The sequence below is a fragment of the Pezoporus wallicus genome, unplaced genomic scaffold (genome assembly GCF_028554395.1).
Source record: "Pezoporus wallicus isolate ANWC-B61680 ecotype Strahan unplaced genomic scaffold, APGP_CSIRO_Pwel_v1 scaffold_3294, whole genome shotgun sequence".
Lineage (NCBI taxonomy): Eukaryota > Metazoa > Chordata > Aves > Psittaciformes > Psittacidae > Pezoporus > Pezoporus wallicus.
In genome coordinates, this window is record NW_026635478.1 from 8,100,251 (window position 1) to 8,213,431 (window position 113,181).

Consider the following 113,181-nt stretch of genomic DNA (forward strand, 5'->3'; position numbering starts at 1 on the left):
CACTGGACACATTTTAAACTGATGGCATCCTGAAAACCAGGCTATGTATAGGGTCAGGATGCTCTGTAAGTGTGGGGGAAACAAATACTGTCAAGAAGGTGTCCTTCAGTCAAATTTTATTTATGAGAATGTGTTACAAAATCTTACTTTAAGGAGTGAAAATTCTGCAGTCAGAGAAGCTTCCCTGGAATTAAGAATTCTGTATGTACACAGAAAAGTTGCTTCGTCTTTTATTTGCAGTGGATCAGAGAGGATGATCCTTATCATTCTTCTTCAAAGATCATTCAGGTCAATCGAAAGATTCCCTTCAGCTTCAGGGGCTTTTGTATAAAAGGAAGAGACAAATGCCTAGGGCCAATAATGACCAATAAAACAGAGGCCTGTTTCGAGTGAGGAATGTGTATATATATATATATATAGAATTAATTTGCTTATGGGAGATATATCATCTATTTTTTTTCCAGTAAGCAGAAACCATAACATACTTCTGAGTATTTCCCCTCTGACTTTGTTTATTTCCTCGTATCTTAACAAACACAACAAACTGAAACATGGAGCTATTTATTTTCTGTTCTGTGATAAAAAAGATACATTACTTTGATGTCCAGAAATTACATTAAACATTCATTTATTTGTGAGAGTTTCATTATATTATTACATATGCCTTGCTTTGGTGCATAGGAAGTGTACAGCTTAACATGCTAATTTTATTACCAATTTTTAAAAGGTATGGAGCTTTACTCTATAATAGACAGGATGTACAGGTCTGAGATTTCCATGTATTGTTGAGTACAGATGAGACTGGAATTTAAGCAATATGCCTTATCCTTGTAACAGGTTACTTTCAGTGAGAGGTATTTGTTTAATTAGAATCAAATATAATCTTACAGTCAAATAATAAGTAATTTTTTAATATGTGCAATAGCCTGCTAGCCTCTTGCTATTTCTGATTCTGTTTTGCATTTCCTCCTGTAGCCATAGCTGGATGGCGTTTTTTAAATATCTAGGCTAAACTTTTCAGAAATGATTAACAATTCTGGGTGCCTATTCAGGGTTATCCTATTGGGGCCTGAAAGCGAGTATTTAGCACTTTCTGAAAACCTGACTCCTTCAAGGTAGTTAATACTGAGGTGAAATTACTAATATTTACCAAACTTCTTCCATCCAAAGACACCATGTATTCATTCCAATGAACTCTGATATCCGTTTTGTTCCACAGCTTCAGTCGCTCTAGATTTCTGGCCAAGGAGCAATGGTTAAGATCTGCCTGAACATTTAGAGAAGTTTTAAATTTCACTAGGCAGCCGAGCACTTTTACACACTACTTATTTATACAGACAACTACATCAGGCTCACTTAAATTGCTCCACCTTATGTCTAATCAACATAATAGCTTGTTATTTGTCTTATACTATAAACCAAATATTTAAACAAAACAAAATGCTATGGGGTTTCACAAACAAGTATATGACATAATAGTAATGATTTTGGTTAGAGCGGCTCACTTGTCTGGGAATTTAAACACTCTCTCAGAACCAGTACTCGGAGACAAAGATGTGAACATTGACGATGTTACGATGAGATACCACTCCACCCATGACGTAGTTCATCTCCAGCTTCAGGATGGCATGGAAAGGTCCAACAATGGGCCTTACCTGGCGAACTACACCTGTTGGGATACAAATAGGTTGCTGAGATTAATAGGAGAATCAGATGGGTTTGGATGAGCTACACTCCCTTTCATTTTCAATATAGCTGATGGAAAGTTGGATCCACAAAGAGCTTGCAAGAAAGCTTGCAAAATAAGAATAAAATAGAACTTTTAAATCAAAATACCTTAAAGAAGATCTAAAAAGAACACTAAAATGCTGCTAATGCAGAAAACCTACATATCCTGAAATTAGTAATGGGGATTTTTTTACATTTTATTCAGAGAGATAAATTCTGTAAGCAGTCTGCTTCTAAGTAGGGCATAAGAAGAATTTCCCTAGTAAGGCAGCACACACATTGCCCTGAGAACTACCTAAGCACGCTCCCCCAAGACTGTGTTGAAAACCACGTTTCACTTGGAACAGTAGAAATTAGTTGTAATGCAGCAGTAAAACCAACATTTTCCCTATAAACATCAGATAACACTCATCCGTGAACTGTTAGCATGGACAATCCCAGCAGGAGAGCTTAATGAGGAAAGTGAGACTACCATGGCATCTGTTCCTGTGTCATTCCTCACATGGATGGTGGCCATTCCTTCACCAACTTCAGGGCTTGATAATGAGGAAGGAATTGGCAAGGAAGAAATGAGTTATGTCTTCTAGGGCTTTAGTCCTTTTGTTTGCTTTACACAGAGGAGCCCCAGTGCTGGGATGCAGCAGGATGAGGACAGTTGGGGGCTGAGAGTGGTGAGGTCCTCAGGGGGGTGGCAGGGCAGGGCTTCTCCAGATCAGGCTTGTCCCACCACTCCAGCCAGGCAGCAGGGCAGGCCAAGAGGCAGACAGGTTCATTCAAGGGCCCACATCACTGGCCAGCTTCATAGTGATGACACTGGGCCAAAGGCAAACTGCAGAGGCAATGTGTGGGTCAGAGACCAGAACAAGAGGACATACGGCTGCGATGGAGCTGGAGACCAGCCCTCTTCCAGCACTGCTCAGGCAGGCACTGAAGCTGAAATGGGGCTCCTGGCCTGCGGGCATGGTGTGGGAGAGGACCTGGGGAAGGCCCATTTGGGCCATGAGGTCTTACCCATGCCTTGGCACAAGGTGGCTAAACAGAATAGTGTTACAGTTTCAGACCTATGCAAAAGAAAATCTGCAGGAGCTTTGCCATTGACTCCAAAGAATCCAGATCAGATCATAAACATGTTGTAACTTCATGGTCATTTTCTAGGTCCGGTGTCACAGAGCAGGGAGCTACCAAACATCTCTCATCTGAGAGGTTGTATCCAAAAGGTCAAAATCACATAAACCTGAGGTCAGCCAGCAAGCAGAGGCAGTCTGGTGGAAACCCCCTTCCTTAGGCACCTCCTTCTGACAATTGACTTATCTGACAGGGTGTTTGATTCAGAAGGAAATACACAGTTCAAGAAAGGATTATTTAAGATGTATTCCTTCTGCATGCTTCACAAACAGGCAGCATCCCAGAGTCCCAGATGAGCTCCTACAGCAGTCCCCTACGAACACATTGGCTTGAGATATGATGGGAGAGATAAACGTTTGCTTATGCAGGCTGTCAGCAACTTCTTCCAAGGCAATGATGACATTACAGTTTTTTCCTAAATACTAACTAATATCTTCAGCATGCAGTAAAATTGCAAACTTTTCACCACATTCGCTTTGCTTGCCATATTTGAGGAATACATTTTCAAGCATCCTTCCCCCTACAATTTATATGTACGTACATACATACATATATATACGTATTTATTTATTTTATTGTAGTTTTCTTGGCTACTCTCTTGCACCTTATAACAATGGTTTGGCTTGGCAGATGATATATTGAAAAGCCTTGCTAAAATTGCCCTCCCTTTAGGGTAGCATTTAAAGCATTTTGCTAACAACACATCACATTATTGCAGGCGCTGCTTTAACTGACAACCGCGGAAACACACAGCATTGGAATCACTCAGTACTGGCAAGCTGTTTAACCCAGCCTGTTAGAGCTCATGCAGTGATCACCAAGCCTCAGATGGCAAAGACTGCTGTTTCCATTTACCAATCTTTTTATAGTGCTCTACACTTTCTTGCTCTACTCCAGTGGAATCTACTCCAGCCTAGAAGTGGGATTGCAAATCTTGTTTTTTTCTGACATGATGCCATTCTACTTAAGGTAGTTTATGCCATAGTATGGCATCTATCTATACATTATTAACACAGCGTTCAAAGCAGTTAGTAACTTTCTTATTCTTGTTTGGATGCATTCTGCTAATATAACATTTATTTTCAAGGTAGAACAGGCAAACACACTGTGATCCATGTGGCAGTACTTTTCCACATAGTTCTCTTGCTGCAGTTTTAAAATCTAGCCTAACAGTCGTCTGAGAATTGAATGCTGCACATGTTAAGACACATGCATCAAAGCAAGAAATCGAATGAATGCACAAAGAAACAATACCCTTATGAGATTTATTTATCCAGTTTGCTGTGTCAGTGTCCTAGATGGTGCTGAAATGACCACCAGTGCAAAAGAACTACTTTTCTTCCTCTCCTATTAAATAAATAAGATAACTCAGATGGGTTTGTGCTTATCTGTGTGCATCAGAATGCAGTCACTCTAAATGTGCAGAAGAGTAGAAAAAAAAGAGTAAGAATAAAACCATGAAATGTTCTACTGGACAAAAGCATGTGGCAGGTTTTCAGTTCCTGGCAGATTTACTCATCGCAAGCTCTTTTTTTTCCATTTAATGAAAAGGGCTCAAATGGAAAACCTGAGTTTTTTCTCCACCAAACTCAAGGACAAATGAGGGTGGAAACCATGCAATAGCAAAACTGCCCAGAGCCTGAAACGTGGCTCCATGTTTATCCAGTTCCCAGCGCTCCTGTTGCAGCAGTCCCAGGATTTGTCTCAGGAACAGCGTTAAAGACTTCCTGCTATAACGTGTCACTGCCTTTTGATACTACCTGTGTCTAATTCTCTAATGTCTTGTGCCACTCATGTCAGGGATGAGTGAAAATGCAACTAATCCAGACCCAGATAAAGCAGTACCTTGTGCCTACTTCCACAAACAGATGTCTTTAAAAAAAGCCTGAGACTCATTCCTGGTACATATAATTCACATACATGGTTGAATGTATCAGTCGATATCTCCAGAGCATTTCGGATAGAACACATTTGAAGATGCCATGTGGAATAATTCTGGATGTTTTTAAGCAATGTGGATTTATCAGTTACTGCAACATTTTCCTAAACATGTTGTTCCACTATGCCTTTTGGCAGACTACTGCTGGGTCCAGATTTGTGGTCTGGCACCCTTCAGCATTTATAGCTGAATAGCAAGTATAAAAGCATACTTTATAGTAATAGGAAGGTTACCATTTTTAAATGTACTAAACAGAATCACTGACTGCTTTTTGATCTCTATTATACCAGTCTAAATCCGAAGTAGCGGGATGGAGCCACTCAGATTTGACATGGGGTAACTGCAGGCTGGGACTTGGTCTTGGATCACTGTAGCATTACACACTGTCCTGTGAGTCAGTTTCTGTAAGAGGCCAGGAGAACAGTGGTGTTGCGCATTAAATGACCTTAAAATAGGGGGCTCTCAAATACTACCATCAGCTAGTCCTCTCTGGGACCAGAGCTCCAGACCCTGCAGTCAGTAAATGGGCTGAGTTTATTAAAGCAAGTTCACTCACATTCTTTTCCAATAAAATTAGATTTCAGCTAGGTTAGCATTTTGCACAAACACCACCCCCCCCTCCCCCCACACCCCCCCCCCCCAACAAACAGGGAATGTTTAGCTACATTAAAATAGGGTGAATCACTGATAACTGAACAAGGAAATTTGTACTGCTGCTGAATCTCATGTGCCAGGCAATACTGAGCCTGTCTGCTGTCTTGCCTACAGGCACATCTACTCAAGCAAGTGCTTTTACCCTCCACTCCCATGTGCTTCTGTTGCTGTTTATACTCTTCAGCTCGTAATCTGTGAGCCAACCTACAGAAAACCCTATGTGTTGCAGGCCAAGCAGACTACTTTCCATCAGCTCCCTTTGTTTGGTTTTGCTTTTTGTTAACCGAGCACAGATGTTATTACACATCCCAAATCTGCTTGGGTATCTTCATGGTTTGCTGACCTCCTTTCAAAAAACACTGATAAGTCTCCTTTTTCTTCCACACTTTGCCCTTATTGTAAACAGGATCTACACCAATCCTTTCCATCTGCTGATCTGTGTAAGCAAACAGCCTTGGCTTGAGAGTTAGTAAGTTTTTGGATGTCACAGTTATTTCTGCAGTGATAGTCAGACCATGGCCCGGAACTTTTAAAGCTCTGTGATGAATACTCTGAGCTGCCCTCTTGCTCTGTTTCTTCTTCTTTCATGTTTCATATTTTGATTTTGTCTAAGGTAAAAGTATGTACCATATGAGGTGAAGACATTAACCTAAATAATATATAATACTTATTTACAAGTGAGAATAATGACAACAGCCAGCAGTCTTAGAGTTGCTGTTACTGGATTACTGAGGCTTTGCTTATCAAAGGAGATGGGATAAATAAGACATCAAGGCTAATACTGTTAATCTTATTAAGCCTTTCAGCAGAATTTCTGGTATTGTAATCAGATAGAATCATAGAATAGTTTAGGTTGGGAAAGACCCTTAAGATCATCAGCCTCAACCGTTAACCCAGCACTGCCAAGTCCACCACTAAACCATGTCCCTAAAAGCCAGATCTACACATCTTTTAAATACCTTCAGGGATAGGGACTCAACCACTTCCCTGGGCAGCCTGTTCTAGTGCTTGATAGCCCTTCTTGGTGAAGAAATGTTTCCTAATATCCAATCTAAACCTCTCTTGGTGAGACTTGAGGCCGTTTCCTCTTGTTCTATTACTTGTTGTTTGAGAGAAGAGGCTGACCCCCACCTCACTGCAATCTCCTTTCAGGTAGCTGTAGAGAGTGATAAGGTCCCCCCTTGAGCCTCCTTTTCTCCAGGCTGAACAACCAAAGTTCCCTCAGTCATTCCTCATAAGACTTGTTCTCAATATGCCACAGGTATTCCTCGGCTTGTCTATACCTCTTTAAGATATCATTACATTTCTCTGCTTTGAAATATGTCAGACCCTCAGGCAATTCACCTCTGTGTCTGGTTTCTGCTTGTATTTTTGTGTTAGGCAGTTGATTTGCTAAGAAGCTGTATTTTGAACTTAGGAGAAACACTGCTGTTTTGTTACCATACCATACTAACCCATTCTGGATGACAAGTCCCCGCATTATCATGTGTTAATATCTTGTCTCCAGAAATCCAGACTCCTAATTCTGACTTCTGTGCTAAGCTCAGTGCTCAGTACAGTGAAGGAGCACTTGCAAAACTCTTTATATAGTTAAATAATAAGCTCTTTAAATACTTTTAAAAAACCAAAACTTTTCTTCTTTTTTTTTTTCTTTCTTCCTTTTTTTTTTTTCCTTTTCAGTGCTAACCACAAAATTTGCAGCAATTACACTTGCAATGAGTGTGGGTCATTGTGTTCCTTACAACTCTTGCTGCATACTGCATTTGCATTTTCTCTAGAAAAAGTTCCTCTAAACAGGGATGACCACAGTTTGCCTGAAAGCAAAGCAGAACTAAAGAAGCTTATTTCCACACTGCCACTAGATAAAGCTGTTTGAGGTTAGTAGTGAGGATATGTGGTTTTATGTTTTCTGTTCCAGAAATGAAGGTGACAGTATTTTCCACAGGGATTGATTCTTGAGTCTAGTCAAGTATTTAAATCTGTATCATCGTAAGAACACAGTACAGACACAAATTGCATGCATTCCTCAAAAAGAGAGCCTCAGATAACCTAAATTCTAAGGACACCACCCCCCCCCCCCCAAAAAAAAAAAGCTGAGAAGTATTAGGAGAGCAGGGAAGGAATCAGAGGCTTAAGAGAGGGTCAGCAAGGACTGGTGATTACTGTGCAGCTGTATCAGATGATTGCTGAAAGAGGGGATGTGCTGAAGTAAACCTCCTCTTGCCTTACCTGCATATGCAGGCTTATGCCTTTGTGGATATATAAACAATCCAAACTACTGCCAAATCAAAAGCTGTTCTTCCAGGTAGCCCATGGGCTATGCTCAGGAAAATACAATAAACACAGTTATCAAAAATGTGATCAATTCCCTCAACCACATTTCAAGCTTTGTGTTAAGTAGCAAGAACAAGAGATCTTTTTCTCTTACCACCTTCCCATCTTTTCCCCTATACACATGGTTACAGCTATATTGTTTTGTTCTGGTCATCAAAGGAGGGTAACAAAACCACTTTTTTTGCTTTTCTTTTTGCTTACAGCAAGCACCCAGTCTCCTTTCTGTGATTCTTCTCTGGTGGCAAGTTAACAAAGAGATGTGGCTTTTTACTGTCAGTTGAATCCAAAAGTCTTGCCCCATTTTCATTACTGCAAGACTTCACATTTGCCATTACAGGCAAGTACTCATTTGGCAAGTTTTTCTAGGAGCAAACAATTTATTTAGGAAAATTTGCTCTTTTTTTCCCCTTTCTTCTTTACATTCTTTTATTGTATGAACTGTGATCCAATAAAAAGTGACCACAAACTGATTAAACTTAGGATGGATGGTGAGGAGTTATGAAGTGATGAAAAGAGCATAAGGTGGTGAAAAGAATCTGTTCTGAATCTGTTCTGAATCATTAATCTATAGTTAACATATTAATCCAGTCTTAAATAGAACAAAACACATCTTTATACTAATTCAGAGGTCTCTTTTAAATGAAGCACTCTGTAAAAAATATCTAAAAGAATAAGAATGGGATATATATTTGAAATACCACAGGCAGACAAACAAGACTGAACATAGGTCATTGTTTGCTTTTCCTTCAAAGTAAGCACACACTGCGCTAGGGAGGGAACTTGTGTTTGCATCCTGGCCATGCAATATTAAAAGAAACCAATAGGGCAACTAAGAATTAGTCTTCGTTCACTCTACTGCAAGTGGAACTACTGACCATATATATATAAAAAAAGAGTATTTTGCATTAGGTAGAATTAACAGCAACTCAGCATATGATATATATGAATTACTGTGTGGAATATGACTGCATGAGAATGCTAATATAAGCTCCACTGTACAATACAGTCATAGCAACAGGTCTAAGGGCTGAGGAAAGCTAAAAAATATCCATCACAAAATGCACCCCTTTAAAAAAAAAAATAACACAGGAAGGCTTGTCAAGAGAATGTGCTATTACATGATGAGAGAAAGTGCTGCCTCTTTTCAGATGGAACTTATGGGATGAGCTGCTAGTGACAACTACAAGAGAGAGATTTCAATGACACAAAAAGACACCTTAAAATTTTCCTCTAGCTATTTTCCTTGTGCTTTAAATGGATACTTGGAACATGAAATTATTAATTTGGAAAAAATCGAACCACCAGAGAATGTGGTGAGAGCTGTGGAGCTGGAGCCTAACTCAATTGAAATTTAGGTAATTTATTGTACTTCATATTAACTTCCAGTTAATCTCAGCATATGTCCTGAAGTCCTACATTTGGCTGTTCCTAGATCTGTTTCCCCACAGAAACCACTTCAGTCCTTTTTTACATCCTTGTCAGAGATGAACAGTCCTAGCTGTCACAATACAACAGTAACTGCACTTTTTTAAACAGCAGATCTTTCAGAATCACAAAAATAGCCTTTAAATACTCTGCTAGTCTGTGTCAGGCCACAGGTACGTATGATAATATACAAAGGATGGACATAGGCTGTCCCCTAACGTTAGTGAACTTCTTTAATCTCATGTGGATGTTGAAGTAATGAAGCAGAGGGGATCACCTCAGCCTCCTGGAACCTAAAGCCAGTGCATGGCTATTAAAAGAAAAACAGCCCTGAACACCAGCATGCTAGTGTAACAAGTGGAGAACAAGTTTTTGTAGGGGAAAAGCATGTTTATGAGTTTTCAATGTCCAGCTGGAGACCAGTAACGAGTGGTGTCCCTCAGGGATTGGTGTTGGGACTGGTCTTGTTTAAGAACTTCGTCACTGACATGGACAGTGGGGTTGAGTGTGCCCTCAGCAAGTCTGCCGATGACACAAAGCTGCGTGGTTCAGTTGATACACTGGAGGGAAGGAATGCCATCCAGAGGGACCTTGACACCCTTGTGAGGTGGGCTGATGCCAACTTCATGAAGTTTAACCATGACAAGTGCAAGGTCCTACACCTGGGTGGGAGCAATCCCAGGCACAGCTACAGGTTGGGCAAAGAAGAGATTCAGAGCAGCCCTGCGGAGAAGGACTTGGGGGTGCTGGTCAATGAGAAAATGAACATGAGCTGGCTTCAGTGTGTGCTCGCAGCCCAGAAAGCCAACCGTATTCTGGGCTGCATCAAAAGGAGCATGACCAGCAGGTCAAAGGAGGTGATCCTGCCCCTCTACTCTGCCCTTGTGAGACCTCACCTGGAGTATTGTGTGCAGTTCTGGTGTCCTCAACATAAAAAGGACATGGAACTGTTGGAACAAGTCCAGAGAAGGGCCACGAGGATGATCAGAGAACTGGAGCACCTCCTGTATGAAGACAGGCTGAGGAAGTTGGGGCTGTTCAGCCTGGAGAAGAGAAGGCTGCGTGGAGACCTCATAGCAGCCTTCCAGTATCTGAAGGGGGCCTATAGGGATGCTGGGGAGGGACTGTTCGTTAGGGACTGTAGTGATAGGACAAGAGGTAACAGGTTAAAACTTAAAACAGGGGAAGTTTAGGTTGGATATAAGGAGGAAATTCTTTCCTGTAAGGTTGGTGAGGCACTGGAATGGGTTGCCCAGGGAGGATGTGAATGTTCCATCCCTGGCAGTGTTCAAGACCAGGTTGGACGAGGCCTTGGGTAATATGGTTTAATGTGAGGTGTCCCTGCCCATGGTAGGGGGCTTGGAACTTGATGATCTTAAGGTCCTTTCCAACCCTAACTATTCTATGATTCTATTCTATTCCCTTAAGCAATACAAGAAGACCAATCTCCTCATGTTAATGCAAGATCCTGGACTATAATTTCAAGTTTGCCTTTCTCCTCTAGGCCTCTTGCTTTATACTGCTGGCCAAGATTTTCAAAATTAAGAGTAAACATCTCAGATGCATCAGTGTTACTTAAGACCCTAGTTATAGTTTCAAAGAAGATGTGCAGGCAATTAGGAAGTTTAGGACTAGAGAAATGATCGTTGCAGTGGCTATTGTAAAAGGCAAAGTTGGTAGGATCAAAAGAAAAAAATCCAGCCATGCTGGGTGCTTCCTTGGATCAAACCATAGACAATGAGTTGCTGGTTAGACTTGAATACGAGACTATCTCAACCTAAAACATGTAAATACTTATCTATAGTGTGGAGCCAAAACTATATAGCCAGATTGGGTTTTGGCTCTGTAGACAACTCAAAGAAGTCATGTTAAGATTTGTAAGAAAAAAGTTATTTCTCATTCAGTATTCATTACATATATATGAAGTTCATCAATAAGGCTGACAAATAATTCACATCCTGATCACAAACAGAAAATACATATTTTAGGGTATTTTATCCAGGGTTGTTGTTTTTTTTTTTCCTGCAAAAAGCTTTGGGGCTTTGCATACATTAAACTTTAATTAAATTCCTTTCCTAAAGGCTGCTCTTTATTCCAAAAGGTTATGCCAAAGTAATGATTTTTGGTGCTTAAATTGCTCTGCCAACATGGTTACTAGAGTACTTACTGACCCAGGGGAGAAGGGAAGTGAATCAACTGTTGGGTAATTGCTTAATGTCTCCTAGCTTTGAAAATATAATGCGTCAACCATTGCACATTATAGAGAATCTTTTACTGCCTTTGGTAGAGTGAAAGCTACTAAGTCCAGTCCTGTCATGTTTTCAACATCACTGCAGTCCAGAATCAAAATCATGGAACAGTTGAGACAGGAAGCACCTCTGAAGACCAATCCCTTGCTCAAAGCATAGTCACCTAGAACATCTTGCTCTGGTCTGTGTTCAGTCTGGTTTTGAATATCTAAATGGATGGAAATTCCTCAGCTCTAGGCAACCCGTTCCAGTGTTCAACCACCTTTACAGTAAAGAAGTGTTTTCACATGTTTAAATGGAATGTCCTGTATTTCAGTTTGTGCTTATTGACTTTTGTCCTTTCCATGCCACTGAGAAGAGTTTTTCTACTTTATTTCCTACCATATATTGATCAGATTCCCTCTGAGCCTCCTCTCCTCCAGGCTGAACAGCCCCAACTCTCCCAGCCTCTACTCATATTATGGATGCTTCAGTGCCTTAATCACCTTCTAGACTCTCTCTCCTATGTCCACTATGTCTTGTACCAGGAAGTCCAGAAGTGGACACAGCACTCCAGTGATGATCTTGCCAGTGCTGAGTAGAGGGGAAGGATGACCTACTTCAGTCTGCTGCCAATGCTTTTCCTCATGCAGCCCATTGGCTGCTTTTGGTGCAAGGGCACATTATTAGCTCAGGATCAACTTGGTGTCCCCCAGGACCCTCAGGTCTTTCTCTGTAAAACTGTTTTCCAGCTGGTAAGTGCCAGTGTGTATTCGTACACAGGGCTATTGGTCCCCTGGGGTAGGACTGTGCATTTCCCTTTGCTAGACTTCATAAGGTTCCTGTCAGCCCATACTCAGTCCCATCATCCAGGCCATTAATGAAGAAATTGGCCCCAGTACTGAACCTTCAGTTATACCATTGGTGACTGGCTGCTAGCTGTGTTGATGATCACAAACCTTTGAGTGTGGCAGTTCATCTACCTCACTGTTCACTTATCAAGTCTACATTTCCTCAGGTTGCCTATGGGAATATTAAGGGAAACAGTGTTGAAAACCTTAATGCCTCTGTATCTTACTAAAGTCAAAACAAGCAACATTCACTCTTCTCTCATCTGCTAATCCAGTAATCTTTTTGTAGAAAGCTGTCGGGTTGGTCAGGCACAATTTCCTCTTCATAAACCTTTGTTGACTACTCCCAGCCACCTTCTTGTCCTCCGTACATTTGGAAATATTCTCCAGATGGATTTGCACCATCACCTTACCAGGGACTGAAGCAAGGCTGATGGGTCTGTAGTTCCTTAAATCCTCATTCTTAAAGATTGCTGTGCATTTGCTTTCTTCCAGTCCACAGGGACTTCTGATCACCACAGCCTTTCAAAAATGATGGAGAGTGGCCTCACAACGACATTGGCCAGTTCCGTCAGCACTTGTGGGGGCATCCCATCAGCTCTCATGGACTTGGGTATGTCCAGTTTTTTTGTTTGGGGGTACTGATTGACGAAGCTGAACATAAGTCAGTGTGCCCAGGCAGCTGAGAAGGCAAAGGATAGCCTGCCTTGTACCAGAGATGGTGTGGTCAGCAGGGCCAGGGCAGTGAGCATCCCCCTGTACTTGGCACCGGTGAGGGCTCACCTCAAATCCTGTGCTCACTTCTTGTCTCCTCACTACAAGAGAGACATTGACGTGCTGGAGCAGGTCCAGAGAAGGGCAACAAAGCTGGTGAAGGGTCTGGAGCACAGGTGTGATGAGGAACAGCTGAGGGAACGGGGGGTTTTAGTCTGAGGAAGAGAAGGCTCAGGGGGGACCTTATCGCTCTCTACAACTGCCTGAAAGGAGGTTGTAGTGAGGTGGGAGTTGGTCTCTTCTCCCAAATAACAAGTGATAGGAAAGAGGAAATGGTCTCAAGCAGTGCCAGGGGAGGTTTATATTGGGTATTAGGAAACATTTCTTCACAGAAAGGGTGCTCAGGCACTGGAACAGGCTGCCCAGGGCAGAGGTGGAGTCACTGTCCCTGGAGATAGTTAAAAGATCTGTAGATGTGGCACTTAGTGACATGGTTTAGTGGTGGACTTGGCAGTGATAGGATGAAGGCTGGACTTGATCTAGGTCATTCTGTGATTCTATGATCCTATTAAAAGTTCACTAACCTGATCCTCCTCCACTGAGGGTTAGTATTTCTTGCTCCATACTCTCCTGTTGCTATGAGGGCTCCAGGACTCATGAAGGCCAGTCTTATCAGTGAAGAATGAGGTAAAGGTGGCATTCAATTCAGCTTTCTCTATGTCTTTCCTGCCCCTTTCATAGGGACATTTTTCCTAGTCTTTCTCTTGCTGTTGATGTACTTGCAGAAGCCCTTCTTGTTGTGCTTCACAGAAGTGCGCTGTGCTCTGTAAGCAGTCTCACAGGCATTATGTTCCTCCAGGCCTCCTTAGTTCATGACTGTGCCTAAAGGCACAATCTAGCTGTCAAATGACAGGCATTTCCCAGACCACCAGATGTCCGCTGACTTCAGACAGTTAATGTACACCTTAGATTCCTCCATCTCTCAAAAGCTAAATAATCCTTTTCATTTTTTTTTCTTTTTAAATTTTCCTGAAAGCTATCTGTATTTCTCTCAATTGTTTGTGACAATAACAATGTAGGCTCCTGCTGTGTGGTGCTCTGATAGTTTCTGATACAATCAGTTTTTATTAATAAGTGGCTACTCTTTGGAAAATGAAATATTTCTTGGTAATAATCACTGCAGGCATCAAATCATATACAGAAAAATAGCTCTGAAGATATCATTAATCCTTGAGCTTCCACAGCTGACAAACATAAACATGGTTACAGGATTCAGAAAACTCATTAATCAAAATACAAGTACTGAAATAGATTTCCTCTTGCTTTGAAGTATATTGTCCTCATAACATTGTGAGTTAGACCTTCATTCAAGTTTGATGCTGAACACTTCACAAAATAATAGATTTTGAGCGTCAGTTTAGAGTTGGATGTTAACAAGGTTTCCATGCTGATGGAGAAATGCTTTGTGGGAATGTGGCTGGCTATACATATCTTTGCTGAAGTATCTGGGGACAAGAGTTTCAAAAACATGTGCTTTTCAAACATGGATCTCCCAGATCTTTATTCAAATTCCTAAGAGAATGGCCTAATTTTCAGCTATTGAGAAACCAAGTGCTTATAAACTGCTTCAGAAGTCAGCCTGAACATAAAATCATATTTTCATAAGGTACATACACTCAGGGCTACTTCACTGTTGGTTTAAGCTGACCAAAAATAGTGGACCTGCTATATCCTCCACCCCTTCCCTTGGATTAACACCTGAAAGAACCAAAAATGTAGCTTGCCACACAAGCACTAATGCTGACAACAGGGAAAGGCCTGGAGCGTTAGCACAGAGGTCAACAGGAGAGGGGTTTCCCTTTTGAGCACCCACAAAGCTCCAGATCACATAATACAATCCCAGTGTTCCCTATTAAGGAACAGAAAGGCAATGGTGGTTTAGGTACTGTAATGGTGAGTATCACCCCAGTGGCATAAACAGGACTCCTAATGACTTAGGCCAGTTGATGCAGTTCTGACCATGTTATCGCAGGAACAGACAAAAATGCCTGTGTCCCTGGAGCAATTCAGTAACCACTACCCAACAGTGCAGCTCAAACGTGTACTGTTTCCTTCTCTGAGAGGTGTAAAAGAGGATCAGGGGAAGGGCAAGACATCCCTCAAAAAAACCCACTGTAGTATAACAAGGTGGGCCCAAGCCTGCGACCATAAGCAACATCTATTGCTCATATCTCTCCATGGTCAGAGCATCTATTGATCACAGTAATCATTTTTAAACCATGTAAAGACAAGGCCCTCCTTTAAAGACTGTCCAAACAATTGTCTCTAAAACTCTCCAGGTACTCATAGCCTTTGAAGTTTCCGCCTACTGTACATATCTCATTTTAAGTTAAACTAAAATGGAATCTGCTTCTCCTTTTGCCTTTAATTTTACCTCTGAATTAAAAAGGACATTACAGCACAGGAATTGCATTTCAGCATGAAAAGGCATCTTTCTGCCTTATTCAAGAGATCACAAATTTGGGATTCAATTTATTAGAAATGCTATCCTTCAACCACTCAATGAAGTTTAATTTCATTAACACTTGGGCTTCTCTAGAAAGCTTTGGCTGCTGAAATGCATCAAATAAAGAGGCAATAAAGAGGCCTCATGGTATTAATACTTTTTTTGGCCAGAAACAAATGGTAAATATTTTCAAAGCTATTATCTGTCATGTTGGATCATATGGAGCCTTGCTATTATGAAAGAATTAAAAACAACCTTTGATTTTACTGAGGTTTGGCTAGTTTACAAATACTATGATCTTTATTAAGGATACCAAATAACTTCAGAGAGATGTGCTCTTATCTTGGTTTGGCAAACTTGAAGTGCTTTTAGATCTCTGGTTTGCCTGCCAGCCAAACCTCGCAATGGGTTTTAATGTTGACAATGCTGTGAAATCACTCATGCCTAAAATGCAATAACTGTACTTAAAGTAGCCTCATTAAAAAATAGTTTCCACCATACATTTTTTAATCCTTCTTTTTCCACCTTTGAGAACGTGTCATGCTTTATGTAGTTCGAGAACCTCACATATTACAAAAACAGGTGGAAAAAACTTAAGGGCTGAATGTCCAAAAGAGGAAAAAATCATATATGTCAGCTTCCTGATTTTAGCCCTACTACCTTATTACAGTGGGGTTAGTGTCCACTGTGGTACATCATCACGTACATGCAATCTCTCCATTTAGCAAGAGTGGCTTGTTTACCCTACCTGTCCTGCAATCACATTATTCTGTTTCAGCCAAGCTTGGATACTGTAGCATATCCATGACACCTGGGCAATTAATTATTGTCACCCTAAGCATTTCTTGGCAAAAAGCCATGCTGTGGCACACAGCATGATATGGCTCTGTGATTCAATTTACCATGGAAGAAAAGTACCTAATCCTGAGGATTTGACATGAAAGCCCTTCTGTAGCTGCTCAGTCATCACCTAGAGGCGACAGCTCTGCGGGTATTGTTAGCAGAACTTCTGATGAGGGAAGCTCTCTGAATCTTAATGCGTGTTAATCCCTGACCAAATTCTCAAAACAAGGCTAAAATAAGGGGTCACTTCACCACATTTGACCCCTTAAAAAATAAAAGTTTTTTAAGTAATCCATGCATCTGTGCATCATACTGGGAAAAATTTTTGATATGCTTTGAGTCTTTTATCTTCTGTCTCCATTTTTATAGGGTGTGTAGGTGCTACTGCAGGAATGAGACGCCATCAACACGTGAACTTGGGAGCAGCAGCAGAAGCAGCTGAATCGGTCACACAAATATTTCACACTTGGAGATCCTCAGAAAAGTAGGTCTCTGACTACTCTAAACCAGGGCAAAGAACCTCAGAAAGCTGAATTCACACAGAACTCTCTCAGAGGAATTGCTGTAGGATGTTTCTCGGTGTACTGAATCCAAATATGGCTTTATTGGCCCATTTATGTAATATCCCAGCCCAGTGTTTAAAATTAATATCAAAAAATGCATGCTATGCAATCTGAACCAAGGACCTTCTGCAGTCCCCTTAGCTGTTCCCTGACTCAGTCTATATCTTTCCCAAGCTGGCAGGTTTTATACTTCATGCCACAGTTCACGAAACTCCATCAGAGCTGCAGTGTGATTTATTTGTCTGCTTGCTTTATGGAAGCTGTAACCAAAGGTGGTCTGTATGAGTGTTTCTGTGATATACTATACCTTCGTACCTGAGGGGTGAGATGAACATTGGTCAAGGAGGAGTGTTTGATTAACCAGGTACTTGTGATGTGCTAGAGTGAAATTTGGCATTAGGAAGGTTGCTCCACTCGAGCATGAGACTCATTCTCACCAGAAAAGCACCTTCAGCATTTCTCAGATATGAAATGGAAATTCACCTCCTGTTCAAGTTGCCTGTTTGCCTCCAGAAGAGCTCTCCAGCCTGACATTTTTTCTGGAGGGGAGGGAGGGTATTGAGAGATTTGACTACCGAACAGTGCACTCATCAGCATCCCAAAAGGGCAGGTTCAGGCAATAAATCTAGGATCCCATTTACCAAATGGCTTCTGGGCACTCTCATCTCAAATGCATAGCTACTAATTTCAACAGGGCATCCTGGCATAGAGAAAAACTCACAAAATATTCTTTGCTGAGGGAGTCCTCTTGTGAAAGGGGCAAGCCTAGATGAAACCAGAACAAAGATACTGAAAGGGACTGTGTCTTTTTAGTGTAAGGCTGCAAGAGCCTGTCGAAAAACCTGCTGAATTATGTCCCTGCTCTCTGTGCTTACTGTGAATGACTGGACAGCACCAGTTTTGTATTGCCAGACACCATTGTCATTTCATGCTAATGACATTATAGTCATGACAAAAGGTGGCTATTGTTGCTTACTTTCTAGTAAGAGTACCCACCAGGGGAGATAATGTACGTGCTGAAATCCTCACCCACGAACAGCAGAGCTCTCCTGGACACCCTGACTGCCTACACCTAGCCTCCATTTCCCGACAGAGAAGCAATTGCAGGTGAACTGCTACCTTCAGCATTAGAGCTGCGCCAAGAAGCCCAAATCAGTCCAGGGATCTCATTATGCTAAAAGCAGTAACAAATGCGTGGTAAGAGCCAGCCAGCCTCTGGCCCAAAGATAAAGTCTAAAGCAAGAGAGGATAAGGGAAAAGCAGAGAGGAATGTGAAAGTACTTGCCCATCACTGCAGAGTGGGCCCAGGGACAAAGTTCAGAACCGAATCTTTTGCAACCCAGTGCCTCTGAATGTAATGTCAGATCATGCAAATGTCAGACCACGCAAATGTCAGACCACACAAATGTCAGACCACAGCATGGCAGACTGTGAAAAGACCTTGCTACACTGGGAATGGCCAAACTACTTACAAGACACAGAACTACTACCCTGTGTTAAGGAGAGGTTTCCTCAAAAGTCAAACCTCCAGTCTCCTTCTCCTGCCCCCAACCAATATGGATTACACAAACACACTTTCTTATGGTATCTGTTTTTGTTTACCTTATGATCAATTTTTAAATGTGTCTTCCCAGCCTCTGGATCATACTAAATGATTACCATAGTAAAAATTAGACTACTACTAAATCTTCTGTTGTGCTATCAGTAGCTGAGACACTTTCTGTAGTAATTCAAGGGTAATATCATGAACTCTCACACTTGTACATGTGGCTGGAAAGCCAGCACAGAGATAGCAGTGAAATCCTCGCCATAACAATGGAGAACAGCAGTACCTATCTGTAAAATGATAAGCAACGTTGATATCAGTGTATTCTAGCACCAGCACAACACCCCTGAGAAGCTCTATAGGTACAAGTGAAATTTTATAATTGTATTGACTCTGGATGTTTTTGATCAGAATAGTACAATTCCGCTTAATAGGCGAGAGTATCTGCTTAAGTTAGTATTGAATGCAACATAAAAGATTTCAGCCTACGAAAACTGCTTTTTGCTGTATGACAAAATTTTACAATCTTCCTGAAGTTTACCAGACTACAAGGTGGTATTACAGTCACCTAAGGAAATGAATGCATAGCTGAGGGGGGAAATGTTTTATAGTATCTTATAATACCTTAGGCATTGCTAGGACATTTTTGTACAGGTTGAAAATGCATTCTTCATTTTTCACTGACAGCTGGTTAAAGGAGGAATGCACTGAGAAGTCTATAAAAGCTTTTTTTTTAAAAAAAATCCACAACTGGATAGGTCTGCACTTCTGTTTTCCTCCCACCCATGCTAATAAGTGACGTGCAGTTGTTAACAGTGCCCTTTGGATTCAGTGCCACCTTGGACTGTAACCACACCAGGCAGCAAAGACTCTACAGCACTTCTCGAATCACAAAAGAAAGAGGTTTCGCACCTCTTTGTTAGTACAATAACGTAGAAATATTGGAGACAACTTTTTACACAACTATTTTTCTTCAGCTTGCAAGAAGTCTATGCACTATAACTCCAGCAGGCTGGCTTTCATTCCTTCTCTTCCACTGGAAGATACTTCCTGTAGGTCAGCATAGTTAGTTATGGAGTCTGTTCTTCTTTTGGACCTCCATGTCTGATACGGCTGATCACTGATTCCCATTTGATATATTTTCTTTCCTTGATCTTGCAATACTGTCCTTACCTCTTTCTTCTCCACACTTGTGCCTGCTTTTCCTACATCTCCTTTGGGAGACTGTGCTCTTTCTTTTTCTAACATTTCCTGGAGCAACTGTTTCCTCTGCTTCTGGTGTCTCTTCTTTTCCTCCTCACAAACTGCTGCTAGACACTCTCATCTCTCCCTATGACCTCAGCGTCTGCCTTTCCATCAACAAATCACAAAAGTCTGACAAGCCACTCTCCATCCAACCCTACATATTTCTCAGCATCACTAACATCTTCTCCTTGATGTCTCAGTGTCAACGTCAATAGATAACAGCTAAAACTGATGACCTGATTCTTCAGTCCACAGTTCTTTGTCAGTATTGAAGTCCTCACTTTTCTTCTGTAACTCCTTCTTTAACAGCTCCTCCCACTCTCTAAGCCTTTACCAAAAGGAACCTGTACCTTTTTACTTTTTTTCAGTGCTACAGTTTTGAGAGCATCTTGTTCCTTTCCATTCACACACAGGTCCTTCTTAAGGTGTCATCTCTCGTGTTTGTGACAAACTAGCAAAAACCTGTTTTACTAATGAAGGATTTCCTGCAAGGGCATCTTCATTGATCTGTCCTTTCTCCCCCCTTTTTCTCAGTGCTCCCTCTTTTCTTTGAATGCCTTCATCAGTTTCCTCTGCTCTGACATGTTGTCAAGGTTTACTACACTCAGCCCTTTCAGTAACACTAGTAATTATTTTCCTGCTTTTTTTTTCCATATGCTCTTATGTGTTTCATCTCTCTCTGAGCTAGTCCATGTCTTTTCCTTAAAGAAAATAAACCCACAGAACTCCTGTAGGGGTTTTCTACCTTTTCTCTTATAGAGAAAATTTGTCTTGTAGACAAAGGTATTTGGTGATCTAATTTTCTTTAGCAGATTAAATAGCTTTGATACTCTGGTCATTTCTCCTGAAATATTACACAGAATGAAACATGCTTATTATTCCTTTTACCCATGCATCTATGATTTCAGGGTAAACGTATTCTTTCCTCTACAATATAGACAGCAAAAATTAATAATAATTAAAAATAGGTTACACAGATTTAAGAGGCATATGTCCATTAGTGGTCATCAAGCATGGTAGCCCAGGTGCACTTTCCCAGAAGCACATAAACTAATGATTGCAGCAAGTTGGAATATTAAGTTTGCAGAAAGATTCCTATGTACCTCTCTGTTACTGGCTCATATGCTGGACAATGGTTACTGAGCTAGCTGGGAATTTGTTCTGCTAGAGTCCCTGTGTTACATCCCCACAGTTCTTATGTTCATGTAACTTAATGGGATAACCAATGAAGTTTCTGATATTGTTTATGCCCTTTGTCTTCTTCCACCCTTATGCAAACCCTTCTTCTTTCTTTACAAGAGGGACTCATTTTATGAACTCTGGAGGACTAGGATCCCATCTTATTTATTGTCTTGAAAACTACTCAGCACTTTCATGGAAACACCTAACATTCTGATTATTAACAAGAAAAAAATGATATTCTGATGAGAGCAGCAGAACTGCTGCTGGCAGAATTATTTGTAATCCTGATTTCACACATACAACATGCCGCCCTGAACCTCTGCCCCTTCAGGTAAGTATCAGCTGGAGTTTTGTTTTGTTTTCCCTTTTCCAGTTATGCTGCAGGCAGTTTACTTTGCAGCTTCCATCCATTAATCTCAAAGTAGTTTTACATAGAGGAATTAATTAAGAATCTTATATAAAAGAATTAATTAAGACAGTAGTAGGCATGTTTTATCATCTCCATGTTGCACATGGGGGAACTGAGGTGAAGAAAGAGTTGCGCAATTCTTTTGCAGAACTGGGAATATACTTAGGTGTATATCATATCCTCTCAACTTGCTGTATAAGAATATCCTTTTTCTCCTAATGCTGTGAGGCAGATATCCATTTTACCAAGTAAAATACCATCGACACGCAGTCCTGTTATTCAAAATGGAAAAGCTTCCCTCAGGCGAATACCTTGGCCAGCCAAATATCCAAACACATCCTTCTTTCTTATTTCAGACAGAAAGAAGCACATAGCACGAAAAGCAAACTACTGTAACTACTGTGGGATCTGATAACATTTATACTCTTCTAAAGAATCAACCCAATACCTGAAATCTGTAATCTTATCATCCCACTTTAACAGACTCTCCCTCTTTCTCAGCATTCACATGTATACTTCTGTTTGATAAAGAAAGAAATATAAACCTAATGACTGATGATTTTTATCTACAGTTCATAAAACCTTTGCACAACTCAGGCTGTAATGTCAAGCTTCTGAAATGCAACAGTGCCACCTTCAGATCATGCTAAGTATGACTTTTTCACAAACCATCAGTGTGGAAGCACAGCAGTAATTTTCCTATTCATCCAAAGTCCTGCTAGAAAACCCAGAAGCACATACATTTATAGAATCGTTTTAGTTGAAAAAGACCCTTAAGATCATCAAGTTTAACCATTAACCCAGCACTGCTACGTCCACCACTAAGCCATGTCGCAAATTGCCACAGGTTTTTAAACTGAGAAACCCAAGTACTTCCAGCTAACTTACTCTCTAGTAACATGGCCTGGATTATGAACTGTATGATACGCAATGGATTAAAAGAAAAAAATCCCTAACCAAACCTTGCACCACGCATTGTTTCACTATTAAAGCACTACAAATAATCACAGAGGAATCCACTATTTTCACTGTAAAATATTTCTGCCCAGTTTCTGCTGTGTTTTTTGACTCCTGAAAACTCTCACATGTGTAAACTTGAGCAGAACCTGCACATTCACATATTGAAGCACAAACGTTCAGTGGGAACAGTAGTCCTCTATTTTCATAAATAGACATTAACAAAGACCAATCAAATATTACCTTTTACTACCTGGCATATTCATTCTTTAAGCATGAGAATCACAGCATATTCCCTTGCTACAGCACTAGCATCTTGCATCAGGCAGAGCAGCACATCAACTGGAACCTGCTTCTGCTCTGCAACCCTCACATGATTTGCCACCTACTCCTGGGTATGCTGGGTCCTAGAGTGAAAGCCAAGCAGCATAACACTGTAAATATATATCTGTGTGCATGTATACATAAATATGTATGCTAGATACACTATACGCATTACATACTGCATACATTATGCACTATATCCCCCAAAACAGCCCTGCTCTGAGAGCAGCTCATCAGAAAGAATGACCCCAGATTGTGTTGCAGCCCCTCCCAGCTATATAAATAGATGCAAGTCTACAACATGATCCATATACACACGTATACCTCCTGCCATGTCTCCTCCCTGCAAAGCTGAGACTCTAAATCAAATTCATATGCTCCATTCTGAAGTTTCTTCTAAACCGCAGCATTTGTCAGATCCCTTTTACCTTCAACAAAGGTATTTATTTAAAACTGAACCAGCCTGTCATTAAGTATTAAAATAGGTAACGGTTTCAGTAAATTCAGTCCTGCTTTAAAAAAACTATTATCCAAAAATTGGTTCAATGCTGTTTAAACAAGAACCCTTAATTAAACTTACAGTCCCTTCACTAACATGCTGTATTATTATATTGAGTTTGATTATAATGGGCAAGGCTCATCATTTTAAAATGAAGCCATTTGCATTTGTAATTAGCACCAATTCTGAAAGAAGTTAGAACATTTCTCAAATTGAAGTTTAGGCCTTTACTATTTTTAATAAAAAACTAATTGTGATATTAGTTCAAATTACATAGATTGGACTGGAGAATAATAAATCAATACAGGCTTGAAAATCAAGGTGGGAGTTAATTACTTGAGTTAATTTCCTTGACCTTGTTCTACAATATTATTGCGAGAAGTAAACAGAAAACACTACTCACCCACTGTCATACCATCCATGTAACGCTTGATGATATCAAAGGAATCTCTTAAATTTCCTTCTGTTATGTCAAATATGATATCTGCCTGGTTGGCCGGATATGTAGGTGTGATGGCACGAAGAAAAATAATCTCTGCAAAGAAAGAGGATCACAGAATGTACTGAGAAGTATTTGAAAACATCACTGAAGAACCTGATAGAATGTGATCCATAATGACTTGCCCTCAAAGTTGGTGGAGGACAGCCCCCTCCCCCACCACTCTCAGTTTGTCCTTTGAAAAGAAAGGAAAAGAAAGAAGATCTGGGGGAAGGGAGGATTCAGAGAGATTTATTTTCTCCTCCTGCACCATGCAAGAAGCCCTGAAGCCAAAACACTATTAGAGTCCAGAAAGTCAACTCTTGGAAACCAGGCAGACTTGCAAAATCCCAAAGAGGACAGCACTGAGGATCCACAGGGTGGGCAGGGGAGGGGGACCAAACATATAAACCTCTGAACTCTGATTCTATTAGGCAGCTAAAATATTGCCATTACAAATTAGAGCCCTTTTGAGTATCAGAAAAAGGTTTTAGGTTTAAAAAACAGTAAGAGTATCTTAGCCCGGGGTGTGTGTGTGTGTGTGTGTGTGTGTGTGTGTGTGTATTAAGTATTGTTACTTTCATTATTATCCTTGCTCTATAGATGATGAAAATAAATCATGGAGCTGTAAGAATTCACACAAAGCCATGCACTGAATTACGGTTTAGGAACATGTCCTGGGCTTCAGTCATACTCTCAGATCACTAGGTCTCATTTCTTTTTATTAACTTGTAAGGGTGGACTAATGAGGGAAGTTTGGGGAGCATCCTGGGCCAAATCCTTAGCTCTGCTGCCAGTACACCTGGTGAAGCTGAAGGGGTGTGTATGGGAGAAGTGGCTATGGGGCATGCCTTTTCTTCCTGTGAAGTAGGGCCAGCCAAGGCCTGAAACAGGCCTGACGCAATCTATAGCAGCTATACACAGCTAAGTTATTGGTGGTTAAATGGCTCCTATATGAACAAGGACTGGGACGTCTCTTGCCCTTCTTCTTTTGCCTGGTGCAGAAGTGAAGAAACAACTTTGGCTTTCATTTAGGACAAATTTATGACACAGCAAGGCTGAGACTCTGCATGCATCAGAAATGGAGACTCAGGTGCTTTAAAATCCCCTCAAAATAATCTTCCTTCCTCTGCCACTTCTCTCTCTGTGTCTGTGCTGTACAGCAAATTGTTGACTAGGTTCATCCCACAGAGAAGTAGGGCTGAAAGCAGTCATCCCACCTATGGATGTGTACACAATCCCAGTGAAGATGCCAGAAAGTGAATACCAGTGCCAAGCAGCAAAAATTGGCTCTTGATCTGTATGTATGTATGTGAACTAAGCAAAGTGAGAGTGATCCTTATGAAACTGCAGGACTTAAAAACCTGCAGGTGCTGCAGAGGCTGAAGGAACTAAAGAAATACAGATGTGCCCATGAGAGTGCAGCATCTGGGGCTGGAAAATTCACTTCAGATGACTGGACAGATACTCACTTGGATACTTTTTAAGAATCCTAGCTTAGAAGCTTCCTGTCCAGCCCTTGAAATTTCCCTTCCTTTATTCTGTATTTTAGAAAACATTTATTTCATAGGTCAAAAATTAGACAATCACAGTACTAGATAGCTTATTCAATAGAATGTATTTTGTGATTAATGTTTCCATACAGATAAAGGCTATATTTTTGGAACAAGTCACCTGTCAACAGAAAACAACAGACCACAAACAGATGAGAGGAATATAATGAGTACCTACTTCCTATGGGAAAATCTGCAAGAAGGGAAAAAAAATGTCATGGGGCACACGGCTATTATGTGGGTAAATGTGGTACCTGGGAATTCAGACTCAATATGTATTTCCTAGGAAGCTATATGAGTTAGAACTCTAACTTTCTCTGCCCCATAAAATTAAAACTCCTGGATATCGAAGGTTTTAATTAAATGAGTAGTACACTATAATTTGGACCTGTGCAAACATTTTACTGCACTGGTAGCAAGTCTGGCTTTAAGCAAGGATTTCCGGTGGAGGTTTTCTAAGTGGTAGTCTATTAAATGGAACAAGGAACAAACCACTTACCTTCAGGTCTTGTAAATTCTCTGAACGTGGGCAGTGAAATGACAGTGTGGGAAATTGTGTGGACTGGATCCAACACACAGTTGACATCATTAGGTCGACAAGACTTAATGCAACGGATAGTATCTGTCTTTTCAAGTCTGACACTAAGAGAAACGAGAGAGAAATATGCATATATTTTCTGAAAATTAATTACGTCTCTGTGTTTTGCAATCTGGGGAGCTAGAAACTATAATTGATAGAAGTGTCCATTCTTCACCTCAAAAGCTGAGACAAATGCAGATCATCAGAACTGCTAGACCACTGAAAAACTTGGCTCAGCTGAGTTGCGCTCAAAATCCCATTAAATCCAGTTCTTTAAGCCAGACATGTGAAAACAGGGAGAGCCGTAGAGCATGAGATGCCACGATGCCATGTAAAATCTATTCCAAAGTACAAACAAGACCAAACAATTAGGCCCAGATCTTCAGCTGCAGTGTGTGGGCATGGTCTCACCAATTACAGTGAAGCTGCGCTTATTTGCACAAGCCTTTTTTGCACTCCATGTGATATCAGCCATATAAACAAGAAACAATTCCCACTCTGGAAATCTGAAGAACCAACTTTCTTTCACGATTTTCAGTGCAAAACGAGCCAGAAAAGCCTCTCTGAAGTTTTTTTGTTGTTTTTTTTTAATTTATTTTTTTCACATGCCCCTTTCCATTTAAACTGAGAAAACAGGAATGGAAACTGGGAGAGGAAAAAAGTTAACCACATTATTTAAAACCTCAAAGATTGAATTCTGAGTTTGGGGAAACGGTAAGGGTCATTTCATATTCGATCTCAACCAGCTGCTCATTCGTCCCTGAAAGTCTATTAAAAGTTAAATGGTGACTTCTCACCCTTGTCCACTAGAGTGAATCTAAAGTCACTTACAGTTCAAGAACTTCACACAATACCCAGTCTGTGTTCATGAGAGATGAAAGGGCTATGCTCGGACTTACAATGTGACTAAGCCCCACAAATGATCTCAACTTTGACCTGCCCATTTCTTCATATTTCTAAGTGGAAAAAAGAAAAGACTGCAGTGTCAGGGGGGGGGAGGAATTCAAAGATTAAAAGGAATAAAAATTCGCTGAGTAAAAGGGAAACAAAAATGGAAGCTTTAGTTTGCCAGATACCTCTAGAAATAAATGGATCTTGCTCTTTTCAAAATGTGTTGCCCAAGTCCACATCTACAAGCCATCTTTTTTCAGATGTTCAAAGGAACTTTACGGCTCTGTTAATACCAAATACATCAGTGACTTCTTATTACATGCTACCCACATTTGCTCACCAAAGAAAACAAAACCAAACAAGCTGATATTGCATGAAGCTAAAATAAAGATAAAAGAGAAAACATGAATCAACATTAAGGAAATTATGCTTTAACAGATGTGAATGGACATAGTCCACAGGAAGGCAATGAAGCTGCCTTAATTTACACCAGCTGAGCCTGGCTTCTGATTTTTCACTCTGTAGTTGATGTTTTGAGACTGGCCAGGAGATGGAGGCCAGGAGAGACCTTTTACTTCCCACTGTTACCTGGGTACAAAATTTTGTCATTTCCTAGACACCTCACAGAGAACAGAATACAGCTTTCTGTTGAAATGCTTCATGCTGGTCGTTTCAGAACAAATTAATTATGGATATATGGACATAATAGTCTGATCTACAGCAACAGATTCCACCCCCTTAAACCCCAGCTGCCAAATTAAGAAAGGACTTCCAGCTAGCTGACCCTCATGTCTGTGAAATAAAGATCAGCTAAATTACACAGGCTAGCTCCAGCATAATATAGTCTATTTCAAAATACATAATAAATAGAATTGAAGCAAAATGTGCATCATTCATGTTTGTTTCCCTCTCCCCTTTTTTCTTTTTTTCTTTTTTTCCCTGGCTGCATACAGAGGAGTTTAGCAGACATTTACATCTATACAGCCATGCAAACAAACACTGCATCTTTCCTCAGGATCCTGCTGAGCTGGGGTCACAAGAGCCAAGTCAGACTGGTTTTACTTCCAGCAACATGTTTAAAAATGCTGGAAAAGTTCTTTAATTTTTTTTTTCTCTTCGCATTACATAATGCAAATAATAGCTATAGCATCCTCTAATGATTTTAGGGACACCAATAAACAGTAACTTGCATAACTCACATTGGAACATTATTACTAATGAAGTACTACTGGTACAATACATACAGCATCCTACATTTTCATAGCTGCATTTAGATAATAGGATATATATGCAGAAACACTGGTGGGAGTGTCTGAAGCACTCAACATTGGTCTGCCTTTGCTCCTTCCTAGAAAGAAAAAGGAGCTTTACTGTTGACTTCAGCTGGAACAGAATTGGGCAAATAGAAACATTTCTGAAATTCTCATCCAAGAGGCCAGGAATTTAAGATGAAGTGCTAAGACTTGCATTCATAATTCTCACTTTTGATTCACTGGAGTAAATCATTCTGACAGGAATTAGGTACCCTGCATACAGAAACTGAGGATCACAATGATCACAAGTGATTTGTGTTAGTTCTTAACTAAAACTGGTTTCTAGACCAATGCAGCTTGTAACCATACAAGTTACAGACAAATGATTGCCAGCTCTCTTTTTTTGCACCATTTTTCTCCCTTCTTATAGATCCCACAACTTTTTTCTTTCTTGCATGCTTTGTCCATACTACTAAATTTGAGTTTATGCTTTCATTTTCTCCTGCCCAAATATTCATTTTCTTATCACCTTTCTTTTGATATCCCTGCTAATTGCTTCAGCATATCCAAAATAACACTTTGTTCTTTCACTGCTTCAACATCCCATTTTTAGACAACTCCTGCAGTAACTTCTTTGACAACTAGCATCTATTTAAAATCCTGTTATTTGTTATTAACGATGTGCTCTGATCTTAAAATACTTTTTAATTTTATCCTTACACATCATCTTTACATTTGATCTTCTGATTAACTGATGTTTTCATTTCTGCTCATGTCCTTCTGTAGTAGGGACAGTGAGGGACAAAAGTTTCTTCCTAAGTGCTGAGAAATGTCTTTATTCAAATCTTTCCTTCAAGTTTTCCCCTCTAACAAAAATTGCAGCTCTGGACCTGGTGCCTCTTTGAGACCTTTTTCATTTAAAAGAGAAAAAAGTTAAGAAACAGCTCAGCTGCTCTGATTATTTTGCAAATAATCTTTTCCCGAATATCATTTTTCATTTCTTCTTGGGTCCTGGTGTAATTTATTTTCATATTCTCTCTTAGATTCAATTAGTAAGTTCTTTGGTTCAGGAACTGTGACTTCATTTCCATTTGGAAAGAACCATGCACAAAAATGGCACTACATAATTTCATACATGTTCTTGAATGTTCCAGCCACATTGCAGCATTAAAGCGTCTAATACAGGAGAATCTGAGCTCCATGTTCTTAAATTACTTGCTGAATGCAATTAATCTAGTAACATTTTACAATACTGAGGGCCAAATTCTCACACTGCCTTCTTGTCCTGCCAAACAAATATATATTAACGCTTGCAAAAATTAAGTTTATTTTTGAATCTTTATCTTACTTAATTACAGCCTCATAATGAACTGGTAGCCAGAAGGCATTTATATACGAGCATCTTCTGTGGCAGTAAGAAATCCCATTAGTTCAAGCAGCATGGGCTTGTGCTTTCAATATTTAAAACTGGGACTCTATCCCCACTGGCAGCTTCTGGCAGCTTTATAAGTATGTGTCAACAGACTTATTAAACATTGGCATTCCTCATGAGACTTGAACTCCTGTCAGCCAGCTGGGATAAACTTTGCCTTAGGGAACATGTAATACTCTGGCAGAGTGCTGCAATCATGCCCCAATCTAGTCCTTGGCTGATGATAAGCCCAAGAGCCTGCAGCTTACAGCTAATAGAGTAATTCCTTGTGTTCAGGTGATTAAGGCTTGTGATCTTGGCTTAGAATGTTTGCAGTTTCTAACCTTGTACCTTTCTTGTGTCTTCTGCATTTATTTGGTGAAGCATTCTTTTTTTTTTTTTTTGTTTGTGCATTCATGTGGATTATTCTTCATCTATGGACGACTATTCTGCTTATGTACCAGGTGGCAGAGATATCTGAGCCTAGGATTGTGTAAAGAACACTGATTTTTAGATCATACCTCTGGGACTGAGCTTTTAATATTTATCAATACAAAGACTGAAGAGTAAAATAAATCCTTTTCCAGCTCACAAAACAGAAGAACTCTGAAGAAATTCCAGTTGTATTTTCTACATTTTTCTTGATTGCATAGAGGTGAGTGAAGAAACTTGTAGAAGTAAAGGAAGAAAGATTTGGATATCGGAGTTCTGGCTTATCTTTTAGGGGTGCTAGGGTTTGGCTGGGATTTTTTTGGTAGTGGGTAAAGTCTTTAAAATTAAATATTTATCAGCTTTGATATGGAAGTTGGAGAGAGACCAACTAAATATCTTTTTCAAATATTCCTATAGACACATCTCAGGATATTGCCTGTGAAATAGAAAAGAGCTCTCTGCTAGTAGCTGAATGCTGTTAGGAACTGCGGTTTTCCCATCATTAGATTTTCAGTTCAGTGGAAATTCCACAGAAAAGAAGATGAAAAATCTCAAAAATAAATGTTCTTTAGAAGAGATTCTCTTTTGTACCATCTTTAAAAGTTAGAACTGGGATCTGTACCTGATGGAAATCAGCACAAGCTCACTGGCTACAACAGAGCAATGATAACTAGTGCAGCTTGAAAATGTGGGTCCCCATTTTCAAAGCCACCTGTGTGTTGGGGCACCATGAGGTCCTAAGGGTCTAAGTTACACGCTTTTAATAGATTTTCAGAAAATGCACAGAAATTTGCCCCTGAAGTGACAAAACTCTCTAAAGATGTCTCAGTTGAGACAGGTCAAATTATATACCTATTTTATTTAAAAAATTTAGACCTAAACATATGCAGCTTTGTATCATCAAATGAAACCAACTCCATTACTGTGTGAAGTAAATGAATTGTTTTCAGTCCTCAGTATACTCAGGCAATAAGCTCTTGGACACCTGTTTCTGCTTTTTATAATGACACAGAGTACATGTAAGAACCTCCCTAAATTGAGACGTTCAGTTATGGGGGAAAGTGGAGAACTGTAATGATGATGGCAAATAAAATGCAAGTGCAGCATGCAACAGATGAACTAAAACTTTATTAAAACTGGGAAATAAAAGCTACTTTTAAAAGAGAAAAGGTAGCCAATGATGCCTGTAAGATAGGGATCAAAGCTGTGCAGAGACAAAGATAAAAAGTTTGGCAATAAATGTGTTGACAGTTCCATGGCGGAAAAGTTGCATTTGAATTGTCAGAAGAAGGTCTCTGGGCTCTGCGATTTGCCGCTGCATGACCACAATGCCACTGTGGTTGTTCACTTTTTTTGTGGTGAAAAACCCCTCCTGGTTCCCGCTGATGATGGACAGCAGAATTTTATCCCCAGGGACAGCATTGGAAGGGCCCATGCGGAAAATGTCGGTGGGTACTTGAATGTTGGTAGGAAAAGAGAGGTGATAGTAGGTTATTCTCAGAGGCAGGCTCTGGCACTCCTTATTTTCATTACAAGGCAAGCGCTCACAGCGACTGCAAGAAAAGTGAGAACACAAGACAAGAGGAAGATTAGCGTACATTTAGCAAGCGTGATAGGAGAGCAAGGGCAGTGGGGATGGGAAAAGGTATCTTGATTTGCATATTGTATCCATTCTTCACCCTGGCACCTCACTCTTACTGCAAATGGGCATTTATTAAATAAAGACGAAGTTTTCTGTAGCAGGTGCTTTTGGAGGAGCATTGCCATTTTCAGAAGTGCTGCCCTTTCTTTGCACGCACAGATGGACTGAGTCTGGCACCTCAGTGCAAGTGACAGTTTATTTGCATCTAGATCAGCTAAGCTCTTCCCAGGAAGAATGCTGTCTCTCCCCTCCCTCAGTTTTATTCTTTTGTTGATTGGACATAATATTAAATAAAGAAAGAGATCCTAAGTGGTTACTGAGTTGACTGTGTCCTACTTGGCATGTCTGGCTGGATTTGAAAACTGAGCAAAGTATTCTGAAAACCACAAATATATAAAGAGTCAGCCCTTCTGAGGGAGAAGAGGCACTTTAGATACTGCACTACGTATGTTCATCATCTGACAGCATACAGAGGAATATAAAACTTATTTCCAACACTGCCTGTATGCTAAGTTTTATTGACTTTGAAGGAAAACTTTACTCCTCTTGATTTGGCACAGTATTCCTCTGTGCTACCAGGACAGCCAACATGAGTCAGTCTTAACACCCATCTAGGAAAACACTGAAAGCAAGATCCAACAGCCTGATGTCTCCACCATGATGCTGGTAAGAAAGTTGCCCTTTGCTGCTTGTTTCCCTTATCACGAGGCATTATATTACAGTGAAAAAGTCAAGAGGACTAAGAAGAAATCTCCCATACAGGCTGAAAGTGAACAATGAACATCAGCACCAGAAATTACGATTTGCATGGAGAGAGCAATCTCCTCTCTTTCTGTTACTGAGAACTGTGAAGTTTATCCAGCAGACTGTGGCACAGACAGGTATGAGCATGAAAGTCACTGCTATTAAAGAATGTTATAGTCTACCAGCACATTAATGGAGATCTGACATGTCATGATACCTGATGGGTTTGAGAAGTGTTTGAAGAATTGCATACAAGAAGAGTTTATATGAATTTCAGATTAAAGATGCCCAGCACCACGTTCAAGTTGTGGTGAACACCCTCTCAAGACAGGTGCACAGAAGTAGAGATAGACACGATGATCTCACTTGGATATTGACTTTGCAAAATTTGGGGATGATGAGATTGTGCATTTAGCTCCAAACTTGCTCATGCACAGCTATGACTCAATTACATTATGTACGAGAGCCTCTCCACTCAAAAGCAATATCAAGTTCACAGGCTGAGGCTTTAGAACCTAAACTATTTACTCACTCCTTTACTAACAAATGCTCCAGCATGAAAGCCTGGCTTGCTTCTTACTACCTCAAGGACATGCGAGTGCCCATTTCACTCGTTTTGTTTTGACATATGAAATTGAGCTCCTATCAGGAGTATCTGGTATCAACAGAACTGTAGCTCATAAGCAAACCCCACTTTGTTGCCAATACATCGTGACCTGAATTCCAGGAACTTTTCATTATATGCAAAATAAGCACTTTTAAGAAGAGTAGTTAAAAGCACCCTCAGTTCTTCAGTTAATGTGTTCTATATTTTCTTTTAATACCACTTGCAAATGAAAGTACAAAGCAATTCTTTGAAGACTTAAATGCATTCTTAATTTTGTTCATCTGTGTAAAGAGCATGCACAAGTCTTCACAGGATGACCAGCTAATTAGGTGTGGATACTCCCGGAATATTTTCAGGTATAGCAAGTTCTGCGTTCTTTTGTGAAATGTCATCAATAACTCCACTAAGAGGAATTACTTGGTTTTGCTGAAATCATGAAACAAGTCAAGACAGTTAATTTCTTAGTTGAAAATGTTTTCTTCATGTAAATCTTTTTGGAATCATGTACCTGCTCATGAGCATTTACATGCTCATAAAAATGCCCTGATTTATTCTTTTATAAATAAAATACGTTTTATAATAATAGCTAGATTTTTTAAGAGAACAGAACCCTAAAGCTTCCAGTTTCCTAATAACAACTTTCTCAATCAGGACATTTTCCTGATTCATTTGTGGAGACAGATGTGCCTGCAGCTAGAAACTAGAATTATTAAGAATTCATTACCTTTTATCATATTCTTTGGTGGTGCACACTACACACTACACACTTCACTATAGGTTTAGTTACTATTCACTAATTGTTTCACCAAATAACCACAAAGGAGAGAGAGCAAATACTACTGCTTTCAAGAGCCAGAGTTCATCCTAGAGTCATGCACCAAAGGCAATAAGCAATGAGCATTTAAATCCCGGTGTACTCTTTAGACCTTATTTAAATACTTCCCTTCAGTGGGCAGACGAAAATCATAAGGCAAGGGAATCCAACAGCCTACCACTAGTGAGTAAGCAGCCCAACATTCGGGATGCTGCTCCAGCTCTGCGTCATCTCAGGACGGATGAGCTGGCCGTGCAGCCACTTTACCCGGCCACCACGCCGTGTCGCTGTGGGAGAGAGCACAGGGGACCCAGCGAGAGAAGGGGAGTGCTGCGGAGGCAGCAAGATGCTACCAGAGAAACCCAACCCAGGGCCCAAGTAAAACACGCTCTGCTTTGCAGTGAGGAGGGATTATATGCATCTTTGCAAATGTTTGCAATTAGGCACATGAGCTAGAAAAATAAGCACATGCTGCTGCTAAACACTTTTTCCTGAATTTGTTCCTGATTATTTTAGCTCACTCACTACTCTGTTCTCCTACATTTGATTTTGTGGCTGAAGTACTGGTTTTGAACAATTTCTCATAGTGTGAGTTTCATATACAAAACACTGGTTACTCATACAGGAAAATAAAACTATCAGAACTAGAGAGATTCCATTTTAGATAATGAATACATCTCCTAATGCAGAAATGAGGAGAAAATATTTTCTGCCTTCCCTCCTGTTGATTTCTGAGCCTTATTTTTACTCCTTTATGCCCAAAAGAGTTGAGTGGCATGCGACAACTCCTCATGTGCTGAAGAGACAATAACTTTTTACTAGCAGGATTTATGACTTTGTAATTTACTTCATATATGGAAAACATTTCAACGTGCTGAACAACTAAGCAAGCCTTATTACTAAACTGTACACTACATATCTCTGAAATTCAACCCTATGGATTTCCAGAGCTGCAATAACCTTCCAGACCTCCTAGAATATAATCCATTACAATGGCCTTCGCTCCTGCTATTGTTGGCCTGTATATTCCTTTTCAGTAGGTTGCACCACACCTTGAGGCTCAGGTGAGCTACCAGCCAGGCTGCATCACCACATCATGGATCCCTACATTGATGTTAATAGAGCAGCTATGTAGAGAAGGGGGATTTTGTCTTACACTAAAACTTAAAGGGAATGAAACCAGCCGATAGCTGGTTTTCACAGACATTTCTTAAGCAGAGGAGAATCTGGAGTTCCACTTCAGGCTGACACAGGAATACAGTATTCAGCAGTACAGCAGACAGGATGGACAACCTTGCATGTACCTTCTGTCTGGAGCTGGAAAGTCTCAAGGAGTTTTCAAGCCATAGAAGAGACAGAAGCTCGATCTGCTAAATCAGAGGACAACTGCTTGTTGCTTTTTTTCTTAGATGAACAAAACAACGTATTGCTCTCTACGCTTGTTCTTGGAAATGAGTGAACTGCTTTTGCCGAAATTTGCCAAAGCTCGAGTTCAAACCAGACACTTAGCATGTAAAATTTTAGCCATTGGTTACATTCTGGAAAAATTCTAAGCAGTTAAAAACAGGTCCTAATAATGAAAAGTGTCAGGTAATCTTAATAATATGCAGACATGTCTAGAATATAAAGATATTTCCCAATCTGGCTCAGTGCAGCACACATTTCTGACACGCCGCCATAACCACTTCTTTATCTTTTCTACTATTTTTCTTGGCTTAAATATTATAAATGTTAGACTTCAGTGTCGCATAAAGAGAATTTAATTGTTATGCAATTCGAAAACAAAAAGTGTTTGGCAAGGCAGTAGAGCAAGTTAAGTTCTATTGTGAGTAGATCTTAATTATCCTTGGAAAAACACCAAGCCTAAAGGCTGATCAAGGCAGAAAAAAAAGCAGAATTTAAGCAAAAGAGTTAAGGCCTTCAATAAAATCGTTACCACTAAGAATCAGGCCATGGCAGGCACTTTGCTGGCCTCTGGGGAAGGTTACACAGGCTGTTTCCTCCTGAAGCTCAGTGTACCTATACAGCATCCTGAGCTTTCAGCCTTTGACATAGGATGATTCTGCAATTCTTCACCTGAAGACAATCACCACTGCAACAGCCACCATGCAAAAATCTCTGCTTTAAGGGTATCAGGTAAGAAAACTTCTGGATCACTGAGGACTGTTTTCTCTATATAAGAGTTTTCAGGAAAAATAAGGATGAACAAACTTGGATTTGTAGGACTGAGGCATATTAAATGATAGCTGTTCCAAAGAAAATATTGAAGAATAGGGTAAAAAATCCTATGAGGTGCCAACTGGATGGAATGGAATATGTGCTGTCTTTCTTATGATGTGCCAAGTTGGTGAAACTGGAATGTGTTTTGAATAAAAAGGAGAGGGAAATAGTATCTGTGTTAGATACGATGCTATAAGAAGCCAACTATTTTGATTTCATAATCCTGGCACAAGATTGGGTAAAAAAAGTGATTTAATGTCATTATCATGCAAAACCTATTGAAGATGTGCTCTCTATCAGCTATGGTGGGTTATATATGCCAAAAAAGAAAAAAAAAATAAATTCAAGATATGTATATTCATCTGGATGTTAGAAAGGTGCTAAAGAGCTGCCTTATCAAACCATTCCTCAGTGGGCACAAGGTAACACAATACATAAACCCTGATTCCAGCATAGAATCATAGGATCATAAATGGTTTGGGTGGGAAAGGACCTTCATATCATCAAGTTCCAAGCCCCATGCCATGGGCAGGGATGCCTCACACTAGACCATGTCGCCCAGGCCTCTGTCCAACCTGGCCTTGACCCCTGACAGAGATGGAGCATTCACCACTTCTTTGGGCAGACTGTTCCAGTGCCTCAGCACTCTCACAGTAAAGAAGTTCTTCCTTATACCTAAACTAAACTTTCCCTGTTTAAGTTTAAACCCGTGTTTAAGTTTAACAGTGTTTAAATTTATACCATGTTGGTATAATACTCGTATACTGGCTAAGCGTGAGCGTACCCATCTCCCCGTTGAACTAACTTGAACATTTTGCAATAAAGATAATGAACTCATATTCTCTTTGGTTTATGCAAACGCATTTTTTACAACAAATTTAGTAACTGTCTTTAACTGTTGAGAGGGAAAAACCTAATAAATCCAACAAGATAGTAACTCAAGGAATTAAAGTAATTAGAAATTCACTGAGCAGCTATGGGGTTTGCGTTTGACTCATAGCCTAATTATAGCCCTAGCACATCAGAAGAACCTCTCCCTATGAGTCTGTTTGAGTTTGGCAGAGTAAGCCGTTACAGGGCCCCAAAAACTCAGACACAGAAAAACAATTCATGCATTCTACTACTTCCCCAAAACAGCCTTAACATCTCAAATAGCCATTAATTTCAACATATGCGTAAAAATATAGATCAGATAGAAGATGAAATGGAATGTGTGTGTATGATGCATGTTTTATAAACCGAACTTTGTAACTCAAGGATGTCCATAAGAGTAGAAATTTGCTAATTCTGCTTAGTAGCCCATTGTAAATGACTTTTTTTGAATTAGGATACAAATGAACATACAATATTACAAATAAAGAGAACATCTGCATCACAAGGCATGGCTTGTTTAGTGATGTGACAAACTGATCTAAAATTCAATTACTATTAACACTTGTAAAAATACAAGCATATTTTATAAATATCTGGGTTTATACCATGAACTCACTCTATAGCGTTCTGATCAAATACACCTGTTTTGACACTTCTATGGCATTTCACAGATTAAGTTTAAATGGAAACTAACTAATCCCCGCAAAGTCCCTCTGATGATCAGAATTAGCTTCATTCTACAGGGTTGCCACAGAGCACTTGATTTTATCTAAAAGATGGTGGGTATATGAACACTGACTGTGAAAAGCAATAGCAAGCTGGTGACAAATGTGATTTATCAGCTTTCCTCCCTAGCTGGTGGAGGAAACACTTACCTCGACATGGGCCACATGTGGGGGACCATGGAGCAACCCTTGGAAGAATTGCTGGAGTACAGGGTGGCCATAAAGGGTGGCCATGAAGCCACAGGGTGGGAGGAAAAGCAGCTATCTTCATCAGCATAAACTCTAGCTACAAGACTGAAATTTTGAAACAACTTCTCAACTTAGCACCATTTGATAAGTATAAATGAGCTGCCAGCTGTGCCTCCTCCCAAAGCTGTCGCGTATTTTCAACAGCAGAATACATAGAATTTCTTTGAGGTAGGTTAAGGGACAAAAACATGAGCTGAACCTAACATACCACCCTTCCTAGGGTTTCCAGCCTTTTTAGCAGAGCTAAATGGTACTAAAAATAAGACATTCTTACAATACTTTGCAACAGCACCTGTAAGATTTCAGAGAGGGACCTAAGAAGAACTCTTTCACTGTGTGCTAGTGAAATAGTGTAATAGTAAAGAAGGACTACATGTGAAAGAGAATAGGAGTCACAATCTGAAGCTGAGTATCACCCTCCAAACAGGTTGCCTGCAAGGTAGCCAGAAAGAGAACATCTGCTCATGGCTCTAGATATCATCACAATGCAAACCACTGGCACTTGGCCTTTTTTAAGGGGATACCTTTTTCTTAGACTCAAACAGGAACATGAGAAAGGGACCAATTCTGTGTTTGCAAAATATAGGGTAGGCCTACCAACAAAATACATATTTGTATGTATACATCTTCTGTATTCAGTTGGGAGTGGCATGAGAGATCACATCACCAAAAAATTGTTCAACCTTGAAGAAGAAAGTACTTACGTATCTCCTGACTTGCGGTAATTTTCTGGACATTCCAAAGACAGACAGCGAAAGCCCCCCTGGATGTTAAAGCAGGTCTCATTGAAAGAGCAGTTATGGCTTTCTGCAACACACTCATCAATATCTGCAAAGGGAAAAGGTGAATTAAACACATGCTTTTCCTCTTCTTTCCTCTACACCTGCAGGTGTCAGGTGATGAAAGTATCACATCAGGTACTAGAAAACATGGGGTGCAATTAAACATTAGTGCAGGATTGGAAGAAGCGGGCAGAATAACAAAACAGAAGAAAACTAGCCCAAACAACAGGCAAGAACAGGAAAAGGAAGAGCAGCAGTGCCACTAAGTGGACAAGACCTAAATATTTGCTGAAATGCTTACAACATGATACTTTCTTTTAATGGCTGAACTGTAACAAAGTGTATGAACTTTTCATAGCATTCACAGTGGGAACCTTAATCTCCAGAATATTTTATAATTAATAATATTATAAAAAGCATTTCTAATTCATTGTATAGTTTACAACAGAAACTTCCAGTATATTTATTATAAAATATTGTTTTCTTGAGATTTCAAGCTGATGTTTACTGCTTTACTGATAATGTTGTAGGTAAAGACAACTTTTTAAACACAAAAACTCAACTGACTTTTCAGAAGTCCACAAGCCAATTAGGTCTTCCTGCAGTTACTAAACTCACCTTGGCAGTTGCGTGCATTGGGGGCCAACCTGTAGCCAGTGGAGGGACAAGTACATTGAAAGCTCCCAGGAATATTAACACACCGATAGGAACAGATGTGCCCTCCAGTAGGTAATGCACATTCATCAATATCTGTAAAAAGAAAACTATTATGGATTCATGACCTTCAACCAAGTGCACATGTACAGTGTTCCCCCTGCAAGCTTCGAAAGCAAGTTCATTATTTTAATTGCTGGGCAAGGAGAAAGATAATCAGATAGATGTGACTCTAGTCAATATAAGGCTGTCAGGAATAAATGGAAGTGTGAAGAAAATTAAAAGCAATATAAGGGCTCAAGAAGTAAACTAAATGCATAAGAGCAAAGCACTTCACAGTGATGTATATCACAGTACTTTACAAAAGGGAGAGGAATAGTTTTATCCTTGTTCTTACAAAAACAAAATTGAGATGAGGTGATCTGCCCTTGGTCTTAACTGTCTAGTAAGTCCTGTAGACCTAAATCCAAATTCTGGATCTTGTCCAGGAGGTCACACCCACTCCTTGTATTTGAGGAGAACCTACTTACACATTAGCTCAGAACCAGCCACAAAAAGAGGATGTATAAAATACTACCTAGTAATATTATATATTACATAGGCAAGATATGTGTTTGCCTCTTCACTTGAAGACTAAAAATTCTGTTAGTTCCTAAGGAAAAAAAAGCAAACCAAACCAAACCAAAACCCAACACTACATTTCTGACAAGTTACAAAATTACGCAAGCTACAAATCAATGTAAACAACAAACTGACACCACACAAGCAGAAATATTTCTAAACTAGGACATTAAATACGGTTTCATAGTTTCACAGGAAAATACCAAAGAGAGTCAAATGTTAAAACGAAATAATTACAGGTACCTGTGATTGTTCGTGTACGTTATGGTTAGAATAAGAAATGGTCACTCATCTTCTATCTGCAAAACAGTGATACTTACCTTCACATGAAATCCCGTCTATGTCACTGAGTTGAAATCCACGGCGGCAGTAACACTGATAAGAGCCATACACATTGGCACACTCTTGACTACAGGGGCTGCTCTCACACTCATTTAAATCTGAAATGCAAAATTATATACCTGAACCACAAACATCTTGCTGTATTCTTCATTCCTATTACAGGAATAAGACAAAAGTTTTGATGACGATTTTTTTTTGTTTCATTAAAAAAGGATGGGATGCATGTCACTGAGTAAGCTGGAAATAGGAGGCTTTCGGTGTATTATGCTCACCAGGGTCTCGCAGTATAGGCTCATCTGCACTGTGCTATTCAAGGTGTATGGCTTGGAGGAAGTCTTCAAGACCACACTTGCATTTTTCTGTCTAGATATAAGCAAGGCTGGTTTTAAAGGTCTTGAATCCAGCCTAGCTGGATCACCCTTCAAAATGCAGTAAATGCAGACCCACACATCTCTGCGTGATCCAGCCTAAGGGCAATGTATTTGAACTGTGGGCTACAGTGGCCTTGATTAACAGCATTCATGTAACTGGAGATAACATACTGGGTTGATTTCTCATGCCATTCCAGTGTAGTCCTCCAAGCTAAAATCATTCGGAAATAGCTAAAGAGCAAAAAGTTGTATCTCACACCGTGTAGCCAGAGCATATGACAGCCGTACCTTCACATGACCTGCCATCAGCTGAAAGTTTGAATCCCATGGTGCAAGTGCAGTAATAAGAGCCAGGAGTATTCTCACACTTGTGAGCACAAAGGCGGCCTGGGTAGCGTCTGCATTCATTGATATCTGCAATTATATACAGAAGTCAAGATGTATATTGGCTGGCTTCACTGCAGTAGTAGTCTGGACAAGAATGCGGTCATAAAAGCTTGATTTTTATTTTCCAGATCTAAATTTCATTTAGAAGCACCCCCATCCATAATTGAATTAGATCTATAAAGAAGATAGTTGCTTTGATCTTCCAAAGGAATGTTTTGCTGTAGGTGCATATAAAAATATCACAGAAAGCAATTACACACATTCTCATAATCTTACCTTTTAACAGAATAGCAGATAACATGCTGACAATACTAATACACCTTCCTTTGAAGTATCAGCAGCTCTTTAATATGGTATTAGATTTAGACAAATAATATAGTAGACAATTTTGCATTCCGATGAAAGAGGTTATGCAGAGAGCAGCAACATTCTTTACACATGATCATTTTTTAAAACGCCATGGCTGCATTTATTTAGGTAGATAGGTGCAACTTACCAATGCAAGTTCTACTGATGACATCAAAAGAGTAGCCAGTTTTGCACTCACAACGGTAATTGCCTGGGGCATTTATACAAACATGTCCTTCTCCACAAGGCTGATTAGAGGATGAGCACTCATCCACATCTAAAAAAACAAGTGAAGTGATTAAAAGTACTCTTCTGAGCATGGAAGTTGAGAGAAGAGCAACATGTTTAGATATTTCTGTTTTCCTTGCAGTTCTTCGATATAAGCCATTTACAAAAATTGAAAACACATGCAAAAATACCTCACTTTGCAAAAGTGACCTTAGTTAAAAGCCACCCAAAAGTCATATAATACATCCCTTTCAACACTACTCAAATGGCTTCTATGAGACATCAAGTGGACCTTCTGTTATACTTCTATGTATTGAGAAGACCACACAGCATTGTTCCAATACATTAATATAGTCACAGACAATAACATATCTTTGGGGGTCATTATTATTTCTCCTCTTCTCAGAATATAGGGTTTCATGAGTTATTTGAAGGACAGAAAGTAGATACTTGTCATTCTTCACTTGTTAGGACTTCCATGAGGGAAAGGACTGGATCAAGAACTGTTTGTGGGAATGTGAAAAATTTGGCCAAAGTTCAAGAAACTGGTAAACATAAATGATAGACTTACTTATTTTCTTCAAACTGTGTTTTCTTCCTAACTGTTACTTACCTACGCATCTTGTTCCATCTTCATTGAGATGATAACCTCGGCCACAGCTGGGTGACATTCGCTGGCAGGTGTATGAGCCATCAGTGTTAATACATATCTGTCCAGCTGGGCATGGCATGTTGTTGCTCAGGCATTCATTGATATCTAAAAGAGCAGAATAAGTTAGTGTAAATACCTGCTGTCTGAAGATGTTCAAGTTAAGATGCTTTCCTTACATAATTCCTCAGATTTTTTAGAAGTTATACCCATGGGAGAATACAACTATTAATGTCATTTAGCTTCACTGATATAAGGCTTCCAAGGTGAAAATCAGGAGAGGTATGAAAGGCCCAAATCCCACTAAAAAGCAGTGAAAATTGGGTATAGAATTTTTATTTGTTGAAAAGCCTTTGAAGGTCTCCCCTAAACAATACGAAGAGATAACCAACAAATCAGTTCACCAGCTCAACCAGTTACACTGCAGTCTGTGGGTTATGGCACCCAGTGAATGAGCTATTTGGTAGTATGTGCTCATATAGGTAGTAGCTGACTCTATTTTTCCAGAGAGATAAACTATTACTTTGTCGTAGGATAAGTTGTCCATGTAAACACATAAGAATGTGAATAGCTTATTTATGTTACTACAAGACTATGCAACCCTCTTCCATCTCTCAAATGTATGCCTGTAATAAGACTAAGCTGTGTTAGAGTATAACCTGTGTGGTGTATCCAGGCAAGATGGTAAGGAACCCATTGTTACACAAGGTTAGCACGTGCTATTAGTTTGGGGGAAAAGAGTTACAGAGCCAGAAATCAGTGGCTGCAGGAGATACTGAGGCTATCTGGAAATGTTAATGTAACTAAGACCTGAGAGTCTGTAGGAGCAGCACTGCTTGTGAGTGTTTGGGTTTGCATCCCATAACCTTCAGCAGTGTCCAGCTTCCTGCAAATACTTTACCTAAAATTTTCCTGTTTCACTGGGATATTATCATAATTTTACACAATGGTACTGTTAACTGTTGAAGAGCTACTGTTTTCTAGTTGGCATGGTGTAGTATTAAGTACAGCATCCAGCTTGCAAAACGTTGGCTGCCAGACATGGAGAACACGATCTGGTATAATGAGAAACATTTGAGCCAACCCTATCCCAGCTCACTGAAGTGTAAAACTTTCAAATTACAAAGACACTGAAAAGACAGGAAGGTTTTCATACTTTTTCCCTTCAGTACCACATAGGGTAGCATTTGATTCACATTTGAATCAGCCTCTGAAATTGTTTTGGTATATATTTTGGGCAAATGCATTTTAGGAGACATAACTTTTGCGGCTGCAAACTGGCACATCTGTGAAGGCAAACTAACTACTCATTGCAGTGGACCTGATGCTAGCTATGGCAGATACACTTTTTCAAAGGGTTTGCTGTGCACAAGCACTTCATTTTAAAGGCTGCAATTTTGTTTTCAGTCTCAGTGTTTCCAGTGTCAGATTTCGGCACTACGGGGTATGATATGGTCAGGAGAACAAGGGGCTGACAATGAGCTAGACTTGGCAGCTGCTGCCGCTCAGCCAGTTCCACAAGTCCAAGACACGCTATGCCGAAGGGGGAATTCAAAGTTAAGTTGAGACTTGAAAATACTACTCAAGGGAATAACTGATAGATTTGTAGGTCACATTAGACAATTCCATTCAGAGTCTGCTGGAAACCACTAACATAAACGTTATAATTCTGTTTTGTAGGAGTCTTGGAAACAAGGCATTAACTTGACAGATTGCAATCAGTCTTTAAAATAAAACTGTTCCCCAGTGTGTCACAACTGGCCCATCATTCTCATAGACAGTGAGGTTCTTGATAAGCTGTAACTAATGGAGGACAGGTCTAGAAAGAGCTACGTAACTGTAAAACCAAGCATACTAATATCAACAAAGTGTGTTACAGAGGATGCCATAAATTACAGCTTTTTATACTAAGTTTTTGTTAAAACCTTTTGGATAGAGGTAGAACATCTTGCAGATTTTTTGTTTCAGATAAAATACCCAAAAACTTCAGGAAAATGTTCAAGTGTAGGTAAGTGCCTTAGGTAACCAAATCTCATTAAAAATAGAGATCTAGTACTTAAGTCTTTTATTTAAATTATTTTTGTCTGTAAATCTTACATGTAAGACCAAGCCTTCCTTTAAAGTATCAGAAAAAAACACATAGAGCAATGCATACACGCACGAAGAATGACTTGAGAAGCTCAGAACTTGCTGAAACTGCACTTAACTCATAAGCAACGCTTAAGTATTCACTGAGATAAGAATATCTTACCAATACAGTTGCCTAGCGCATCTTGTATAAACCCATTCATGCACTGTAGCTTGGGTCGGCAACGGAAAGATCCTGGAGTATTCTGACAGATAAAATCGGGGGGGCAGTTATGAGTACCAGTCTCACATTCGTCAATATCTGGTACATCACAAAAAAAAATTGTTAGCATGAGTTTGACAGAAGCTTTGTCATCACATTTGAAACATAAGACATAGTTAAAAACGTCAAATAGATTTACCCTCAGCGTACCTCCATGCAGTTCAATGCAGTGACCCAAGATTAATCTGACCTACTACCTCAAACAGAATCACAGTAAACCCAAACAGAGTAAGTTAAGATGGTTTTATTATTTCATTATTAACATTACATATAGGGAGGGTCTGTGTGCTTATGCTTTACAAGTTTAGTTCTCACAACTAAATGATTCAAAATCATTATAGAGCACATGAAGCATCATGTTCAGCAGTGTTCAGCCTTGATTCAGCAGTGTGCTCAGCTTAAGTCGCAAGATTTAATAATATGTCCAAGTGCAATTTAAATTTTTACCTCAGATCCAATGTAGATGTTAATTTCTTTCATAAGCAAATTAATTGGCCTTGATTCTCATTCATATTAAGGCTTGCAATATCCTTGTGTTATTGTGCTTTTAAATGCACATAAATGCTATTTTCAGTTTAATATTTCAGTTCAGAATGGACATTAAATATTTGTGAATAAAATATGGTTCAGATAATGAAGACAAGGGCTAGTGAATGTAACACTATCCACATAAAAGCAACTAAAATTTAATGTTTGACACCTAACAATAGGGTGAAATCTCCTAAAGCTATTAAAATACAGAAACTTTCCACAAATAGGATGCCTCAGCTTTCCCACTCATGCAGTTGACGTAACAGCAGATGCCACTGCTTATCCCTTGAGCTTTGTGAGACTTAAATAATGATTGTGGAGCCCATTTTAAGTTTATGATGGATTAATATTAAATCGGATTCAGCAGGTTAATGGTTGGACTCAATAATCTTAGAGGTCTTTTCCTAACTATATTATTCTACAATTCTATGTTGCACAACTCAGTCATTTTCCTTGGTATTTAAAAATCATACCTAAAGATTATTAATTTTCTATTTTCATTACTATTATTATAACATCAATAATTAACATTCTTAACAGATCTTTTCCAGATAAGAAATTTCTAACGTTAATAGCATTCATAATTAACTATCTGTACTCCTGTTATTCCAGAAGAGAAAGTTAATACTTGCAGGTAAGGTATTTGCTGGCCTAAATCTGATGTCATTCAAATCACTAGAAATTTTACTTCAAAAGGATCAAAGTTAAACCCTGATACTTTGAAAAACATCGCCTGTATATTGCGCAGGTTTTTCATTGGAGTAAGCTTTTTTTAGTCCATCTATTATTCATCACTGACCAGTTCCTACAATATAACCTCACCCATAGTTTTGCTTGAGTTAATTTACTCAGTGGAATGAAATTTGTCTGTTTATAAACAGTTCTAGGCTCTGGGGGAACAGACTTTCCCATAGTGTAAACCTTTTCCACATCAAATGGAATCTGCTGCTAATTTAATAATAATTTCTGCAAAGTCAGGTGAAGTTGTGAATTCATGTAACAGCATACTTCGAGCTAGATGCAACTTGAAATCAGTCATTTCTTAAGAAAAACAAACAAACAAACAAACAAGACTATTACACTCGTGTTCAAAAATAACTAGTCAAAACCAGTATTTGTAACTCTTTTTAATTTTTAAATCCTTAAAAATGTTGTGATTAAGAAATTGATCACTTTGTAACAGATTTAAACCTCCTGAGGATAAAAGCTTACTTTTTTTTTAAATGATGCATCTAGCTTTTCAAACTGAATCACCATGTCGCTCCACTTGCCACACTTCATTTAACACTCCAAAGTGTGCAAACTTGATTCTTTCAGGTGAAACTAAACTATTAGACATGGTCCAGAAACGGGACTTAGACACTTCACTCACTAACAAGAAACTAATTCATAGGACAGGACTAGAGCTAGCCAGAAGTAAACTCCAGAAAAACATGTACAGTGTGAGTGCTGGGCCTTCAAAATCAAGTGTTTCCACTCTCAGACCAGTTCCTATTGCACAACACAAATTGCCAGTGTAAAAGAAATGTAATTATCTCTCCTGGAAATCTCTGTAGTAGTCCACAGACAGCGTGATCTGGTATCTGCAAGGCGACAGGTGGAAAACTACTGTTCCAGAAGAACTAGCACTGCCTGTGTCCCCCTGTGTAACTATGGCTCACACCTAATTACCAAAAGTAAAAGAGCATGACATGATGATGTACTTATTTTTTTATCAAAGTCTGAAAAATTTCAGCTTCTCTGCACAGGGCGTACCTTTGCAACGACTGTCATCTGTTAGTTCATAGCCAGTTCCACAGCTTGTGTCCCGCTGACAGCGAAAGGATCCTAACGTATTGACACAGGTTTGTCCAATCCCACAGCTGTGTGTCCCAGTGATACACTCATTAATATCTAGAATATGAAAAATTATTGGGAGTGGGAGGGAGAGGGCAAAGAAGTTTGGCATCCACATATATCAAATGTAAAAGTTTTCTTTTTTATATTTCACAGTAAGTTAATCTTCAATACCTGATCAATCATCAATACCTGTTTTATATTCTGAAGTTTGTATCTGACCTACTTACCTAGACTCCCTTTTCAGTCAATGACAGAAAAAGACACTCCTGGTAACTAATGCTTGTCATCCTAGAATAGCTATGCAAAACAGGCAAGAGGAACTGTGCCTTGCAAGTCCTTCTCTTTCAGCAACAAAAGGAGTCTAGGCTGATATTTGCTCAGAAGCAAATATCTACACTGCACATGTCTGAAGTCAAATGCAATGACCCCTATCCCAGCCCATCTAACTTCGTATGCCTTCAGTTCTTCTGGGAGACACTTAATCCTCACCCTTGACTCTTCCTATGCCACATATGATATCCAAAACTTTCATCCTTTCTGTCAGTTGTGTCCTTAACAAGGTGAAGAATCCTACTCCATCTGCCTTATCAATCACTATCTACTATTACAAAAGAGAACAGGTATTTTATTTTGGTTTTATTCGTAAGAATAAATTCAAGATCTTCTGCCTCTTCTCTCTAAATCCTGTCTCTCTTCTTGATTCCTTCTTAATTCCATCTTCCCACAATTCTCATTCCAACCCTCCGTTTATATCGACTTTTTATGATGTCACCTCTTTTGCCAGCTGGCATAAGCATATTCTGATCTCTTCTGTCTGCATCTTTTTTAATCTAGTCTTGCTCTTTTAAAACAATAATGCTGATAACTGAGACAATTATTTCTTTTACCTTCGCAATTGACACCATCTGCTTGAAGCTGATACCCAACAAAGCAGGAGCAGACGTAACTGGATCCTGTGTCTCTGCACTGCTGAGAGCATGGACCACCACCTAATTGGATATTTTAAGAAATCTTATGTAATTAAGAGGCTCTTCACAGGAACTGAAACAAACCATTAATTTACAGGATGTTTTCTGATTTATTTAGAAAACAGATAACTTAACATGCACATATACAAAAGACGTGTTTGTAGTCACTGGATTTAGCGCTAAAAATCAATACAAGAAGTATATTAAGAAGTTAGTCATTGCCCATCACTGTTAGAAGTTGAAGGAAAAATGCTGATGAGCTCAGACACCTCCTCATGTTTTGGCTGGAAGTTAAAACTTTGTAATGGTGATGACTGTAAAATAAGGAAGACAAGATGCATCATCATAAGTTAATGAAACATTTTCACTATTAGCTGCACTAGGCTATATTTTTAGCCCATCATTATTAGGACCATACTCCTGAATTAGCTATTGTGTGCATTCTTTTCCTACTTAGTAGGCAGGAAACATGAACGGGAGAAGAGGCTATTGTGAATGACAAAGGCTTCAGACAACCTGAAGACTTAGTACTGGGGAACTGGAACTAAGAATGTAGTGGGGTGTGTGCAGGAGTCACAAAGGATGACAAAGAAAGCTGGGGTTATTCTGGCAAACAGAAAGAGAGAATACAATAGGACATTTACAGAAAATTTAGCTCATCATTAAGAAAACCTTTTTTTTTCTGAAATTCAGATAATTTTAATATTAAAAACATTTCATATTCTTACAATAAAGTTATGTACTTCCAACCATTTGTTATAAGAGTATTGATACTTTTATTACAAATAGAACCTGTCCTCTTCTGTTTTTCAGAATAGCTGGATAGGCATTATAACAAAAGGTTTAAGATAAGCGCCATCAGTGCTGGCAATGCAGCTGGAATACTTTAAACTTTTGAGTGAATTAATTTTTTTTTTGTAAGTGTAAAGATTTCCGATGAGGACAGGGCCATTATTACACCATGGAAAATTAGGTCTGTACACAGTACTGGCAAAGACAATGACATTAGAAGGAGCCATAGTATTGTGGCTGAAATGGACAGCTACTGCTTTCTGAACCTTTGCTAATACTTGAGCTCCTGTCAGCCACAGTAAAACCTATCATGAAGCTGTTGGAAGAATAGAATTAATTCCCTCATATACCACAAAGGTGCTCCAAGACAAATTGCTGGAAGTTCCATTGCCTAAGAAATTTAAGTTTCCCCTGGTGAAGTTCAGAAGATCACAAGCAATTTTGGCATGCCAAGTTTATCGGCAAACATACTGTAAAAAGAAACTTTAATTTGTAATTAGCCATACCAATCCATCTCTTGTAGGCATCTGATTAACTGACAAATGCAACAACTGAGTACATAAAGAAATAATGCTAGAAAAATATGTAACACATTTTTCTGTGTCACCTCTTATAATTAGCAGCTGGAGACAAGGACAGCCAGCATTGACTTTGACTACCTAATGACCTAGTAGACATTTCTGTCCTCTCTAGAGTGTAATAGCTATGCAACATGCCACACAGTAAATCATCTCTCAACTAGAATATAAGACTACCAAATTGATTTTAACCTAAATACATTACTTAGTTCTGAGATGCTTGTAGAAAATAACAAATCACTGCTTAAGTTTATAGACATGTAAATCACATGTGAGAAGCAATAAATCAGAATACTTTGCAGAGCAATATCCCAACAACACATTCTTCCCAGGAAGCAGAACAGTCTGACTAACGAGGACAATAGACACTTTTCTTCCCTTTTTTCAGGCAGTGTATGAAAAAGAAAACTTGTTTCATTTCGTATTCAATCACCCTGATCATCCCAAGAGGAGAATAAAAGAATGCACATATTTAATATAGGATCTCCATATCCTGAAGAATCCAGAGTACTCCACAGGTTCAATAGGTAACACCGCTGAGGTACTCCCCAGTAGAAGTTAAAAAAAAGTTAAACGCATACTCTAAGTTTCAGGTGGATAAAATGAACTCCACTATGGAGGACAATGCCTCCCTTGTATTTAAGAACTATTGAGGCATCACATATAATGGCCTACTATTTCTTAGAAAGGATCTTCATTCTGTTATTTTTACCCATAACTAGCCTGGGCAAAAGGTTTTGACTAATCTCTAGATCTCAGTTTGCTTCACTTTTATTGGAGGCAATCACAAAAGAGCTGGCTAACAGGTCTAGTCACCTGACTTACCTCTGCAGCCATCATGGAGATAGGGATCTTCTTGGTCTAGTTCTTCCTTTGAAATTTCAACTAAAAAGAGGAGAGATAGGCATTAGAGGAGAAAGCACTTTTCTTCTCACAGTAAAAAGCTGCCTGCTTGGCATGGGACTCAGACTAGGGTTTTGGATAAACTAGGACAAAATTAAAGAACATTATTTACATATTTTACAGCTATTTCATACTTGAATTTGCCATTGAAATGTACATGGCCACTGGGCATTTTCCATCTGACTGATTCAATATGAAAGTCATGCTGTAATCATAGATTAAATTTGGGCTGAGATTTTCAAATGCAGGTTCTTAACATTAGGCTTTTAACCAGGGCTTAACCTCATTTTTGTAAGACATGCTGCTGAGGCATGCTTGGCTTCTACTAACTTTATAGCAGCTTGGGGTATTCCCAGTTATAATGAAAATCAGATTAAACTCAGTTACTTATTTAGACTTCATTCCAGAAAGAACTTCACAACCAATTTTTGGGTACCTACTTATGGCATTCTTTCATATGTACTTCATATACCTTAACTTGGAGTTTTGATCAGAGGTACTTCTGCTACATGTATATGTCCTGAGAGTTCCTTCTCTCTACAAGGAAAACATAAATGGGCTGAAATGGGTTCACTGTCTGAACCCATTGCTTGCCCAAAGGACTGGCTAATGGATTTCCTCCAATCCTGCCGCTTTGAACATAAGGGAAATGATAGGTTGGTAGTGAGAAGTGTAAAACCAAAATCTCAAAATATTCTGGTTATTGAATAGGAAGTTTGGTCTCATTTCATACGATTGTCCATAAGCCTATTCAACCACCAGTCTCTTAGAAGCAAATAATAAACCACGGATGTGAAAGCAAGATTTCTGCAGTGGCACAAGGCTGGGTTGGTACACTGAGTCCTCGCACTACAGGGGCATTTTGGTCATAAGGAAGCTAAGGAAATCAATTTGCGCAAATCTGGTTTGATTTTATAGAGGTCTCTGGGGACACAATACCAGAGAATATTGGTTACATTACCAAGAAAGTGTCATACAAGAAATCAGCTTGCCTTACCCTCTTGCAGTAGAATGCCTTGAATGTCTTTCTATTGCATAACACAAATACAAGGTGCTAGTCCAAGAAGCTGCCTTGCAAAAGGGAGACTGATCTCCTCTTAATGACTAGCAAAAGTGTCTATTAATATTGTTTGCTCTGCCTTTCTACAGGCAATTTTTATTGTCAATAGGGATATTTGACATATGTTGAACTACCTGCTTGTTTCTTAGTTTAATGAAGAGAACATTGCCCTGCCCTGCTTGCTGACACAGACTCATTTTTGCAATGCACAGTGTTTGGCACAATAATCATACTAAAACCATACTAACCATATGCATAGTGGTTATTATGCACACCACTTGCCTCCAAGGGTAAGTATAGAAATCCCGTATGCTGTGCTTCACAGTCTGGATTTTCAGGTGCTGATAATTTTTTTTTCATGTCATGCAGGGACACTGAGTCTAAAAAATTTTATTAGCAGAGTGGTCTAAGTACAAGGTATCTCCTAGTCCAGTCACTTCAGCCAGAGCTAATGGACAAGGGGACTTCCCCTGCTGAAATAGCAGCACACAAAGAAACTGGAAGGGCATTTCTAAATGTTACTTGATAAGGGCAGACACTGACATAAGCCAGGTTTGAAAGACCTGAAACAAATCTGATAACACATTGGCTCAAGCTGACCAAAGCAAGCTTCTGTGGTAGGATCTGGGCTTGACTTTCAGTGTTTGGTTAGGATGATGTCTTCAAAATCTGTCACTGGTGATCTGCAAGCCAGCCTGCATGTTTTCGGTGCTCAGCTGCCCACTAAGGGGGCAACACTACACAGCATGACTTTTCTGCAATTTTAGGGCTGTCTGCTAAATGAAAAAGGAAAAATACCACCAACATCATGTCTGTAAGAGTCAGGATGCCCACACAGAATTTCAACAGAAATAATTTAAAGTACAAGCACTCCTTGTACCTCATATCATTTTGTATTTCCCTTTTTATACTTGCAACATAAAATACCTTGCTCCTTTTTAGGAGCATCATCGCTGATGGACAGGTCTTGACCCTTCACACAGCAAGCTCTGAAGACAATTCCACACTGGTATCCTATCTTTGGGTTGGGTTCACAACTCTGTCCTTGAACTTGGGCAGTCTTTCCCAGCAAACAACAGTAGCAGCATACCTGTTAATAAATAAATAAATATTAATTTAAAGAGAGGCAAATCCTAGCCCTGAACAAATCAATGCAAATTTTGTCAGTAGTGTCAAGAGTGTTACCTCACCTTGGCAAGCTTATGGAATATACTCTGCAAACTCTTTAAGAAGTCCTGGTATACTTAGTCTGAGACATTCTGATCCATAGTTGAGTTCAGTGAGCTTTGCATTGGGCCTACATACAGCCAAGCACAGAACCTGGATCCAGTTCACAGAAATTGTGTCTATGTGAATGTGTGTGAAAGGTGATGTGGAGGACCAGAATGGTTCCCTGCCAACATAGTCCGGTTTCACACACCAGCAAACAGTGGAACCTCTTAAGACCTCTGCTTCCCTTATGTCCAGTTCAATTAAAACAGGACGCAATCAATGAAGTGCATGACTCAGTTTATAATTAAACTGCCTAGTCAACTTCCCAGCAAAAAATACCCCTCTGAACTAACAGACAAACAAGCCAACAAACATCATTCACCCAAGGTTAGTGTTAACAGGTCATAAAGAGAAGCAGTTCTGCTCTGAAAAACAGACTACATAGTCAAACATTATTTAAAAGCATTGCAGTCCTGACATGGCTTCCAACGATGAAACATGGTCTGCCTCTTTCAGACCTGCTGAACTGTGGCCCGCAATACGCCACAGAAGTGAACACAGGGCAAGTTAATCCTATGGAGGCTTCCTTTTAGTTCAGCTTGAGGGGACATTGCTGACTAATTCAGTTTTCCTCCTTGCTGTCAGAAATCAGCAAAGATGTTTAGTTCTCTGGAACTGGTCTGCTACTGTCAGATAAAAGCAGATTTAAGCTTTTATTCTTAGTTATTCTTCCAGACTTTTTTATTGCTTGAGAAAAATAGCCTGCACCATGAAACAGAACAGATGAATATCGAGTAACTGAACATTGAACTAAATGTCTGTAATTTGGTGCTTTAAGCGCTACAACTATCAAAAAGAAGGCAACTATGACATTTCGTTCATTACTCTCAGATGTAAACCCCTGCCTATATTCTACAAGGTGTTATGTATGTTTCTCCCTCTGTACTGCAGTGAAAGGCTCTTCTAACATCTCAAGCAGAGTAAAATTTAAATAATAAAATAATAAAACAATTTTTCTATGTTTCTTCAATCTTCTTTTACTTTACAGCATTTTGAAATACCTAAGCATGCCATTTTGTACTTTGTCTTTCAATACATAGACAAATTCTCTCCCTGCTGCAGACTGCTGTACAGCAGGAACTCTCCTCCTGGCCAATGCTGTGCTGTCGTTTTCATGCTCACTCTAATATGAAGATACATGTTTTCCCCTATTAACTACTGTTTAGTGGGACAGTTCCTCACTACCCATTTCTATTACTTGGTTCCCCAGCTACTTGCATGTAGTGGTGGATGCTCTGGTTTCATCACTAATATGACTGGGGTATTTCCACCTTTTCTGGCTTTTCCGGATGACTTTGGAAATAAATACTTGATGATCTCTTCCAAGAATTGCAACATTTCTGAATATGTATTCTGTCTAACATGTCTAACATTTTCCTGAGGCATCCTTCTCAAAGGTTTTAACATGTCTATAATTTTGTCAAGATTTCCAATTTTCTCAACCATAAATTAGAAAACAGAAATGAAAACTGTGCTACAGATTCATTGTTTGACTTAAGCTTGTGTATTTTTGATAACAAAACTAATTTAAGTTACTGAATAGAGCTGATGCCTTGCCAGGTTTTGACATCATATACTTCTGCATATCCTCACTGTCTTGTACCGTTAGGCATATGAAGTGGCTCAGTCTAGTCCTTTGTTTTGTCGCATAATGCTCAAATTGGGATTTACAGTGTTTCTTTAGGCTTTTTAAAGAGTAATCATTAATCTTGGAATTCTTGAAAGTGCTGAATAGACTTATATTCATCATTTTGTCCAGGTTGAGTCATCACTTGAAAGACCTCTGTCTCCAGCTAACGTGAATCTTCAATTACACAGCTTGCTAAGTCTTGCAACGTCTGTAAGAAACTGCATTTTCACTTACCATAATTGAAGGCATTGAACCATTTGTTCCAACCTACATTTATTCTAAGTGTGCATGATGCATCTTGATTTAACACCTTGAAAATGATAATAATTTATGTTGCTATACCACAGCCAAAACAATCCAAAGATGGAAAGTGTCAAATGTTTTCTTAACTGATGTTCATGGTAATTAGCTTTTAATGTTGATCCTAGAAGATTCTGCACTGGCAGTCCTAACATTTCCTGTTCAACTAAAGAAAACAGGAGAACAAGCTGTTGAATGGCTTTGTGCTCAGAGCACACCCAGAACTCTGCATATTTCACCTCTAAACTTAGAAAGTCACCTTTTCTTTCAGTTCTCCCACTGTGGAATGGTAGTAATGTAGCAGTGATAAGGCTAGTTTAACTTATGTTCATGGAGAACTCTGGTATTATTATAACTATCACTATTCTGATAAGAATAATCTCAACATTACTTTTTTTCATACAAATTTTTCCAGGTTTGTTAGCTTTTTCTGAAAGCCTTTGATCCTTTAGTCCGGACTGCAGTTCTAGACTCCATATCAGTTCAGCTCTTGACGTGTTTGCAGCCATTTTCAAAGGTTGCCAGCAACCTGGAGGCATGTTTCAATGACCGTTCACCCATTTGCTAGAACCATCACTGCCTTCATGGGTAGTACAACCAAATGATGGAGTTGCTACTACACACTTTCACTGCCCATAAGCTTGCCTTTGCTTCTTAAGTGATCTCAATAATAAACATCTTCCCTTTGCCTCTCCCCTGCTATTAGCAAAAGTCCATGCAGTTTCAGAGCCATGCCTTGATATTCATTTCTGGATAGAAACCTGTGTCCTACTTGAAGTCCTATGATCCCTTGCCTCCTCTTACACCTTGCCTTCTCACAGAAAGGAATAAAGATGAAAAGGAATAAGGGAATAGTTATATGTGAGAAGCTTAAAGATTTAATTTTGGTGTAATTTGGTGAAATTTCTATCATCAATAAGCTCTTTTAATTAGTTAAAATGTGTAGTAGTGCTTTATTATTTATGTTACCAGAGTTTAAGAGACATATTATTTAAATTACTAGATCTGGGTGAACCATGTATTAACATTGCTTTTGTCTATTTGTCCACAAGAGGTCTCTCACTTGCTGAAATCCAGACTAACCAGTAGATGCTATGTAAAACAGACTGAAAAAAAATTCAAGTCAGCCAGTGGAATTTTTCAGGACTTTTGAAGATCTGAACAAAAATTAAAAATAAGTTCAACAGTCCAAAGCAATAAAACTTTTATGCTCACCCAATATACACAAACACAGTATTCTTGCCAAAACTGGGGAGATAAGGCCACATGTTGATCTTCGGGAAAAGAAAACCTTTTATAAATCCATTTCTACATTGCCTGTACCAGAAAAAAATCTGAAATTGATTACTGTTTTTGATCAAGATTTAAAGATTAATTTTTGCAATTTTTTTTTTTCAAGAAGTTACACTTCCAAAAAAACGGAGCAGTAAAATTCTGCCCATCATTACCTATGCCTACCGCCTTTGCGTGTAAAAGCCGAGGCAAGTGTTTTCAAAATATGGTCCTTTTATCTTCTTTCCAATCACAAGGTTTAGATTCAAAAGAAAGATTTGCTGCCTCATTTGCTGCAAACTGCTGGGATTAATCCTACTGACTGAATTACTAAATCACTCTTTCTGCTTCAAAAAGGAGACAAAGAAGATACAAAAGATTTCCTGTGCTACCTAAGCTAAACAGAAACTGAGCAACTCAGGCAAAATGAGATTCAAACCCATGTCAGATGGACTTGATATTAAAACTTGTTTGTTACAGCATGGTACAACTGCAAGATACATCATCTTGCAAGGTCATCAGGTTCAAACTGTATTTAATGAAAGAAATAATGAATTGGTCACTCATATTAGCTCATAAATCATCTATGTCCATCATGGATCAGACTATCTACAAAGACATATCTACAGCTAACTCAGTAGAGTTATTAAGTGTAAGATATTCCTATTGCAGGGGAAGGGGGAGGTAGAATGTGGCTGACGATGATTAAATAACACTGACTGTGTTTATACAAGTAAATTAAACAGGCACAGAATATGGGCTTTGTCCTTCAATCATCTGTAATGTTTAAATATTAGGAAGCTCTAATGGCAACTAACATCCTCTCAGACAATGCTGAAGCATATTTTGGGGTTAGCACAGGCCAGCGAGTGTTCCCAACAGCCCTTATGCACTATGTTTTGCAGGAGAAAGATGTCAGTTACGTGACATGAGCTGTGCTGAGCAGTTTATTCTCAGGGCCAGAGACCAAGGCCAAGTTCAGTTTGTTTAATAATACAGCTGTCACCATGAAAACCTGACATCTTTAAAGAAGTCTGGCCATTTTGAAAAACACCATTAACTCTTCCTCACGCTGACAAGCCAACAAAGGAAACATCAGTCAATTGATGGGAAAGTGGGTTTCCTTGAACAGTTCTATTCTGGTTTAGAGTTGTCCCATGGCATGTGTTTAAAATAGTGCTGCTGTTCTAAACCTGTCTCTGTTTGCAAGCACTTTAATCTGCAGAGTAGTAGCCATCACAGTGTTTGTTCATCTGTTCATAGCCCTTCAAAGTACTGACACATAGGGTTAAATATTTTTTCATGCCACATGCACATTGGGATGGACACACTTCCTAATAGCAAAGGCTGCACAGAGGAATCTCTAAGCCAGGGGCAGGGCATACCCTGGACACAGCTCCTCTGGGGGACACACTCCACCGTGGACAGAATCAGGCTGCAAATGTAGACAAGTTTGTGACAACCCACCAATGGCAGCCTCATCAGCATGTGTTACCTTTCTTACACTCACAGTGAGAACATGGATCACTTCACGGCCCTGGTACCAGCAACATCCTACTGCCAGGAACATGGTCAAGATGTCATTTTGAAGAGACATGAAACTTGTGAGTCAGACATTATCTGCCATCTTCTATATAGTTGATTTTTTTTTAACCGAATGACCAAAAACACTCAGCATTTTTGAGCAGTGGGGAAAAATTAAAATCATTCTTAACTATTTTCATCACCACTGAAAGAAATCTGTAACAGGACCAGAGCTGTTAATGACTGGGTCATGGTCAAGGTCAAGATCTTGCTGATGGAACTTTCTTCCAAAAGCACTCTGCAGAGTGCTATGAAGAGGCTTCCTTTCAAAAACTGAGAGGCAAAGACAGTAGCAAACACAGAAGGGAGGGCACAGATTAACTAAGGATGCCAACAGTAGGAATTTCTATTCTAATATCAAATACTATTATCACAAACTTACATGTCTCCATTCAGTTGTAAATCAAAGTGGTGTTAACTAAGGACACATACAGAAGCTAGAATAATAAGTACACTAAGAGGATTAACTTCAGTCCTACCCCTTTGGACCACCAATACTGAAAATCACTGAGTTTGACCTTAACCCATGAAGCTCTAATGAAAGCTGAAGTCTGAAACGTGGCCAAGTTTCTCACCCATCCTACAGCGTTTACGTCTTATCTTTATGCAAAATTAGTTTCATAGCTAATTACCCATTCAAGACTTTCCACCCTTTTGCATTCTACCCTCTGCTTGTGCTAAAAATGTAATGAAACAGTCTGCTTCATTCAACAAGGAACTGTTTATCTCAAAGAAGCACAAAGTGGACAGCCTTAACAGAGACACGAAGTTTAGGAGGGAAAAAAACTGTTTACTGTTTATGTGCATCAAACTGAGTATTATGACCTTCAGGGTCAACCCTTAATAGCAATCTAGACAGTCAATACCATTTCTTAAAGATGAACAGGAGTATCTCTTATGTCTCACCTTGAAGTAGTCAGCTTCACAGGTGGAATTTTCACCAATATGTGAGTCACACTCTTCACGTACATTGGCAAACTCAACCCCATCTGAACAGTACTGCTTCTCCAGGTGGCTGCGGCAGCACTGTATCTGAGTCATGCTGACGAAAGGATGGGAGCAATAGGAGAAAAATGTCATACATAGGTCAAGAATAGATAATGCAAGTTTTGATAATTAGCATTTATCTTATGGAAAGAGGTTCACATTTTAGTTACCATGCCACATATTCTTAGGAGTAGGTAGAAAGTCTAGGTGATATGTTTAATACTGTTTAACAGCCTGTCTACCTTGTAGTCTGCCCTAACACTTTTTTAGGCAAACGGGTAACTTCAACCACATTTGCCACAGGGCTCAAGGTCTTTAGGGCTTGCATTCTTGCATGTTTTGTAATAACTGATGGCTGAAGACAAGATGGCATCCAAATCAGTGCTCTGATGGAAGTGAGAAGTGAGAGTCTGCAATCCTGCAGCCAGGCTACCTTCACACCTGCTGCCCCTTGCTCAAATGAACAGACATAGCATGTTGAAAGAACCTCAGTGTTGCTCTGTGGGACAAACGGAGATACAAGGAAGTGAAGATACCAAGGAAAAACATAGCGAGAAGAGTGTATTGCAAGCAAGAATTGAAGAAAGACTGGGGGGAGAACAGTATTACAGGGCAAGAAGATGTGCAGCGGAGAAAGGATAAAAAACTGCAGAAACTCAGCTCTTTGGTACTTCAACTGCTCATAAAATCATTCTATTTTATCTCAGTTTCAGTGAATAAATTGAAAACTCCTTCCTGTAGCAAAATAATCTGTGTGAGGAGGCTTTAAACTCCTCCACTCTTGTTGCTACTGCCACTTGAATGCAAAGCCCACTGAAGGAGATATCTTCATTTTCTCCACACTGTTTTTAGCATAACTTGGCTTTGTTGGGTAGCACCGTGGGTGGAGATTGCAGTTTAAAGGTCTTCCACTGCTACCTCCTGTAACAGATACTGGGAAATGGAGAAGAAAGCTAAAAAGAACAGTAGCAAATCAGATTACATGTACAAGGGTATAAACATATCCATGTGTTTTGTGATAACCCAGTTTCACTAAGAATGATGGAACCCAAGTTTGCCAGGGGGAAAGGAAACTATCCCAAAGGCAATCCAAACTGATAAATTCTGTTTACAGTATAATCAGTCATGTCCTGATATGTTAGAGCTCTATAAGAAGTGCACACAGAAAAACCCTATAAATGCATTTCTATATCCATCAGCACGGGAAATCTTACATATCTTCCAGACCAACAACACTGAACACATTCTGTTTGCTGTTATGAGTATTCACTTTTTTTTTCCCCCTCATCTCTAGTTATGTGAACTGATGAGTAAAATCTTTTAAAGGGTTGCTTAGAAATACATAAAAACATGTATGGATATTCAGCACACTATTACCCTTTGCTCTTAAAGATCCTTCATTTACACCATTAGATATTTTGGAAGTGTAAGGAAGAGGGGTGGCTTCTACTGTCACATGAGATAAGTGGATTCCCATGCATCACCTCTGGAGTAGCCTCCCTGCTCTCGACGACCGTAAGATGAGCTTTCAGCTCCCAAATGGTGCGAGGGACTCCCTCAGCTCTAAGGCCAGGTCATCCAGTCCAGCCCACTAAAAGCAGGGGCTACATGGATATTGGGCTAACATTCTGCATCTCTGTGCATATTGGCTTTTAAGCTACAATCCTAAGGCACGGTTGTTAAGATACAATCCTGAAGATCCCCAATTCTTATTTATTGGATTTTGCAATGGTCTGATTGTGCAGTTCTCCCTTGGACAAAAACAGCTACGAGATTTCAATGCATAGGAACAAAAATCAGGATAAATTCATGAACAAATTATTCAAAAATAGACTCTAAAGTCAGAGCAAGAAGTTAAGCCCAGGCCAGAAACTTTATTTGGCAGAATATTTGAAGGTTTTGATATTTGATTTAGTTCCAGTTTGGAAGAATATGTAGTTTTTTTGTTGCTGAAATTCCCTCTGAAGAAGTATTTCCATTCCCTGCCCAGCTCTGGGGTGGTCTGACTGTTAGGACTTTGGGAGCCTGTAAAACCTGAACTTCAAGCGCCAGAGTGTGGGAGTTGAGACTTTCCAGCTTCTTTAGCCCTCCAAGTCCTGTTGAGGAGCTAGATTTGTTAGCCACAGACAAATAAACAGACAAACAACAGCAGTCTTTCAGTAGATCTGTTTGATTTCCAGTGTGGCCTTTTTTTTTTCCCCAAAATACAAATAATCTCTTTGAAATCTCTGAGAAATTTGGCAATTTCAACCAAAACAAAAAAGTTTCTTAAAATGTTTCCCACAGCTGTATTCATAAGTCATGTGGCCCACCCCAACTGTAATAAGGAATTAAACATCAATTGAATACTAGATTAAAATACCATTTGTTCATTCTCAGAACAACAACAATAAAATCACACTTCATTGCCCAAATCCTACAGTGAAGTTGCACTGGTAGCAAATACTGCTTGAGACTGTAAAGGCTTGTATGTCTGTAACAGAGGTAGAAATACTTGTAAGATGACAAAGAAAAATGCTAAAAAAGTCTGCACAGTACTGGTCTTCTGGCTGCAACTTAGCCTGCCCATATGACTATCTTTTTCCCTTTGCTGATGGATGTTAAAGCATACTATCATAAGCTCTTCAGACTGATACTTTTGAAATGATGAGTATCCATCCCTCTCTGTGCTAGGTTATGTGTGTCTCCCTGGCTCAGACCCTAACATAATATATACCCACTTTCTACTTCACAGCAGAAGGACCAAAAGGAGGTTGTACTGAAGTGGGGGTCAGTCTCCTCTCCCAAGTAACACGCGATAGGACAAGAGAAAATGGCCTCAAGCTGCTCCAGGAGAGGTTTAGATTGGATATTAGGAACAATTTCTTCACAGAGAGGGTGCTCAGGCACTGGAACAGGCTGCTCAGGGCAGTGGTGGAATCACCATCCCTGGAAGTGTTCATAAACTGTGCAGATGAGACCCTCGGTGATACGGTATAGCAGTGGTCTTGGCAGTGCTGGGGTAATGGTTGGATTTGATGATCTTCAAAGGTCTTTTCTAACCCAGTTGATTCTATGATTAGCCAGTAGAGGCTACTGATTTTTCTCCTTGTGTAAAAGCTTTCAACATTTCCTGTGTGGCATTCCTATTAACTTCATGTCTACAAACAGCATACAATATTGGTCTCTAAAAAAAAGAGAAAATAAAGGGGTACTTTCCTGTGGTTTTGGTTGTAATTTTTTTAGTCACTCCTAATAATTAAAAGGCTGCTTCTACCTTATCTGCCATATTCTGATTTTCAGTTAAAACAGTACAGCAGGACCTTATTGACATGAATGGTTATCTGCAATATGGCTGAAATGTTAAAACACTAAATATGAAATATCTAGGAGCATGAGGCCTCATAACTGACATTCATGCAGAGTATTACAGGTAAAATCATGCATCTTTGAAATAAGTTTTATTCACGGCTCACTAGTGAACAGAAATCACTTGGAAATCCTTATTCTTTGTTGCAGATGCTGATCCAAAAGTTATTTCATTACTAGGTAATTTGATAATAAATCAAGATAAAAAATATTTATATTTTTACTTTTACTTTCTGTTTAACTGATGTTGCTGATTTTCATGGAATAACTATCGAGCTGAAAATCTACATACCTATTTATCTCCACAACCTCTTCATATCAATTATTCTCCTTCCCAGAGGATGCAGTCCTAAACCAGCACAGATTTCACAATCACCTGGTTTTCCTTTCATTTCTTTCCATAAAAGTATTAAAATTTAATGTTTCTCTGAAACAATGTCTCTCTTGTCCATTTCGTTTCACTACCCTCTCCCTCTCTGCTTTTACTTATTAGCCTGTCTTCAAACTATGTCAGTGCTATTCATGGGCACAGTGGAAGGTCTTGGACAAAAAATATTCAAATTAAAAAGAGATTGATTCCACGCCAGAATTATTTTGCAAAGACAAGCTGGGTTTTCCACTCTTAGTCCTTTCAGTTTGCAGTTTTACATGCAATAGAAATGGGTTTAAGAAAATTAAGAGCAAGATCTGGTACTATGTGTGACACAGTATGACAAATGAAAATAATGAGTGCCTCAACAGTGAAGATACATACATTTGATCATGTTTTATAAATAAGCAAAGGATTCAAGTAAAAATAATTGATTCAACAAATCTCAAAATTAATCAGCTGCAGTTCATAAAAAACTTTATAGATTATATAATTAAAGTTTTCTTGAAGGTAAAGGGTAAAATTATATTGATCTTATATATTATGTAGAGAAACAACACTGATCATGTGACAGAGAAGGATGAAGTTTGGCATTATTCACAAAGTGAAGTAAGCAAATTATCCTAAATGAGTGGCAATAAAACCCTCACCACATCATAGCAGACTGTTCTATCCCTCTCACTGTGAAGCCAAAAAATCTTTGTGACTGTGAGGCACAAGTAGCAGACTACAGAGAAGAGATAATAATTAATAAAGACAACTTCTCCAAAAGTAACTTTAAACAGCTTTTTCATACATAAAACTGTCACAACTTTGACGTCCAAAATCTCAAGCTCTTCCAGACTTACAATGGCATAAATCAATAAACATCTATCAGCAGTCAGCGTCTGGTGCCTATCACTCCAAACACTCTTGTCTCATTACTTCCTTGTGTTCCCGTCTGAGTCTGTATCCAAGTGCTGCCACTTGTCTGTACTTAGGAAAACAGATGACCTTTTTGTTCTGTTCTTGCACTGTACCTAGCAGAATGTTCTGCAGCTTCTCCTTTTATGTATTCTTGCAACACTAATAACAAATAATGTAACTCCAAAGACTTTACTCAGTGCTGAAGGCATGCAATTCTCATATGGAGATAGACTGTTTCTGGCCCAGGAATTAAGTTCACTTGCTAAAAGCACCACTGGGCAGGTGAAACTCTTCATTTTTAAAGGATGAAGATTTATTGGGCAGGTTGAGTTCCAATAAACAAAAAAAAAAAAACAACAAACCAGAGCTGTGCTCTTTCTGTTTGCTGTGAGTTTAAACACATCACAGGAAAATGGATGAACGGGCAAAAAGCTGCTGTTATAACAGCCAAAGATATTATTCATTAAAACTCTACACTCATATTTACTGAGTCATGAAGACACAGAAAAATATCGTTGTTGTCCAGAGTGATAATATGGTGGGGTATACTCATTTGTGGCACAAGCAACCACAGTAAGAGACTGCAGACATGACTGGTTTCAACTTAAATGCAACTGAGTAACAGAAGCCATGTAGAGCTTGTGAATTCATGTGAACTTCAGAAAGGACCTGGCTCACCTGTGCCCACAAGAAAGCGAGCATATCTGCAGTTTGACCTGTGCCATATTCAGCAAGTGCCATTCACATGGATGGCAAGGCCCTCAAGAGCCACAAGAGATTTAGGGGGAAGGATCCTAAAAAGATGTTGAAACCCAGATCTGTCAGCTTGTCTCCAGGATACATGGCAGGTGTGAGAATTTCAGCACTCATGTGGAATCCCTTCTTAATTACTAGGAATGTGCTTTAAATTGTTTGGAAAAGATCAAGGGCGTGCAATTCTAATTCACTAAAGCAGCTTGTTCCTCATATGAACAAAAGAAAAGCAAAATAAACTAGCTTGCTTTGAGGGAAGGACTGAATCTGAGATGCCATTATGTTATTATTATTCTAAGCAGAGGATTCAAAACCAGCATGTAAATTCTTGTCATGTGTGCTGGGGAAAGTACTCACATCCAATCTGTTCTGTGTTGCATGGTCTTCGCAAAGTAACTGCACAAAATCATTTTTCCTTCATCAAAACTGCTCATTTCACAATGTATTTTACCCTTGCATTCAACTGCTAACCTTGCAAACCTAAGCTAAAATATGGAGGGCAAACAGCTCCATCTGGTATGAAGTAATATGGGTTTGTACACTCAAGAGGCCATGTTCTTTTAGAGCTCTTCAAGTCCGATGACCTATGCTGTTCAACACTGTGCTGCACTAGACAGTCAAAAGATCCCAGCTGGAGTTTAAACAACTGCATAAATGTCAGGTGTTTAAATAAACATTTATTTATGTTTATTTAAATGCAGGTGTTTAAATAGGAAGAAAGTTATTTGGAAAATCTGTAACCAATAAGGCATCCTGTGCCATATTCTCACCTGCCTAGACCTCAGCAAGTGCAACAAACCTGGTTCTGCCCACACCTCTGTGCAGTAGGTATAAATGTACAAAATCAGTGCCACATGTTTGCAAAGGGAATTATGCTCCCTCGCTGCTCATTCTGGCTCCAGTTACACCAGCAAGTAGAAGGTACTATTTGTCCCTTACTTTTCTGTCTGAAAAGGTATCATAAAGGGATTTTTCTCTGTCTGTCCCAGATAGGCCAGTTTGTGATTGTAAGTGGAGTAAAATAATATTGCCATTAAAGAAAATAGTCAAAGGTGCCAAAGGTTCACATTTTTAGAGTGAAGCCAAGGTTCACTCAAACGTAAATGTTTCTTTATCATGCAGTCATGAATGAATGCAACTGAACTGCATTTATCCATATTTTTTTGTTTATCAGTAAGTGCTCGTGCCTCTCACAGAATCCATGACTCTACCCATTTCTGAATTACCATTACATCACTATGATTTTCTTAATTGCATATCAATTATGCACAAAAGCTAGATGAAGTGTTAGTAAGCTTTTATCGGTTCCTATCAAGTCTTAAAGGCTCTCTAAAATGGCAGTCTTTAAAAGAATACATTACATTTACAGTAGAATCACAACTCACATTTATCAAATTAACATTAAATCATTGAGATTCTCACTCCCAGATTGTTCAGTAAACTTGGTTTCCTGTTTTTGCTGCTTCTGTTTTGTCTATAACTCTTCTGACTCTTCAAGGTATTTTCTAAATTGGGATTTAAGTCCTATCTGTCAATTCTTCTGCGTAAGAGACTGCTTTCAATGCCAATATAAATGCAAAAGTCAGAGAACATGGACAGACTTGCCTGCAAGACACATTCTTTCCATAATAAAGATCAATCCAACACATCTACAGTTACTGAGGTTAAATCACTTTGCAATGCATTTGAAAAGATGGGAGCAATGTAACATGTCTTTAATACAAAATCCTCTGTGAAACTGCCCCTCAAATTACCCATCACAAACTGTTAACTCCACAAATTATATGCAACAAGTGCATTTAACAGCAAAAATAACACAAACTATCACTAACATAAAAAATAAGAATGTCCCAACCATATAAGAGATTCAGTATAAACAAAAAATTACTGTTCAAATAATTTAAACCTTTTAATTATTTCATGTGCTAGATTACATAATAATAATTAGGATCATATTAAAGGTCAGCAGGTTTAAGAAATCTATTTATAAACTAAAGGTTACTATTGTCTGTGGTCAAATACATTTGACAGAAGTCAGACAATCTACATAACCAGAAATCTCCTCGACTTTACCTTTAGGTTGCCACACACAGCAATTCAGCTAAGACCTGCAGAATAATTACCTTCTGGCATTACACCGAAGAAACAGTTTTAAAAGGCTGTCTTACATAAATACGTATGTATGTATTCAATCCATGGATTATTCATGTACAGGATCTGTCATGTTTCTTGATACATTTTTGTTCAAGAATTTGGACCATTGCTGAGCTACATCCACAATCCTTATAAACTGAAGAAGCTTGGCTGACATTTGTGGTGTCACACTGAGATGTACTGACTATAGGCAAAGTCCAAGCCCTGTGAGTATGGTACTCTTCTGCCTAAGAGACAGCACATGTAAAACAGATAGAGCTGGATGACTCTATACTAGAACAGCAAAAATTTAAAGGACATAATGGAAGAAAAGTAGGTACTCAGTAGGTACTCCCTAAGGCTAGAGGTGAACTTGAAAAACTTGAATTTAGGAGCTGGGTGCTTTATCTTCTAAATCAGCTTTTATACCTGCCATTACCACGGTTTTATATGCAAATACAAACTGTAGTTTAATATACAATACTTAACTATATACCTGCATTCTCTGGACTCAGATATTAAGGGTAGAGAAGCACATATTCTGTTTTTATTTGCCCATTCAATGCCCTTGTCACAGCATTCTTCCATTGAAAGATCTGCAGAAATGAGGAAAGAAAGAAAAAGACAATATATTTAATATAACTTTAGCAAATGATATTTCATCTGCCAGTTAAAAACAAACAAACAAAACAAAAAGAAAATCCATTCATTTTCCCTAATCTACACACAGAATAGTGCACCCATCCACAAGGCAGCCATGGCCAAATGAAGCATCTGTTAGCACCTTGCAATAAGCGCAGATGCTGGAGGTATTCCTTCCACGGTAAAGCAAATTGCAGTTTCTCTTTACCTGCCACATAAAGACACAGCCTAGAGCCTGACAGCCTAGCAGAAAAAAAGTTCGTATAGATAAGAGTACTGCACAATAAAAGGATCTGTCAGATTCACTCTTTTATTATCAAAACCATCAGTAGCAATAAGGAACCTTTTGAAATCCTGAAAAATACAGTATTAATGATGCTATTGGGGTTGGAACTAGATGATGTTTAAGGTCCCTTCAGATGCAAACCATCCTATGATTATTCCATGAGATCAAGTAACTGGCTGATATGGAAGAGAGATTAATCTCACGACAAGTTAGTTTGCAGAACTATTTTTTTCCTGAGGTTATTTTTCAATTACTGTTTTACTCAAAAGCATGTCTGTAAATGCAGAAGTATTGTACAGAGGGACAGTATTTTGATAACATATGAAAGAAAAATTAATACAGATACCAATTTATAACAACCCTGAAACTAAGAGAAAGCATAATGAAGATAATTATTCGTTCAGAAGATATTTTTGCAAAAGTCTCTAATTTAATAAATCTAAATACTGTTAATGAACTGACAAGCACTACAGATTTGCTTCATATTCGAAGTGCAAAAGTTCACTGCACAGCAGGTGTATCAGAACTTGGAATAAACATGAGTCACATTTTCCTATTAATTATCTTGTAGTCCAGATACTGAACAGTTCCTTGTATAACAAATATGCCATCTGTGTAAAAGAAAAAAATAAAATCTGATTATCAAGAGGGACAGCTTTCTAATGTTTTCTCTTTTTTCCTAAGATTTCTGCCTGATGGCCTTGACAGAATGCACCCTTGGGTGCTGAGGGAGTTGGTTGATGTCACTGTCAGGCTACTCACAACTATTTTTGAGAGGTCATGGTGAACAAGAGAAGTTCCTGAAGAATGGAAGAGAACAAATTCTCCCCCATCTTCAAGAAAGACATAGTTTCCCTTATCTTCAAGAGGGAAGACCTAGGAAACTACAGGCTGGCCAGCCTCTTCTCATTGTTTGTGAAGGTGATGGAAAAAATCCTCCTGGTAACAGTGTCCAATCACAAGAAAGACAAGAAGGTGACCGGGACAAGTCAGCTTGGATTTATGAAAAATATATCATGCCTAGCTAACCTCATAACCTTCTACAATGAGGTGGCTAGCTTGGTCAATGAAGGGAGAGCAGTGGATGTTGTTTACCTTGATACAAGTATGGGGTTTATCTCTGCCTCCCATAACATTGTCAGAGACAAACTGGCAAAGTTAGGTAAGTGGACAGTGAAATGGACACTGGGAAGGAGTACACTTTCAACAAGTTCACAGCTGATACAAATCCGTGGTGAGGTGGTTGATGCACCAGAGAGTTGTGCTGCCATCCAGAGGGACCTCAACAGACTGGAAAAGTGGGCTGGCAGGAAACTCACAAAGTTCAGCAAAGGGAAATGCAAAGTCCTGCATCTGAGGAGGAATAAGGCCTATGCACCAGTACACACTGAGGACTGATCAGCTGAAAAGCAGCTCTGCAAAGAAGGACCTAGGTGTCCTGGTGGTCACTGCCAGCAACACGCACTCACAAAGCCAGCAGCCTGCAGCCAGCTCTGCACTTGAGTTAAATGTATATCGTTTTTCAACACAGTTAAGATTGACTGCAGACAACAGCACTAAAAATACGGTGATTTGTAACACACTGCATGAAATTTGATGCATATAGTGTTTGTTAGCAATACACTGGCAGACAGAGCACATGAGACAGTGTCCCTATTCCTAGAGAAGAGATTAGACACAAATTCTCTCTTTTCCAACACCATCTTGGGCTGCATTAGACAGAATATTGGCAGTGATTTGAGGGAGGTGATTCTTCTCCTTTGCTCAGCATCAATGTCAAAGTGCTGTGTGCTCAGCATCATCTGGAGCATCATGACGCTGACTGGACTTAGCATCATCTGGAGTGCTGTGACCAGTCCTGGGTTCTGTATTTCAACAAAGATATGGACTTACTGGAGTGAGTCCAGGGCAGGGCCATCAAGATGATTTATGCACTGGAGTATCTTTCACATGAGAAGAGACAGAGAGCTGGAACTGTTAAGCCTGGAGAAAAAAGGTTCAGGAGAAATATAATTGATGTTTATAAATACCTGACAAGAGCGGATGAAGAAAATGGAGCCAGACTTCTCTCAAGTGTCCACTGACAGGATAAGAGGCAGTTGACACAAATTATACTATATGGAGCTCCATCTGAATACAACAAAACACTTCTTTACTGTGAGAGTGTTCAGACACTGTATGATCTCAAGAGGTCCCTTCCAACCTAAATGATTTTTGACTAATTACTTAACAAAAAATAAGTAAGAACCATTCATCTGTAGGTTGCTGTGCTGCACAGAGGAGGGCAAATCTCATTTACTTCTTTTTGATGGAGGAGGTGAAGTAAAGATTGATGAAATTACTTGGCCACGTTACACAGCAAGTGGGTGGCGAAACAGGGAGTGCACAATGGGTCGTTCCCAGACCATCTCTCTACTGGATCATAAAATGCCTCACAATTCTCTCATTCTTAGTTTTGCTCCAAGCATATCTAAAAGCAGCAAAATTCAATAAGCAGCAGCATTATATTCAAGACTATCCATCTTCACAAATTACTTCCTGCAGAGCCTAGTAAGGACGAGCATCTGTCTCCTCTGGCTCCCCCTACACCAGTTACAAAGCCATCATTTCCCAGGTGCTCCTGATGTAGAATGAGGTTTATAGCTTCCTTCCATCTCTTCATGTACCCTAACCCTAACCTGTTGCAGTTATCAAAATAAGTGGAAATATTAAATCTGTTCATGATCGCACTTACTTTGACACACATCAGAGTTTACATGAGTACTTCAAATCGCAGATCTTCATATGTGAGAAAGGACAAATAAGCAAGTAAAGATAATTCCCTCAAGTAACTCAGCTGTTTGCAGGGAACAACGTATATATCCCAACTAGTGATTATAATCCAACAATTCAAAGCAAAATGGAAAGAGTTAAATGAGATTTTAGGATGCATCATTCATCTTAAGCTAGGTACTCTTAAGGTAATTATCTGATCTACAGTACAAAGCTCTGGAGTATTAAGCATAATTCTGGCCATCCTTCTTTAGAAAAGATTACATCAAAATGGAAAAATGTGTAAAAGAAAGACAAGAAAGATGGTCAGAGGAATCAAAGCCCTATTCTATGAGGAAAAATTGGAAGAAATAGACCATTTTAAGCCTAGATAAGTGAAGCTTATTAAAGGATGTGGTTCCTGTCAACAAATATTACAGTAGTAAACAATAATCAGAATTACGGGATCAAATAAACCAAATGTGTTTTAATAAGAAAATCATTATACTTACAAACAAAATTACTTTAAATGTCAGTTTATAACAGAGGTCTGTACTCCATGACCCAGGTCACCCTTCTAGTCTTACTTGAGTACCCAAAATAATGGTCAAAATTCTGTCATTACAAAGTCAAAGCAGTATTTCTCTTGAATTCCTCAGTGAGTCCCATATTCGTGCCAGTGTATGAAAGCCAACTGCAGTTCATAATGATACAGAGAAAATCAGTCTTGTAAATAAATATCTGCCTGTGCTGAAAGACATGTATTTGTGTCTGATCTCTTCTCTGGGAACAGGGACACTGTCTCATGTGCTCTGTCTGCCAGTGTATTGCTAACAAACGCTATATGCATCAAATTTCACGCAATGTGTTACAAATCACCCTATTTTTAGTGCTGTTGTCTGCAGTCAATCTTAACTGTGTTGAAAAATGATACACATTTAACTCAAGTGCAGAGCTGGCTGCAGGTTTTTGCAAGGCTTTGTACAAATGGGTCTTTAGCCAAGTTCCTCCCCAGAAGGACAATCCCTGGCTCTGGACACCAGTTCTTCCTTCCCAGCTCTGGCAACACACCTCTACTGCAACCAAATAACTCAAGAATTCAAAGCAGGCCAAGCTAAGCAAGCTCGTCTGTAGGAGTGCATCCAGGCAAAGAAGGATTTCAGATAGTTTTCTGAGGAAGAACTGTGGTCCAGACTCATTGTTTTGGTGACATCACAATTCATATCCTTCAAAGATCCTGCCAAAAATCTCTTGAGAATAGAGGGAAGTGAAAAACAAGCAGTAAAAAAAGGACTCCACCCTAAAGGCCATTCTTCTAAAACATAACAATAAACCAGTGAAAAACATTTTCTCTAGGTTGGCCTTGAAGTTTGCTTTTAAAAATGGCCATTTGTGGACAAATCTCTACTCTTTCAAAATCTGAGAAAGTGCATGTCTCACACTTTGGGAGTCAGCTCCTGATTGCATTGGAATCGATTGTGACTGCTTTGGCATGAAGAGTTGTTAATGAATATTCAGAACCAGGACAGACTTACCGTCTCGTAACTGTATTTTTCCACTGTTGTGGATCCAACCTTACATGTGCATATTCATGTGGCTCCCAGTTGGAAGCCTTTGGGCAAGCAGTTCATACTGAGGCCATTTGTGCCTCCTTACACCCTCTTCAGGGGACCAACAGCATGGGGGGCCATGGCCTCTCTTCAGTTTCTCATAACTAGAGGTTTGTAATGCAGGATATCTGAAAGGAAAGGGAGGCAGGAAGCAGATGGTAGAAACTATGCTGATTACGACATCCCAGAGAATGTCACTGACTGCGCAGAAAGTGATGCGGTTTCTTTTCTCTGAATGTGACCATGTGTCTTTTATTGCTCGTGGCACCCCTCAGAGCTGGAGTGCTAAAGATGATCAAACAAATTACAGTACTGTTCTGCTGAACCTGGTGCCTGTTACTGTTTTGCCAAGTGTATAATGTTTCATGCAAACGAGCCAGAGAAATCTCAGGCATCTGAGAGACAAAACACTTCTAGTAAAGGCTGATGATACTGTCTGTGTCCAGTTGAAATGTGCCCTTTTATCTGGAGGGAGAAACCCTACAGGAAAGTTGTAAAATGCGGGAACACACTACCTGGTCCATTTTGTAAGTTTGTGAAGTTACTGTTCAGCTTTTTGGTATCACAAGACAGAGAAGTATGAAGATAAACCAGAGGTCTGTTAAGATGGTAGCATGTTTACTTCCTTTCCACTCAGATACAGTAACTGTGCATGGTAATTGACCAATTGAGAAAATCCAAGTCTATATTAGGTAAATTCAAATGCAGCTTTATCACTACTTCGTCCCTGTGAATAAGTATGCGTAGCAGGGCATCCAAAAGAATTTGAGTTGTGTTAGTATGGTAAAAACCGAGGATCCCTGTCCTCATGTCAAGGTGTTACATGCAGTATTGTGAGAGGGATTTCAGAAGTCTCTCAAGAGGACAGTAGAAACATCTGGAACTCTGACCTCTAAAACCTGTGTCAAAGAAGACCTATCAGATACGAAGTGATTAGAGGTCACACAAAGTCAAATATTTGGTGTAGATGATGCATCCATGTGCTAGCAATGAACTATGCTTGCATCAGCAAAATGTGTACAGGCATATGGCTGTTTTAAAAAAAAGGTAGTCTTCTAATCTTAACAGGATTGCCATACTGCGTGGGAGTTCAAAGCAAGGAATGTGGTTAAAATCTATATAACCTTAGACTTCTATGATGTAATGATTGCTTATTCAGCTGCTACAGTGAATATTTTCTGCAAAAGAAAGATAAGCTGAAAAATGCTACCCAAAAGCATGATTCCTGGAATGAGAAACCCTGAATTGTTTCTGGGAATTGTGCAAAAAAAATAAGCAGAAGTAAAAAGGACTGGATAATTTTCATGGCAGTAGCATTCCATCTAGATCAAAAAGGGACAGATTTTTTAAGTAACAATCTGTAATAGCAGCTATTCTGTACAGTGGCTGCTGATGGAAATTCCTATGTACAGTGCAGGATTAGATAGCTGTTCATTACTCAGTGCTGACCTGTGGAACATTTATAAAGCTAATGATAATACCAAACCAATGCTACACCTGAGCCTAGGTGGGTTTAACAAACTAGTGCTAGTAAAGCTTTCCAGTTCTTCAGTGCAATAAGTGATGTGACCATCAAATTCATCAACTTCTCAGCCCACATAACCAGCTATAGCTGGGTATGGATTTGGAAGTGAATGCAGGTCAAGGGGTCAAAGTCACACCTCCTTATTTAGATGTTTTTAATCTTTTAAGGACATGAATTGATAACGTTTGTAAATCGCGGTGCAGGTCTTTCCCTTCACTCAATTTACTCTGTCACAGTCTCAGCACTATGGAATGTGAGAAAACAGAACATGATTATCACTTCTCAGCATACGGAGACACAGGCAGCAGATGGGCTCTGTGAAAGCTCAGCACCATTCCAACATACTTCAGCAACAGTATGTCATCCAGAATTTTTGGAACTCATGATTACAACAGGCATGCATTCATTCAGATTTCCAGTAAGAAAAATACTTTCAACTTTCACAGCATACCTTTCTGACAAAACTTTTTTTGTCCTGTCAAGAAAATCTCTTACTAGTGATGCTCATCCGTCAGCTGAAAAAACCCTCAAGTCTATATACGGATTTTGATCCTCAAAATAACACGTTGATCACCTGTATTATTCAGAGTCACGTTGTCTTCCAACCTCCCTTTACATCTGTAGTTTCCTGACAAAAAAGCCCAGAGTGACTGCACAACCCTTTGGCCAAGGCTCAACTGTGCTATAGGTTCAGGGCAGACAAAGTGTGCTTGGCCTGATCTGCTATGCCAAAGCAATTGTTCTTGGAACAATGACACCTGGCTAATATTAGGTGGACAAGGCAGTTGCTTTTGTAGCAGGGATGGCAGTCAAGTGCTGCCAGCTGGGATTTGTAGTCTTGAGTTTTTGGCTGTCCTTACAACAAATTGTGGAAATGCTGTTTCTGGCAATGGAAAAACACTCTGGCTGGTCACTGAAGGCATCAAATAGACCCAGATATGTTTAGACAAGAGAGAAGCCAGCTGACTTCAAAGGTCCAACTGGTAATAGACTAACATGATAAGTACAGCCTTGTTACATCTTGATCTTGTGTATAAACCTAGGGATTAGGCACACAGAGCAGAGGAAAGGGTGAAGGACACCTGAAGCTGTGAAAGAGAAAGACATAAACCAGAAAATCAGGCCTCATGATTCCCTGAAACAAATGGTTTGAATTGGAGTAATGGGGTGATACAGGAAACCGTTACCATTCTCCATCTGAGATAATGTATTTGCTGGATCTCTTCAGGCTGGAGTTGGCATGAAAATGCCTCTCCTCCACTTCATATGCAGAGAAAGAACTAAAATGAATAGGAGATTCCCTTTTTCTTCAGAGACGTTCTTGTTCACCTCAAGACTGCCCATCAAATATGCCAATATGCCAACGGGGTAAGATGAACAGACACAGCTGAGCTATGGCATTAGTCACCTTTCAACAGTAAGCTGTTCTTGGTCCTTCCACACTAGATCGTTCTTACAGATTCCTTTAAAGAATATACCAGTCTAAACTTCCCTAACATAAAACTTGGAACCAAGATGCCCTGTCTTGTAATACCCACAACAGCACAAGCCAGGAAGCAATTTCTAGTGCATCTGTTGCAGCCCACAAGGCTGTCTCTCTACTGCCTGCCCTCAAAGAGAGCCTATTATAATAGTGCTTCTCTCTTCCAAGTGTGGAGGTCATACTGGATCTTTAAGGACTGGCAATCACCTACAGCTCATGTGCTAAGAAATACGACCTGAACAGACTTTAAGTGTTTGAACCTTTAACTTCAGATGAATTCTCAGCTAAGTGTGATTATTTCAGAATAGCTGAAATCATTGAAGAAACCCAGTTAGCACACTAAACTAAAGCAGCAGCACCCTAAAGGAAATGCCTGGTACGTTAGTGTGTTTTGTGGTTGGTTTTAAAACAGCCAACATTTTACTGGAAATTTTCTTAGGTCTGGAGAGCACTCATTTATGGGGAATGTGGCTCTGGTAGCACCAGCAGTGGCCATCACACAATTAGGGGGATTTTTCAGATATGACCAAACCTCATTTTGAGATGTCTGTTTGCAATTTATAAAAGCAGCTCTTAAAATCATTCATGGCAATAGCTGGTGATAAGGTAGCTGCTATATTTGGTGATATGGACAGTCCTAAGGGAGGCAATGTTATGTTGCAACATGCCTTGTTTTCTCTGGTGGGGAAAGTAAGAGCTTTACTGTAGCTTTGTTGCTTTGCTTCAGGCCTAGTAAGAAAACTTTTCAAAAAAAGTAGACAACTGGCTACTAAAAAACTAGAAAAGGTGACTCCATCTATTGCAGGAAGACTATAAGGCATTTTGAATATATATCCAAATACCATAAAAGATAGGGATGTAGGAGCCCTCAAGAGGTTGTCTTCTCTTACCCGCTAATCTCAGGCAAAACTGATAAAATATGGTCAGTTTTAGGCAGATTCCTATCTAGTTCAAAACAATATCAAGTGGGGCTGATCCCATAACCGCTCTAGGCAATGACAGAGAATGTTTAATAATACATTACCTCACTGTCCACTTCAAAAGCCTATTGAAACCTAATTTTTTTGTTATTATTTTCTACACACAGGCTTCTACACACTTCAACAACTTTCTATGTGTCTGAAGATTGCTACTTCATGTGGATGGATGACTTTTCTGTAATGAAATTGACTTGAATTTTTTCATCTTTCCAGGTAGATTATTTTGGGGACTTCTGTAAGGATGCTGGAGTTTGAAAGATGATACTGAAAGCAGAAGACTGAAGGATGTTCTGAAGATTTCTAGAAGACACAAAGATACTGAGAGAAACTTAATACTACAGCCCACCAAGTCAGCATCATGTAAACAGCTTAGTATAAGTAATGGCTATCTTAGACCTTACATATTCACAAAAACATGAAAGAAGAGTGCATTCACAGCTCTGATGGGCACAGGTGGCCTAAAGAACCCAGTCTCACCAAGATGACAAGGTGAATCTGTGAAAAAGAGTCATAACTGGGAGAACAACAGCAACTGCTCTTTCGGGCAAGCATATGTTAAATTTTGTTCTTCACTCTTCCCTGTATGAAAAAAAATCATGTAATGAAATTACTTCACAAAATGTTGATACCTTGAAGTGTCATTTTCTTTCTCATGTAAAAAAAACTTTCTATCTTCTCTTGATTTTTCATTTCAAATCTTAAAAAAAAAAAGTGTGCTTAGAAAGTTTTATATAAGAGGTAACAATAAAGCTATTGTTAATGCTTTTCATTTGTATAATGAGCTTAATCCAAAACATACTGAAGTAAATGACAGTCTTTAGATAAATCTTAAAGGGATTTGAATTAAGCTTATATATATATATTCAAATTAAAGCAACTGAAATAGGAAGGATCTGAGAATATGACAAGGCTGCACATCTCAGAGTACTGAACATACATACGCTTAAGCATTCTTGTATTTTCTCATGAAAAATAGTTACAGGAAAAACATTTTCACACTGGGATTTCTCTATTTTCATCTGATCAGAAAATGAGCAAGAATAACTATCCTTTTATATACTGCTTAAGTGAAACAGATCTACTCTGTAGGCATGTTTATTGCTGAATATATATATATATATTTTTAAAAAATGGACAATGATGAAGGATTCTCATATTCTACTACTGTCATATTTAAAGAATAGTCTGGAAACATTAAGTAGATGGGATAAACTTTACCCACAGTGGGACAAGGTTCAAGTATGGAGAGAACCACAGACCTTACAGAGCATGAAGTAAACAAAGATCAAGTTTTTGCATGTAATTATATGGCAATGATTTGGAGAAGGTTTTGTTTTGGAGAAAACATTACTAAAACTTTTTCTTACATGAGATTTTCCTCATTTTTTAAATTATGTATACTGAGCTGCAAACTGGTATCTAGCTCTTCCAGATTTTCCGCCAAAGTATTGATATTAGAAGTACTCAATACTTGAAATTTAGTCAGTGATAAGAACTTCAAAGCTGGAGGATTGTAGCATTTTGAATGGACGTACTGCTGGTAGCATTTGTACAGTATATCCTTCCAGTGCTTACTAAATCCTTGGAAATACCTTAAAAATCTGGAATATATCTGGCAAAGTATTTCAATATCCATACACTTACTTTGGCATTGATACAGAAGATTTTTTTAGGTACTGCTTTATTACTAATCTTAAGGTCTCAATCCAAATTTTGACTAGAGCCAAAAGTGAACCCTTTAGCAGGGAACATTTTACAATCTTGTCCAGCATGGGTCATTTATGGGTGCTACCATAATCCAGAAAACAACATACTTCCTAGACTTGTGTAGTATGTACCCAAAACCTCATCCCAGATATCATTCAGCTTCTTTGGAATGAAGATTGTCCACTAATCTGATTTACTGAAAAGAATTCTCACGAGAATTTGTGAGAATCTAGAAATTCAGTATCTTCTTAAGATCCAACAGCACATACTTGAAATCAAAAGGGCAATTTGTCAAAATTTTTAAGTAAGTTATACAAGCACAAAGCAGAGACAAAGTATTCATGAGAGCTGGGGGGGGGGAAAGTGCTACCTGTTTAAATAAGTGAAGGCAAGACACTTCATTAACTATATAGTCAAATATAATCATGGAATGGTTTGGATTGGAAGGGACCTTAAAGATCATGTAGCTCCAAATCCCCTGCCACAGGCAGGGACACCTGCCACTAGACCAGGTTGCTCAAACCTGCATCCAACCTGGTCTATTACAAATACAAATCTGTGAATTCAGGAGAGCATTAGCACTGGAGATCCTTCTTTAGGACTGGTGCATGCAGTTGATCAGAAAAGACTTTTGCAACTTTTACTGGACTGTTCCAGTGACTTGCCAGAAATTAATTCAGCAGGACAAAAATCCTCACCAAGTGTATAAACAGGCAGGTTTCTGTCACAGTTACTGTACACACTCTCCCTGTCACTGTAAGTTACCCACCACGTCATCTTTGTAGGTACTACTTTGACTACTCCTCCACTTAACTTGACATTATTCAGAGCATTTCTAAACTGATTTTTACTCACAAAATGTTATGTCCAGAAATTCTTTACATTTTTCTAGGGCTCTTCACTGATCTGTAATGACCCGTCCTCTCCTATGTATTCTTGTTTTGCTTCTTGTGCCCTATTCCTCTGTATTCCCTTTTCTCTTGACAACTCCTTCATGGACTTCTCTGTGGACAATTTTTCCATCTTTTCTCAGCCTGCAATCATCTTCTCAATACTGCTCCTTCACCTCTATATCTTACCTTGGAGCACTGTTATCCACCCTCCCAGTTTAATTATATGTGATGACTACTGAAATCTCAACAGCTGGCCTACTTCTTTCCATCAGATAAACCCATAAATATATATGCCTGATATTTTCTGAGTGCTTTACAAGAACTTTTGCCCATTCTGGCTAAAACGACCTTCTTAATTTGTTCTTTCTTAACTTTGCTCATTTTCCTTACTCCCTGTCACTGCCAACCATCACATTTTGCTACCTTTTTCACAAAAGCTTTTGTTCATTTATCTCTTTCATCCTAAACCGCTGTATGTTACCATTAAAATTCCTGACTATGCTCTGATGGTTTTTTATTTGGATTTCAGCTCTCTTTCTTGATCTTCTCTGTCTCATCCCCTTTTATTCTGTACAGATATTTTACTAGATCTAGTAAATCCATGTCCTCTGTTTACTGAATTGATTTTGTCACCTACTTCTTTAGGTCTATCCATAACTCACAAAACCAAACTAAAATTCTTTCATGGTCCCAGGTAATCCTATTTCTGCCAACTCCCAGAGGGCTAACACACATCTCTCAGAAAATGTTAATAAAAGTATTATAGAACAAGTTGGTCTCAATACAACTATCTATTAAAAACACATGTAAAGTTGATATGAAACTTGCAGAATGGGCTAAAGTGCAACAATAAATAAATAACTTTTGAAAATGCATTGACCTGCTATCAGGTAGTGCCTGAAATCTGACAGTGATATAAATATACTGCAGTAACTTGATAAGCTAGTTTATGGATTTTCATCTTGGATTTCACTAACAAGTCTGCTTTCAATTACACAGATGAAAACCAAGAGTTTTAACATTTTGCTCTTCCCCTGACTGCAATAAAATGTCATGTCTGAAAATGGACTATTACAAAAACCCTCAACTTAAAACTAACGTAGATAGCACTCACATTTTAGAACTGTATTTTTTGATACTATCTGATTTTGGGGGGAGATTTTATCTATGATAGAAGGCAAGAAAGCACAGATTTAGCCTTTTGTAAGTTCTACCTCCACCCATACACTTCTTACAAATTTATTGCTATAAATGCACATGTAAAAATCATAATCTTAAAATAAAACTCATTCCACAAACTCAGTGGAACATTTTTTTTATTGCAAACTCTAAGCTCACCCTGAATAGACATGTTTCCAGATGTTTAGTAAGTTAAACTGTCTGTGCCTGTAGTACCAAGACATGCCAAAGATGCAGCTAGAGGATGAACTATTCAGACAGTGACTGGACATAATGATGTGAACAATTTGTATTCTTCAGTAGATGGCAGTTTATATTATAAGGAAAACAACAACAAAAAAATGGTTTAAAAATGCAAATTTTGCAATAAAATAAGGTTGCATTATAGAATTTAGAATGTTTTTAAGACCCCTACTCTTGCAAAGAATGATGTGCATATTCATATTCATATGCACTGGACAGTTACACTGAAGGCAGCAGTCCCTTGGGGTTTTTTTCAGAATGAGGACTTTAATTAACAGATACTGATGATTTGGTGATTCATTAGCAATGAAAAGCAATCAAGAAACCTGATGGTAAAAAGCTTAGGAGGAAGGTCTTTCAGAAATATGTTGTCCTAGTAACTTGGCAATTATATCACCAAAGCACTTAGGAACACGTCTTTGCCCCAAACCCCCTTATTCTAGTCACACAGAGGAAAGGAGGCACGCTCCCAAAAAGCCTGCACTTAAACAACATGATCTCACAAGGTAGTTACTTCATTTACCTGCAAAACACAGATGGCCATGTGAAATAATGCAGAAAAAAAAAGTATCTTTCTTACAGCAATTACAACTACCAATAACTATTTCATCTGAGTGAAATCCACCCTTCAAAATGTAGTGTTCTAAGCAAGGACTGTTGTCTGGTTTTAGACATTTAAATCTAATTTTAGCTAGTGTACTGCATTCAGAATTCTATAGATGTAGAAATTCTCAGGGAATTAGAGTATGGATTTCTATTGGAGAATAAAAACCTGGTATACCTTTTACAGACAAATTTGGCTATATTTTGTGTTCAAAAAAACCCTGTGAAAACCTGAACTTATATATCTAATTACTTATCCTTTTTCTAAGAAGCAGTCCAGTAATTAAGGTTAAATGTGCAGAGATTACAAGATTAAATTCTTCTATGTTTTACCATAACTCGGAATGCTTAAAATTACCATGTCTGATCACTGTGATACATCAAAGCCACATTTTTGGTGATGTACTGTTATCTGAGAGAAAGGAGGAGCGATCTGAAGATTCTGGCACTAAATATTGTTTTTCTAACCTTTATTTTTCCCTCCTTTTTTAAAAGGAGTGGCTAACATCTCTATCAAAAAGCAAATATTCTGAAGGATATTTGTGAGTAGTGCTCTTCCATATGAAAATCAAAGAGCCAGAACACTGGCTTTTGTCTACCATTGTTAGGCCTATGCCAGAGACCAGATGTTTCTAAATGTTTGCCTGGACTACAGCACAATCAAGCCTCAAGTCTGAATGCGCCCCTCGAGGTTACTCTAGCAGAAAAAGTCACTTATCTGTTAACTATGACAAATTCATTATCACCATATGAGAAGTAGTTTCTTTGTCATATATTACCACTTCTATTTGCATTGGATTGCTACACTGAATTAAATCAACTGAATATCCTTTTCTTTTATATGGTATTGAGACAACAGGGGAAAAGTGCATAGCATGGGAAAGGAGCCATGGCCTGGACACAGATCCCTGCTTTCAAAAGCAACTACATCACACCCCATAATTCATAAATGTTTCACATTTTATCTTCAAAAAGCCTGCATCTTTTGCTTTGTTATTCCTCCTGCTCCACTGAGATTTCACGTAACTCCTGCTCCTGTTTCCCATTGGGGGGGGGGGGGGGGGGGGGGATGTAATTTGGTCCCCTGCAGATCAGACCTGACACTTCCCCTGACCACCCGTTTTGGTACACATCACCTTCACGGTGTGCGATTTCACCCGACCCCCATATGCACCGGGCACCTTTCGTTGCAGAGGGGTTGCGATTTCACCCGACCCCCGTATGCACCGTGCGACAGCGCCAACACTCCGACAAGGGACATTGGTGACGCTTTTGGGACATCGGCTTGCAAGAGCCCCGTGGCCGCCCCCGGGGGCCCGGCCGGCTGGCTCTCCGGGAGGACAGCGCTGCTCGGCCTCGCAAAGGACCCACTCACCAGTTCCTGCTGGCCAAGTCCGTCCCTGCGGAGCCTCGCATCGACCCGCCAGAGCACAGCTAAAGCGCTCCGGGGGCGGCGGCCCCGGGGGCAGCAGGAGCCGACAGCACTGGGCAGCTGCTGCGGAACCGGTGCACGCCACGCCTTTCAGCTCATTTGAACGTGGCAGAGGCGCTTTAAAGCCTGCCCGGGACGCCCCAGGGGTACGGGAAAGGTGGGGGGGTCGGGGACAGGGACATCAGAGGAAGCCCAGAGGACCAACTGCCCTACGGACCTACAGCGGCGGGTCACACACAGCTCGCTGTCCGGAGCGCTGCCTCCCGCTCCCACCGGAGCGGGTACCACTGGGGCAGTGAGGCGTCCCGCCGCCCACAGTCTCCTGGCCGGGACCCCCCCGCCGCTAGTCCCGGGTGCAGAGCCGGGCCCACGGGCGCCGGGGAGGCGGCGGGAGAAGGGGGAGCGAGGCGCAGCGCAGTCCGACGGACGCCCGCGGCTCGGCTCCGTGCCGCTCCCCGCACTTACCTTGGCCCCGGAGCGAAGGCACCAGCGCCAGGAGCAAGAGCAGCCGAAGCGGCCGGGCCCCGCGGAGGTTGTCCATCGGCCGCCCGCAGCTGCCCGTCAGCGGGAGCTCTCACACCGAGCTTGGCTTGGCTCTTCTGCAGCGTCCAGCGGGCTCCTTCTTTTTTGCTTGTTGCTGCTGCTGTTTCTGATGTTATCCCAGCCGCCTGAGACCGGTTGGAAAAGTTTGCAGGAACCCCCCACTCGGTGGGCTTTACAAAGATTTAATTCACTGCCTGCCTGGTTAATTATACCGCCTGCAAGTGCTCAGCAGAGCAGAGCTGCCACTACAGCTCGGCGGCAGAGCCCCGTTGCTGCTGATACCCTACCTCTGTCCCCGCCACCCCACGCACACACCCCCCGCTGTAAAAGTGACTGACTCCCTTTAGCTGGAAAACTTTACAGATCCTCAGCGTGAACCTAGGGCCGGCGTGACTGGTTCTGTGAAGGAGAAACGCAGCGACTTCTCTCGGTGCCAAGGAGGAGAAAGCCACAAAGAAAGACAAAACAAAACAAAAGAAGCCACCTAGCAGAGAAGGAAAGGTTTAACCTCTGTAGAGAAGATTTTCAACCCCCATTCTCGGTCTTTCCGTGGAGTTTACTCCAACACAACTTTGTCAATAAAAAATGATTTTATAAAGGAGGGATAGTCTAGAATCTTTCAATGAAATTCATCGGGGGGGGGGGGGGGGGGGGGGGGGCGGTGGGAGGAAATCCCTCCTTCCCCGTTCCTTAAAAAGTCAGGATGAGAATTTCAACCCAAATGCGGCAGTCAGCTCTACTCTCTCCTCCCTCCCCCCCATCTTACACCCCCCCCCCTTTTTTTTTTAAACCACCTTATCTTATTTAAACAGGAACACAAACACTGATAGTGGTCAAAGGAAGAGCTGGAGTTGAAAGCACCCAGTTGGCTATGCTGTTGCAAAGATCTTCAAGATAATGAGGAGGATAATATTTGCAGGCAAATGTGCATGGAAACAAATGGAGAGTTCATCACCTTCTATACTTTGTCCTCAGTTTTACTCAAACAGTTGGAAATCAGTGTGTGTTTACTCGGTAGCTGTGCCACATGGACTCTGGTTAGACTGCTCCTCTTGTAGCTGCTCAGTAGTGCAATTTTTGAGTATCTCTTTTCAAAATGGCCAGCTGGGAAAAGTAGTTAAGGCAGTAAGAGTTGAAAGTGTGCATGTTTGGTTCAGCACCAGGTTACTTGCTCTTCCCTTTTCTTACTCAAGAACATAAATGGGGCTGGATAGGACTTTGAGCAGTGTGGTTTAGTGGAAGGTGTCCCTGCTCTTGGCTGGGGGGTTGAAACTACATGATCTGTAAGGTCCTTTCTGGCCCAGATCATTTTACTATTCTATGATAAAAATAGCCATACTGCCAAGCATTCAATTATCCCAATAGCCAGTTTTCAGCAATGATCCTAGATGGTCTCCAAAGGAAGCGTATGAACAAGGGAAACATACATGATAATTCTCCCAACTGCTGTCCCAGGCTTCAGCTGCTTTGAGTTTAGAGCATTTCCTCAGTGGAATGTGGTTTCTGTGTACTTAGCAGCCTTCAGTGAATTCCTCTTCCACTTATTTATCCTGTTTCCCCATGAGCTCTTGAAAACTTTTATCATCCAAAATATGCTTTGGCAACAGGTTGCAATGATCGACCAGTGACTGTGTGAGGGGCCATTTCCTTTTGTTGCTTTTGAACCTGGTTCCACTAACCCTCTCATGGTGCCTTCCAACTCAACTGATAAAAACCATGTAAAGTCACACATAATAGCTTGTCCACACAAGTTACCCTGATTAACACCATGTGTGGACATTCTTACTCCAGAGTGAGGTTATTCCTTGTTCCTGTTTAGTTTGCCTCCACAACCTGTTTACTGGAAATAAAGCAAATTCAAAGAACAGTTTAAGAATATTTCTAGAAACCATCATGGCTATGGTCATCTGCAGATCTGATAGTAGGTTTTTCCTTGATTTGGGGTGGGTTTTTTTTTTTGCATAATATTAATACACATTTCCAGTATAAATCGGCACTCTCACCTACAATCAGATTCAGTGGTCTTGAGTACATGTGATTCCAGTTACTGACCCCAACCTTTGTAGAGAGCTAAGCCATGCACTTCGGGCTCAATTCAAAAAGTCCTGGAAGTCAGTAGAAAGTAACAGTCTATGTGAGAGAATGTTTTGCATAACCACATTTTTTCTTACATCTGTTTGCAAAAGCCCTGTAATCCTTTGTGTAGCTTTTAAAACAAACAAATTCTTTAATGAGGATTTTATTTGTACTTCAGAAGAATAAAAATCATTTGCAGAAGCTCAGATTAATGAGTAATGACAGCGTAACAAATTATTGCGCAAGTCATTTCCAAGGGTCTTGTTGAGAGTAGATACATACAAGTAGCCTGACAAAGAATTTATAATTACTCTAACAAATCTAACCATCTATGGTAGCAAGTTCACAATTGTCATTTGGCTACTTAGTTTCATAGGAACAGGAATTCTTGAGATGGCCTGAATAAGCCTGTGTAAGGACATCAACCCCTGCCTTGTAGTCCCAGCTGTTCTGTCTTCCAGCTCCTCTGTTTTACTGCAGAGTAAAATATATCCTGATTTTTTCTTCTCCACCCATCTGTCCCAGAAGTTGAGCAAAAGAGAGGGAAAGGAAATTGCTGTGTCTTCTCTGTTTTCAGGAAGAATGTTGCAAGAGAGAAAAGAGAAATGAAATCTAACTGTAGTTAGATTTAATTTCCATTGCCATAGGGCCCAAGAAGAGAAACTTCTTGGCAAAAAAAATACTGGTTCTTGTTATGGAAATGTGCCACACTAAACATGCATAAAAAGGCCTTTTTTCCCTCTTAATAGGAAGGATATATCACTGAGTGCTACAGATGCATGCAAGATGATTTACTGAGAATCTTCATTATCAAATCCCAAACTACTGACTATCCACACCAAATGGATACCAGCCTGAGTCCTTTGCTTACTTACAGGCTCTAAGTAAGCAAAGGAGGATGGGAGGACTTGAGACCTCCCTGTTTCCCTACTGTGGACGAAACTGTGCCTCCAAGTCTAGCTAAGATGGCTGACATAGTCACCAACTTTATGCCATATGGCTTATGATGGCATCTCTAAAGTCAGGCAGGACTGGCTCAGGACTTCTTCCAGAATAATTGCAATGTCTGATGACATTTATAATCATCCTAAATTTGGACTGTTCTTTATATAAATAATATAATATTTATACCTATATAACAATACCTACTATATATATAACACCTATATAATACCTACTTATATATGTAGTACCTATATAAATAATATTGCATATATGCATATATATACTTATGTGGATGCCAAGAGCCCAAGCCACATATACCATATGGGTACCATATTGCTACCAGATGCTTGTATTCAAACCAGGGTATCTACTTGGCCTCTATGTTTCAAATACCTAAAGACTGTTAGAAGAGGCTTGGCTTACTTTATAGAGCTTTTCTTGTACGGACAAACCCTTCACTGCTAGATTAATCTCTGACCATTTTTTTTCTCTTTGCATCAATCAGTTAAATATTCCAGGCTGGGACTCATACCTTGAGCCCTTTTCAACAGCACTGCTTCTAAGCATTTTGAGTTTCTACCCATTTTAGAGTTTGTATCCATTCTATAAGTGTTGTCTACATTTTCTTTCTTGTCTGATGAAGCAAAATTTATATAGCTATCTTGGATACTCGAAACACACACTAGTTTTCTATTAATATGTGTAGGGTCTGCTTCTAAGACAAGAAGGAGTTTATTAGTGTATAAAGGAATGCTTTGATGATCCATGTCATTTCCCTTGTGGCATTACTTGTAGAAATCAGGAATAACTCAATCTGACATTCATGGGGCATTTCCTGACTCTCCTTTGAGGGATGCATCCTCCCAGTCTCTCAGATCTCCCCCTTCCCATAAATTTTCTTTCCCCTTCTAGACTCATGTTGCTGCAGGCAGAGCTAGTCTTATGTGCAAATAGGCAAGGCATTTTCCAGGACTCAAGGCCTAGGAAGGCTGGCCTCCTTTTGGATAAGCTGGAGATCAGTCTGAGTCGTACACACACAGTTTGGAGGGCACAATGGCATATGCCTTAGACTTTGCTTGGGGCCTTCACAAATCTAACAAACAACAGCAGGGATCAGTCATTACTTTAGCTGCAACCACACAGAGGGTGACTTAAATTTGTTAATCAGCATCTGTAGCAATGGCTATTTTCACTGTTCAAACAAACATGAAATCTCATTATGAAGGGTGGGGAAAAGCCAGCAATAAAGTAAATGGCAATTCTGGCAAAAAGCCATTTCAATTCCTGACATCCCTGATAAATCTGAGCTCCATCCCTGTCAAACAAAAATAATATCCAAGTATGTGACCAAATGATTTTTGGGAAACAGAAAATATACAAGTGAATATAAGACATTACAGGTTTGCATAAATAAAATTCCAGAGTTTGTTCTATCTACCAGCTTAAAATCAGGAGCACACAGTCTTCTACATTCCCTTATGATCACTTGAAACCTGCTTCATTCAGCTATTTCATAATTGTTTAATGAATTTGCTGTATTATTTGCAAAAGTTTTTGCACAAGACTAATAAAGAAAGAAGCCATCCTATCCATCTACAAACATTCCCAGCCTGCCAGAAAAAAATGATCTTTACCAATAGAAACTGCAGTTTAAACTCAGTATAAGCAGACAGTCAGTGGAAAGAGTATGAACACTGATAAAGCTCTATAACAAATTCATGTATGCTCGGTTTCCTCCTTTTCCCTCAGCCTCATAGACAGCTTCTGCTTCTTTTCCTTAGCCTTAGTTTCTTTTAAAGAGGTTCCCAAACATTATTTAATGTACCACATCTTTTAGCCTTTACAGCCCTGGGCTGTAATATCTTTGTCCCAGGAACCCAAGATCATCCTTGGTGGCCTGATTCTACAAACACATGTTAATAATATACACAGTGAGTGGGCCTTGCATTTACGCAATGCTTACACAGTTCTGAGTGGTGGCTATAGGAGGGCACCTAATACAAATTAACTGGAAAGTTATTGTGGTGTAGCAAGCTGTTGGGAAAAAAAGTATTATAAACTACCATATTTTCTGGCACAATGCTATAGAAACTGGCTGACATGTGGCATATGCAAAGTTGGTGGACACTGGCTTTTAATTGGAAGGGTGAATGGATCAGAATATCTTTGGACAGCTGCAAAAAGAAAAGTAAACAGATTAGCCATATTAAATTAATTTAATGGGTTAAGCTGTTCCATGTTGCATATACCCTGTGGCTCCTAGGTCTCAGGGCAGACATCTTCATTTTTATATACTACATCATTAGCCACAGACTACATAGATGAGGAGACTGGCTCAGAGTCTTTGGAGAAAAGCTGTCGTGTACTTCCAGTTTTGCATAATAATTGAGCTTTCTGCCTGTCGGGGACTACTCTGCCATTCTTTTCTTAGCTTCTGGCTGAGCTTTGGAAGCAGACCTAGCAACAGAATTTAGGTTCCACATAAAAAACCTCAAACCAACCACCCTGTACTGCCCATTTTACTCCAGAAAACCCTTTCCTCCCACTCCTATTTCTTTCAGCTGTGATTTCACAACTGTTCTTTGGTCATAGAGTTTGGGACTGGGTCAATGAGATTTTCCTACTAGAGGGAAGAATAGTCCCTAGTGTAACGTATAAGAAAGAGCATGTGACATAGAGACAGCAGAAAGTCGTACCAACAGGAGGTAGAAAAAACATTCGGTCTGCTCTCAGAATTGAAACCCCAACCTAATGCAAGTTCTAATTATTTAGGAATTATTTATCTGTGAGAAATGTGGCCTGCTAAACAGCAAGTTTGAGCAGACTTTAAGAGGAGGTCTGTTTTCAGCTCTCCCTCTGGCTTATGAGATATCTTTTGGCAAGATACTTTACCTGTCTGTGCCTCATTTTATCTCTAGGAATAACCTAATTTGTAAAGTGATTTGAGCTCCATAAAATTAAACAAGCTACATACATAAGAGTTAGCTGTTATAAGCTAGCAAGCTTGAGCCATTAACTTTTCATGAATGTGGCATGAAGTAATGTGAGGCAATTTTAGCTCAACTTCTATTTCACCCATTTAAAAGCAGCATCCTATATAATTGTCTACATTAGAATAATGTTAGTGTTCGGAATAGTTCTCATATAAGTTTCTATATACATAGAAATGTACAGACAGGCAAATTTCCAGCTGAATAGTAGATCTATACATTTGCTTTGATAGTTATTCCATAATTTGTACTTTACTTTTGAAACTTTCCACAAACATACAGGCTAGTCATTATGAGGATCTATTTTGCGTGTGTAATTATTAGCTTTATTCCCAGTCAGAAAACAGGATTCTTTCAAGATTTCAGATTTCCCATTAAATAGGTGTATTCCCTGTATATTCAGGAGTAATATAAATTGAGTCTTAACTCTCATAAAGCAGATAGCTAGTAAGAAAAGCATTTGCAGAATCATTAACATGAATCCAAAATAAGAAGTTATCGGTATCTTTCACTTTTCCCCTCCATTTATGCAATATACTGCATTTAATAGCTCTACTAAAGATGAGCGAAATCTTGGCTCTATGGAAATCACTGGCAAAAGTCCCACTGGCTTCAGTGGGGCCAATTCTGCTGTTAACTCTTCCCTACAAGGAAAACCCAGATTGCCTAAGAAACTGGCCTGCCTCTGTTATGACCGTGAGCTGGACTGCTTACAAGTTGAACTGACCTTGCACAATTACTAAGGCTGTTGTTCTTGAGAATTTGCCAAAAACTTAAGACAAAGCTAGCACCATAAATTAGCCCCAAACTTTTACCCTGCAGTAAAACAAACCTCCTCACTTTATAAATGAAAGCACCTATGCAGACTTACATCTTCCAATGGTTTCACTGACAGTTTTGCTTTTATAGAAATTAAAAAAAATCATTCTCAGTTTCGGAAAGAAACTCATGTGTCTTAAATGAGCACCAGTTAAATGTTTTACCGTCAGATCTGACATTTCACTATAAATGCAGTAAAGTATACAAAATTAGGTGAAATATTAGTATGTTATTCTGTATCCATGTCCTGAAGCTATCAGAATTAAGGATTATTTAAAGATATGTCTACAGCATGACACTCATTACAGCAGACCATTCAGATTGCTTGTTCCCATCAAAAGATAAAGATGACTTTATGAATAGAAAAAATTAAATGTAAAGGAGATATATGCACAAAGCAGTACGTAGACACACAGATAACTCTTCTGCACTTTCCACTTAGTCAAACACTAAGCAATCTACTTTAGTAATCTACTGACTTTTCTACACTCATTTAGTTATAATGCACCTTGCTCCTCCGATCTATTTCACCTAGCAGTAGCAATACCAAAAGCCAGCACTGTTTTGTTTGTTTCATTAGTATCAATCATAATTTGACCTTATATTGCATATCCTACTGCTTAGCTATACACTGCAATCATGACCGGTTTTGTTTTATTCTATTTTATATGATGCATTGTTTGTAACTTAATTCTGCCCATTTCCTGACTACTACAAAAGTATTGAAAGCCAGGTCTTGAACTATCACTGGATAACAAGAAACTGCCTTCAATATGTAACAGAAAGTTCAGCAACATTGTCATAATGCAAGAAAACCCCTAAAAATCCAACCATAGGGAGTTCTCTATGATACACTGATAATCTTCCACATTTAAAGTGCTTTGATAAACATGCTGAATGCAGACACATGTTAGTGGTCACTGAATATATTTCTGTGTCCTCTTGGTAAGTGTCTCTAGCCATTTAGATGCATTTTTCTTTTGAACTCTGGGAAACTTTGCAATACATGTTAAACTACTGTTGTTCTATTCCTAAGTGAAAGAAATTTGACTGTTTGCTCTGAACCAGCAAAGCTAATAATAGCTTCCACTTTGCAAGTAACTGCCACTGAAGTAAATGCTAATATTTCTATTTGAGTGCTGTAAGCCTTGATCCCGTGAGATGGTATGTAGTCTGATTTCAATATAGCAGAACACTTCATCATTTTTTAATAGACTTATTAACTTAATGCCCTTAAATTCTTTGCTGAACTGTCTTATATATAGTGTCCTAAACAGAAAAGCTCACTCATGCTTTTCATTTTACAAAACATATGTTGGGAACTGTAGCCTTTCACTACCATTTCTCAAGTACTATTTAAAAGCTAACCTATGCCAGACTCCATCATGGGTCAAAGAATCTTTTTCACATACATGCTACTCATACCTCCTTCTGTATATTCTGACAGCTCACACAGTTTGACGTCCTTTTGACCTAATTTGTTGTTACAAATGTTGGTACAATGTTTATATTTCCTTTTTCAGAAAAGCCCACCATACAAGAAATGTTCATAAATTCTCTTCTATTTTGCTGTTCCATTTCTAGTAACAAAATTCATTCTGGAGCTCCTACAGTTTTCACTGCTGGTTTTCTGTTCAACACAGTATTGGGGAAATGGACATGAACAATAACATCAGCATTTCTTTTATACATCTAAAATTAACCTTAGTTGAAAAAGTGGAACAGTCTGTTTCTCCTATATACTGAGTTTATTTCTTTTGTGAAAGAGGCAGTGACTGTTCTCCTTTTAAAAAGCTGAATAGCTTGTTACTGAATTTTTCTTCAGAAATTACTTTCTTGAAGAATACACATGAAAGTGTGCTTGTATCTCAGGAAAGCGCATCCCATGTGCCCTTTAATCAGGAGGGACGACACAGTAGTAGGGACTTTCAATAGACTACAGGCAAATATACTGTCACATCATCGTGACTATTGCTCATTGTGTTAGCTAACTATAATCTGTTTCAGGCACAGCTATACATGGTAGCGTCACTCCTTTATTTGATTACATGGACATTAGCACTGTGATATCCCATTTGGAAAGACAGACTCCAAGATACTGCCTTGATATAAACAGTAACTAATAATAGTAATAATGGTATATGTACTTTCAGTAAAAAAATCGCAATAATGGTATATGCACTTTCAGTAAAAAACAATGTTATTCTGATGATTGCTGTGGCTGTCCTGGAGCCATTGTATTCCACAGGTACTCTCTGCTTCTGTGACACACTGATTAATAAAGTCACTTTAAAGTTCCTTTGTTCTGTTTAGAGTAATATAAAAGGGGTTTGTTGTAATCTCTTTCTTATTAACAGACACAGTTGAGGAACACATACAGGAACCTTCAGCAATTTTAAGTTATACATTATGATTGTAAAGGTTGTATACTACTTGAGAACCAGAATGCGCAAAGAATGTCTTCTGTCTTATCTCTGACCCATGTGATAATGTTCAAAATTTGTTTTTCTTTTGTTGTTTTTTTTTTGTTTGTTTTTCTTTTTTTAGAATATGACAAAATGCTCATCAGCCAGTGTGAGTTTGTGTGGCTCACATTTTACTCAGTTTGTGCTACTTTTGGCTTTAGCATTCCCATTTACCACATAGGTTGTATTTTATTTGGAGATTTCCTCTATGCTTCAGAGGACTCAAATAAAAGTAAACAAACCAGCTGTTTTCCATTGTACATAGGACAGTGGGCTGACATTTCCTTTGCAGCGTGGGACTGGAGCTGTCATTATAGCACATTTATACAATGAATTACGTACATTTATACTATAACACATTTGTACAATGAATTGTTTAGGTAGTCTTAGTTATCAAGAGAACAGGATATGTATTTTCTGGGAGACACGTACAAAAATTACTTAAATTACCACCTTCTCTTTTGACCCTAACATGTATGAAAAGCACTCATAATTATTTGTGAAACACCACATAAATATGAAGTTTGAGTATGTATTTCTTTTCTTGTTTGTGTATTTATGTATATATGTATGCATTTTTATGCTGGCCTGGGTTTTGGATCAACACATGCCCAGTTCCAGCTGAAATACATGTGAAGTTAATGTTCAGTGTCCCTCAAAATGAAGAATTCTTGTTTAAAAGACCATTTGTACATTTCAGCAAGTTAGATGTTTTGCCTCAGGACTCCTGCACTCTAGCCATAATTTCAGGGAAAGACTGAACAGATACATAATCTAAAAAGTCACCCATGGCATGAAGAAAAACAGAAGTCATGTCATAACCAAAAATGCAAAGGAAGTAAATATATGTATGTCAAAGTTCTCCAATGTGTAAATCCTCATGGCTCCACTGATTTCAACAAAACTCTGCCATTTTACAACAGAAGAGGATTTCCAGCTCTTAGAAAAATAAGAAGGTGTAGTATCTTTTGTATTTCTGTATTTCTATATGTAGAATAGGAATTTTACTCGGGTTTCTTCAAAGATATTCTAGTTCATATCTTTATTTTTAAAAGTAGAAAAAGAAAAAAAAATAGATTTTTAAAAAATCCTAACCAAAATTTTAAAACAGACTTGGAAAAATACCAGTCACTGTAAAATCAGAACTTTAACACGTGGTATAAAGCACTACACTTAGCTGTAATACTTAAAAATATTCTGACACTGCTTGTAAAATCATATATAGGACTTGGACTTAAATTTTTTTCTGTTATTACATTTCCTGTCTCCTTTTTTTAATGTGTTCGTTTTTTCTCTTTCCCCAGAGCTGAAACTTCTTAAAGCCTCTGCTTCAAATGAAAGAAAATCTGGTCCCAGATGTCACTAATTGGGAACAGGTTAGCAGAGAGATTTAAACAGAGATGCCTGAAGTTACAATTCGTCATGTGGGATCTGACAACAGCCTATTTCCCTAGGCTCTTTCATTTCGTTTGCATAATAATAAGCTTTAACTAATACCACCTAAAACACAAAGGATACATTTAAGCAGGAAAATTGCATTAATACTGATCTTTCAAAATGCTATTAGTGTTTGCAATATACTATATACCATGTACGTATCTCCTTTCTATCCAGAGGTTTGGCATAAGCACAGATTGAAAAGAAATCCACTGTTCAAAGTATTTTGTTTCTCATATCAAGCAACCTGTTTCTTAACTTCTGAAACTTAAAAAGTACATTTTAATTGAAAGAGTAAATGTCTTTCAGGAGATTATTAAAGAACATTTTAAAATTAATTTTCTCTAATGATATTTGGTGAGGGAAGGAGGAGTAGGGGAATTGTGGTTTGTTATGGTGTAGATTTGGTTTTGCTGCTGGAATCAGCAGGAATTTTGCTATTAATTTCAAGGGCAGAAGTATCAAGCTAACTACATTACAGTTGCACTAAAGAAATCAATGGAAATAGTTACCGCCCAGAGGGTTGAAGTATGCCGTGCTTTATTTGAAAGCTAGTCTCCAAAAAAATAAGAACATCTAACTGCAAATAACCAAGACAGTTTTGTATATTTACATGCAAGCTTGGTCCAAAGACTAATGAAGTCAGCTAACAATTGTTAACAAGTTCCAACTAGTTAAGATTGCCTGATACTTAACAGCCTACTATCTGCTAATTTTTTAACAGAGAGAGATACTAACACTTGTGCTCAATTAAAAAATTGAATTAGTATTTATATGACTTCTTTTTCCTGTGATACAGTGTGACAACGTAATTAAACATATAAATTCTGGCATGCTCCAAATTGCAGTATTTTGTGAGCCATATTATCCATTGCCCTGTGTCTCAGGTTTTTCTTTGCTTTATCTCAAATGACTGTATAAGCATCGGGGCAATTTGGTCCATTGAAGCCTATGGCAAAATTTACCTTACTTCATAGGAAATAGGATCCAATCCAAGTTATGTGAAATATTTTACATTGTGGAGATGGCTTTAGACATACTCTGTCCTTCAAATAAAATGAAAAATAGCATGCAGTCGGTATGTACACATATACTAATTAGCCATATATTCATTATTCTAGGCTGTCATTTATTAATGTATAAATTCTTTTTACTCTTAATCTGTAAGTATTAAGATTTGCACTTCAACTACTGTAGTTGAGATACACTGGTTCTGAAAAGAAAGGTTTTAAATAGCAAGATCCCATTTTCTTTTTCAAGACTAGTTTTCATTGCTGGATTCGTAGCTCATTATAATTACTCTGATATGCAATACTAGAGAGTCTGACCTCCTTTCCCGTAGCAGTCTTTGACATACAGTGTTCTACTGTGGGAGCCAGGCAACCACTGGGCATTGAGGAAGATGTATCACTTTTGGGAGCCTCAGCTCAGAAGAAGGGGAGATGCAACTTAAAATTGAATTTCAACAAAAAATAAGTTTTTCACTTAAAAGAAAATTGGTGTAAATTTTTCATTTAGTGCAACTGGCAGCTGCACGTGAATTCTAATACAGTCACCTTCCCATTGAATTAAAAAGATTCTGTAATTTTTCTGTTCATTTAATCCCTGGTTTCTTCAGTGGGTTCATACAAAGTCTCCAAACAGAAGAGCTCAGAAGGCTTACCCATGTAGGTGAAATGGAGAAAAGCAAACTGTCCTCTTCTTAACAACAATTGTGTTAAACAGGCAAGTAAAAGCCACAAGTAAGTTATGAACAATTTGTCTTACAGGATATTTCAAGATCTCGAAAGAAGCATTCAAACTACTCTTTCAAGCTCAGAACGTCTTATCTTCAACATTTAGTAGGGAAATAAAACAGTATCCACCCTGAACAAATGGCAGGAGTGGCAACTTTGGCTGGTGGAGGGAAGGTAAGGAAGATGACAGGAATCACCATACCTGCCTTGTATTATATATGTAGCCATACACCTCCACACAAGACTGGGACAGAATAAGGCACAGCATGAAGAGGTAATGAGACATATCCATCATAACCAGAGGCTGTTTTACAACTAGTAATGCAGGCGTACAAAGGGACAGGAGCAACTCATTGAAGTACTTGCTCTGCTGCACTGAAATTTGAGGCCTTACCTTCTGGCTCTGTGGCTGTATCAGGTCTGTAAGGGTCTAACAGGCTCCCACTTGAAGAAACAGCAGAAGTGGAACATGATTTTATCATGGACTTTGAAGGGGTCAGAATGAAAAATGGTAGTTGGAGGCAAAAGGTGCAAAAGGTACAAATGCTGTTTCTGAGTTTGTGATGTCCATAGTGTGCTCAAAGCATTACTGGTAATTACTGTTAGTTCTGAGTTGTACATTAAATTGACTACTGTAATTAAATACAAACACCAAGATTACTGTGAGAATAATAATAAAAAGCATTTTTACAATTCCTTTAATCTTCTAGAAGTACTAAGAGAATAAGGAAGAGACTAACAACACAAGAACACAAGCAAATTTTTTTGCTCGTACCTGCTGTATCTCCTTCCGAAAAATCAGTTTGGCTTCCCTGTGAGGAACAGGAAAATAAATCTACTATACTGATTGGAAATATAATTCTCAGACTACATTCAGTCCGCAGGGGCACAGGTCTCAGATCTGTCCTACGGATCTAAAGAAAACAAGGTAATGCAACTTCTGCTGTAGACTAAAATTTTCATTGATCCCAAACTAGCCATTTGCAACCACTTTAGAATATGAATTTCAAACAGATCTGCCTGTGCTATATCCTCTGATATACTAATGGCAATCTTTAACAATATGAGAAAAATAACATAGTGGAGCCTTTTTGCAATTTGCCTGAATCTAAACACATATCATGTATTGGCAAGATAGAAATTGTTTAGTTAGGTTGAAAATGGCATACATTACTTTAAGAAACAAATCCCCTATAAAACAAGGAATTTAAACACCAGTGGAACTGTTAAGTACTTCAAGTGACAACCTATGTTAAGCATCTTCCCAAATGAAGGCCCAACACACAGGAACTGATACACTTCAATATTTACTAGCTGTGCAGACCAAGAAACAGGCTGTTGTCTACTGCCTGACGGTTTATTTCACATTAGCCTGACATTAAGAACTAAAGTGATATGCTAACCTTACAGAAGATTACGATTATTGAGGGTTAATATACACTGCAAACAACAAATAATATAAGGAAAAGCTTTAATGCAGGAATAAAAGTCCCAATTTTATCAGAAATCTTATAACAGACTCCTAGGTGTACACATATACATCCATATATATAGGGAGATACATGTATACACACAAATATATTAAATTTCTAATCAGCCAGGAAGAGTCTTTAGGTGGAATTCAGAGTCCTAGTGTGCTAATTAGTAGACTTACTTTACTGCTAACTGAGTAGGCATGTTAATGATGGACAGTGTGGTAGCATCTGGGTAGACAGTGAATAAATAGTGATTTCACTATTTATCCTTTCATTAATAGTTTTATGCTATTATAATTATATTATTTTCAAAATCCTAAACTTGCACAAATCTCATTAAGTTGAGCAAATAACAGGATTAATTGCTTTTAATCGCATTAAGCTGAAGTTAATAATGTAAAATATACTCTTCTTAAATGCCTGGAATTCATTAAAGACAAGGTTATACATTGTAGCTGTGGTGCGCTGAATCTTAATCTAATGCAAATGCCTTGGGAACTTCCATTCATACATAACTTTTCAGCTGAAATATATGAAAGTATTAATATAATCTTGGACAGCAATATTCTTCTAGATCTTAAACTGTCTAGTTTGAGGTTTTAAGAAATATATGCATTAAGGAACCACATAATTTTTTGTTGAGTCTTAGCTGAAAAGCTGATTCTTCAGAAAAGATATTCCAGAGGGTTACACATTCTGGAGTGTTACAGGAGCCTCAGTGAATCAGTAAATGCAAAGCGAAGTATTCTGCTTGAATGAACAATAGATACATTTATGAAACAGTCATGTTCCTAGAAAATCATGATTAACATCAGCTTGATTTTGAACTCTGGTGTATTTTGTTTTTATAGGTTTTGGAGATGAAAACTTAAAACAAAAACATGAGTTTCTTCTCACCATGTATAGAGAGTATGTATAGTAGCTCGATAATCTTAAAGAATAAGAGAAGAGATGAATCCTTAGCTGAAGTGCAAAAGTCAACATAATTTTAACCAGAATCATTACTCTCTAATATTGCCTATATGTTATTTTATGTCCCAGCTTTCAAGAATAAAACCAATTAAATATCTAAACTAGACTGCAATTCAGTCAGATTTGGAAGCCAGACTCCCTTCACATGTTATGAAAATATTAGCTCAAAATTCTTACTTAGGTATCTCAATAGCTTAATAACAGAAAACACCACATGCCCAACGTTCTCTAACTAGGTGACTTCAGCCTTTGTCGTTTTTAAAACATAAACACATTATTTGCACTTTTTATATTCTCAGCATGAGTGCTCAGTATCAGCATCTGAACAAAAAAATAAGGCTCATGTAAGATCAGAACTGCATCTATGAATTCAAACCAGGGGTCCATTTAGTCTAGTATCTTTTCTAATAGTAGCTGTTCAATGGATACTCAGCAAAGAGCAACAGAGAAAAAACAGACTTGACTTCCCTTCAGTAGTCCTTCAGTTTGCAGTTATATTCAGCTCTCATAATTTCCTGAGCTTAATGGAGTCTTTCTGTTTACTAATCTTCAGTGGTTTTCTTTTCTAAGTGCTTTCCACTCTCCCCTAAAATATACATAAATATTAGCATCTATAGTGCCTTTTGATGAGCAGTTCTGTGGGTCTTCTATCCTGCACAGAAAGAACTACCATATTATACTTTTAGAAGTTGGCTTAGCTAGCTTCATTTGGCAGTCCTTAGTTTTTGTCTGAGAAGAGACAGTGGACAGCTGATCCACATCAGCTGTCCACATGAAAGCCAGGATTCTGTGGATCTGCCATCAGCCTTCTAAATCACCTTTTTCTGAGTTAAAAATGCCTAGCATGCTAATCCCTCCCTTCTATAGAAACTCCATCCTTTCATTACCTTTTTTTATTTCTCTGAACATCTTTCAGTTGCAATCTCCTTTTGAGATCAAGGGATCAGATTGTGCACCATATTCGAATAGCTGAACTACATTTTGAATGAAATGTACATGATGGCATAATGATGTGGCATAATGGTGTTCTATCATTATCAATCCTGAAAATGCCTAAGAGTTGACCTGTTTTTTGGCTGTCACTGAGCAATGAATCAATATTTTATGAAACCAGAGATCATAACCTCAGAATCTTGCTCTTGAGTGGTAACAGCTGGTTCAATTTTACATATGACTGAACTTGATTTCACCATGTGTATCACTTCACATCTATCTATGCTGAATCTCAACTGCCATTTTATTGCTCAGTCACTCAGTTTTAGAAGTTCTTTTTCACAGACTTCTCTTCTTCTTTCTGCCCTGAATAACCTAGTATCTTCTACAAACTTTGAACCTAAATGTTCACCTCTGCTTGAGATTATTTATGAATATGCTGAATAAAGTAGATCCTGGCACAGACCACTGCTGAACTTTGCAAATGACCAGTCCATTGTAAACCTGACTTTTATACACTTATCCTGCTTAGTCAAAATTTTAGTCAACTGTTTAGCTATGCAGGGAGCTACCTTTTAGTTGCACGGCTGATTAATTTTATTAAAAACTTTCAGTGGGGGACTTCATTAAATGCATTACGTATTTACACAGACTATATTGCCTGGAACAATATCATCCACAAATGTGTCGATCCTCTGAAAGATGACCCAGAGGTCTGTAAGGCAGAGCTTTTCTTTATAGAAGGCATATTTAGTTTCTTATGCAGATAATACTAAGTTAGGTTTATACTCATTTTAATCTTCACTATGAATTTATAACAGAATTCTGCATGGAATGGATGACTACACATTGTAAATGCTAACAAAGTATTTCCAAAGCCAAACAGGTAATGGATTTACAAATATGGGGGCAATGAGGCAAAGAAAGCAGGGCAGTGACTTAAGGAGTGTCAGATGACGCATCCTTGCCATCCTTCCAGTGGCCCAACGAATAAGAATGAGGTCCTGCCAGAATGACTGCTGGGGAAATGATTATCGTCCAGAAAATCAGAATTTCCTTCTTGCTATCTTGGCACTTTTGAGGAATACAAGCCGATTTATGGCTATACTAGCTGTAAATTGGTACTGTCATGTACTAATAGTAGCTGAGCTCCTCAAGTAGCCCACCAAAGCTGTGTTTAATCCTCCTCACTTATGTTCAGGCTGCCTGGTCTGGAAGGAAAGCAAATCGGTGCATCGCACCTTTTTCTTTTGCTTGTCAAATCCCAAAGCTGAGGAAGATGTGGAATGGTCTTACTGCTCTTAATTTCTTTGCACAGACGTGCAGATGAATCGTTATTTTCTGAACCTCCATTCAGGTTTGAGAACACATGAAGGAGACCTTGTTACTCAGGGAGCAAGGTTCACAAAACCAGAACCTGCCATTCTGTGCTTCTGAAACCTGCAGAGTCAGCTCAAACAAGAAACACTAACATCTTTCAGGAGGGAGAAATGGCTCTGCTATCTTCTGTCTATACTACTGTAACCTCAGTGGACATAGCCATGGTATTTCTAGTCTTTAAGCTGCGAAAATAGATTTGTTAGCATGCAAAAGCAGCAACTGATGAAGCTGTATTGATTTATATAAATGGTAAACTGGATTACTTCACTTTTATTTTCACTGGAGTCACAGAGTCTCAGCATGGTTTGGGTTGGAAGGGACTTTCAAAAGTCATCTAGTCCAATACCCTGCAATGAGCAGGGACATCTTCAACTAGATCAGGTTGCATGTACCCTTCTCTAAGCCAAATCACAGGTTTTACCGAAAATGTAAAGTCAGATGATTAATTCTTTTTCTGTAATTCACGAGAAGAAAAAGAACTAAACAACTAATTGTGAAAACCTAGAAACCTGGAAGGCTAAAATTGTCAGGGAAACAAACTTCCATAGTTATTATTTGAACCCTTTCTAGCCAGATGAAAGGTTACTCTAAGGCACATAGGAAAATCTTAAAAGAAAAATTCAGCATTTAACTGTGAAAATAACTGTATTAACTAAAGTTACTTTAAGTGATACCCCACATCCAGTTTTCCACAGCCAGCTACACTACCTCTATCATCTATACACCACATTGACTTATAATGCTTAGAATGCACAATCTAAATAGATATATTTTCTTTTTCTACTGCCTGGAGGATGACTAGTCTCTGAGGCCCATCAATGAAAACTAGAACAGTGCAAAATCAAAGATGAGTGGAAAGATATTGTCTGGATCATAACATTCCCAAGGTAGTGTATACACTTCTAATTAGTATTTATATTAAGGGTGGCTACATTTGTAAAGATATTTGTTAAGAAATTTAATTGTGTATGAATATAACATGAACTAGCACCTAAATATATTTAAAACTCCATTGACATTTTTATATTGAAAACTCCATGTCCATGAAGGACAAAATGGAAAACAGAATTCTTTTTAGAGGCCAAACAAAATCACATGTGTGCCAAAATATTCCTTATTAAAACAGAGGGCAGAAAACTACAGTGAGAGTTGAACACACAAATGGAGATCAGGCTAATAGGAAGATGTCAGTGTTCACATGAATTAGTTGTCTTGTTTGTGATAACAGTTGAGCTGCTTAGCACCCTCAGTATTTTCAGCCTTTTAACTTTTATCAATAATATGTAACTTATTAAATTAACTATAAAATAAATTCAAGAGGTGTAAGAGGAGCAACAGTGATATCTAAGCAGCCACAGATTAGTGAGCAGCAGCTTTACATTTAGAGAACAATTAATTTCAGTTTCTCCTGTTTTAATGAAGACTAGTTTATTACAGATCTTTTTCAAAAATGAACTGATGCAAGATGCAAGGAGTGAAGAATGTGAGCTCCTGAAGATGTGCTGTTCATGTCTATAGCCAAAGTCTAATCAGCACTGAAGTGTGGAAACCATATGTTAAGCTTCACAAACACTCTGACAGTACTGCTGCGAAAACCACTTAAGACAGCAAGGAGCATGTTACAATTACAACATTCTTACCATAAGCTTCACCACCATGGATGAAAGAGGCAGCTATAGCAACATGAGGAAAATCAGAATATTCTAGGGGCAATTGCTGGGTCTTCTGCAATAGAAGCTATGCATGAAGAGCTTTTTGACCTTTAGTGGTTATAATAATGATAGTTACAATTGTACACTATTGAATAAAAAAAAAAAAGAACTGTGGGTTTGTTGTGGTTTGGGGCTTCTTACTTTTCAAACTTACAGTGTACTGTAGTCGTTTGAGACTGCAGTGAGTTGTGGCTTTGATTTGTTTGCAGGGCATCTCAAACAAAATACATCCTTTTCACAGATACATTTTTTGTCTAAAATAGCAGCAAAACCCAACATCCATTCAACTTCTTTCAAATAATTCAAGTAGCCAGGCCAATATCTGTTCTCCACCCAGTCTACTGCAGAGCAAGTAGACATTCAGTATCCGATATATCTTTTATACCTAGGTTTATGAACTGGATGGTGGAAAGGCCATCCTTAGCTTTTAACACTCCTATGGACACAAAGTGTAAGCTACAACTCTGCACCTATAGTTATGATTCTAGCCAAACTGTTAGGAATCCTTAGCTGTCCCTGGTAAGGGAGGCGTATCTCCAGTTAATATTTGAAATTCAATTTACCTGCTGCTTCTGTCCATCACATAATATGAGATTTAAGAATTTTCCAAAAGACAAGAATCTTCCTGAGAATAAACTTTGTAAAAGTGAAGAATCCCATTTAAAATCCCTCCTTTCTCTACACAGACACTGTAACTGTGTAGAAATATTGCACCTCAGTGTTAGATAAAGACTATTCTATATAGCACAGAAAACGCATACCTAAATGGTCATGACTTGCCTTACCAATGAATGGCAAATACTTTCCACTGTGAACCGCTGCTTCCCTGGGTACACTTGGGCTGCGTTACATCTTAGGGAGCTAACGTAAGGTCACGATCTATTAGACTGGCCTATTCAGCACACTGGCAAACTTGTGAAACTATTTTTACCTCAGTATGTTAAAATTTCTTGCCTGCAGCTGATTCTTGCTTGTGTTACTCCAACTGTATTATTGCAATTTCCTTTTTCATTCAACTCTCCCGAGTGATTTCTAGTTGAGCTGGTATAGTCTTTGTAAATAAGTCTTCTAGGGCAAACATCAAAGGCTAAAACAAAAAGGAAATGGAGGCAGAAAGGAAGTTAGATTGTCTAAAGTACTTTTTAGAAACTAAATTAAATTGCTCTTTTGTTTTCCTAGTGTGTTCGTACTTCTGTCTCTTGTACTTTAACAGCTTGGACCACATTCAATAGATATATAAATGTGCAATTTTATTAACTTCCATTAAGGCTTGTGACAATAGGTACTTGGATAAAGAATGACTTTATCTGATCCTAGGTCACTACTTAAGTAGATGCTGGAGAATTATAACTTAGGAGGTAACAGATAACAAAAAGTACATACAGATTTCTCAACCCTGGGCAAAGCTAAATCACCGTTTAGACATTCTTAGACTCTGAATTTGAAACACAAATACACATGAAGCAAGCATCATTACTTATTTTGGGCATAATTTTACGGAAACTATTAGTGACAAATTATTAACTGGTATAGCAAACTGCAAAATGATCATACATGAGACTCACATACACACAGACTCTCAAAAACAGAAAATATAATCCATAGAGTGCTTAATTTTAGTTTTATGTGAGGAAGAATGCATTGCAGATTTTCTATCATGCTGTAGGGAAGTTTATTAATCCCTAATCAGTGGGAGTAAGCCTGTGACTGGAATGTGACATTGGCAAATATACATTTCTGTAGCTAATAGGCCTGCTGTAACAACTAAAAAGCAACTAGGTCTTGGATTATGTCATTAAGTAAGAAAAAATATGTCATTTGAAAATATGGAAGAAAGATGGGACTTTTTTTCATTCCCCCCCCCCCCACTATTTTAAATGGCAAGTTGTGTGCCATCTACACAACTCCAGGACTGTCTCAAATTGAAAAGGCAGGAATCCACTGAGTCACAGATTAGCTCTTCATATCCAGAATAACCTGGAATATTCTACCTCAACTAGGAGAGAGCAACGCCTCATAGCAGCAGAGGACAAAGAACCACCCTTTCTGTCCCCCAAAAAATTATATCTTTCCTTCCCTGTCTTACAGGGCTTCTTCAGTTGCAGTCTATTGGTACTATTTATGCAGCTTGGAGTGCTTTTTCCTATTTAAATCATAGAAGAATTTTGGTTCTGATTCCCTGCAACTACTGAGATCATATAATTTCTGAGTCTTTGGAAAACCTTCACATCATGTCTGCATATGGGTGGATTCATTATGAAGACAGAATTATTAACTCTGTCCACAAGAAAACTACTGAATAAATTTTGAAAACATTACTAAGTTTTGGAACCCTGAACTCTTCCCAGAAGGGATAAAAACTTTCAGTTTTGCACAGAAGAATTTTCCTCCATTGAAGTTTTTGCCACTCTGGGCAAGCTGTTCCAGTACTCTGTCATCCTCACAGGAATGTCCTTCATCCCAAGTACAAAAGGACAGCAAAGCCTGTGCAAAAACGGCACTATACATTGGTTTGTAATGAAATATATATGTTTAAGAACAGAAAAACTAAACCTGAAAATTCATGTTGGCAGTCACTTAAATCATCACAAGAATGCTCGTTCTACTTCATTTCTTTGTATATTCATGTCTACTATTATGGATACTATAGTCAAAAAGCTTCAGTCCATGTTTATTCTCTCTAAAGTAGATGCAACGATAACTCTATTCATACTCAATACCATCATGTCCTTTGATAAAATTATAAGCACCCATCAGAAAACAGGGGACAGTGAAAGCACAGAGATCGCACTAGTGACTTTAATGATTTTAGATGTGGACATTAATCCCTTTGAAACAAAACTCATAGTGTTTCTTCAATGTACATCTCCTTCAAGATTCAAGGAAAGACAGATACCAGTTTTGTCAAATCAGTAAACTTGAACATTGATGTAGCATAACAACTATTATATGTATTATACACATATTTCCTCTACACATCCAAAAATATACAGCTAAAAGTTAGAAACACAACCATATTTTCTATGGAAAGTAAGAATAAAAAACCTGTAGAGTATCTAATTTGAGTACAATTTACACAGAGCCTGAGGCTTCAGAATTCAAATATTCTCTTTCTCTTGCACATAGTCTTAATTCAGATCACAGTATGACATTTTAGTCAGATGATCAGAATTTGATTATGCTTTGCATTTAGGACCTCGCATTTTAGCATATTAAAACTATTAACATGGCTCCATTCTAAAGATAAACAACAGTTTCTAGACACAACAGTTTTTGTTTGCCTAAATGCTTTTTACTGAATCTGAGCAGCATTTGAAAACCATACACTTGCTTAATGTTACTTGGCAAGAATGAGAACAGCATTTGGGTTACAAGCTTAGTGACATCATTGCTGAAGAATTAAGTGTTTTTCCCATCTATTTAAAAAAACCCTGGATGCTATATAATGTTTAAAAAAGGTAATCTCTATTGTCTGTTCTTAGTATGCACATTTCTAGTAATTTACATTTCCTAGTGCATACACCTCTTCTATTTTCAGAGATCAAACAGATTATACAGAAGATAGGGCCCATAATTCTTTTCTCCTCTGTACATCACAGAAAAAGGAAAAACAAAACTAGCACTGAAAATTTGCTAGTTACAAGGAAATACAAGAATGTGAACTGCCAATTGGATCAGACCAGTTGTCCATCTATCATAATATCCCGCTTTTGACAGTAATTTAATACTATTTGTTTTAGGGGAAAATAAAGGAAAGACATAATAAACACCTTCCGAAGAACCTGTCCATAGTTGTATCACCTTTCTACAGTTGAACTATTGGCTCCTGAGCCAGGTAAAGCACTTAAGTGTATACTATCTTTAAGCATAAGCAGCTCCATCACCTTGAATGAAACCATGCATATTCTTAACATGCTTTAGTAATTTATCAGATTCTGGTCTTAATAATCGCCTTAAGCCCTGAAACATGACTGCTTGCATAATAATTTTCACACCATGCCCAAAGTAGTTCAATAGATTCTCATTAACCATATAAAGAAACTGGTTTAGATTTTATTAAACCATCTCAAAGACTCTTATTTCCTTACATTATGTGTTGCTTTCAAACATTTCCTTCTACATTTTAAAGTGTATTGCCTTCCATTTTCATTGTGCTCTGTTATCAGAGAATAAATAATATGGCTCATTCACTTTGTCTATACTATTTGTAGAAAGCTTGAGTGACTGGAGACACCAGAGCTAACCCAAACCAGGCTTAATTTGCAATTCTGTGTGAACGCAATTGCTCTACTTTCAAGGTTGGCTGCATTTCAGAAGCAGTTGGTGTTATCACATGGCACATAAGGCAGTTAATAAGTCTCTTCAAACCTGAGGATACTTACAAGTACTACAGAACTAGTAAGTCAAAATGATATGAGACCTTCAACAGCTTAGTGTGCGTATTAGTTGAGATACCCGGGCCTACCAGTTGCCCATTACAACCTGAAGTCCATTGTACCCATCAAGTTATCTTACATATTTTTATATCTTTTCATGGTGACACAAAATCTCTAGTGCATTTATCTTGTTCTAGTCAGTTTTCTGCTTTAGTTGTCTTTGCAGTTTGGTGCAATTATTTAACCTTATCATTTCACAGGAGTGCTGTGAAATAGTATTTTCAGATTTCAAGTGAGCACAGAAAGTAGGAATAGATCTAATCTAAGTGTTTGTTTATATTATTTGCTATAAAATTATTTTCCTTTTGAAGACTGGAAATTAAAGTGGAGAAAGCTTGAAGAATGCTTTTGTGGTCAGACATGAAACGTGTGGCAGACCAAGGATATGTAATCATGGTCTCCACTGTTTTAAACTATTCCACAAACTATTTTTCTCATTAGATTAAAACTTCTTTTTTTTTTTTTTTTTCTCTCTCTCTCTCGTCTCAAAAATGCCCCTCTCTGCATTTTTTGGTAGAGGACAATAAGAACCAAGCATAAGGTATTGAATCCTATGTTGCTCAGTTACATAATTTCTTAATCTGATTTTGGGGGCAGCGTCAACTGCTGTAATCTTTCCCCCAGGAGTCTATACTTCTCTGAGCTATTTTTCTTCAGGGGCTACAATTTCTAATTGGTAGTTGTCATTATTTATAGAACCCGTTGTCTTTCACTAGGTTTAACATATTATCATGCTGCTTACAGGCAAGTGGTCTATTATACAAAAGTGCTTCCTAATGCATCTTATGTTTTCAGAGACCTGGGCTAGAGAAGATATGGTATTTATGCTATCACTGTTACAGGAGACTAGCTTTAAGATGAAGAAGGTAGATTCAGATTAGACGTTAGGAAGAAATTCTTCATTATGAGGGTGGTAAGCACTGGCACAGGCTGCCCAGAGAAGCTGTGCCTGCCTCATCCCTGGCCGTGCTCAAGGACAGGTTGGACAGGGCTTGGAGCAACCTGGTCTAGTGGAAGGTGTCCCTGCCCACAGTAGAGGGATTGGAACTAGATGATCTTGAAGGTCCCTTCCAACCCAAACCATCTTATGATTCTATGACTTGCTTGTTTCTTATGGAAATAAGACTTGTGCAGTCACAGAGCCCACATAATCTATCTTGCATTCCTGCTTTCTCTTCCCAGTAACACATTGAATCTCTTGCCAGTTTCAACCAAAATAAAAGGAGGTAGAGTTTTCAAATATTAATTCCTTTGAATTTCACAAGTTGAGCTTGGAGAAGAAGAAAGAACAAAGCCAATTGTCCCATTTAGAGAAAAGATGCAGCAGAAATTCCACACTGCCATTCAGTGTAGCTTTGTAACTAGTTAGCCAGCACACTTGCAGGTCTGAGTAAACCACTCTGCTTGTGGATATGTGGCACAGGAGGAAAAGTAGGAGTTTTATCACAAAATTGCATCATCATAGGAGAAGTTTAAATCCCATTATTTCATTTATCAGTGAAGTCTTTTCTATTGTTGTACCATTCTATCAAAGTACAGGAAGTCTCATATGCTGGAGACCTATTGTAAGAACTGACTTTTAAATGGAGATGTGAGCATTACTCAAATGCTTTCTCTTGATAATTGCCTTCAAGAAAATATCAACCATCCAGAATAGCTAGTTATAAACGATGAAGTTTTCCACTAAACTGAAACATATGAATTAATATGCAGAATACAGCTAAACAAACATTTAAATTCGTAGTAAGGCAGGTCAATAAACCCTGGGACAATGATTGTTATATGAGCATCCTTAACAGTCCATTTTACTAAAAAATAATCTAAAATAACTAGAGAGAACTTATTTTTGTGTTGGTCAAACTAGGTATGTTTTTATTGTTCATTAGCTTTTTCTAATAAGCTATTCTTTTGTACTGAAATGTAACAATAAAACAGTCTTATAGTACTGAATGAGGAAGTTGAGGCCTTTCTTTTTTCCTAAGCCTTCAGTATGTTGAGCTACAGATTATAACTTCAGGGCATAAGAGATTTCTCTAACAGAAATTCAAAATGTATTTTCTTTAGCACAAATCACATTTCCAGAAGACAAAAAAGGGGAATTTTCCTTTAAAATCTTTTCATCCTTAGTTATGACTGACAAAGGGTTTTTTTCTGCTCCACTCTGATGCATTTCTTCATAAACTGAATCATTTTACAGTTCTGTAGCTTATTTATAGACAGGTTAAATTTAAAACTGATGTATTCCAGACTTAATATGACAAGGGCTTTTGTCTTCAGTGAGGATGCAAAATCCTTTGCTTCCTCAAGGTATACAATTCAAAACTTGAATTTTATCAGCAAGGGAGGAAAGAAAATTCAAGTCAGGAGAACGGTGCTATGAGATCCTCTCTTTTTCTATACTATTCACTTTTTGTGCTTCATTTATTCTAACGTGGAATGTAATTTGAAATACAGGTCCATTTCATAGCCTGTGATTTTTCCATCTCTACGCAACCTAGGTCTTGAATATAATCATGCAGAAATAAACTTGAAGATTTCTGTTCAATGTCTGAAAAAAGCATCAAGATCATAAGAGGATTAAGTCTTTCCAGTGTGCTTCTGTGTTAGCTGTGTTAAGCCTGTGCAGAACATGCAATTTCTTGTCAAACTGCAAGATATAAACCACTAAATCAGAAATGAGCAAGGAAAAGAGTAACAGAGGTGTGTGTCAAACCATGACATCTTTGCAGAATACTAGTGAAACAATGCACCTTGTAAACGACAGAATATCAGGGACACACTTACTTCAGAGTGAAAGAGAAGTTACAGATACTGTCACCTTTCAATGTCTTGACTTTAGTACATGCTGCTTCTCATGTTTTGGGAGAGTGGTCACATAACTGTAAATTATTGTATTAAGTACTGTACATATGAAAATGTACTGCACATTTTCACTCTCAGATCCTGGCTGCAGCCAACAGTGTCCATAATCACAATCAGAACCTCAGCGATCTCTGGTCTATTTTGTTCATAAATTATATCTGAAGAGGCTAAAAATTGTATCTTGTAAGTCGTATATGAAGAGGCTCAAACTTAGAAGTATTAATTTTTACTTTCATAACTTACTCCAACTTTCACACAGCCGTGCTTTGCTGTTTCTGATTTTTCATCATTTATTACTTACAAAATTATTTTTCTATTTTTTTTTCCATTCTGTTTCTTGGTTAGATATCTGAATATACAGATGATTTAGTTAACTAGCGTGGAATCGGTTTTCCCTTGTCTATTACAAACCTTGCCACTAACTCATGTCTCAGGGAAATTCTATCCCATCATCATACAAAAAACTATAGTTATATTCTAAATATGATGCTAACAATGGCTTACAATCCTAGGACTCAGTGGCAGGTAGGAATGAAAAAAGCCTGCTGTTTTGTTAACTCCACAAGGTATGCTAATATTTTTCAGGAAGCGCAAGTCCTTTATCCTTATACATGGGACCTGATGAAATCCATCAGCAGGTCCTGAAGGATCTGGCAAATGAAGTTGCTAAGCCACTGGCCATTATATTTGAAAAATCATGGCAGTCAGGTGAAGTTCCCAGTGACTGGAAAAACGGAAATATAACCCCCATTTTCACGAAGGGGAAAATGGAAGACCTGGGAAATTGCAGCCCAGTCAGTCTCACCTCTGTGCCTGGCAAAATCTTGGAGCAGATTCTCCTGGAGGGCATGCTAAGGCACATGAAAATCAACAAGGTGCTTGGTGACAGCCAGCATGGCTTCACTAAGGGGAAATCCTGCCTGACCAATTTGGTGGCCTTCTATGATGGGGCTACAGAACTGATGGACAGGGGTAGAGCAGTTGATGTTGTCTACCTGGACTTGTGTAAAGTGTTTGACACTGTCCCACACGACATCCCTATCTCTAAATCGGAGAGACATTAATATGATGGATGGACCACTCGGTGGATAAAGAACTGGCTGGATGCTTACATGCCAAGAGTTGTGGTCAATGGCTCAATGTCTGGCTGGAGACCAGTAACGAGTGGTGTCCCTCAGGGATTGGTGTTGGGACTGGTCTTGTTCAACATCTTCATTGCTGACATGGACAGTGGGATTGAGTGAGCCCTCAGCAAGTTTGCTGATGACACCAAGCTGTGTGGTTCGGTTGATACCCTGGAGGGAAGGAATGCCATCCAGAGGGACCTTGACACGCTTGTGAGGTGGGCTGATGCCAACCTCATGAAGTTTAACCATGCCAAGTGCAAGGTCCTACACTGGGTCAGAGCAATCCCAGGCACAGCTACAGGTTGGGCAAAGAAGAGATTCAGAGCAGCCCTGTGGAGAAGGACTTGGGAGTGTTGGTTGATGAGAAACTTAACATGAGCTGGCAGTGTGCGCTTGCAGCCCAGAAAGCCAACCGCATCCTGGGGTGCATCAAAAGGAGCGTGACCAGCAGGTTGAAGAGGTGATCCTGCCCCTCTACTCTGCTCTTGTGAGACCTCACCTGGAGTATTGTGTGCAGTTCTGGTGTCCTCAACATAAAAAGGACATGGAACTGTTGGAACAAGTGCAGAGGAGGGCCACGAGGATGATCAGGGGACTGGAGCACCTCCCATATGAAGATAGGCTGAGAAAGTTGGAGCTGTTCATCCTGGAGAAGAGAAGGCTGCGTGGAGACCTCATAGCAGCCTTCCAGTATCTGAAGGGGGCCTATAGGGATGCTGGGGAGGGACTCTTCATTAGGGACTGTAATGACAGGACAAGGGGTAATGGGTTAAAACTTAAACAGGGGAAGTTTAGATTGGATATAAGGAGGAAATTCTTTCCTGTTAGGGTGGTGAGGCACTGGAATAGGTTGCCAAGGGAAAAGTTGTGAATGCTCCATCCCTGGCAGTGTTCAAGGTCAGGTTGGGCAAAGCCTTGGGTGAGATGGTTTAGTGTGAGGTGCTCCTGCCCATGGCAGGGGGCTTGGAACTAGATGATCTTAAGGTCCTTTCCAACCCTAACTATTCTATGATTCTCTCTATAATTTTCACATCCACACACAATTTTGCTAACTAAAAACGTGCAGCAAGCAAACACTTTTTAAATGAGAACAAAGTGTTCTTCAGCTTTTAAAACTGAAATATACATTATATGACAAGTTTTTTCCTATTAGCAGTATTAGTGCTTATGTTAATTTAGTGGCTTTTTGAAACCTGTAGATATTTTTCATTTACTTTACAAATCAGTTAAAAGAGCTTCTTGAATTTTTACTGTACTGCCATTTGCTGACTGTTTAGGTCTGTTGCCTATTCTTTCTAGATCTTAGAATGCAACACAGGTCTGGAAAAGCAAAACATTTACAACCTTTTTCTTATGTTTGTGTGTTTAACTTTTCACATTTTCTTTCATCATTTGATACGGATAACCTAACGCATGAGGTTCTTGTAATGTCATCTCTTTTTTGCTTATATAAAATATACCTACCGAAGGCCTTATGCAGAGCTTATTGAGGAGAGGGGCAGGACAAAGCAAAAAACAACTGGAAAAGATACTGGATGAAATTTTGGTTCCACTCAGAAGTTAGGTTTTCACATATTATATACCTTTTAAACATACATAGGTATACGCCGCCAGAGATCACTTATTTGAGCCATACATGATTAATACTCTCAGGTTTGTAAGAAACGTTATACATTACTAAGCTCTCAAAAATAGAAAAGCTAAGAGCCTTTAGACTATGCCTTAATGCAGTTCATAGCTGAAATAAGCTATTTTCCATCTCTACAGCAGCTGTATAACACTTGGCTACCCTTGGAAGAATCTCATTCTTCAGTCATTTGAGCTTCCAATGAAAAACATTTTCTTTGTAGAAAAAAAGCTTATGATCCCTGTTGGAATGAGCTGTGTTGCTGGCCATCCTGCCGGAAGCATAGTATTCTTTTTGTTGTTTTTCACTTTCATTTATGTGTATGTGTGTGCATCTACACTTACACATTATAAACTCATATATACAGTAGTAGGCTAAAATCCTTGATCCACTGCAATTTCAGTTATCCTGAGTCTAGACTTGGTACTCACATCTCTCAGCTGGACTCAGATAACTACAGATATAGGAAGACCTGAATCTCCCAAAAACTTACAATTCAAACTGTTCATTGCTTGACTTGACTGTTTTCCCAGCAGGAGCATGAACCTGGGAAATGACAACAGATCCTTCTGCATGTGGTAAGACAGACAGCATTTTCCAGCTAGATGGTTTGCTGGAAACTGCTGAGTAGAGTAGCAAATGGGTAAAATAATCAAACTCCAATTATTATGTGTCTGCACAGTTTCTTTTACCTGAGTTTTCTCATATACTACGGTATTAAACTGTTCATGAGTTTCACTGTTTTCACATCTATGTCCTCACTCATCCTGACTCCAAAGCAGTGTCATTGCTTTCAAGTATTTGAACTGATTTTCATGACATCTATTTTAATATCATTTAATTGCCAGTGACAGGCATTAAAATAGTAACTAATATTTTAATATTACCAAAGAAATGTTTTGCTTTAAAAAAATTGTAGTGTTTTTATGTAGCTGGCCATTTCTTTCTGTCAGTTTTTCCTGTATATGCATTACTTTTCAATCCTCGTTCCTTCCTAGCATTTTCAATTAAGGAAGTGATATGAATTAACTCTTAAATTATACTGATGGAAAAAGGTCACATAAAATTTGATAAATCTCAAAGCAATTTTTCCGTTTTATATGTTGTGTTATAGATAGCTAGTACTTACAGTACTCTTTCTCTTTTAACATGTTTCAAACAGCACCACTTGTAACAGCAAATACTTTTAAGAAAGCCAGAGCACATATTGGAGTCCTGTTTTCTTTCAAGTTTCAGTGATGGTGATGTATCTGTATCCTCAGTATCTCCACTCTCTTGGATTATTGCAAAATGGCATAATTAGATTAGATCATATATTATTACAAAAGAATTACTTACCCTTATCCATCTTTTCTATGTATAGAAAGAAGGGGGCTATTAGGTTTTGGAGCTTAGCATGAGTATTTTTTGCTGTGTTAACTGCAATTGGGCAACTTTTACTATGACGTCTAGTGGCTGCTGTTTATTTTCCTTGGTTTCTTTTACAGGCAACATTTTTGTGGTTTCTTCTGTGAAGAATTAGGATTGCTAGTAAGAAGCTACAGGAACTGGATTTCTCAGGGTGAGAGTTCACTATAGTTTTGTTAAGCAGCACTGCATTTCTGAGTTAAGAGCATCAATAGCAAAAAAAATTTTAACAGTAATTCTTCCTTTCCTGACTGGCAAATACTCTTGCCATACTCATGCATCAGTGAAGTAACTAGTGCATAGTTCTCTAGACCTGGGACAAATATATATTCAAACGGTACTCACTTTTCATAACTAGTCTCCTGTACATATTTTGATCAATCCTCCTGGCTGACAGGTAATCAAGAAGAACTATGGCTTTAAACTGCAGTAAAAAGTATCTTTCTGAAGTCAGCCGCACAGAACGCAGATAGGACATAGTACATCAGTACATTAGCAACATGTCTGGCTGTGCAATGAAGTCCCATGTAATAACTATAGTAATAAAAAAAAGTACTGAAAAATTATTCAAAGATTCATGCAATAGGCACAGCTATAGATCTGTAGCAACAGAAATTTACAGAAGAGTAGCAATATCTATTTAATAAACTAAAAACTAATATGCTAAATTTATATTTAGATAAAATTCTGCTTCCAAAAGCAGCATCTATCCTGATTAAACAGTCAGCTGAAGTACTCCTCATACTACGTCATCAGCCTTTCATTGAGTAGAATGTCTACCAGATATTCAATTTTTCCTGCTTTCATGTGCTGTTATCTGAAAAGCATTTCACTCCATTAATAACTGCAACACTGTATGACAGAAACCACACATACAATTTACTGAAACAGGCTGAACAGTAGATTTTTCCCTAATTCATAGAGGTTATTTTCTTTCTTCAAAAATGCAAAGTACAATTTTGTTGTATTACAGGGCCAGGAATGAACATTCCTTCACTAAATGCTTTTGTTTTTGTTTATTAGCATTACTGAAGTAACATTAGATAAGAAGAAAATACTAGTAATGTTTCACTAATAGCTGCAAATAAAATTTATTTTGTCTTTGCAGCAGGAAAATTAGTAAAACTTAGTAACATGCAGTTTATTCTTTCAGAAACTGATTTTTTCTCCCAATTTAGAAACTATTTTTTTCCAGTTTTAAAATCTGTGTCCCTTTGTCTATGAGTAATTTGCCATGTTGATTTGTAAATTAAATTTGTGATTATGTAACAGATACCACAAAAAAAAAACAACAACTCAGTAATGGAAGCCAACAAACATTTTCAAACAGCACCTACTATCTGTTAATGCTTCTCTGATACATCTTGTCTACTTATTTCAGTATTCACCAGTAAGTGTGACAT

General features: G+C 38.7%; 1 protein-coding gene across 2 annotated transcripts; it reads right to left on the reverse strand.

Moving 5' to 3' along the window:
* Positions 1-894: 894 nt before the first annotated feature.
* On the reverse strand, positions 895-81,945 carry FBLN1 (fibulin 1). 2 transcript variants are annotated; one of them, XM_057426846.1, is made up of 17 exons: positions 81,302-81,944; positions 65,999-66,098; positions 57,912-58,047; positions 51,875-52,037; positions 49,810-49,869; positions 47,534-47,635; positions 46,563-46,700; positions 44,178-44,315; positions 41,891-42,034; positions 41,198-41,326; positions 40,603-40,728; positions 39,922-40,041; positions 38,945-39,076; positions 38,249-38,372; positions 25,603-25,745; positions 23,476-23,607; positions 895-1,669 (listed from the first exon to the last, which is right to left on the reverse strand). In XM_057426846.1, the coding sequence occupies exons 1-17, from the start codon at positions 81,375-81,377 to the stop codon at positions 1,530-1,532; spliced, it is 2,103 nt and encodes a 700-aa protein (XP_057282829.1). In that variant the 5' UTR covers positions 81,378-81,944; the 3' UTR covers positions 895-1,529. The 2 variants fall into 2 exon arrangements, with proteins under 2 accessions (XP_057282829.1, XP_057282839.1); XM_057426856.1 differs by lacking the exons at positions 895-1,669; positions 23,476-23,607; positions 25,603-25,745 and adding an exon at positions 30,777-31,223 and having other exon boundaries at positions 81,302-81,945.
* Positions 81,946-113,181: the final 31,236 nt, after the last annotated feature.

Excerpts from the sequence above, each read along its gene's own strand:
- FBLN1 (XM_057426846.1), bottom strand. The coding sequence starts at position 81,377 with ATGGACAACCTCCGCGGGGCCCGGCCGCTTCGGCTGCTCTTGCTCCTG. Across the intron at positions 66,099-81,301 it reads GCCTTCGCTCCGGGGCCAAG|ATCTTTCAATGGAAGAATGC; the intron begins GTAAGTGCGGGG and ends TCATTTCTGCAG. Across the intron at positions 40,042-40,602 it reads TGATGGCAGGTCATGTGAAG|ATTTAAATGAGTGTGAGAGC; the intron begins GTACGGCTGTCA and ends TTTGCATTTCAG.